This window comes from Lactuca saligna, chromosome 1 (assembly GCF_052625555.1).
Source record: "Lactuca saligna cultivar CGN05327 chromosome 1, ASM5262555v1, whole genome shotgun sequence".
Lineage (NCBI taxonomy): Eukaryota > Viridiplantae > Streptophyta > Magnoliopsida > Asterales > Asteraceae > Lactuca > Lactuca saligna.
In genome coordinates, this window is record NC_136417.1 from 1,734,948 (window position 1) to 1,879,126 (window position 144,179).

Here is a 144,179-nt window from a genome sequence, read left to right on the forward strand (position 1 = left end):
TCAGATCATAAGGCTATTTTCATGAACTAAATGATTGTTTTATAATATAAGCTGCAAATATGGCCATTTAATAAATAATATTATTAAAAAAATAAAGAAAAAAAAAAACTCATGTGAGTATTTAACAAAAAAAACACTATAGCCATATAATGTAAAGATAAAATGATCAAAAATTAAATGTAATGAACTACAAATGCAAAGAAAAACAACAAATGGAAGGGAGTAATCCAGGAACAAAATCTGATTGCATGTGATGCCAATGGGGTCAATATTCAAGTAATCGTTAGAAATTACAAAATACCAAAATACAAGATTTTATATATTTCAAGCTCCAAAAAGAACATACACCCAATGAATTACATCATGACTACTAAATAACTCAAAATCTCCCTCAACTCATGTCATCACACGCAACCAAAACGTTTTCCCCATTTGACTGTAGATCTTTGACTTGTTCATTCCCGACAAAAACACTTTCTCCATTTGCTTTCAACTCTTTGACTTGTTCATTCACAACCAAAACACTTTCACCATTCGAATCCAAATCTTTGACTTTGACCTCATTCTTACTACAAGGATCACCGTCCGTTTTCACCAACCCATCATCATCATCGCCACCTGGCGTTCTAGCTTTCTTCTTTCGTCGCTGCCTAACAAATTTACTTTTTTTCCTTTTTTTCATTTTCACTTTGCCCTCCGTCTCCACAACCACCTGCTCAGGTTCCTTTCGTTTAGTGGGGACCACCGTATATAATGTAGTATCCGTATCCGTATCCACCGGGTCGGATTGCCAATTGGATTCTGGCCCACTCATCTTTATAGCCAACAAAGCGATTTTTGCAGCTTTAAGTTCTGCTTCCTTTTTTGTCTTTGCTGCTGTACCAATGTATTTGATTCCACCTATGTCAACAGTGCAATAAAACGGGGATTCCCTCCCCTTTTTTTCATCTTTCGTGCATATGTATGATGGGATCGCATAGTTCATCTTTTGTGCATATTCTTGAAGTAGATTTTTGCATAACCCGGTTTCATGCTATTAAAAAAAAAGAGGAATTATATATCAATCAATTATGAGTTAGGAAAGTTTTAATAAAAAAAAAAGATTATAGTTACCACAGGATGAGACACGCTTTTATCTGTAGCACCAGATTTTGCGATTTCAATGAGAGCAACTTCAGCAGCAGATTGTTCAGCAGCTTTTCGGTTTAGAAATCCAGTCAAAGAATAATAACTTTCATCATTTAGGACAACAGATGACCTGAATAATGGCTGGTGTGAAGGGCCTTCTTTAATGGTATGATAAATAGGTGTGGTGAGTCCTGCTTTTTGAGCATACTCTTGCAACCGACTTTTGAATACATAGCAATTTGATACACCTGTAACAACTCCATTTTTACCACTCTTAACACTTGTATAATGCTATATGTTAATATCGATAGATAGACAGAGAAAAATAATAATGTTCATCAGAGCACTTGCTACAAGAAGGAAAAAAACAGGGTGGGTATTACAAATGAATGCACCAGCAAAGAAAAGGGTCAAAAAGTATCTACAACTGTTTGCCTATCACTCAATGCACAACCAACAAATGTATACACAATCACCAAGTTTACAAGAATCCACCTATTTTTTTCAATGACTTTTAGTTTGAATGATGTTGTTGCTTGTTAGTTGTTACTCTCTCGTGTCTCTTGGTTTCCTGACCATACATATCTCCCACTTTCCTCTTCTTTGCCTTTAATATATAATTATAATTAACCCTTCTTTCCAGTTTGTAGATTATTAGGTATGATTTAAGAAATCAATATTTACTCAACAAGATATCATTGTGAATGATAGGCTGTCATACAAAGGATATATGTAACAAAAGGTGCCAATCAGATGCCAAAGAATATTTTCAGTTGGTCCATTCAATATAAGCCACATAAAGGGGAATCTTTTGTTACCATGGAAGCACCAACTAGCTCCACTACCATGGGCATCCACAATGCAAGTTGTATAGGAGTTGAATAAGGTGGTGACTAGGATTGCATAGGTGTTTAATGGAATGTGGGTGATGACATGAAGAGGAGTTGCATGAGCATTCAAAAGTTCAATAGATATAATAAAGAGATGATTATGATTGAATAGGTGTTTAACGGGTTGTGGGAGGTAAAACTGTAAAAGTAAATTTGTATACGAATTTAATGGATGAAGTGGAAATCCATAGAATTCTAATAGAGTTCAATGGATTGTAGATGACAGGTCTCCACAGCTACTTAATACCCCAAGACCCCTAATATGTTCATGATACTCTATCTCTTACTGTTTTTCACAGATAATAAAAATTCAAAATACTTTGGAGCGACATCACTAACTTCATATTTAAGCTACAACATATTCAAAATAAAAAACTTAATGCTTCATGGACAAAATTTATACTCAAAGAGCATGAATAATAAATTGGTTCAGAAACCAATGCACCATAACAAGAATCAGTAAGGACCACAATGAAGAAATGAGTACTTACTCTGAAGTTGCTCGTCCATGTACCTGTTATTCCAATTGGAAAAAGAAAACAAAAAAATAGGATTTCAATCAGACATTCAGAAACTTGATACACAGCTGAAGTAAGAAACGGAAATTGACCAGAGATGGTTACAAATGAATCCAACGAAGGAATTAGAGCTTACTTCTTGAGATCTAGAGGTTTGACCTGATTTGTTCAGGCGAAACCCTAGGGAAACGGAGTCAGCGAACAAGCACAGAAAGATGATGACAGAGAGCGAGATTGATATGAAATTTGGGGAGGTTTATCGCGCGAATAAACCCTACCTATTAATGCACTGCACCAGTGCACAGGCTGATTTTTTTTCTTTTGCTTTTCGATATATCCGAATCCGAATATCCGACTTCTAATTTCGGGTACCTATTGAAATTTTGCCGGATAATATTTCCTTTTATAATGAACAATGTAATTAAATATTTGGCAAATTTCAACATTTTCTTTTTAAGATAAATTAAATACAATGTTTTAAAATTTGGTTTGAACCGAAATTAGGAACGTCGGTTTTATATCAATTTTTAGATTGGATCCAACCGGATGGCTTCTTCATAAACCTGGTTAAACAGTAGAAACTTTTTCGAACCGGTTTATTAGATTTGGATAGTTGGATTTCACTTTACTAGTTACAAAAAGACAAAATTGCAAGAATGGTCCCTGTGGTTAGGTGGAAATTGTCACTTTGGACCAAAAAGGTTTGGGTTAGCATTGATGGTCCATAGGTTTGCATTTTGTTGCCACTTTGGTCCAAAACCTTAACTGTCGTCACTTTTCCCCATTACCATCCATTTGACTTGTCAAATGGAGGGTATTTTCATCATTTCATTCCCTATTTTACTCTCTATATTTAATTAATAAATTCCTCTTCCTATAAGATCGATCGATGATACTGCTGTTCTCAAGCTTTAATCCCCTCGTTCTCGTCTTCTTCACAAGCCCTAACACATCACTATTCACAATTTCCCTATGAAGAAATTAACAATGGTGTTGTGTTTCTGTGGTAAAATGGCTATTGTTCGCACTTCGTGGACCGACAAAAACCCAGGTCGCCGTTTCTGGGGATGCCCGACTGAGGTAAGCAAATGGATTTTGTATTTGCATCATTGTTGTCGCATTACATGTTAAGAACATGTGTTGTCTTTTTTTTTAAGGGATCGAAGTGTCGCTTTATTGGGTGGTATGATGGTCTAATGTGTGAACGTTCAAAAGCCATCATACCTGGATTGCTGAGGACAATAAACAAAGTGAAGGCTCAGACCACAAGACTCAAAATTTACCTGTTATGTAGTTGGATTTTCTTTGTGTGTGTTCTATTTTACAAGTAGCTTGAGAATTTAATAGTTTGGGTATGTAGTTTTTTGTTGAAGATGTAAGCTGTGAGCAGTGTAATATTTTGGTAAGTTGTATGAAAGTAGTATTTTGTTCAAGATGTAAGCAATGTAATCCATGTAAGACATGTTTTGCAACAAAATATCAATGGAAATTATATTTGGTATCTATATGTTGACCATTCCATTTATGTATGCAATTAACAACTAATTTAAACATTGTAAAATATGCAATTAACAACAAATTAAACATACCATAAACCATAACATCCAATTGTATGATTTAAACATTGTAAAGTATGCAATTAACATCAAGTTAAACATATCATAAACCATACCATTAAATTTCTGATATGTTTTTCCCATAAATCAAAAGACATACAATTTTTAGTAACATACTATCAAGTACCAAAAAGAACATCAATGTATCTTCCACACCAAAAGACATCAAGTACATAACATACAATAAACATAAGCAGTTGACATGTAAAACCCAAAAGACATCAAACTAGCTTCAAACCCCTTAAATTTCCTACTTGGCCCTTGCAAGTTCTAGCATTGTGCCCTTTATTTTTACACTTGCTACAAGTCACACTAATAAACTTCCTTGTTAACTTCCCACTCCCACTTGCAGCATGAGTTTGACTCCCACTAGCACCATTACCATTCTTTCCCTTCTTCTGGATTCTCTCCCCTGCAGATTGCCTTCTCTTTTTCTTGGGTCTCCCAGGCTGATTATGGTGCAGAGGAGGGGTGATTTTAATTGGGCAATCACTTATAGGCCACATTGCTCTCCCTTTAATAGGCTCTACCTTATGAACATAAGCTGTTTTCCAAGTTTCTAGCCAATGCACCCTGCAGATTGCCTTCTCTTTTTCTTAGGTCTCCCAGGCTGATTATGGTGCAGAGGAGGGGTGATTTTAATTGGGCAATCACTTATAGGCCACATTGCTCTCCCTTTAATAGGCTCTACCTTATGAACATAAGCTGTTTTCCAAGTTTCTAGCCAATGCACCCTGTGAACATAAGTGTGTAACTCTCCAATCTTTTCACCATTATCTGCTTTATCATTTAGGACAGCTATGACATGTTTACAAGGGAGGCCAGTTAATTCCCACTTCCTGCAGCTGCATACCCTTTCTGCCATGTCAACAACTTGTTGATCCTGCCATGGCCCTTTCACTTGGTATTTGTCTGAACCATTCCACCTAGTTGTGTACTGAGATGCCAAATAGACCATTTTGTCCATAATCTTTGTTGCATAAGGAGTTAGAGGCCCTACACACTTATTTTGCACCTTGATGACATTACAGATTCTTTTCATCATGTATTCCCTGATGTACTCCAAGCAAGTTATTATTGGCTTATCCCTTCCTTCAACCAATTTGCTGTTGAAAACTTCACAAAGATTATTTAAAAGCATATCTGATATTGCTCTCCCTGAAATGTTGTCAAAAAAAAAAGTAAATAGTAAGTAAGACAGTGTACTAACAAAGTAATACACCTCAGGGGAAAATTTGGAAATTACCTGTGAAGTGGCTTCTTGCCCAGTGTTGTGGGGGGATCTGCTTCAACCAATTATATGCATCCTTGTCAAATAAGTCGAATTCATTAATTAAGTGGTTGAACTCTTGGATTGTTGTTGTTGTGGCACAATTCCACAAGTGTTCTTTGTGTTCATTGGATCTCCCTGTTCTCTTCATATTATCATGTGTATGCCTGAGACAATATCTGTGCTCAGCCCATGGAAACAACTGAGCAATGGCTGCCTGTAAACCCTATAAGGAAATAAAACATAGTTAGTATATTTCATGCAAATACAGTACATTTAAGATACTAATTACATACCTTTTGTCTATCACTTATGAGTGTGAAGTTTGAGTTTGCGTATAGGTCTAGGTCATCTCCTAAAATCTCAAGAAACCATTTCCAGCTTTGAGTATTCTCAGACTCAACAATGGCATAAGCTAGGGGGTATATTCCATTGTTTGAGTCTACCCTAACTGCAGTCAATATCTGTCCTGGGAAAGGGCCCTTCATAAATGCCCCATCAAAACCAAGAAAATCCCTCAGGCAAGCTCTAAAACCTTTCTTCATTCCACCCAGACACACATAAATTCTTTTAAATCTTCTTGAGGTGGCATTGGAGTTGGGTTCAGACTCAAATTCTAACTTCACAGTTGTATCTGGATTGGTAGACTGTAGCTCTAAGATATAATCTCTGAGAACCTCATATTGTTTTCTGTAATCCCCTTGCACTTATTTTTTTTGCATTAGATTTAGCCCTGAAAATCTGATGTATAGAGAAACCCACTTGATATTCCTTTTGCAGTTGCTCTTTTAAAGCTTCCACAGGGATTTTTGGGTTTAATTCAACCTGATCCATTATTTGCTTCCCAATGAACTTTGCAGTTGTAGATCTTACTTTTCTTGTATGCAAGCATCTGTGTTCGTGGTTATATGTTTTAATCATCCAACTACCATCTTTATTTGATCTAGAACCTTGTATCACCCAAGGACAAGGGGTAGGTTCACCAACATCACCCTCATTAAAGGCTACAGTCCCTTTGCATAAAGCTCTTAACCTTGTTTTGTCGTTTTTCTTGAAGAATATATTCCTGGTTTCCAATGCATGCAATTGTATTTTTTCCTTTAACTCCTTTTTACTTTTATATTTTTGTCCTATCCTAAAAGTAACTTTATGTATCTCCCCTTGAGAGCACCTTGTCTCCTTCCCTAATTCTTTTAATAAAACTCTCATTTTCCTTTCCATATCAGAACCCTCATCCATTGAATCCCATCGGTCATTATCAATTACATCCAAATCTTCAGGGTCTTTAGGGTCTTCATCACTATCATTATGCATGGGATTTGTTACTCTCTTTTCCATAAATTCAGCTTCCAGATCAACACTCATGTAAAAATCCTTCATATCTACCTCTACTTCAGAAATTATGTTATCCTCATCTACCCAAAAGTCACTATCATCACTATCCTCCTACCCATCACTTCTTTCATCACTATCATCCTCCAAATCACTTCTTTCACCATTATCCTCCTCCCCATCACTTCTTTCATCCTCAGCTACATTATGAGTAACGTCATCTTCAACTCCAGTGTCCATCTGATAACCCACATATCTACTTCATCTTCAACTCCAGCATCCATCTGATAACCCCCCATATCTACATCATCTTCAACTCTAGCATCCTTCTCATAATTCCTCATATCTACATTAACACTAACTTCATTAACTACCTCCTCCCCTTCATCCCCTTCCTTCTCTTCATTGAATCCATTATCAAATTCAGAATTGGATTCTAAAATCTGTTGGTACAATCCAAGATCAAATTCATTAGCTGCCTCATCAAAATCATTAGGTGCATGATCCTTATCCCCATCTACATTAGCTTCACTAACATCACCCATGGCTAATTTCTTATTGCATGATGAAAAAAAAAATTTCCTTGGTCCAACTCCTTTTCCTATTATACTTAGGGGATAATGAGAAAGCACCTTTATTATGTAAAACAGGGGATATTGACAAAGCACCTTCATTATGTAAAACAGGGGATAGTGATAAAGATTTGTCCTTGGTCCAACTCATTTTCCTATCACTAGCTTGGTTATCAGTTGTGGTGGTTTCATGTTCCTCAATTTCATCTAATTGCTTAATAGTGACCTTTTTAACAGGTTTAGGAGCCATAAAGTAAGTAAGCAATTTTGTAAAACTGTGTTCAGTGTACACCCTTATGACTTTATGCTCCTTCACATAGTGGGTAAGATTACGAACATCATCATCGTTTCCTAGGGCACGTAGTCCAAAATGCATGTCTCCTTTGGGCAACCGAAAATGATAATAGATAACTGGGGGAACTGAGTATCCTAACCCTTTCATGATGGCATCCATTTCATGAACGGAAAACTCTTCTATATCGACCATGTCAACATATGTCACAGTTCCATCAATGTAGTTCACATCTGGAAACTTTGTGAACTCTCCCCCATGATGTAGCTTGATGGTAAACAGAGTAGGGTATCCATCTTCAAAACAAGAACAAAAAAGAAGTTTCAGATGAGAGGATTTCACATAAAAAGGCAACTTAGTGAGAAAAATAAAAATTGCGTACCATAAACCACCCTTGCGTTGAATGCTTTCTCATACAACCTTACATTCCACATTGGAACTTGCATTAACTGATCAACTCACTTGATCGAAGCGCACAAGCTGGAAATGGGTTTAGGGTTCTTGATCCTGAGTTAATGAAAATCGAAGAGGAAACGACTATCTATGTAATTAAGACTATAAATGTGAGTATGATCGACGCTTTTATCCGTATGATGGTAACGGATGGATACGTAAAAGGAATTTATTAATTAAATATAGGGAGTAAAATAGGGAATGGAATGACGAAAATACCCTCCATTTGACAAGTCAAATGGATGGTAACGGGGAAAAGTGACGGCAGTTAAGGTTTTGGACCCAAGTGGCAACAAAATGCAAACCTATGGACCATCAATGCTAGCCCAAACCTTTTTGGCCCAAAGTGGCAATTTCCACCTAACCACAGGAACCATTCTTGCAATTTTGTCTTACAAAAACAACTCATTTCCAAAACAAATTAAACAACTCGATCTATTAGTTTAACCGAAATATACACAACTCGAAGGCCGGAACGCACCACTGCCAAATATAGGAAATTTTTTTCTTTTATATATGTATGTATGTAGAAAAATAGAAAATATATAAACTTATGAAATTCGGATTGAACGGTCACTTGACCGTTCAACTAAAAAACTAGTTTTTAAAACATTGATTAAATACATTTCATTCTTATAAATTGTATAGCCTTTTTCGGTGTTTCTATATACTTCAGAGAAGAAAAAAAAACTTTTTTAAATACATGTTTTTTTGTTAAATCCTATAAAAGAGTGTTTCTTTTTTTCAATTTTCTTATGAAAAATCCATATCATATCAAAACAAACCAACTTCTCAATCAATTATTTGTTGTTTCCTATAATTTATCTTAGTTTGTAGGGACCGGTGATATGCCTTGTGAGCCACTTTAGTTTTGTCATGGATTTTTCATATCAATGGAGTGGTGCCATCTGCCATGAGAGACATGCAAAAAATGAGAGCAAAGAAAAGAGAGAGAAAACAACAATGGAGTACTGAGGCTCGGTACCACAACCTCATGCCAAGAAAAAAGGGGTGATGTTTGCCATATAAGGCAAGCTCCACCTCAACCTTGGCAAGCTTCATATTACTCTTGTCAAGCTTCAGTCCCTTTATCCTTATTGGAAAACGAAAATTGTTAGATGCATTTTTATGCATCATTTTTTACATTTTAAACCCATTTTTTCACATTTCATGCATTATGTACGGGCATTTTGCATCTTATTGCATTTTTTATATTTTATGAGGTTGGTCTTGATTTCTTGGTGGATCTTTAAGTTGTGTTACAGGTTTAGAGCAGGTTGAGAGCTTAACAGAAGAGTGCGGAACAATCTTTGTAACACATGTTCCAAGTATTACTTGATTTATTTAATATTTAGGGTTTTGGGTGTGGACTCGATGAGTTGGGAGTCCAACTCATCGAGTAGAGGAATTATTTATGGACGCAAGATCAGGACCTACTCGATGAGTCGGAAGGCCCGCCTCGGCGAGTAGGAGTTGTAAAGAGAAAATCCTAATTTAAGGATTTGCACCCTATATAAGGATCTGCCCCTTGTGGACTCCCTTAGCACCTTACTACCCAAAGAAAATCTTTTTCGGCTATAAACTTCCTTGAGTGAGAGTAAGAGCTTGGTTGAGCAACTTTGGTGTGTTGGAGAAGGGATTTGGAAGAAGTAACAAGAAGGGAAGTAGTAGATCCGGCATCAACATTGCATTGGCCACCACTTTGAGGTAAAAAGTCGTTACCTTGAGCTGTAGATTTTTAGATCTCTTCTCCTTCAAGTATATGACCATTTTCGAGCAAAATGAAGTCCAAACTTAGATTTGAACCTATCATAAGGATATGATTCCAGATCTGGACCCCTTTAGGTCCCCAATGACATAATGTTGCTCGCTTTGTGTAGTCTAGCCACTTTCCATGTATAAAAACCTTGTTAAGAGCTTAGTTTTGAAGGTATAGCCTTAGGAGACCTTGCATGCACGTAAAGTTTGCAACTTTACGTGGTATCTGCAATAAGAGAGCTTGGATCTGGAGTTTGGGGCCTTAGATCCCACTGAAAAGGTCCGAACATGAGAGGACTGAAGGAACTTGTCGAGTTCCTTATCTGACTCGGCGAGTCGAGAAGGTTTTTCCCCATTTTCGGGATTCAAGGTGCTTTCGGTTGGGAACTGGGTTTTTGGGGATATGAGTTTTCGGCCTGAGTAGGGTTTTCGGTTGGATTATGAGATCAAAGACATTTAATGATAGGATAAATCAATCACATACGACCAGATACACCTTCTTTCTTCCTGAACTTATATTACTAAACTTTTATTCTTACCTGATGTATTTTAAATCTACTAAAAGTTCCAAAAAGATTCACAAGTCTCTCATTTATGTTGATGATATATGGCATCAGGAATAGAGAAGCCACTCATCACAAGAAGGATGATAAGCTTTACGGTAATTCCTACAGAAAAAAAAAACCCACCAACATTACATTAAACAAATCAATCCAATTAATTCAAACTCTATAATCCAAATGAATCATCAATTACCATACTCACCGTTAAATGAAATTCAGATCCTCCTGTCAAAAATGAAACTACAACATCATCTATAGCAAGCTCAAGTGGGGACTGAATCTCCTTTCAAATTGTAGAGAAGAGGGCGGAGATGGAGGAAGGATCATTGCAAATGTGTGCGAAGCATCGATTGCGGCGCCTGTGACGATGAGCGTTGGAGTGGTGGCGGGTTGGATCGTAAGTTAGGTTAGAGAGAGAGAGAGAGAGAGAGATATATATATGGATTCTGGTGGGTGTTTGTTGTCGGAAAATCGATATGATCGAAGAGAGACAGTGGAGATGGCGGTCAAATGTGACGATGGTGTGGGAGTAATGAGGATGAAATCAGTGCTGACAACTCTCCGATTAGGGTTTATAGGTATTGGATTGAGAGAAAATGTGATGTTCCAAAGAAATTTGGAGAAATGATATTATTGTTTAAATGAAACGTATACCTTGATTTTTTTAGTTTATTAGAAGGATTATTAAACAATATAAGCATTACAAGTGTTATGTGTAAACAATAAGCATAAAATGTTTGTGAATGGTGTATTATGTTTTGTACCTCTTAATATTCAAGAAATTTAGAATATGCTTTATATAATAGTAAAGACATATATATTCCAGAGTCGTGTAGCGTATTTCACTACATGACATGTCTATTTGAGGACTCTAAATGCCCACTCTATATCTTTTCTAGTAGATTCCTATATTTATGTGAACAACTTTGCCTTTTACCGAATATGCTTTCATAAAAGCAGAATAATCTGGGTATATCTCATTCCAGAGGTAGTAACCATATTTGTACAAATGTTCGTTCACCATAAACAACATATCATATACTTTGTCGGTTCAGATATCGTTGAAAATAAAGGATTGACTAAAAACATTACAGTCATTGTTAGACCCTGCAACTCCAAAGAACGAATGTCATATCCACAAATCCTGAGATGCAACAGCTTTTAGTATTATAGTCGTTTGACCTATATCACCTTGAGTAAGTTGACCGCGCCATGCAGTTGGACATATTTCCCATGCAACATGTATACAATCAAGGCTACCAATCATTCATGGAAATCCATGCATCTCTTCATGTGCCAAATATAATCTCTCAGTATCATGTGTTATGGTTTGTGCAAATATTCTTCGTGATAAACATCATGCAGACATGCGCAAAAAAAATGTACTCAATCACGGTCGTCTATGATATGTTCAAGTACTCGTCTGATGCATTATATTGTATCCTAAATATCTAAGCGTAGTCGAACATTTTTGTAAGCTAGTAAAGCCCATTCTACCTCTAGAATCGGGTTTTTGCTTAAAAAAATCACATGGCACCTCAAAAGCATTACTAATATGTAGAAGTAATGCCTTATTCAAATGGAAATGATGTTCGAATGCTACATCATTATAAAGACAGTTATTGGCAAAGTAATCGCATACCAATAATTCATGTGTGGCTTTGTGATCTCGATTGACAACCGCTCTTATATGTGAAACATCTTTACGTTCTTCATTGTCTATGTATTGTACAACATTGAAGAGTGTCGAGATAAATTCTCCATCGTCATCCGACTCAAATTTGTAAAAAACATCCACAAATATGATATTATTTTCAAGAGTATAAAGAGATGAACGGTTTGAAAATATGGGAAGATGTGTCTATACAGGTAAAGTTTATTTATTAAAAAAACACATATTGACCGTTGGAAACGGTCCAAGCATTTGATTGATCGTCCTCCCCACCACAACCGACGACAACAATGCCCAAGCGTGAACCGACGAGATAGTGTGTACGGTCGTGGTTCATGACCATGTAGACCACTGAGTCCTTTTGTGATGACCATACTGCTGGATGCTCTAGTAATGGTTATACATCAACGAAAAAATTCAAAAAAAAAAAATTAAAAGAAAAATGACAGATTCATAAAGCGAGTGATATGCACAAAACAATCCACTCCAGTGTAAAACAAAATCTTGTATGAATTTTCACTATCCACACATGGCGTGCGTGTGTGTGCAATGCTTCTAGTGTGTAGTCCGTGTTTAAAGAACATACATAAATCCAACAACTCTTTATTTCAGAAACTGATATTTGAATCTGAATATGGATAACAAGTTTTTGGTATAAAATAATATATTTTTAGTGAGTAAATCTAGACCAAAATTGTATTTGAAATGAAGCTCAAGATTTCCCTAATTAATCCAAACTTTTAATTAAGACTATAGTAATGGCGGGCAGGGGTTTGTGTTTGTATCTAAGTATGTATCTGTGTCTATGATGCTGATATCCCTGTAGCTTCTTCTGGTATGAGGAAGAGGAAAAACACGGGGAAAAATGTGCAAAAGACCTGAATAGCTATCCCGAGACTAAGGTTATCAAAAGAGCCTGAAGAGATGTTGAGAAAGGAAGCTAAACCCGCACCAAGAAAGGACCCGATTGTGGACCCCAGGTTGTTTATCGACATGAAGAGAGCAAATAAAGTCCCTTCTATTCCAGGCGGACACAGCTGTCCCGATAGGATCAAGAAAGGCATAAACCTGCAAACCACAAGCTAATCAGTCAATTATTAAAATGGGACTTTGAAAGTCAAACAAAAACATCATAATGTATACTTGAATTGATTGACTGCATCTGAGAGAGCAGATCCAAACACCACCAACATCTCATCTGAGACGCCCAACCAAACATTCCATCTACAAACCAACACTATATCTACAAGCGTCAGCAAAGACAGACCAACATGTGCAAACCTGCATTTAAAACACCAACCAGATCAAAACAGCAGTTCATGAGGGAGTGTGATTTTGCAAAAAGAAAAAGAAAAGGAAGCTTACATAAGAATCGTTCGCAGTTTCATCTTTTTTAGAAAACGATTGTAAATGAAAGTTCCAAGCATTAAGCCTATCCACCCAATAACACGTGTCGTCCCCAGAAACGATGCTTCCAAATTAAGGACTTCTGTTTGGTAGTAGAACATGATTGTTGACAGATTTGGGATCGTCACCTGTGCTAGGAAAAACCAAGCCATTGGTCTTGGTTCCCATGTTGTGTCGTGTTCGATCAGATCAGAATTCATCTCTAATTAAAAAAAGAGAAAAAAAAAAATCGGTATCCATTTTGTACCTCAAGATAATTGGCTGTCGAAAAGCTTTAAACAAAGTATAACCAGCCAACTTTAAGGATCGAAACCATTGTAATCCAAAAGATGGATCCTTTTCAAGTATCTGAGTGTTGCTTTTATTCATCTTTCTGTTGGAGCTCTTTTTTCTCCTTAAAGTGTTGGTTTTATTATGGATTTGATTTGTGGATTTATCTTCGTCTGAGACAGAGATGCTCCCATTAAGACCATTAGTTTTAGAGGTGGAATGTATTGGGACAGGAGTCTCCTTCACAAAAGCACATGAGAAAAGCTGTAGGGTTGGCAAAACAGCAAAAAGAAGAAAAATGGTTTCCATTTGGAAGTTGGTGAGTGCGTATCCTCCTAATAAACTCCCACAGATTCCCCCAACAGCCATTGCCATCCATGATACCGACTGCAGGTCCCCAGCAAATTTAGCCCTGAGAATCAAAAATATTTAAATATTTATTATAGGTCAAGTGTTTTTCAAAGGACTTGACAGGACATACTTTTCAAGTCTTGCAGCTTCAGCAATCATTGCATCAATGACGACATCTGCCATTGCAGAACCAAGATTTTGCAACAACAAGAAGATCATGAGTTGGTCTCTGGAATTCCTTATGCTTTCTTCAATGCCCACAATCACCCATGGAAACAGGGACAGAAGTGTTGCAATCACTAAATAAGGAATCCTCTTCCTTCCTTTGATTGGGATACAATCCGACACAATTCTGCATCCAAATATATATATATATATATATATATATATATATATCATCATCATCATCAGCATAATCATTTTCAAACCATCAACCAAATCTGTATCTACTAACAAATACCCACCCGTATATTGGTTTTATGCTCCATGGAAAAAACGCTATGGAAGTCACAAACTGAGAGGCCGAAGGCGTCAGTTTCAGTCTGTCCTTCAACTGATACGAAACCGCTGTCCATACAAATGATCTAAACCCCTAAACAAATTTAATTTCACAACAGCTTCATCAAATACTCACAACACACACATATACAACCAAATCCAAATTGATGTACATCTTCTACACAACAGCTCTAGATGTACATCTTCTACAACCACAACACCAGTCTAAACATAGATATCTAAAAACTCTACATACTACTTACTCATTCATATGAGGTTTTCTTCCAAAAAACGAGGAAACAGATGTACTTGTCTATGGTCATAAAGAACAACAGTTTTCAACTTCAGAGTTGTTATGAACAATAGTTACAGATGCACAACAAAGTTATCTACTAGTAGTACTTACTATATAATTCATGTTTTTATCATTTTCTTCCCGTGATTATATCTGTCCCGCTGAATAAGTGTCCATTTTATAATTTAGAAGGAACTGAAAGACAAACTCTTGGAAAACCATTACATTTAGTTAGATACAAACTAATAACTCTAGATATGATCTCTAAAAAGGAAGGTAGCTTAAGAGCATTATTGTTTTTCTTAATGACACAATTTAGGATAAAACATCTTAAACCAGAGTCTTTCTTTGGAATGCATTGACCTCATTTCTCTCAATCTAGACATACATATGCTCCTCTCATATAGTCAAATGTGAGTTCAAGAATTAAGCTTGTGAAATGATCCTATGAACGACTATCTCGTGATAAAAAATAATATGGCTAAAAGAAAGAGACTGTCTGGACCCAAATCAGTATCACTTATTTATCCAATATGATGATAATTGGCAAATTGATCATTTTAATCTAAAATCTTTTTACAAAATAATATGTTGTAATTTTCATGCACATTTCTACAAAGAAATGTGTGCATTTTTTATTGGATGGCCTACTAATTACATCTACTTCATTTGTGAACTGTGATCACTATTTATGGAGTTGCTTGCTTGACCATAGAAAGTCTATTGTTGACCAATTTATTTCTCAAATTTTTATTAAATCAAGTCAAGCATGAAAACTATCATAATTTAGTGTCTTATGTAGAGAGATAATTAATTATGGAAATACCAGTATATGAGTATACCATCATTTCCTAATATTATTAACTAAACTCTAATTGTAACTATGCATAGGGCCAAGGTCTAAATGTATCAGTTCATGTAACAGGTGAGTTTGGTAATTTGTGAATGAAAGATCAAGTGCTCAAATTATAAACAACCAAAACAGAGGAGCCATAGCACACCAGCGTCTGGCAAAGCTAAAGTTGAACACGAACAATTGCTTTCCAATTTTGTGGTTAATGTTTAACAATAGTATGAAAACATAAACTAAATAATTTTAGGCCCCAAATTCAATACTGTAAATTCCTACTTCGATTTTTTTGGCTCCGCAGTTGACAATAGTCAACCCATTTCAAAGCATATTACTATTAAATTCATATCGTTTCTGGAGAGAAATCTTCTATCCAGGAAAAAAGGATCAAGCACGGCCTTTGAGATCAAACAAAATCCCAAAGTTCGAGATTCTCCATTTAAACATCAAAATATACTAATGCTGATATGCATCAATATTATCAACCACTTTTGAATCTGAAACAATCAACCAAAATAGCTAATCGCATATCGTGATCTGAAAATTTCTATAAACCCTTATTCAGTCGTATACGTGATCATGATCAATCGCAATCAAAATTGAAAAAGAAATAGGGATGAGAGATCTTGGATCATGTGAAGGTATACCTGGGTGAAGTAAATCAAGCAGACAAGCCAAACAAAAGAAGCACCGAAAGCAATTCGCAGCTGTTTCAGCCAACCAATCATTTTTTTTTTCTATTTTTGCGGTTTCGAGATTCTAGGGTTTTGGAAAATCTCCAATTTCATGGGCGTCTTAGATTTTTAGAGAGAAAAAGAAGGAGAAGGAACGAAGAACGCGTTTCCTTGTCGCATTTCCCACCCAGTTTTCTTCAAACGGTTTTCTTACGTCCTTCCTTCATTTACTCCTATCACGTCACTCTACAGTTTTAATATAAAAATAAATAAATTTAATTACGTAAAATAATAATTTATCTTTCATTGATTTTGTTTAAGAGACTTTTGGGTATCCTATAAAAAAAACTAGCCAGAGTTAGAAATTGGTTGCTCCAGTAGCATTAACTTTTATTTGACAAAACTATAAATTTTTTAAATATATAAAATTTGCATAAAAGAAAAATCTATATAAAATCTCAAAGTTAGAATATGATTATATGCTGACAAAAATTATATCGTCTAAAGGCCATCTTTTGTCGTTGTGTTTGTGTAACCATCGATTTGCCCACATGCTCAAAATTGAAGCGCATCAAGATGAGTATCTATAGATTAGGTCTATATATTAGGTTTGAGATTCATGTATTACATGGGTTTAATTAAAAAAATATATATAAATTTAACAATTTGAAAAGTTTGAATTTATAAGAAAATTTTGAATTATTAAAATTAATGAAACTTTAATGTATTGATTACTTTACATATATATTACCTTACACATTAAATGTGGAATTTTAATTTAATAAAATGAAAAATACAATAAAATGATAAGTAGAAAATAGAAAATTTAAAAATTCTAGAAAATACCATGTATCCAAATGAATTAGAAGATGACATGTAGCAAAAAAACCTTCATTTATTATAGAAGATCAGTTGGATTATATTTGTTTCAGTTATGTAATATTTTTATTTGGTAAGACCTATTGGTATCAAAAAAAAATGAGCAAAATCCAAATATCCCTCCACCAAACTCAAACTCACAACCAAATACAACATCTCCTATCGGATTCGTGTGATACGAGAATTATATTAACCTATTAAAATCTCAAAATTCACCGCAAATATCATACCAAGAAACTTATTTCAATCTCACATCATTTCCGATTCAATTTCTTTCCTAACCATGCATTCAACAAAATATTTTTGGACAAAACTCAAATTTATAACAAAACATTTTTGGTACTTCATCTTCGATATCAAATGTTCAAACACAAACAACCATCCAACCACCAACCATACAAACATCGGTAGAATTCATTATCAAAACGCAAGCCAAAAGTACTAGGAAAGGGAAAGGAAAAGTAGGGATGATCAGTTTGTCCCAAATCTCGATCCCATACCGGTACCGTACCGGAACCGGTACTGAACCGTACCGAATTTAAAAATACGGGACGGTACTTGGTACTCTAAATACATGAAATTCAGGAATCGGTACTGCCGGTACCGATACTAATACCGAGTACCAGTATCATTCCCGGTACCGGTACCGATGATGTTAATTCGGTTCAGTACTCGGGATTCACTTTTGATCAAATTTGGTATTCGAGAAATCGGGAACGGGACGGGTCGGTACCGGTTCCGTCTCACGCTCATCCCTAAGGAAAAGTGAAAACGGTTACAACGAAAAATAAAGAAATTTCATAATGGTGGACGTCGTAGGAGGAGTACGTTTTAGCGGTAGCGTGGTTTAGGACATCAAAAAAGAAAACTCAAGGAATTGGTTTGAAGAGATGTGTTGTTTGGGAAGCAGCGCTCGTCAGATTTCACGCTAGCTTGAAGAAAAAAACAAAAAAACATACCGCAATATTGGTATGCTAAGTGGTAAATGGACTTAATTGAATAAGAGGTGCACCAAATTCAACGGAGTCTACAACAAGCTATATGTGAAAAAGGAGAGCGGTTGCAACGACTTAGATTTTTGTTTAAAATCGCAAAAGAGCAATATCGAGTCGAGATAGATCATATGTTTGAGTTTGAGAGACCATGAGAGATGCTGAAAAGAGATCCAAAATAGACTTAGACTTCAACATCAGCGTAGGTGCAATTTAAAAACTTCAACATGATAATATTTTGGTATTACAACATAAGATCATTTCCTACAACAATGTTATAACTTGGAGAATGATTGGCATGCGAATTGACAATTTTTTGGTGTACATACTCACGAGCCTAATATATGTAAAAAGTGTTACTAAAGTAATATATATTTATTTTTCTAGCCATATTAATCATATTATTTATTAATTGATTTTAGAACAAGCTAACAAACTAACTTCAAAATCAAGAACTATTATAACCCAATAGGTGTAAAGAGTGTTCTTTAGCATGCATAACCCATTTTGAGAACTATTTATTATTTGATTTTATTACAAACTAACAAACTAAATTCATTAAAAAGTTCCACCAAAAAGCTTTCATCTATAATATATTCTTAGGACATGTTTGACAAAAATAACCGGTAATTGAAAACTGTAATTTAAGACATGTAGTTGGAAACTGGAAATTATATCTTTTATGTGAACACTTACACACCACAATATTAAAAAAGGTAAACAAAACGAAAAGTTAATTATGATAAGTCAATTTTTCAAACTATTTATAATACCTTTTGTTAAGTCATTTTTTCAAACTATTTATAATAACTTTTGGAATATTTACTTTTTGTTTAAAATAAAAGATTTAAATTCATACTTCCAAAGGATTCTTTTTTTTTTTTTTTATAGTTAAAAACCTTCAAAAACTTAGGTGTGGAACATAACCTTAGTTAGGCAATGAAATAATCGTGTCGGATGAAATTTATGTGTTAGTTAGGCAATGAAGATTTGTGTCGGGAGAAGAATATCGTCTTAATTCTTAATTAGGCAAGAGATGATATCGTGGATGGAAACACATGCTTGATTGTAACATACATAAGACATTGTTTTTCCCTAAAGCTAAACAGGCCTGTAACACACATTTTCATTTTTCCGAAATTTGTTCAGCTAAATGTTCAAAGTTGTTTGAACTGTTCTCTTATTTAGTTGATTTTGAAAATTCTAAGTTATGAAAGTCGAAAAGCTTGACTTGTAACCCAATTGATGATATGGTGTTGCCACGTGTGTTTGACTAGTGACATGGAAGTTTACAAGGAGAAGACGATAAGATTTGAAGGCAATAATAAATAATAGTTTGAAGAAACAAAGGAATAAGGATTTTCAATTATAAGAGAAGAGTAAGAGCATGATTGATGAAGCAGCACAAATGAAATGAATTATATACAAGAGTTGTGTGTGTGATGAATCCTAAGAGTAGGGGGAGATTGACTGACTTGCGATACGATACGATACGATATGATAATATACTTACTTACTTACTTACACAGACCCAAACCCAACAAAGAAAGAAAGAAAGAAAGAAAGAAAGAAAGTTAGAGTCGCAATGAATCAGAAAAGCTTGGATATGACATTGCATGAAGTCCAGAATGCTGCGGAAGCTGCCCTTAGAATAGCCGGGTTCTGGTATATCCTGAGAAAACAAAAACAAAAATAAACATCATATCCAATTCCTGTTGACATGTACATTATAGTCAAAATATAAGAAAATTCAATATTTTAAAATAATAATAATACCCGATGGCTGTTGCGCCCCAAGATGCAACGTTGTAGATAACTTTGCTCCCATCCCACGCCTTTCTAAGCTTTCCCTTTTGTTTTTTCATGGAGAATGTCTTGCAAAGGGCTGCAACGAACCGACCAATAAATCTTTTACAACACATACATACATTTTCTTGGTAAAATCGTACGTATAAATAAATTATTATAATAATATTTATATAAAAAGATTGGATTTTTGAAACCTCTTGTAATATGCTAATCTAAACTCACCATCCTGGAGTTGTTTTGGACTCAAATCCTGTGTGAAAGTGAAACAAAAACAATTACCCACATTACATATAATAAGAAATCAAAAAAACAAAAAATTAACGACAACAAGTGTATTGTGTGTACCTTGGTCTCTTTAAGGGAAAGCAGATATGCAGCCATGAAGCACGCAATTCCATCCACGATATCATCTTGTCTCACTAACACATAATCTTCATCTGACGCCATATTTCCACCTTCCCATAGATCCTTTTCACTCACCACGTCCCATGAATTATTTTCTTCTAAATATGCCAATGTTTCACAAACAATTCTTAGTTAATCATTATATCCATAAACTGTTGTTTACCACTTTTACTTTTACTTTTACTTTTACTTAACATTCTCAAAAAGCAAAAATTAACTTCAAATATGCATTCTCTTATATTCTCATTATCAAAATCAAAATCTGAACACATACCTGCTAAACCCTGTGGAACAGACACCTGTGCGCTCTCTAGTTTTTGAAGAAAATCCGGGCATTCAACTCTCGACTTCAGTAGACTGCATAGCTACACACAAACAAATCTCACAATTATACTTTTACCCCCTACCAACTTTTCTAAAACTTCAATAAAACTTGGAAATTTATATTTATCTCAAAAGGCTCTACTCCAATCTGATTATTGTGACCCTATACAAATCACTCTAATCCAAACTGCCTAATCTCAACTGATTTGTGCGACTTCAGATCCAAACCTAATTATGAATATGATTTATAATCAGTTCAAATCCCAATTCTAAAACTCTTGTTTCATGCTCCCCAACACTTCCTTCATAGACTTTGCGCCAATTTGAGTTTACAATTTAACAGAATTGAAACAAGAAAAAGCAAAACCCTAACTTACCAAATCAGCCTCGCCGTCCTGCGATTGCGGATAAGATCCACGACAGCCGCTGCTCGTTCCGGCAGAATCACCATCATCAACAACTTCATCACCACTTTCGTCATCATCTTCAATACAACCAGTAGTGCTAAGCAATTCAAGAGCTCGTTGGCATTGATCAAGAACCGCCTCTAGGGTTTTTCTCTTCACACGAACCTGATCCCTTTCGGAATTTACCCTCTCAACACCACCGCCGACGATGATGGGTTTAACACCACCCGACACCTCAACGACCTCCATATATGAAACCCAGATCAATACATATGTAATTTATACATACACAACTAAAAAAAGTGAAACCTAAAAAGGATGTCTTGTTGTATAATTGATGGTGTTGGTGTTCGTATGATGGATAAAGATCGAAATTGAAGAGTACGTCGTCTGAGTTCCGTGCAAAGTTTGATAATTTGGGGATTTTTGGGGGATTGTGGTGGGGAAGGGGAGATGGTGCTGGCGTGAGCCGCCTACGTACCGTCTCCATTATTGATGGTATATAATTGGGTATAAGCAAGTACAAAGAAATCTTGGCCTTTTTTCCAAGAAAATAATAATATATTATTATTATTATTTATTAACATAACATAACGATACAGGTATTTAGGGATAATCACGTAATTAAATTCAAGCACGTTTTCCATAAATTTTACACATTTTAGAAGAATTTAGCAAAATTCACTAAATTGGAAGGGGTTACAATACAAAATATCATATTGTATTTATCGTACAATAATAGCCAACTACAAAAATACAATTTTCCAAAATTATTTTGAAATCTATATTTTGAAATTTTGAAAAATCTTATCTATATTTTGAAATTTTGGCTTACCAAAATACTTATAAAGTAATTGTGAAAAATAGTAAATTTTGTAAAACGGTGATTGTAAAATGAATGATTATTTATGATATTTCATATATATCCAAATATTTGAACTTAAACATTAAATAATCGAAAAACATCAGTTAAGCGAAAAAGAGTGATTTGACATTAAATAATAGAAAATCATTAGTTAAGCTTGATTATCTCTATTTATAATAAAATATTTCATATTCAAAACATTTAAATATGACGTGTGATTTGACAAAATTAATTGATTTTCAGATCATTTATGTAAAAAAAAAAAACTGAATATTATAAACAACTTACCATGAAAAGTTACAACTTGTTTTTACTTATTGATCTTCGATTGCAAAAGCTCTTGTAACTTTTTGTGATTTTCTATTTTGTTGAATTTTTATCATTATAAAGGATACACACAGTACATAGATATACTAATACAATTATAGGGAGAGAGAGGCCCAAGCCCATGTGGGTATTTATAGTCCAGTCCACTCTAATAAGGAAGGATCTAAAATCCGAAGGGGTAAATTCTATTGTCTGTTGCATGTGGTGGATTTGAAGTGTTTCTGCTCAATGATTACATACTATGCAGGGATATGAGATAATGGATTACCACATGCATGACTTTTTGGGTGTGAAACCTAATTGAATAACAACATCACGTATATATGTATCTCGCATGTGTGGTTTGGGTTAAATTCAAGTGATAGTATGGTCATATATGGTTAGAAGTTGAATTACTTTCATGTGTTTGATGATGTTTTAGACCTTAAATGGTGTATTAATAGTCTAATATAGCAGCAACAGCAACAACAACAACAACAACAACAAAAAAAAAAAAAAAAAAAAAAAAAAAAAAAAAAAAAAGATATGGGTGTCTTTGAGGTTATGCGAGGTGGGCGGCTGTATAGGGCCCACGCCGTGGAAGGGGCAAATTTAAATGTGATTTGTTTTAGTAGATTAGTAATTTAAGACCAAAAACAATATTGATTTAAATGTATCACCTCGCCCGAAGTTAATTCATCATTTAGTTCTCGCAAATCCAAGTCAGAAGTCGCCACGATGCTACTCATTCCCATGAACCCGCTAAGTCGTTCAGGGTGTTTGTGTTTAATTATTAATTAACTAATTGTTCTAAAATTAGTGCATCATTTGATTCGGAAATCAAAATTGTAAGTTTCCAAATTCAATAAGATCTTTCAGTTGTAGAATCGTTTTTGACCTTCAATTTCATATTATTGATTAATTTATTGTTTCAATTTTAGAAATCAAATTTGATTTTCTTAGAAATTCAATGCTCATCGGTTGTGTTTCAATTTCAGAACATATCAAGTTATGTTGTGGCTTGTGTTGTGGATTGTTTTAATTTCAAGTGATAGTTTCTCTTAACAAAATATTTGAACAATACAATATGTATTAAAAAAATTGTTTCGCTTCCGAACAATATTTAAGGAATTTGATGACAAAGATCTTATGTTGTATTGTATCCATCTTGAAGCCACACATAAGTATGGTGAACGATCATATATTAATGTCAATGAAATTTATCTAGAGTTAAATCTGATTAACGGGTTCTTACCGAGTGAAACTACTAACCCCCATATGTTTTAAAATATATGAAAAAAAAATTGTTTTCCTAATGCAGTTAATGCATATATTTATAGGTTAGAAATGATATCTATGAAGAACAATATATTTGAGAGTATGTATATGAAGAGTTAATGGATAACTTTGTTTCTAAGAATGTTATGAAAGTATCGTGATTCATATAACTATGTAAGATTAGATTCTATATTATGATGATTCATGTAACTATGTAAAACTGGATTCTATATCCTTTTTTTATTGTTTTTCTAATAATTATTGACTTATGGCAATATTAATAATATTGCTTATATATAAAAGTAAATTATGCTTAAGGACCTAATTTTATTTTTCGCACGGGACCTCAAAATCAGCAAGACGCCCCTAGTGAAGGAATAGTGTAGAAAGAGCTATCAAAAGGAATTCAACTTGTAAATTAATTTTCTAAATGAATGACACTTGATCAAGAAAATGCTTTGGCAACCATGTTTTGTATTGTGAAATGCATTACAAAGTGTTAATGACATAAAATGACATTGTAACACCATGTTCCGAATCGCTTCCTAATTCGGGATTGTGGCTTGAGAATAGATTATCATAAGGCTTGGGGTATTTAGAAGAGAGAGATCTAAATCCATTTAAGTATAGATAATGTAAATGAGGTAATTCGGGAGCTGGTTCGTGTCTTGAAGCCAAAGGGGTATATCGGAAAAGTGGCACTTTGAGCCCTTTATGGGTTTTGGGTTTTATTCGGAAGGTTGTACGGATTGGGTGTGTGGCTAGAAGCGTAGGGCTTCTCGCCAACTTTTCATGGATATAAGGTTCGTCGAAAACGGACCTCGAATGAGGGAGTTATGAAAGTTTGAAGGATTTGGCAGTTTTGGTCCCTGGATGGAAAAGCCTGCATTTTAGCACATGCATACAAGATAGAAACGTGTGAGTACGCCCAGCGTAGTGCTAGATAAATAGGACGCAAGATAAGAGACTTACGCCCAACGTACAAGGAGTACGCCCAACATATGTCCAAGATCTTCAAACCCTAATTTTTAGGGTTGGCTCACTATTCAAAGCACCTTAAGTCTAAAGGGGTGTGCCTCTCTTTCATACTCAGAGCCTTAAACTCTAACTTCGAGTGATAGCTTTGTTGGATTAGGTGTCGAAGCTCATAACTATTTTGGTAAGTACAGGACCCGATTATGAGCATGGTCCTTTTGGGTTGCCTTCACCATAGCAACTGATAGAATGAATTAAGGAGAAAAATGATTAAATATTATTTAGTAATATATTATAAGAATAATATATTAAAAGAGAAATCATCTTGTTTAATTAATATTGGTCAAAAAAGATTAACTAAACTTAAGGGACTGGAATTGCAATTATAAGATAATTGGTTTTAGGGTTGTAGATCCCTTAGGAATAAGGTGGACGAATTCAAGGTGGAAGCCCACTTAGAAATCGTCGAGGACTTGATTCTGGAAGGATCTAAAGGGATGCTTGGTGGCTAATCAAATCAATTAGGGTTTTGACTAAAACCCTAGCAGGTCACCTATAAAAGGAACCCTAAGGCTACCAAAATTCGGCCCTATGCTTTCCAAGAGTGCCTTGGACGAATTTTGTGCCTTAGCCTTTCTCTCCTAAGTCATCTTGTTGCTTGTGGTGTTAGTAACTCCATTAGAGGTGCAACACTTAGGGCATTAAGCTTTCAAAAGTTAAGGACTTTGTGGTTTGTGATTGTTATTGCTACATAACAAGTGAGGTAAGAACTAAACCCTAATCATGTGTGATTTTCGGATTTGATATGCTAGTTTTAGAGTTTATTGCTTTGGTATTCAATGTTGTATGTTCAAATTAGAAAACCTAGATCAAAAGAATTAGGGTTGCATGAACACCATAGGAATGATGTTATGCTCATAATCCATCAAGCTTCATCCAAGAGTGTTGTGAGCCTTGTGGCTACATTTTGGGTGGTTTTTGGGACTTCTTACTACATTTTCAGCTCAAAGAAGGTAAAAAGTTTTGAGCTTGATCACTAGAAGTTGTTGTCTATGAATATGTGGGTCTTTAGTCCCTTTTTAGCCTCATGAGCAAGATCTAGTGGGTAGATACCACTTCATAAGCCTTGAGTTGCTACTCTTAGCATTTCAAAGGTTATAAGTCCATAAAGTTGACATCTTTGAGGATAGAAACCATTCATGCATGTTCTAGATGGGTATTATGGGGTTAAGTCGGTCATTGAGTCCCTTTGAGCCATGCAAATGCATAAAGGTGCCAATTTTATTAATGTAGAGCTTCATTTGGTGGTTCTCTAAAGTTTAGATGCAAAGCTCTTAATTGATTAAGTCACAAAAGTAGTTTGGAAGTTATGCGAGTACGCCCCGCGTAAGTCGATGTACACCCCACATACAAATTCAACCATCCCGTAAATGATCAATGCGAGGCAAGGGTACACCATCGTACCAAATGGATATGCCCCGCGTATGCCTCTGTTTGGGATTTCAGACTTTGGGCTTCGGGTTTAGGACATCTATTTGGGCCTAGAATCTTGGACCCTAATGGACTATCTGGTTGGTTGTTGTGACAACCCGTAGTTTCCTTCTTGTAAAAGTCAACTTGGTCAACTAAATTAAAAAATATCAATCAAAGGTCAAACATATTTCCATTATTATATTAATATAGTTAGGGTAATGATTTTCTAGGTATAAAAACCTAGTATCATGAAGTGTTGTGTGTTTTGGAGGGAAAGCATTTCAGACCGCAAACCCTCGCAGTCGCAAACGAGCCTTCACGGCCTTGTATATCCCTCAGACCGCAAACCCTTTGCGGTCGTGAACCGAAGTCGTGAACCCTTCGGCTGTGATCTCTAACATATATATATATATATATATATATATATATATATATATATATATATATATATATATATATATATTAGTGTTGACTGATTTTTTCTCACTTCTTCACTTCTGACCGTGAACTCAAGACTTTTGCTCTCAAGATCTTCAACCGTGAACACCTTTTCTCTCTCAAATATCATCTTATTTATTTTGAATCTCCTTAGAACCAGCTTAGATCTTCAAGTGTTCTTTATCTCTTCAAGATCCTCTGGGCCGTGAACCCTTGAATCATCATCATTTGTCAAGAACATCAACTCGTGAACTCAAGAACCCCAAGTGTTCTTGGACCGTGAACACCCAGCTGGCCGTGAACCCCTTCCAGCCTCCTCTTTTCGACTCTAACACCCTTTTTTGTAAGTTAAGCTTTCAACTCAATCCATTTCCTTGCTATATTTATGATGATGATGATCACTAAGTGTGTGTGTGTGTGTCTATATATATATATATATATATATATATATATATATATATATATATATATATATATATATATATATATATATGTTCATGTTCATTTGAGACCATTCTAATTTTGTGAGACTGTGAGACCAAATCTAAAAATAATTTTAAAACGCAAAATAAATGGAAAAATCCAAAAATTCTTTTTTTTTTAATATTATTTTCGGAACTTGAATTAACTAAAAAAAATAAAATAAAATCCCGTTTTTTTTAAAATACGTGAAATATTCTAATAGAGTATTACACTGACATATTCTAAAAAATATTTTTAAAATGCAAAATAAATGGAAAAATCTAAAAATTATTTTTTTAAATATTTTTTTCGGAACTTGAATTAACTAAAAAAAATCACATTTTTTTTAAAATACGTGAAATATTCTAATAGAATATTACACTGTACAGATTCTAAAAAATAATTTTAAAATGCAAAATAAATGGAAAAATCTAAAAATTATTTTTTTAAATATTATTTTCGGAACTTGAAATAACTAAAAAATATAAAAAATCCTTTTTTTTTTAAAATACGTGAAATATTCTAATAGAATATTACACTGTACATATTCTAAAAAATAATTTTAAAATGCAAAATAAATGGAAAAATCCAAAAATTCTTTTTTTAAATATTATTTTCGAAACTTGAATTAACTAAAAAAAATAAAAAAAAATAAAAAAAAAATGCGTCTCACGGTCTCACAAAAGATAGGTGGTCTCAAATGAACATAACCTTATATATATATATATATATATATATATATATATATATATATATATATATATATATATATATATATATGTCTTAATATACTAAATAGGACTCGTTTGTGCTTCAGGACTTCACCCATGAAACTTAGCATCCTATATCAAACATTCAATCGAATCAATCACATAAGGTGAGTTCATACCCCTACAATTTACTCATTTAAATGCTTTTAAGGGGAGAATACAAGTAGAAAACTATGGAATTGTGCTATTTATTTACATGTGGAAACAAACAAACTAAAAAGAATTCTTATACTCAATTGTTGTTAAAACCATTTTAAAAACTCTTTTTAACTATTTTAGGTTTTTGTTTTTATCAAAATCATATTTGTGTACATATTTATGTATAAGTATGCCTCAACAGACTTAGGATTATTACTAAATACCGTAACTCATGTTCCTTGTTTGGTTGTGGGCTTAGGGTAGGATCACTAGTCCGACTGTCGGTTAAATCATAGTTATACTTCTTAAATATATGCCTGAATATTAAATTTTATTATTTTCAAGGAATATGCTTAACTCAGTTGTGCATATTAGACAAACTGAGTTTTTTCAGTAACAATTCAAACAAACATACTAGTAAACTATAATAGGTATAGTTTAGAGGATCACTACATACTATTACTATAACAGAGAAACAATATATGCATCAGTACATACAGACTATTACTATTCATTACAAAGCATGCTATTCATTTAGAAGAACAGGAACGAACCTACATACTATAACAGGAACAAGATAACTAAAATGTGAGCCACTACTTCATGACATAGCTATATACTTGCTATGTCACATTTTGTAATCAGAATCTCCTGGAGGGAGAGCATGAGTTTGTGTATAGATCTATACAGGATGGACAATCCTGCACCTTGCTGCTAGCTACAGTGAGACATACAGGTCTACGAGTGACAAATGTCATATGATTTTCGACGTCTGAAGAGCGTCGTGTAATATATACTAGTCTATCGAGCATGGTTACAACCAAATCACATTTAACCTTAATTAACCAATTGGTTTTCAAGGTAGTTAATGTATCAGTAATGTCTTTTATACAATTACTACTGTGGGTCTTCATTTTTCCATTACATTCATACGGCCGTGATATTCTAATATGTGAAATGCATACAATTTTCGAGTAAGTATAGTTTTACAAATATGGAAAACATACATTTATAATATTTCAAGTACAAACATACATTTTACTCTACTTTCAAAGAAAACAGATCATACTAACCGTTGGGTCTTGGTAGAAGACTATTTTTCATTTAAAGGCAGGAAATATAGGATTTTTTGGGAAAGATACAAACATTTTTACTCAACAAATACAAACATTTCATGAAACAATAGCAAACTTTCAAATACTAAAATACTTATGCACTCACCAACTTAAATGTTGATTCTCTCTTTCTGAATTGACTTGTATTCTCAGGAAACCAGTAGACAAGTGCACTAGTAGGTTTATGAGAAGACGGAGCATGTTCATATTCTTCTCTTATGTTGTTATACATTTTTGGTGTCATACTACTTTACAAAGAACACACATGTATTAACTATTCTATTAATGCAATGGATGTTGTTGCTTGTTTTACTATTTTGCATTGTCGTGATACTGTACATGGCGTCCTCCACCCCCGAATATTTCCGCCATCTCGGTTTGGGAGTGTGACAGTTGTGTTATGGGCTACTTGAAGGATTGGATCATATGATAAGGCCCAATAAGGGGTTTGGGCCCAATTTGGAAAATTAGGCCATTAATGGGCATGTAAGTACATGGATTTCGTTGGGCTAGCTATGGACATGTATAATGATTCAGAAAAAGTAAATAGGCTTTAGGAAAGGCCCGTGTAAGGGTTTGGGCCCTATTTGGAAAATTAGGCCATTAGTGGGCCTTTATGGATTTTGAAGTTTTGGACTTGATTGGTTTTGGACTTGGGCCTTAGTTAAGTATCTTGTGGGCCAGGGATAAAATGGTTATTTTACCCAAGTATGGATTATGGATCATGGTTTAGGACTCAATTGATAATTTGGTGATATTGTGATGTTGATAGCTTGAGGAGTTGCCAGGGCAGCAGTAAGGATTTATTGTTGTGGACTTCAGCAATACGATGTAAGTTACCTTCCAGTAGAAGTGGGTCGAAGGCACCAATATCAGCCCCCAGATATGTCTGACAGTATGTTATACTATATTATTATGTGGTAGTGGTAGAGGTGAACTAGTCCTCGTAGCTGGTTGAGATAAACCGGAGGGTAGGTCGGGCACCTAGATCGATCTACCTCCCACTGTTTCTGTGACGCCCGTAGATCAGGGCTGGTCAATTTAGAGACGATAGGCGTCAAAAATGAATTTTTTGATGAAATATTATTTAGAATGAATAATCTTAACTAAGTTGTAGTATATGTTACAAGGATTCCGTACATATAAAGAACGCCAAAATCCGAGTTATAACGAAGAAGTTATGACATGTCGAAGTTTTGCGACAGAACTGGCACGACACAGCGCGACGTAAAAAGTGAATTTACGTTAGAGCGATATTTAGCCTTATACATCTAAATGAAAGTCGTAGAATACGTTAAACTGTGAGCGCGCATAAAAAGAACGCCCAAATCTGACTTCGTATGAGAAAGTTATGATTTTTCAAATTTCGACTTAGGGATATGCAGCCCAGATACTCGATTTGAGACCGAGCGGTTTTTAGTCGAAACAATCTAAATGAGAATTGAAGATCTCATTAATTGTAGTAAAACGATAAAAAGATAGGTGAAAACGGACGTCGTATGAAGATGTTATGATTTTATAACGGAATTTTCCTGTCCCGGCCTACTAAAAATAAATAATAAAAATAAAATCAAAATTAGCCAACGGAGTCTAAACAAAAGTTGTAGAGCATAGTCTCACCTACGCGGAGATATAAAGAACTTCAAAAACGGAGTTCGTATGAGGAAGATATGAATTTTTGAAGTTTATTAAATATTTTCGATATTTAATTTAAATATAAATTTTCGATATTATCCAAGGGGGAGTCAGCGAGCTGATCCACATTACGCCCAGCGTAATGTGGGATTACACCCAGCGTAAATCGCAAATCCAAACCCTATAAAAGGGAGTTGAGTTCAGCCGATTCATTTTCTCATTGCTCTTCTTTCTCTCGTGTTTTTTGCATCGTTTTTCGTGCAAGAAATATCCCGAAGCCCCGGTATCATTCCCAAGCCCCGAAGCAAGTCCCGAGGCCCCGAAAATCTCGAGAAGTGCAATTCCCAAGCCAAAGCTCTATCCGCGAGAAGTCCAGTTTTTGTGAAGATCTTCCAGATCTACCGAAGAATATTACTTCTACAAGCCGTAGTGCTGTCCGATCATCTTCTGATCAAGTGAGTGTGTAGTTACTTTCTTCTAACGCATAATTATGAAGTATTTTATACAAAATACATGTTATGTGTATAATATAAAGTTTTTTATATGTGTGAGTGTATAGTCACTTTCATCTTACACATAGATAAGAAGTATTTGCTATGAAATACATGCTATGTGTTTATACATTGTTTGTTTACTTGAGATGGATGTTGAATGAATGTTTTATACGAGTTTTTAAATAAGTTGTATATGTAATTTATATCTACAAATATGTTGGGTAGAACATGGGTAGATAAAATAGTTGATGTGTGTTGAAAGAATGTGATAGGAGAAAGGTGAGGATATAAGGGTGATGATAATTAGGTGATGATAGATAGGTGATGAATTACGAGTCCAGGCGATGTTGTGGCTATGTATTCATGCGATGATAGTCTATCCCTTATTATGAATTACGAGTCCAGGCGATGTTGTGGCTGCGTATTCATGCGATGATAGTCTAACCCTTATTATGATTTACGAGTCCAGGCGATGTTGTGGCTGTGTAATCATGCGATGATACCCTAACCCTTATTAGACATATATTGAGGGTGTGATCCCCGAATTAGTATTGTCTATATGATACAGGCGATGATCCTTAGGAAAAGTTCTTAGGAAAAAACATATAAGGATATAAGATGTAAGGAGATGAGCGGTAAATATGATATAGGAGATGACCCTTAGGATAATATCTTTAGGGAAGATTAAAAGAAGATAATGGGGATGGGTATTTGGGTTGATTGTTTGATGATTGAATATTATAATTATATTATTGTGGGTTGAAAACCCTATATGCTCACCAGGCTCCCAAGCCTGACCCACTCAGTTTAATTGTATCACAACTATCGATACGAAGCTGCTTTGCACTGAGAGATTAAAGGAGATGTAAATCATTAGTGTAATTGAATGTAAGTTCTGTTTATGCTTATATGTCTGTATCGGAACATGACATCCCGAGGTTTTATTATTAAATGAAAATACATTCTCTTTGAGAAATGTTTTGATAAGTTATTATCATATCTTGTTTTGGGAACAAATTCCACAACCATTTTCTTTAAAAGATTACTCTAATTTTATAAAACAAAGCATAAACAAATCGGTCTTTTCTATCCGTGAAAATGGGGATGTCACAGTTTCCTTGGTTTATAAGTTCTCGCTCTCAGAAAACCCCTATCCTCGCAACGAAGACAACATTGTTACTCGGTGTATAGAAGAGATATCCAAAGGATTTCTGCGGGTAGCCGATGAAAATACATCGCTCACTCCGAGGTTCGACTTTGTCGTGAGTCTCTCGTCTTACAAAAGCCTCGCAACCCCAAACCTTAATATGTGCCAACGAGGGAGCTTTCCCTGTCCACATCTCGTGAGGTGTTTTGGTAACCTTCTTTGTTGGGACTAAGTTAAGGATATGGGCGGCAGTCTCTAAGGCATACCCCCAGAATGAGATAGGCAGTGAAGCACGACTCATCATGAAACGAACCCTGTCCAACAAGGTTCGATTACACCTCTCAGCCACACCATTCAACTGCGGTGTCCTAGGTGGCGTCAATTGCGAAACTGTTCTGCATTCCTTGAGATAGTCATGGAATTCAAGACTTACGTACTCTCCTCCTCGATCGGATCAAAGCATCTTGATTTCCTGCCCAATTGATTCTCCACTTCTTGTTTAAACTCTTTAAACTTTTCAATGGTTTCTGACTTGTGCTTGATTAAGTAAATATACCCATATCTACTATAATCATCGGTGAAAGTCACATAGAAGTGGTTTGCATCCCTTGTGGTGGATCTAAAGGGCCCACACACATCGGTATGTAAGAGATCCAATAAACCCTCACCCCTTTCACAAGTACCAGTGAAGGGTGACTTGGTCATCTTTCCAAGTAAACAAGACTCACACACATCATCATCCCTAAGGTCGAATGACTCCAACACTCCATCCTTTTGGAGTTGGGCTATGCGTTTCTTGTTGACATGTCCAAGACAACAATGCCACAAGCATGTTTTATCTAAACCATTGGAAGAATCCACACACAACACATCATTTCCTAAGTTATCAACAACCATAATAGTTTCATAAATTCCATTACAAGGCAATGCTTCAAAATATAAAACACCATTTAGTTAAGCATAAATTGAACCTTTATCATTATCAAACGAATATCTAAATCCTTGTCTAAACAAACCAGGAAATGAAGTGATGTTTCTTTCCATATCTAGCGAATAGCAACAATTATCTAAATCTAAACATAATCCATTACTAAGTGCTAAAGAATACACTCCAATCTTTGTGAAAGGCGACGATCTTCTATTTCCCATGACTAGATTTATTCTTCCACACTCCACATCTCTATTTCTTCTTATTCCCTACAAATCAGAACATGTGTGAAAACCACATCCTGTATCAAGAATCCAAGAAATAGTACGCGATCAATCATTAGATTTAATTGTGTAAATACCTGCGAAAGATGGCTTGATCTTCCCATCCTTGATGGCTTGCAGATATTCCAGTCAGCTTCTCTTCCAGTGTCCTATTTTGTGGCAGTGGTGACACTCTGCCTCCTTAGGGTTTGAGTTTGGCTTAGCGGTACCAACTTTGGTTCCACTAGTAGAGGAACCATCTTGGGGCTCTCCCTTGTGGTGGATCTTTGAAGGAGCCTTCCTCCTTTTGCCCTTCCCTTGCCTAATTGCCAAAACAGGAGCAACGGGTGGAGTGGGAGTTGGTGCAATAGATTTGTCCTTGAGGTTGCTCTCAGCAGTCCTTGGAGTTTGCTTAGGGTGACTTCTTCTTTGTTCATGTGGTAGGCCATCCTAAAATGGTTGTAGCACGAGGTCAAGGAGTGGAGAATGATGTCCATATCCAAGTCTTCCCCAAAGTTAACGTTTAACTTGCGAAGACGATCAACATACCTTTGCATCTTTTGCAAATGTGAGGTTAGGGATTCTCCACTTCCCATCTTAGCAGTGATCATGTTGGTGATGATCTTGTAGCGCTCTTGCCTTGCGCTTTGGTGGTACCTCTCCAGCAAATCTTGGTGCATTTCATAAGGATACATGTCCTCATAGGACTTTTGGAGTTCAAGATTCATAGTGGCCAGCATAATACAATGGACTTTCGTTGCATCACGCACATGGGTCTCAAAGACGGCCATTTCTTCGGGAGTAGCAATTTCCGGATTGATCTTTTCAAGCTTTTCGTCGAGGACATATTCTTTGTCCTCGTAGCGGGAAATCATGTGAATGTATCTTATCCATTCGTTGAAATTCGATCCGTCAAATGTCACCTTTTGACATAGGCTCATTAGCGAGAATGAACCAGCAGCAGCGTTGTTTGCGTTTACGTTAGACATCTGCAAATAGAAAGGAATAAAGTTTGATTAGAATTGAATCCCTAATTAAACACCCAAAATGAAAAATTAGGGCTAGGATCCAACAACATTATTTACACATTAGAAAAGGGATGTTGTAATCCAACATGCAAATAATTTGGAGGTAAGTGAATGACGATTAACTAATTCTTCACCATGAAAAACATAAAGGCTTAGGTTTTAAATGTATTGAGAATTCCTAGATTTTTAAGATTCATTGAACTTTTCAATGGCATGTTTATATCTCGATATGCCTCTCTCGTTTGTGACTGGGATGTCGAGGATCACAAAGCGGGTGTGAATAACCATACAAATATAAATGGTGCCCTCATTGTTACAATCACCTATTCGATGTGCCGGTTAACCACACACGCTCCATCGAACTATGACAAACAATGAGTCACCCTTTGCCACCTTTGATTAGAACCAATTAGTGTGTCGGTTAACCACACACGCTCCACTAACTTCTTAGCAAGGGTGCAAAGTGTAATTTCCATGGGATTGCATCAATTCACTTTTGCCTAAAGTAACTAGGATTGGGAATTTTTGTAAAAACGTTTAGTTACTTTATATAGTTTCATTATACTTATTAATGAAGAGAGGATTGCCCTATCCTACCCGTTCGGCTAACGACCCTCCACCAATCAAGGAAGCGGTGGGTAAGAGTGGATACTCATTAAACGGTCATTTTATAGGCCATAACCTTATACCCCCTTATAGGTCGGCTTCGTGAATGAGGCCTACTAACGGTAAGACTAGCATTTTAGTTATACATACATATATACATACATACATATATATATATATATATATATATATATATATTAATCTTGTAATAATATAATAGTATAGGGTGTATTTTAAACATTTTAAAATACTAGGGTTATATATATATATATATATATATATATATATATATATATATATATATATATATATATTAATCTTGTAATAATATAATAGTATAGGATGTATTTTTAAACATTTTAAAATACTAGGGTTTTAATTTCAATTTAAAATTTTCGAAATTTATTACCTTTAAGTTAAAATTTTAAATATTAAAACTCTTGATTTAACAATTATCTAAATTAAACAATTAATTTGAATTACTAGATCATAAAGGATTATTTTAAATTAAACAATTAATTTTATCCTAATCCCTTAAATCCCTCTAAATTTTGATAATATGGGATGGGATAATTAAAAATCTTTAATTACCATTTTTAACCATTAAAGGATAATTACAAGATATGGGATTATCCAAATCCCTAAATTTTAGGAACTTATCTTGGGGAGGAGGCATATCTCGAAAATTTAGGGTTTGCAAACCCTAGATCTCGAAATATTGGGCAACAAGGAAAGGGGTTTGAAAACCCTTCTCAAAATTTCGAACGCTAGGGTTCAAGAACCTTAAAATCGAAATCCTTGCCTCCTAGGGTTTATTGGCCATAAAGCCTAAAGTGTCAAATTTATACAACTGTATAATACTAATTGAAAACAATTCAACCAAAGGCTATGATACCACTGATGGGTTTTATACAATCAATCATATGTGTGCATGCAACCCTAGATTTGGATCTATGTTTCTCTATTAGATACACAACTTTATGTACACAAGAAGAACCCTAGCATGTACCTATGTATTTAGAAATTTATATGCTAGAAGGGATTATATACCTCTTGTTGTTATGTTGCAATAACAACACAAATCTTCAATCTCTTGTCTTGGAAAGGAAGTACCACAAGTGTAGTACCTCTAATGGCTCACAAACACCAAGAGCAAATGGAGAGGCAAGAGAGAGAGAGGGGGGGAGAGGCTAGAAATCGGCTCTAAGGCTTCTTAGAATCAAGTGGCCGATTTCCCTTAGCCAAGGGGTCTTTATATAGGGTAGAGATCAGGCTTTTAGTCATTATCCTTATTTAGTTGCTTGCCCACCAAGCAATCCATAAGATAAGTCTATATCCTTATCCTTGGACGAATTCTAGGGCTTATCCCCTTGAATCCGTCCACCTATCCCTTAGGGCATCCATTTCCCTAATTGCAACTATCATATAATTACAATTCAGCCCCTGTAGTTTAATTAATTACATTTGATCACAAAATTAATTTTTAATTAATTATTTACCAATATTAATTAAACAAATATGATTTCTCCTTTAATATATTATTCCTATAATATATTAATAAATCATAATAACCTCTTTCTCTATTATTTCTCTAATCAAGTTGCTTTGGTGAAGGCAACTCAAAAGAACCATGCACAACCGGGTCAAGTACTTACCAAATATGGTTACGGGCTTAGACACTAATCCAACAAAATGGTCATTTTACCCTATGAAGAGTTATTAGTTTTTGATTGAGTTTTATTAAGGAATTTATAGTCGGAGAGTCGTCGGAGCAGCATATAGGGATTTCCTCACTCAGGTTTTCAGCAGTCAGTCGTACGAGGTGAGTTTCCCTTCAATAGGAATGGGTGTAAGGCACCAAGGTCGACCCATAGTATGATATGTTAGTAGCCGAGTGTGGTCGGGGCCCATATCTCACATTTTAGTTTGATTATGGATATATGCTTGACTGATAGAACTAGTTATACATGTTGTCTATGTGATACTTGTATATTCTTTAGTAGCTGAGTGTTGGCGAGACACATATCTCATAACAGTTGAGTGGGCGGGGCCCATATCTCATAGTAGAAAAGTGTGGGTGGGGCCCGTATCTCGAAGTAACTGAGTGTGGGCAGGGCCCGTATCTCAAAATCAGCGAAGTGTGGGTGGGCCCGTATCTCCTAAGTAGCGGACTGTAGGCGGGGCCCGTATCTCCATGAGTGTGGGTGGGGCCCATATCACTTTAGTCGCATGTTATATGTGTATGGTATGTAGTAGTTTGGGGGAGCTCACTAGCTTCATGCTTACGGTTTTCAGTTTTGGTTTCAGGTACTTCCACTAGCAAAGGGAAAGGCTCGGGATGATCGCATGGCACACACCACAGTCTTCAGCCTGGGAGTTTTACTATGATATTTTAATATGAGATTTTGATATGTGACAGATATTATGACACCTTATGATACATGATTCACGATTTTATTTATGATTATGGATGATTTATGATTTAATAATAATTTGAAAACGAAAATTATGGTCCGTATTTTTGGGATGTTTCTGTAAGGCACCCAGATATGCCTGGCAGGATAGGTCGAGCACCTAGATATGCTTGACAAGGGTAGGTCGGGCGCCCCGGTATGCCTGACAAGGGTAGGTTGAGCACCCAGATATGCTCACCAGGGTAGGTCGGGCACCCAGATATGCATGGCAGTATTTTTTTTGTATGGTATGTGGTATGATTGGGGAACTCACTAAGCTTCGTGGTTACGGTATACAGTTTTGGTTTCAGGTACATCATTTTCAAAGAAAATGAGCAGGCACGATCGCAACGCATCACACTATGTTTTCCGCACATGAGATCTTTGGAATTATGCTATGATATTGTTTTATGATGACATGTTTTGATTATTGATATAATGATTTGACGTGGAATGATATTATAAACGTTTTTATACTATTGGTCTTTATAACAACTTATTTAAAAATGGAATTTTTTGTCATGAATTTTGGGATGTTACAGACATCCAATAATATATAATTTGTTCAATGTTCTTCAGGACATTTATTTTTTTCCAATGTAAATAAGTTTTTTGGGGTTTTAAATAAACAATTAAAATGCGTTTCAAATGGATAATTATGCCATATTGTATTTGATGTTCCAAAAAAAAGATGTCACAGTTGACATAATGTCAATATTATGCCACTTGAATAAATAAATTCTATCATATTCATATTGAATGCCACAATGAACAACACCTCAAATAGAATTTAATAATATTTATCCTTTTAAAATTTACTTCAATGGTGAAATAAGACCCTAAAAAACATCAGTGGTCTATTGAATACAATTAAAAGATCAGTGACAAAACTACATACTATTGGTAGTCATTTTATGAGATTAACTACATTACATATATATGAAGAACAATGAGAAACTATAGGGTTCTTTCCATCTATATACATATAAACTATATGCTTTAGGACATAGTTTTAAGTTGATGTCAATATCTATATATTGCTTAATCACTATAGACTATAGAGTAGTTCCATACTTAGCTAGCTTCTTTCTCTTTTTGTGGTGATTCTTGGACTTTACTATACTGTCTTTGCAATGAGTGACTCATACCTCTTAATAGTGAAGAAGGCCTATGCTTCTTTCTTAACTTAACCCCAAAAAGGAATGACCTGAAAGGTACCTTTGACTTAGAGTTTGACCCTTTTTTCTTACCAAGATCCGCATCCAACTTTATTAATGTCTCTTCGATTTCAATATGTATCATTTTGACCCTTTCGCATGCAGCTCGTAACTCATCCAGTACTTTATTATTCTCTTGCTTCATGTTAAGAAGTTCCCCTTGAAATTTTGCAGCTTGACAATCATTAAGTGGTCTAGCTTTCTTTTCAGATTTTGAATCGTCATTTGTCAAATTTGCTAATTCATTTTGAATTTCGCAAAGTGATATTAATCTATGTTGTAAATCGTCTTCTAAAATTTCACTTGATTCCAACCATAGAGTCACTTCTGCCAACATGTCTTGTAAATGTCGATATATTGGTCGAATATCCGAGGCAAAAGAGGACGAGTTTTGATGATAGTGACGTTTACTAATCGCATGCCCAAGCCCATATTCCTGTTTCTTTTCTTTCCCTTCTTTTGCATCTCTTGCTTCCTGTATTTCTTTTAGTAGGTCATTTGTTGTATCTTGAAACCTATTTATTTGGTGATATGTTGTACTAAATCTTAACCATAACTCTAAGCTCTCTTTTCTAAATTCATCGATTTCTCTACGTATCTCATCTTCTACTTCTCTAATTTCATTAGGGTCATCAACACCATCATTCAAATCTGGATCTTTCTTTACTTCAGTCTCTAGGTTTTCATCACCATTTGAGTCTTGATCACCTTCCTTTTTTTCATCAAATTCTTCTCTTTCATGTGCCCCTTCATCAGTGGAATCAATTTCCGTAGTTTCAACTTCTTTTATAACTGAATCTTGTGCTTTTGTTACTTCAAAGTCTATATTTTTATCTAAATTTGTTTCAAAAAGTTTTAATTTTTCATGTAACGACCGAATCTCGTTATCTTTCGAGTCATTTGAATTTTTCAACATCTTCATCTCGACAGCGGTTTTGAACAATCTTGCACGATTCTTTGTTTCGGTTTCAGTGAGCTTTTTTTTCAATTCCTTGTAGTTTCTCAATGTCGATTTGTATTCCTCAAGTAACATTTTCTCTCTTTCTTCTATTTCATATGAAAATTTACGCTTCAAATTCGATTGATCTTCTTTACCCATTTGATCACCATTAACATCAACAACAATATCATGTTCTTCATTGATCACCATTTTTGTCAATGATTGTTCTTGTTCTTGTTCTTGTCCTTGTCCTTGTTCTTGCTCTTGCTCTTTCTCTTTCTCTTGCTCTTGCTCAAGCTCTTTTCCTCTTTCCATTTCCATATCTTTTTTCTTTACAGAATCCTCTAACTCATGACTATCTTCATTAGGTTTCATTACAAAGCCCTCAAAGTCATCATTATCTTCATTAGGTTTCTTTTCTAAATCATTCTCTTCTTCTACTTCTGATATTTTATCATATTCTTTCTTCTCCTCATCGTCTGAAGGGTTTTCATCTGGTTCAGCGATTAAAAGCTCATTAGATGCATTATCAAGATTAACACTCGCATCATCGAACCTGGTTTCCAAATGCACATTTTGCCCTTTGACTTTCTGGTCAAGGCTCTGAATTCCTTCTAATTGTTCCTCAAGCCTTTTGATCTTCATCTTCATTTCATTTGAATCATCAACGAGGTTCTTGTTGTCATGTTCCAAACATTGAAGTTGTTCATGAAGATCATCGTTTTCGAATCTAAGCCTCATTACAAGTGCAGTCTGGGACGCCAAATCAATTTCTAATATGATGACCTTATCAACAAGTTTCTCAATCTTCTCAGCAACTTTAGAGATAGTAACAGGTTCGCTTTTTCCAAGAATATCTTCTTTGATCCTCAATTTTCTATCTTCAACCGTTTCAGTTTCTTTTTGGTCAAAATTACATTTGGGTTGACTTTCGATCAATCCTTCTTGACCATTTCCATCTCTATTCTCTACATTCTGTTGTTTCTCTTCGATTTTTGTTGTTTTGTCTTTAACTTGTTGGCTCGTTTGCTCCATGTTCTTAAAATCTGAATTACTGTTATTGCTCGACATCAGAGCCTCAAACTTCTTTCTAATGTCGCCAACCCTTTTGTGTTCAACCGTCGCCTCTTTTTCAACGCGGTTTTGTTTATGTTTCAAGTTGGCGAGTGTTTCTCCACACATTTTCAATGCCGAAGATGCCATCAAGGTTTGAGCATCGTTATCCTCGATCACAGTCCTGACCTCCAACTCATCCTGCAAATTGCTAATTTTAGCATGCATCTCAGTGATGTTGGTCTCGATTTCCCAAAACTTGGATATCGCATTTTCGTATGAACATTTTACAAATTCTTTTTCAGTCTGAAACCCTAAGATTTCCTTTTGAAGCTTATCGATCTCCTCAAGTGCCTCGTCTTTACTCAATCCGGAGCTTTTTACGGGAGCTTTTTCATCGACCCCGATTTTGATAAGTCCTTTTTTTGACATCATTTTTCTTGGCGCTTTCTTCTTCTTGAGCACTGCTTGAACTGCGTTTTCCATTTTTGGAAGATGGTTTAGTTTCGGTGCTTCTAGCATCGACGTTGGCAACGGCAATGGCGCACCTGTAGGGTGCTTTTCATGTTCCTCTACACTAAACGTGAAATCTTCATCGTCTTCTTCGTCAATTGACATTTGTACCCTTTCGGGGAAGATAACGGCGATGGTTCGATTCGCGCTTTGTAGATCTTTCGATAAATGATCGTATCTTTCTGCTAATGCTCGATATTCCCGAAAAGTATCTTCTACGAAGTTTACGATCTCGGGCCTTTTTTGATAGTATTGTTCAGCCCTAACCCTAAACGAGTCTCCATCTTCTGTGATGATTTTCATTATGTATTCTACCTTTTCCTCCATATCTGAAAGCCAACATGAGTAACACATTAACACGTTTCAAAACTCAAATAGACGCCATTGTTGAAGCTCTGAGAAATAATATTTTCTTTAAACTAACAAATTGTTAGAAATGGACACAAGTAATGTAATGCCAAAAGGAACACAACCCCAGAAACTAACTGAATTTTGTTTCTCTAAGTATGAGTTTTGATAAAGATATCAATACCTTGGAGATTCTGGTCCAGCCATTTTGATTGCTTGGTCCTGATGTGGCTAGCCCACCACCATGAATATGCATTTCTTGAAGCTCTTGTCAACATCCTCTTCTTCCTCTTTATTCTCCAACTAAGAATCCATATTGTCCACAAGAGTCTTTTTTTTGGTCGGGCCTCTGGCTACCATTTAGCCTAATGGTTCTTGTCATGTGATTCCTCATTGCTTGAGTTTATGAAACTTGCATTAGAAGGTTATAGGATTGATTGAAAAATGGATGATCATTTGGTCAAATTGTTGGTATTCAGCAAGTTTCTTGAAGGGTAAAATTAAGATTACATTTTTATGGGGTGGGGAAATTAGTGGTGAGATATTGAAGGGGGGTACTAAGTTTGGACCATTGAGGCGCATAAACATAGGAAACGATCACCTAATCTGCATATTAGCATTTTAACAAAAGAGGGTTAAGCATGTAAAGCTTATATTTCAAGCAGGGTTGGTGGTAATAGATTTTTTATTGGACAAAACCCTCATTTTTCTTTTTATGTTGAAAAAAACATTGGCATTTTGATTATTATTATTATTATTTTTTTTCCGTTTGTTTTGTTTAATAAAGATATTCCGTGAAGTATTATTTCGGGGATGTTGAATTCCTAAACTTATTTAGGTTAGGATGTTTGTGTGGTGTTAACTTTTTTATTGTGTGTGGTCCCAAAATGTACACATGAAGGAAGGAAGGAAGGAAGGAAGGAAGGAATATTTTGCAGAAATGAAGTTGGGGACCAAGCTACAACATACGAAAAACAAGCATACGTACATACCAAAACCAATTGCCAATTGGCATTTGGTGTGTTTGAGTTTGAGGTAGCCCCACCATCATTATATCAATCTGTCGCCACCTACGAATGAATCCCCTTTCACAACATTACAACCACCCTTCATTTTTGTCTTTTCCATATTACAGTGTAACGACTTTATCATCAAAAATTATGTTGATCAGTGTTTGTAAACAAAACATATGATATAATTATATTATAATAACAATATATTATGTACAAGAATTTTGCAATGCTGATAATACAATATCATTCAACAGTATACTGTGTACAAGAATCGTTTACATTAAATTAGTCCGTGAAATAACCATATTATTACATTGATTTTTAAAAATAATAATACAAAACAAAATTAGAATACGACAACTATTACTTATACATAAAGCATAGTATACAAAATGTTTCCTATATGGAAACAAGATCAAAGGACGCTTCTGCCAAATTTGTCACACATTTTGGACACATTTACAATATATTTATTAATTAAGTCTTCAAAATCTCAAATATCCCACCCTATTTATGTTTCCTTACAACTCAAATTCAATAATATTTATGACAAAATTATGAAAAATATTTTGAAGAGATACTTGTCTATTATATTTGCCATCAACTTGCTTAAGTATTCATCATCGCTTTTCTTTCTCCACCCCCATTTTCTTGTCACGAGAAAGCAAAAAACATAATGGTTTCGGTTCAAGGCCATGCATGACACCGGTGGTGATGATATGAAGATGAAGAACGTAAAGTTGAATAGTGGAATTAGTTCAAGTAGCTGCTGCTCAATTAGTAGTACTAGTACAGTTAGAGAAATGGTGAAACAAACAAAAGTAAAAGAGATTACTCGTGAGTTAGCATCCAAAAAGCATGCCCTGTCTGAGCGTAAACGTAGAAGACGAATCAATTGCCACTACGACTCTCTTAGACACTTCTTCCCTCGAATACTCAAAGTAAGTATCAAAACACAAACATACATACACTTCATTATAATTTTGGTGCTAAAAAGTTAAAAACCAACCGATGTAGTTATTTGTTCATTTGGGGTATTAACCTACAATCTTGCATACATGATAATAAATAGAATTAATCTCCTAAATTTTTAGCTAAAAAAGATTACATTACATACGTTGCACTTGCAGAGCGATAAAGCCTCGGTGCTAGCAGAGACTGTGCGTCATTTAAAAGAGCTGAAAAAAATGGTCGCCGACCTAGCTCCGTCAGATCATGACGGTGACAAGCAATCGTTTTTTATTCCCGGCGAGAACGACGAAATGAGCGTTGGTTACGTCGCCAGTGGCAACAAGACAGCCGTCCGAGCAATTGTCTGTTGCGAGGACCGACCGGGTCTGAATCAGGACTTGACAGAGGCGATTCATTCAGTCCGCGGGAAGGCAGTGAAGGCTGAGATGGCGACTATCGGTGGGCGAACTAAGGCGGAGGTGGTGGTGGAACTGCGGGAGGAGGACGACGTTGGGCTGTTAAGGAGAGCGTTAAAGGCTGTTGTGGAAAATCGGGTCTTGGGTCGAACCGGGTTAATCAGTCATGGATATACTGAACCGGGTTTCGGACGGAGGTATGTAGATGGTGAAAGGCCCATATGTGATCAAATTGAAAATAGGCTTGCTGATGGCCTAATTGTAAGAAGTTCAGAGCAAAATACAAGTAAAGAGTAAAGATTATAAAGATTATGTTTTTGTGGTACTAACCGAAATAAAGTTAGCTGACAACTAAAGATTTAGTTTGTGAATTGATAAGGTAGCTGACAAATATAAAATAATACTCCATAAAAATACGGATTAATAATTCAATACTATTAGATAAATACATAATATATTTTATTAACATAAAACTAAAAAGAAATTAGCATGATATTTTCTTTATATTATCTGGGATCATTTTATAACCTTTTTCTTGATTAATTCGTTCCAACAAAATGACTCTTGTTTAAATATAACTAATAAAAATATATTTAAAAAGAAAAAAAAATTACATAACCTCAGTGAAATGTTGGACTGAAAAATCTGTTAAAAAACTAACTTATAATTCTACTTTATTTTTGTCAAACATTACGACCTAAAAAAATTGTGTTTTAGAGATTTTGTTGAAAACTTGGCACTTTTGTATACTAGTTAAAAAGAGTAAATGGTGGATGGCACCTGTATTATAATTTAATAAGGGGGAAGGGGAAGAGAGGAGAGTGACTTAACTCCAAACTACTACCATTACCATTACCATTACCATTACCATTACCATACATACAGAGAGATACAGATAACAGATACACTTAATTCCCTCTCTACTCAAAAACCTCTTTTTTTTTAAAAAGGTTTTTTTAGTCCAACATTCCCCTGGTTGCCGATCTTCTAAAGGTTACACTTGCACTTGGTTTGGACCCTAATCTATCCAGGTTCAAGTTAGTTACCCTAACCCTACTACAACTATTACAGCTACAATCTAACTTTCTACATTCATCCTCATTTGTCCTTGAAGTGTACAAGTGAGAAAGCCTGGAGTACAACGGGGATGGAAAGGAAGACGTGGATGAGGTGTCGGAATCCGACGAGGTCACGTTCATGTTGGTGTTGGTGTTGGTGTTGGTGTTGATGTTGGTGCTGCTGTTGTTCCAGTAATCATGTTCCCAGTCACCCGGAATGTGATCACTGGAGTCCCTTTGGGTGCTGCTGTCTGTGCTGCAAGAACATGACTCCGAGAAGAACCCCGAGTTGTCACTGGAGGAGGAAGATTCCTCCTCCAGACTCCGCTGCCGGTGCCCAGGCTGAGAAGCTGGCTGGTAATTGCAAGCCTCCCAAGGTTCAGTGGAGTGAACGAATGTTTTCTGTTTCCGTGGATCTTGATGCTGGATTATTGAGCTGCGTATTGATCGTGGGGCCCGTGGGGAGCACCTAAAAAACAAAACAAAACAAAATTGCTTGACTAATAATAGTAACATAAAATAAAAAAGATAAAAATACCTTGCATAAAAGAGCATGTATGCGCCTTTTGTCAATACATGTTGAAGATCCACCTCGTTCACCTACATTGACATGATATATAACTCATATAAGAAATGAAAGCTGGTATTTTTTTTTTTTAAATAAAAAAAAATGGTGAATACACATACCATGGTGTCGTTAAATTTGAACCATCGGTTGTGATGATTCTTAACATAGCAAACATAATGACCAGAAAAGGCATCATTCATGGTATCCACATGAACCACCACCCCATAAAGCCTGTAAACTGGCGACTTATCACTTGTCCCACTAACATACGGAGCCATGTCTAAAATCTCTGGGAACTCAACCGATTTGTTCAGCTTCCCAAATTTACCACACTGTAAATCAATCAATGAATCAGATTCAGTGACATAACAAGACTTGCACACATATCTTTGTGGTAAAAATATACCTGAAATCTCTTCAATGCAATAGTAAGCACATTAGGAGCCTCCAACAACGTCAGTTTCTTTCTGGCTTTCTCATAGGATTTGCACCTTAAGAGCAAATTAATTAATACACCATATAACAGTGAAAAGGATGTAATCGAAAGAAGATAGGTGAACCAAAACCAACCTGCTGCATTTGTATTTGTTTTCACCATCCAGAATCTCACAACATGTAAATTTATCCAAAGCCTCTTCCAAAGTTCCTATATCGCCTTCTATTTCAACTGTCAGATCCATCATCCTTTCATGCATCTCCGATTTGCCTCCACACTTGATGCAAATGATCTATTATATATAACAATCCAAAACCAAAATAAATACAAAGAGTCTAGTCACTATTTAAATTTATATCTCAAAGTCAAAAATCACCTTAGACCGTAGATAACCCCCAAAGGTAAGCCCAATCAGACTTGTTTCTTCTTCCAAAGAGTTCAAGGCATTTGCTCCTGCAGCTTCCTTGATGCAAACTGCTTGCAAAGCATCGATAACATACCTGTAATTATAAATTCACTACTAGTTTAATCACACCACACAAACATAAATAAATAAATAGATCAATAAGTTGTTCTTGTTCCATATCAGATTGTAACAGTAAAAGTTGACCTTAGAAACTCATGTGCATCTTCTTCTTTCCCATGCCCAAGATTGCTTCCGATGTTTTCAATATGGGTAAGTATGCGAATGGGAGACAACGGAGAGTTCCCATCTTTTGCCTTCATAACAAGGCCTTCAACCTCACATGTGAAGCACCATCCTCTCTTATCACCTAACAAACACTTTTTTTTTTAATAATAGTTTACTCAGCTCAAAGAAACAACTTGTTAATGCATGATAACATACATGCTTTGGAATGAAGCCCTTCCAGAAAATAAGCAGTCAGAGGTGGAGTGTATATCAGGCACTGGAGCACCGCATTAGCATAACAGCTGCAAAACATGTGCGCCATGCCATCAATATAGAAACTATTTAATTAAATAAGAAAATAATTAGAAGCACATAACAGGCTAATGCCAAGCCCTACCTGTTTCCGCAATTTTTTAGGCCACAAGGCTGCAATTCAATCTTTTTTGAGGCGTACAGCTTGACAAACATTTCGTATGGGAAGAGACCCTGTATCAAAATTATACCAAAACTATCTCACCTTATAAATCTCATAGAGTGAAAATTAGAAGAAAAAAAAAAAACAAGAAAGAAAGGTTCCAAGTCAGACCTTGAAAGCGTATCTGTCACTTACTCCCTCTAATGACTTAGAGGGCTTGACCTGGTCAACAGCTTTTGATTTTGATGTCTTGGATCCACTTCTAATACGACAAGTTTCTGTGAGTTTGGGTGAAGAAACGGTGTCATCATCCACCTTCACAGGCTTTGTAGCATGAGATGGATGTCTACTACTGGTGTTGGGAGCTTTTGGTGATGAACTTATTTCCCTAGATTTGGATGTGTGGGAAATCCTACTCTTGTTACTGGAAATATCATATAAGCTATCATCTTTAAGCACTGAAGCACGATGAGAAGGAGAATTTTTAGACTCCCTGAACTTGGAAGTATCATCCTTTGACGAATCACTGCAATCATTGAACTTGTTATTTCCCAAACCATCTATTATGACTTTATCAGCAATACATCCATTCGCAATATTGCTATTCTGATTAGCAGTGTAACTGCCAGCTGAGGCAAAATCATCATGATCATTGATACTCGATTTCTTGTTATCAACAGTCGTATCCCAGAAACCAGAAGATGTTGTAGAAGGCTCAGAAAATGAAGACGCGTTGTTTGTCCAACAAGATGAACTTGACTGAGCATCTTCATCACTTGGATTGGATCTTTTAAGATTGTTCTTCCCTAAACCAGTAGACTTTCTGGCAGGGCTACCCAATGTCTGGTGCAATGATTTCACTAAGTTCTCAACAGTAATACCTGCAGAAATTTTAGTACTACCCTGCTGGTGAGCAAGGGATGATTCATCATCCTTGTTATCAGAATTTTCTGGGAATCTCCCAGTCACAGACGATGTAAAAGTTTGCTGAGCTTCAGTATCAAAAGTGTCACTTTGATCTTCATGATCCACTTGCCTATAAGAGCTGCCTCCCTCATCATTGATTGGACTCACAGCAACATAGGGACGGCACTCATGTTTGTGGCCTTGTCTCCAATGAATTATTTGACATTTCCCAGAGCTGAAATTGCCATGCATAACATGAGACTTCCATTCAAGGAAAAAAAAAAAAAAAAAAACATATTTGAAAGTAGGACTCTACTATTGTTCACATGTCCAATTTAGTTCATACATGAAATCTCCATCACACCCATATCTAAAATTTTGAAACACCACTAGAAACTATTCACTATATAACAATCTGCACATCTCAAGGTTTCTGGAAGCAGTTATAACTTATAACACACTGGTAGCAAATACAGATTCGATCTTCTAAATCATGTTCCTGTAATATTCTAGACCAAATCTTTCTCCTTATTTGATGTATCATGTAACCATAACTACTCTACATGCCAGTTTATTCTACAAGTTAACATAATGCTCATAATATGGCTGAATAAATGATATGTTGAATTGCCAAGTACTTTAGTGTCTGCTGGATGGGTAAGCTACTGATAAAACAACATACAAATCTAAGGGTTCTGCAGTGAATCACACCAAGTCTTGAGCAACACAAGGGTATTTATACAAGCGTACAACTCCACCTTTCCAAAGTGAAATAGTTATATAAAAAAATAAAAATGTCAAGACAGAAACATGAAGTTGCCGAAATCCAGGTTCAAAATATTCAATCTCAAAGGATAGAGTTGATAAAGATATTACAAGTCTATCATATGAAAGCATTTCAAAACAGGTCAACTTCATACTCATCACATCTTCACTTGATAATTGAGGAGGGGGGGATTATGATCTCAGATTATCATTTTGGAAATTTCCCACCATAAAGGCTAAATTGTTCCCTAAGATCCATCAAATACAATATGTATACATAGATTTACCATAAGTGTTGAGAAATACAAAAGTAAGCCTATGTCTCCCTGAAATCCGACAATCTAAACCCCTGTTACTAAATTATCCTACTCACAGCTCTCTTTAAACCAAAAAAAAAAAAAAAAAAAAAAAAAAAACATTATCTTGTATTCAATAGAAGAACTTTCAAATGAAACACCAGCAAAAATACTTAAAGCCTTGATAAGTAAGAATGTCTACCAAGAGCCAAATACATACTACAGACCCAACCTAAGTTTCAAAAATATTTTTTACGTCACTAAATTCTGCACAAATGTTTGCTATATTAGAAAATGTGACCTAATGTGAAGTCGGATGTGCCCACAAATTGTGCTAAAGATGCATGTTAAATTGCATATAAGTTATTATGTGTTACTAAAAACATCCATTTTATATGTCATATGTACTTCTCAATGACCAAACAATCTTTCATTCAAGGAATTGACTAGGAATTAAGAATGGGTATATGCATGAATTCCATCATAGGCTGGGCCATCAGAGCATAGCATCAATTAATTCTTAACATGACCGTTACTATCTAAATTAGAAAAGGGGGACGTTATTTGGTGACCTTGTTTAAAAGGTTATCACACCCCCATGCCCTTATCAGATGGACCATTTTCAGTTAAGTTTAAGCACCAACGTAGAAAGTAACCCTCCTTTTCTATTCAAAACAAAACTAACCACTTGTCCCCTCGTTTAAGCAAAGTGGAAAAGAAGAAAAAACGAGTGTTCTTTCCTAAGTCGTTGTCCATTAGAATTAAGCAAAGTGGAAAAGAAGAAAAAACCACTTGTGGTTGTGGTTGTGCCAGTGTTCTTTCCTATGTCTTTCTCCATTAGAATTAAGCACAATAACAGAACTGAAAGAAAAGGACGATTTATTTCATATTCAAGATCTTTGAATTAATTAAGCGTACCAGTAACGAACAGCTTTGCACTTGGCACAACGCGTGGTGGTGGGACAAAAGCAAACAGCACATTGGTATTGCGGTTTCAACGGAGAGCCCAATGGAATCGACACGTAAGTCGGAACCGAAGCGGGAGTCAAAACCGAAACCCTAGCCGAGGGCGTAGCGTTCGCAGTGTAATAGTACGATTCTCGGGCTTCAAACTCAGCCCTAGCTAACTCCTCTGAAGCCGATACCACAAGCCTCTTAATCTCCTCACTTCTCGCTACCGAATGCCGTAATTTTCGACGGATAATGAGCACGATCACTGGCACAACCACAACCACAACCAGGAACACCAGGGAGGGAAACCCTAGATCCCGTCTAACAAGCATCTATACAAAATGATGATGCATCCAGAAAAATAACAATAAAATCCTAATTCCACAACAATCATAGAGAGATTCCTCAATTACAAGACAACTTCTCAGACAGTAATTATCAAATGATGCCTTCAGAAAGATCGAAGTCACTACTTTTTCCACAAAATTGATGCTTACAATGACGATTTCGGTACATATAAGAAAATCTTGAGGCGTGATGAGTTTCCTAGTGAGTTCTTGGTGGAATCTGTAGAGATTTGCAGATCGAGATTTTAGGGCTTGAGAATATTAGTACGTTAAAATACGTAAGAAACGAATTTTTTTAGCATCGAGAGACGTGAATTATCAGCTCATCTTATATTCCCGACCCGAACTCGCTAGGGATCCGATATTCAAATGTAAAAGATATTCTCGGGTAATTTACTAATTTAGAGTAAGTTACAGTTTTGGTCCCTAGCTATACCACTTTTTGCTGATTTGGACCATGTTTTATTTCTTGCAAGTATGTCATTTTTGTTTTATTAAAATACCAAAATTTTAAGTCATTTTTGAGATATAAGGCCGGACGGTATCATAGCGGCGGGAAAGGGGTGAGGGAAGTTTCTCTCACTCTGGAACATCATCTCTTGGGTGAGGGAAGCAACCGGCGGGAAAGAGGTGGAGGGAGGGGGTGTCGCACTCTCTTTTTTCATACTATTGGACTTTTTTTTCTTTTTTCTTTTTATCTTTTTTAATATTTATAAAATTATATACCTATTAAAGAATATAAAAATATATATCAAAATTGTTTTAAATTTTGTATAGTATAATATACGTATGAAATATATTTTAAAAAAATAATAAAAATAGTGATGGGAGCTTCTCACACATTCCTTAGGTTTTAGGTGAGAGAAAGGATTGTGTGGCCCACAAAAAATGAAAGAAACATGTCTCTCATATCTTCCTGTCTAATCTGTATGCATCAAACTATTTCACTAAAGCATCTAAGTATAACTTTTTCTATTTTCGATGTTGATTATTTTAAACAATAAATATTAACGGTTTTCTTCGCGGAATATATATATATAGCAATCTTTTTGACATTTTATTTAGCTATTTTGATTATTATTTCTTCCTTCATAAAACGTTCTTCTTCCATTGGGTTACTTTTGTGTTCTTTTTAATATTTTGTGGTATTTTATAATTTTATAAACTTGTAATTTCTAAAGAACCATAGTCCTTGGAACTTGGTGATTATAATTAATACATCAGATTTACATATAAATATCCCTGATCCTAAAAAAAAAATTAATAAAAATAGAGAAAGACAATCATCCTTTTTTATATTCATTTTTTTCTTGTTTTCATTTATCATCATTTAAATTATGTTACCCTTTTCCTTGCAGGAGATTCAATTTCATCAACAATTGTAAGTGATATGCATTTCATTCTCGATATATGTTTTTTTGCATTAAAAATTCATGTTGTGTTGCTGATTGTGATATAAGGAATACAGGTTATTTATTTGTTTGAATGAGTGAAAGCTAATCTCAATCAAATGATATTGAGAACCATATGATGCCTAATCCCTTATTCAATACATCTGATTCGAAGAGCAATATGGTTGAGTCAAAAACAAACAACTTTGCAGCTACAACCAGCAAAAACAATAATGCTAATTTGAAACACAATAACTCTGTCATCACCGATAACAACATTGAAACAAATAACAACTCAGTTGTCAGTAGCAACAACATCGATGTGAATACCAACTCAGATTCAAAAACAAGCGTTGACGCTCTCGCTCAGGTTCGAGAGTTGCAGTTAACTTATTATTGTTATAATATTCTACATATTTACCTCAATCTGATTCTTCGAGTTGATCACTGAAGATACATGTATAAACATATATTCAGTTATCCAACCTCTATGTTGATATAAGTATGTAAAGGTCAATGTGAATATGTAATCGATGGTAACTTTTGTTGGATTCTCATGGGATTTCTTCATAAGTGAGTGTTATCATTTTGTTTTAGGGATATGGTGGTGGTGGTACATTATCTCCACATGAGGATGCACAAATGTCTGAGAGCAAACATTCTCTTAATGGAAACAAGGTTATCCTTTTTCTTTAACTAACTTTTTAATTGACTATTACTTTTGTCATTGTTTTTTAATTCATAATCTATATTGATCCTCTTGTCTATTCAACACCGACAATTCCCATTTGTAGAATATGTTATAAAGCTTTGTTTTCATATCAAGACTAACCAAAAAGCTACAAAGTTATGCTTAAATATCTTGAACATACTACAATTATGAGTATAGTGCATTAAATTATCTTTCCTTAAGCCATTTTATTGTAGAAATGGACACTTGAAACTAGCTTCTTCACATGGGCTATAATCTTTTTGGATTTTGTCTCAACAAATTGAATGATAGAATTAATCTCTCTCTCTCTCTCTCTCTCTCTCTATATATATATATATATATATATATATATATATAATGGGTTGGAACTTTCCACATTCTGTGTTGTTTTAATATATATATATATATATATATATATATATATATATATGATGGGTTGGGCTATAATCTTTTTGGATTTTGTCTCAACAAATTGAATGATGGAATTAATCTCTCTCTCTCTCTCTCTCTCTCTATATATATATATATATATATATATATATATATATATATATATATATGATGGGTTGGGACTTTCCACATTCTTTGTTGTTTTGATATATAAATATTAATTTGCAGGTATACAAAAGTGGTCCATTATTTTTGTCATCCAAAGGTATGTTATTTTCATAACCTCGTGATTACAAGTGTTCTCTTGTACAAATTTAAGTTAACAAAACGAACATATTTGATCATTGGATATGAATAGGCATGAAACTCGCTCTATAAATGTAGCAAACTTGATTGATTAAAATGAATTATATGAAGAAAAAACTTCTTATTTAATTTTATTTTGGTTGTTTAAATTCATTTTTACATTCTTATTGTTTATGGCTTCAATCATGTATTATGGCCAGTAACCAAAACTTAAATCACATATTTATGTCACCTTTTAATAAATTGTTCAATAACTTACATGTAATAATTTCCAACTAATACATTTGTTTTCTATCACCACTCGGTACGTATTGTTATAATCATGTATATATCTTATGTTTGGTTATTAACTAAGAATATGGTGTGTGTTTGTGTGTACGCGATCAACTTTTGTTATCCTATTTCCTTACTAAAACATTGAAGCAAAATATGCATAATTTACCATATAAGAAATCATAATAAAAGTAAAATTTTCTTTGAACACACTTATGTTGAATTGTAGATCATTTAGCATTTATAATACAACGTATGTATGATGCATTCATTAAAAGGAGAACCTTAGTACCGATCCCTAACACTATTATGACAAATTCATTTTTATTTGCCAATTGTTTTTTATTTTGATGGTACACCGTATTTTCTCTTAAATCCTTAAATTTCACTTGTTATGTAGGGATTGGATGGACCTCTTGGAAGAAAAGGTGGTTTGTTTTGACACAAACCTCGTTAGTTTTCTTTCGAAGTGATCCAGTAAGTTGCATATTTAAGTCTCTGGGGAGTTTTTTGTTTTATATTTCTCATATGTAAAGTATGTATTAAAATAATAATTTTAGTTTCCCTATGGACATTGTTTCACCTTGTGTATATTAAAGATCCATTAACAAATTTATTTTTTCATGTTCAGAATGTTGCATCTCAAAGAGGATATGAGGTTAATCTAACCCTTGGTGGCATAGACATCAACAGTTCGGGAAGGTAGCTTGTTTTCTTTAATTCCTTTAATATTTTACATTTTACATATTTGTACCTTGTTCTCGATTCTTTTTTACTTACTAAAAATCTTTCTTTGAATTTCAGTGTTGTTGTTAAAGTAGATAAGAAACTCTTGACGGTTTCATTCCCAGATGGTCGTGATGGGAGAGCTTTTACTCTTAAGGTGTTATTTCATAAACTTAGTTTAAATGTAACAGCAAATTGTATATTATACTTATGTTTTTGTGTTAACAATCTGCTCACTAGCATTGATATTGCATATCATCCTATTTTATAATATTAAGCTTATTATTAAAAAAAATCTTATGCTGTGTATTTAACATAAATTAAACACATTGCTTTTATACAATACTAATCAATATCCATGTTTTAATTATTTAATGATCCGAATAAAACTTTTTCTATTGTAGAGTATTTTCCATTTCACTTTGTTTTCCCTAAATGGGAATGTAATAACTTGAATTTGGAACTCAATTTTTTCAGACTGTTATGAAGCTCTATATGCCTACAACTTGCATGTTAAAGAGTTGCACGATAATGAAAAACACAATGTGTCACATTTTGTCATCGAACATGTACTAGTCTGATTATTTACAAGTATCAAGATATTTTCCCCTTAATGGGTAATGGTTGGTAGCTTGTTTCTAATTACAATCGTTAAGTGGATTTTTTTGTTGTAGGCTGAAACTGTAGATGATTTAAATGAATGGAAGGATGCATTGGAGGAGGCTTTGGCAAATGCACCAAGTGCTAGCCCAAAAGTGGGGCACAATGGAACATTGAAAAATGAGAACATTGATACTACCTACGGGTCTTCGGAACAATGTAAGAATAATATTTCGAGAAACAACTTATTCGAAATTTTCTATTGTAATTTTGGTAATCTTGTGATTAAAGATTCATATGGCAATATATAATCTATGTTGCTTTTTTGTTCTCTTACAATAGCAAACGACCAACCGCTAACAACATCATTGGTCCTTGGTCGTCCAATCTTACTTGCATTGGAAGATATAGATGGAACCCCATCTTTCTTGGAGAAAGCCCTTAGATATGTTGAAGATCATGGTAAGATGAAGCTTTCATTTAATATAGGACTCTTAACTTTATAGCAACACACTCTCCAAGATTAGCATGATCCATATTATTGTGGCTACATTTTTATTGAGTTGTTTGTCTTTGAATGTCTAAGGATTAAAAGTAGAAGGCATATTGAGGCAAGCTGCGGATGTAGAAGATGTAGAGCGTCGCATCCAAGAATACGAACATGGTGAGTATATAACTACAAATATATTAAATATATGACCTTTCTTTTCCATTGTGAAGCACCATTGTGGTTAGTGGTTTTTCTAGTTATAATTTAGGGAGTATGATATGTTTGAAAGAACCGCATATTGGAGAATGTTTGTGATTTCATATAGGGAAGGTGGAGTTTACTGCAGATGAGGATGCACATGTTATAGGTGATTGTATAAAGGTAAGTCATGCAAGTTATTTCTTGGCACGTTGCTAGACTATTCCATTTCCCTCATTGTACTTATGTTAAATTTTAATTGTAAACTCTTCATGCCTTTTTTGTTTCAGTATGTTCTTCGGGAGTTGCCATCATCCCCGGTTCCAGCATCCTGTTGTAATGCTTTGCTAGATGCGTATCGTAAGTTCATCGTGTTATTTTCTAATGTAACAATTTATAAACAATGTTGCTAATGGTTTTTTGGAGCTTGTAATGACAAATTATGGTTAGGGACCGATCGAGCCACGAGAGTTAATGCCATACGTACAACTATATGCGACACATTCCCCGAACCAAATCGACGTTTATTACAAAGGTATCAGATAAAACATTTTGTTTATGAATGGTGTATTAGTTTCCACCTTAATACATTTTGTATATCTCATGTTCATTGGTTTTTTATAGAATTCTAATAATGATGGAAACGGTCGCTGACAACAAGACAGTGAACAGAATGAGTGTTTCAGCAGTTGCAGCTTGCATGGCACCACTACTTCTTCGTCCCCTTTTGGCTGGTGAATGTAACCTTGATGGTCAATTTAGTATGGGTGGTGGTGATGGATCTGCTCAACTTCTTCAAGCAGCTGCAGCTGCTAACCATGCTCAAGCAATTATCATCACCCTTCTAGAAGAATACGATAACATATTTGGGGTAATTTCAACATATGTTCTTATTATTCCTATTGGTTTTACTTATTTGACACTCATATTTGTTAATACGTGTGTTCATAGGAAGGAGACATGTTAAGTGATCTATACTCTGATTCGGAAGAGCTTGGAAGTGAGAGTGAAGAGCTTAGTGAAGATGAAATCTATGAAGATGATGATGAAGATGATGGTGAATATTCGTCTGGGAGTTCTAATACAGATAAAGATTTTATACATGCATCAACATCGAGGCAGAGTGGTGATGATAGAGATAATCATCAAAGTCATAACAAGGTTGGATTCTTACACTTTTCATTTTGTTATTCAATGGTTATACAAGTTTTATGGTAGATTCATAAAATAAATTTAGAAAATGCAGGGACTTGGTCATGTTTCACGTTCCATCTCCCACAAAGTAACTAATGATCTTGATACCGAAAAAAAGCTAACATCAAGTATTGAACAGTCAACAACAAAATCAGTTGAACATTCTGAAAATGATAATGTGCATGCAAGTACAGATACAAATTCAAGTGATAATATTCATCGATCTTCAACCACTACAGATAGACCTCCAAACACGCAACGCATGACTTCTCGTCGAACAAGTGTACGTATCAGTATGTTATGTAGGTCACACATACACCCACACACATGTAAAATTTATATTTTAGTTACAATATGTGTTGCCTTTTTGGCTACTAATTATCGTTTGTTTAATTATAGGTAAATAAAAAGGCATCGAATGCCAATAAAGAGTAAGTGATTTATAAATTATAATCATATAAATTATTAAGATCTAACAATACTTCATGAATATTTCGTTTACTAGTGCTCAAGTTGAAAGGCTTGAGGTCACTAAAGGAGAACTTAAAGTAAAAGTTGAAGCAGAGGTAGTAACTTTGCATTTTTTACATTCTCGACATATTTTAACCATTTTCATAAAATATAATGGAATGCTAATTATGAAAAAATAATATGTAATTTCACAGGCAAAAGGAAACTCAGTTTTAAAAGAGGATTTGTTAAACAAAAAGAGAGCTTTTGAGGTGCATCGTCTGCAACTCGAGCAAGATGTATGTACAATATATTGATTGTACCTATGCATATACATATATATATATATATATATATATATATATATATATATATATATATATATAAGCTATAGGACCTATTTCTCTAATAAAATATTTCTTTGGCGCGTATTGGTATTTTAAATTACATGTGTACAGGTGGCAAGATTAGAAGAACAACTACGAAAGGAGCTAGAGTTGAGGAAAAAACTTGAGACTAGAATTAAGATATCTCAACAAGCCTTATTTTCACATGAAAAGGTTTTCTAATCTTATACTTTATTGTTTATGAGATTTGAATATTCATTAAATTATTACACACCAATTCAAATGATTTTTCCAGACAGAAAGTGATGTCACAAGCTTACATAAAAAAGTTAGCAATACCGAAGACCAGTACTCAAAACCAGAAAAACTGTAAGTTGTTTTGTTCCAACAATTCTCACTTTGTCAAGATTAATTTCTTATAACTATTTACTCTTTATATTCACTTGGTTTGATACAGACAAGACTCTCATGAAGCAACAACTACTTCTCATGAGAGTAAGGTAGCATATTGTTGTTTCTTGATGTGTGTGTATATATATATATATATATGTGTGTGTGTGTGTGTGTGTGTGTATGTATGTATATGTGTGTGTATATATATATATATATATATAGTTTTGTATTAATATTTTTTTATTATTCATGATGGCTTATTGGAATCATTAAATGTACATCAAAAATATTATATCGAATATCTTTTATTTTTAAAGAAATTCACACATCTTACATTGATATAAAACTTCATTAAGAATAGTTGATTACATTAAGCTTATTTGATCCCTAAAGATAAGTTTTTTTATTCTGATAGGATAACAAGCATCAATTTCAGTCTTATTCTGCAAAATTACCTCCACATAAGCAACTTGATCCAACAAACAGTTGCAAGGTACATACAAATTCCCTTTACAAGCATTTTATCTTACTTAATTTTCTTCTATAATACACTCACAATTCATATTTTTATGTTTGTTTGTAGCAACATACATACTTTAGCAAAGATAACAATGACAAACAACACTTCTACTCCTTTTCTTCAAGATTACCTCCTAGTCAACACTCTGATTCAACAAAAGAAATGAAAAAGTCTTCGACAACCAAACCTAAACGAATGAACTCAAAGAATGAGGTATGTATATTTGCATATTTTTCTTTCTCAATGATTTTCTATAGTCAGTGTTATAATACTATGGTCCTTGGTAGACTACTGGTACAAATTCAGCAATGTCAAAGATTACAAATGGTATTAATTTCTTGAAAGAAAGAAGCAACCAACTAGCAGATGAGTTGCAAATCATGAACAAAGATAAGAATAAAAGTCAATCTCAAAGGCACGCTCGAAAAGACTCACAAGATGATTTGGACATCCAATCATCTATGAGACACAAAGAAAGTCAATTGCAACACTTGGATTCACATATAGATGGAGAGATAAGAACAAATGATCAATCTACAAGTTTATCAATGGATAAACTACATGATGAGAGTTCCTAACAGGCCAACTTGAGATTATGTGTGGGACTGATCTTAATAACTATTTTTTGCATGTATGTTGTATGATTCAAAACAAAAAAGTATTTATTATACTTGATTTAAGTTGTATAATGTAATATGAAATAGTGTATATCAGTAACAAATTTATAAGCCTACGCTAATGATACTCTTAGATGTTTCCATTTTTACTTAGTCGGTTTAACAAGGACAAGACATAATTAAGGAAGCTATATATGTGTTTTTCCATTTGACTTAAATAAGAAATAATGAATTAACAAAGAAAGTCAACAAAAATGAGGTTTTCCATGTTAAATCCTAACTTTTTACAATAATATCTTCATTTATTTTTTACGTGGAATGTGTGTTCGTTGCATTTAAGATAATTTATCGTTATTTCATTAATTTTTTACTTTAATTTCCTAAAGTGCGTTGTTATTTTTTTTCACATAATTTAAAACATAATTTATCTGGACATTGGTTGATGTGGATGATAGGAAAAAAGAAACAGGTTGTAAGTTGTCTTCCTAAGGACTTGCAACTTGAAGATCTCAACATTGATAACAATTTTTTATTGTTTATTATCACTTGGTCATGGATTTGGTTGATCATAAGTGATAAATTTGTTCATTTCGCTAGAATTGTAACCCAAACCCTTTTTGCTCTATTAAAGTATTTTGCGATGAACGAACCACCCAATTAGTTAGACTATAAGTGTGGTGACCTCAAATAGATTATTTTGTGATTTGATAGCTAAGATATCATTTACTGACTAATCTTATGTGAATGTTGATAACATGTCACTTGTTTGGGAATCATTGCAACATCGTCTCTATGAAAGTGTGAACTGTCAACTATCATCGTATATTACATATAGTTAATATATAAATTCAAAACTGAGGGGAGTGGTGGCGTGGTATTGGCATTGTGGTCACGCATATGGCAAGGTGATGTAAGCAATAGTTTTATATATTAATTGTATGAATTTGACACTTTAGGGTTTATGTCCAATAAACCCTAGGAGGCATGATTTTCGAATTTAGGGTTCTTGAACTCTGAATTTCGAAATTTGATAAGGGTTTTTCAAACCCTTTCCTTTGCCCCAATATTTTGAATTCTAGGGTTTGCCAACCCTAGGATTTTCGAATTTTGGCCTCCTCCCCAAGATAAGTTCCTAAATTTTAGAGATTTGGGTAATGTCATATCTTGTAATTATCTTTTAATTGTTTAAATATGGTAATTAAAGATTTTGAATTATCCCATCCCATATTTTTGAATTTTAGGGGATTTGAGGGATTAGGTTAAATTAATTGTTTAATTTAAAAGATAATCCTTTAAATTTTGATAATTAAAATTAATTGTTTATTTTTAGGATAATTATTAAATCAAGAGTTTTAATATTTAAAATTTTAAAATTAAAAGTTTTAAATTTCCAAAATTTTAAATTGAAATTAAAACCCTAGTATTTTGAAATGTCTAAAATACACCCTATACTATTATAATATTACAAGATTAATTAATATATATATATATATATATATATATATATATATATATATATATATATATATATATATATATATAACTAAAAAATGTTAGTCTTACCGTTAGTAGGCCTCATTCACGAAGCCGATCTATAAGGGGGTATATGATTATGTCCTATAAATGGCCGTTTAATGGGTGTCCTCTCTCACCCATCGCTTCCTTGATTGGTGGATGGTCGTTAGTCGAACGGGTAGGATATGGCAAACCCTTCCTCATTAAAAGTATAATGAATTATAAAACTAACTAAATGTTTTTACAACAATTTCCAATCTTATTTACTTTAGGAAAAGTGAATTGGTGCAATTCCATGAAATTACACTTTGCACCATTGCTAAGACGTTAGTGGAGCGCGTATGGTTAACCGGCATTCTAATTGGACTCTAAGCATAGGTGGCAAAGGGTGACTCATTGTTTGTCATTGTTCGATGGAGCGTGTGTGGCTAACCGACACATCAAATAGGTGACTGTAACAATGAGGGCACCATGTAAATTTGCATGGTTATTCACACCCGTTTTGTGATACTCGGCATCCCAGTCACAAACTAGAGGGGCACATCGAGATTTAAACATGTCATTGAAAAGTTCAATGAATCTCAAAGGAATCTAGGAGTTTTCAATATATTTAAAACTTAATCTCTTTTTCGTTTTGGTGGAGAATTAGTGAATCATCATTCACTTACCTTCAAAATTATTTGCTTGTTAGATTACGGTATCCCTCTTCTAATTTGTAAATAATGTTGTTGGATCTTAGCCCTAGTTTTTTCATTTGGGTGTTTAATTGGGGATTCATTTCTAATCAAACTTTGTCATTTTCTATTTTAGATGTCAAACGTCAACAACAATGCTTCCGGCTCGAACTCCTCCGGCTCGTTCTCACTCATGAATTTGTGTGGGAGAGTGATCTTTGACGGGTCCAATTTCAATGATTGGATCCGCAACATCCGAATGGTTACTTGCTACGAGGACAAAGAGTATGTCCTTGATGAGAAGCTGAAGGAAATTAACCTCAACACTGCTACTGCTGAAGAAATCGTTGCCTTTGAGGCCCATGAACGTGATGCCACGAAAGTCCATTGCATCATGCTAGCGACCATGACTACAGAACTCCAAAATTCCTATGAGGACATGTACCCCTATGAAATGCATCAAGATTTGTTGGACCGGTACCACCAAAGTGCAAGACAAGAAAGGTATGAGATCATAACTTTGATGATCACTGCCAAAATGGGTAATGGAGAGTCCTTTACTGCTCATCTGCAAAAGATGCAGAGATATGTTGATCGCCTGCTGAAGTTAAATGTTAACTTTGATGAAGAGCTAGCAATTGACATCATCCTTCCATACTTGCCTCCCTGCTACAACCAGTTTCGCATAACCTACTACATGAATAAGGAAGAGGTCACCTTGAGCATGCTTCAAGTCTTTCTAAGGATTGCAGAGAGCAATCTCAAGGATAAGTCTGTTGCACTGACTCCCACTCATACTGTTGCGCCTGTCTTGGCAATAGGTCAATGGAAGGGCAAGAAAAGGAAGGCTCCCTCAAAGAGCCACCGCAAGGGAAAGTCCCAATATGGAACCTTTTCTAGTGGAACCAAAGCTAGTTTTGTTAAGCCCAATTCTAACCCTAAGGTGGCAGAGTGCCACCATTGCCACAAGATAGGGCATTGGAAGAGAAGCTGTCCAGAATACCAGCAAGCCATCAAGGAGGGGAAGATCAAGCCATCCTTCGCAAGTATTTACACAATTAAATCTAATAATTCATCGCATGTTATTTCTTGGGTTCTTGATACGTGATGTGGTTTTCACATATGTTCTGATTTGCAGGGACTAAGAACAAATAGGGATGTGGAGCAGGGAAGGATAAATCTAATTATGGGAAACAGAAGATCATCGTCTGTCATCAAGATTGGAGTTTATTCCTTAGTGCTTAGTAATGGATTATGTTTAGATTTAAACAATTGTTGCTATTCCCATATATGGCAAGAAACATCATTTCTTTTCATGGTTTATATAGAAAATATGTAACACCGTAAATTTCAAAACAAAATTTTCAAATTTTTATAAAACATAATTCATTTAATATTCAGAAAACAACCATATTTAATCATTCAATCCAAGTAATACAAAATCCCAAGATCTCAAAAACATAAATCCCATGCGTGTGTACTGATCAAGCCGGCGCCTTCTCGCGATCGTCACTAGTACCTGAAACAAATAACATCAAACACTGTAAGCACAAAGCTTAGTGTGTTCCCCAAATACCACATATAACACATATTAGCCACTCGAGGCTATAACTCTGTGGGTCCGTGCACCCAAACTCTGTGAACCCTCAGGTTCTAACTCTGTAAACATGCACAACATAAATCACATACAAATAATGCAGTACAACACATAACATACATAGCATACAAATACTCTATCACATAACTTTGGTTACCTACTCAAGGTAAGTATAGTGAGAAGACTCACCTCGCGTGTCTCGGTAATTCGTAAATCCTGAAATCACTAGTGCTCGATCTCCCGAGCTATAGTCCTCCTATAACACAATACATCTCTAATTAACACTTTCCCAACTAAGGTTGACTACCCCTTAACAAGTCAACATAGGTCAACGCTGGTCAATGGTCAACGGTTAACTTTGACCGGACTCGGCGAGTGCACTATAACGACTCGGCGAGTCTAAGCGCATACATTGATTTCCCTGGGATCCTCTCTTGACACGTCGAGTATTCTCCTAACTCGACGAGTTCCACCTAGCATGAGTTGTGGGGCCACCACGACTCAACTCGCCGAGTCTCAAGAACAACTCGGTGAGTCCAGCTTGATTCAGTCCACCTGTCAACCCACTCTGACTCTCCTTGACTCACTGAGTCAAACCATCAACTCGGTAAGACCACTCACTGTGTGGTCTGGGCAATATTCATGCTACTCGCCGAGCCCGTTCTTCGGACTCGGTGAGTCCATGCCATGCAATGACTCAAACTTGCTCATGAGGTCAGATCCGGTCCATTAACTCATAGATCCAATCCTTCTAAGCTTATTTAGCACGTAAAGTCACTATCTTGATGTACATACAACATCTATATGACCATATATGATGATTTTGTCCCAAATACTACAACTCAAGGCCATAATCTCCATTGCTCTTCATACAGCTTGATGAGTGAGGCTCGCTGGACCTCTATGGATCCAGATCCAAAGCCTCAACATTAGAAAGGAACTATTTGGCATCAAATCAACCCAATAAAGGCCATAAGAAACCCTAAATCCAATTATACTTCACAAAACAGAAGATGAGTCGAAATCATACCTCTAGTTCGATGACCTAAGCTTTAAATCCACAGTATGGCAGCCTCCTTTGCTTCCTCTTAGATAGAACCTCCTTCTTCTTTGCTAAATAACACACAAAGGTCAAGAAATGCTTCTTTTCTCTCTCAAAATGTTCAAGCACTATAGGGTTTCTCTCTATGAATTGGTGTGCACAAATGATGGCCATAAGGCCCTTTAAATAGGTCTCAAACCCGGGGAATTAGGGTTTCCTCACACAGCGTGGACTCGCTGAGTCCACTCTTGGACTTGCCGAGTCCGGACGCGAACCCGTCCCAAAACCACGATCCTACTCGGCGAGTTTGAGCTCCAACTCGCCGAATCCACTCACAATCTCCAAAAATAAACCAATTAATAAATACCTGGAAATTTCGGGCTGTTACAATTCTCCCCGACTAGAACTAGACTTCACCCTCGAAGTCTCACTCTGCAAATAACTCCGGATGCTGCTCTCGCATCTCACGCTCCGGTTCCCACGTCATCTCGGACCCCTTCCGATGTTGCCACTGAACCAAAACCAAAGGTACCTCCTTGTTCCTCAGAACTTTAATTTTCCTATCTTTGATGGCCACTGGTCTCTCAGCATAATTCAGGCTCGCATCCACCTGAATATCCTCCAATGGAACCACTGCCGACTCATCGACTATACACTTCCGCAATTGCGACACATGGAAAGTGTCGTGAATCTGCCCCAACTCTGTTGGCAAATCCAAACGATAGGCTACCCTGCCTACCCTCGCGACTACCCGAAATGGTCCGATATATCGGGGCCCCAACTTGCCCCTCTTCCTGAATCGGATCACTCCCTTCCAAGGAGAGACCTTCAGGAGCACAAAATCACCGACCTGGAACTCAAGATCGGACCGGCGTCTGTCCGCATAACTCTTCTGTCGACTCTGGGCAGTCAGTAACCTCTGTCTGACTTGCTGGATCTGCTCTGTCTTCTGAAGCACTATCTCAGTGTTGCCCATAACGCGCTGCCCAACTTCTCCCCAGCAAATGGGGGTCCGACACCTCCTCCCGTACAACAGCTCAAAGGGTGGCATACCGATGCTCGAATGATGGCTGTTGTTGTAAGAAAACTCGGCCAAAGGCAAATACGTATCCCAACTTCCCCCGAAATCCAATACACATGCTCGGAGCATGTCCTCGAGGGTCTGAATCGTCCGCTCACTCTGTCCGTCTGTCTGGGGTGATATGCGGTACTAAAATGCAGCCTAGTACCCAACTCCTCATGAAACTTCTTCCAGAATCTGGAAGTGAAACACACATCCCGGTCGGAGACAATCGAGATCGGCACCCCATGCTGAGATACCACTTCCCTCACATATATCTCTGCTAACTTTTCTACGGAGGAACTCTTACTGATGGCAAGGAAGTGAGCGCTCTTCGTCAACCTGTCCACAATCACCCAAATTGCATCTACTCCCCTAGCAGTCCTTGGCAATTTGGTGATGAAATCCATGGTGATCTGTTCCCACTTCCATTCGGGAACCTCCAATGGCTGCAACTTACCATGCAGTCTCTGATGTTCGGCCTTAACCTTACGACAGGTTAAGCACCTCTCAACGAACCACGCAACATCTCTCTTCATACAGGGCCACCAATACTCCCTCCTCAAATCCAAATACATCTTAGTGGCCCCAGTATGGATCGAGAATTTCGACCGATGAGCCTCTTCCATCAATATGGCACGCGTACCTCCCACGAACGGTACCCAAATACGCCCCTGAAAAGTCATAAGCCCCCGACCATTGGTAACGAACTCCGATACCAACCCAACAACTTGCTCTTTCTTCTAGTTTTCCGACCTCACTGCCTCAGCGTGTGCTCCTCGAATAGTGTCCAACACCGGAGTCATCACGGTCAATTGCAAACATACATCTCGCAATGGGGCGCTCTCCGCCCGACGACTCAGAGCATCGGCTACCACATTAGCCTTGCCCGGATGGTACAGAATCTCACAATCGTAATCCTTAACCACATCCAACCACCTCATCTGCCGCATATTTAGGTTGGGCTGATCCATCAAATACTTCAGACTCTAATGGTCCGTGTATATCGTACACCGAACCCCATACAAATAATGGCGGCAAATCTTGAGGGCGAACACCACTGCCCCCAACTCTGGGTCATGGGTGGGATACCTCGACTCATGAGGCTTCAACTGCCTTGATGCATACGCTATCACATGCCATCTCTGCATCAGCACCGCTCCCAACCCCAAAATCGATGCATCACAGTATACAACAAAGCCTCCATTCCCTCCGGGAGGGCTAACACCGGGGCCTCGCATAATCTTTGGCGAAGCGTCTCAAAGGAGGCCTGCTGCTCGGGGCCCCATGAAAAAGCAACACCCTTCCGGGTCAACCTAGTGAGTGGCACTGCGATCTTAGAGAAATGCCTGATAAATCTCCAATAATAACCGGCCAACCCTAGAAAACTCCTGATCTCGGAGGGTGACCTCGGCACCTCCCAACTCATCACTGCCTCCACTTTGGCAGGATCAACCAATATCCCATCCTGGTTAACAAGATGTCCTAGGAACTGGACCTCTCGCAACCAGAAATCACACTTGGAGAATTTGGCATAAAGCCTCTATGATCTCAGAACTCTGAGGATCTCCCTCAAATGCTCCTCATGTTGCTCCCTAGATCTTGAATATACCAAAATGTCATCAATAAATACGATCACCGACCGATCCAATATCGGCCTGCATACCCGGTTCACGAGATCCATGAACACTGTCGGAGCATTGGAGAGCCCGAAAGGCATCACCACAAACTCATAAATCCCATAACACATCCTAAACGTTGTCTTCTGGACGTCCTCATCTCGCACCCTCACCTGATGGTATCCAGACCTCAAATCGATCTTGGAGAACCAAGATGCTCCCTGCAATTGGTCGAACAAATCGTCGATCCTCGACAACGGGTAACGGTTCTTGACCGTCAACTTGTTCAACTCCCGGTAATCAATGCACATCCGGTGTGAACCATCCTTCTTCTTTACAAACAGAATAGGCACTCCCCACGGCGAGCTGCTCGGCCGAATAAACCCTTTCCCCAGCAGCTCCTGAAGCTGCAAGGATAACTCTTGCATCTCTGGAGGTGCAAGACGATAAGGTACCTTAGCGATAGGCGCGGCCCCCGGAACCAAATCGATACTGAACTCTACTTGCCTCTCGGGAGGCACACCTGGAAAATCCTCTGGAAAGACATTCGGGAACTCACGCACTATAGGAACCTCCTCCACCGACCTCGGCCTCCTGGAATCAACCCGCGTATCTGACACGTACGCCACAAAACCGTTACAGTCCTGCTGTAGACACTGCCTCACCCTAGCGTCCGAACAAAATGCTAATCCAGAACGGGTACCCTCACCGTACACTGTAAGAACTCCACCACTAGGGTCTCGTATGTTCACTAGCTGTCGCTCGCAGTCGATAACCGCACCGAACCTGCTCAACCAGTTCATATAACTACCGAGAGTGATATGTATATTAGTGATAGTACACTAATAAATTTGGACGAACCTAATAGCTATAAGGAAGCCATGGCAGGCCCGCAGTCCGCAAAATGGAAAAAGGCGATGGGCAGCGAGATTCAGTCTATGTACGATAACCAAGTTTGGATCTTGGTTGATCATGTACCAGGTCGTAAGATGGTCGGGTGCAAATGGATCTTCAAGAAGAAGAATGACATGGATGAGAATGTGCACACTTATAAGGCACGATTGGTTGCAAAGGGCTTTACTCAAACTCCCGGAGTTGACTACGATGAGACACTCTCACTAGTTGCGAAGATAAAGTCTATTAGAGTGATGTTGGCCATTGCTGCATTTCATGATTATGAAATATGGCAAATGGATGTCAAGACCGCTTTCCTTAATGGGAAGTTGGTTGAGGATGTTTACATGGCTCAGTCAGAGGGTTTTGTCAATGTGAAGCATCCTAATAGATTGTGTAAGCTTGAGAAGTCCATTTATGGACTTAAGCAAGTGTTTAACAGATGGAATCTTTGTTTCGACGAGAAAGTCAAAGAGTTTAGGTTTCTGCGAAGCGAAGAAGAATCATGTGTATATGTCAGAGCCAGTGGGAGTGTAGTGAGAAACGGGAGTAAAAGAATAATAGGGCTTAGTCAAAATACTTACTTAGACAAGGTACTAAAACATTTTAGTATGGAGAATTCCAAGAAATGGGAGTTACCAATCCAAATTAATGTCAAGTTGAGTAAGACTCAAAGTCCGAGTACCGAAGCCGAGATAGCAGAGATGGGCGGAGTACCTTACGCTTCCGCAGTTGGCTCGATCATGTATGCTATGACTTGTACTCGCCCTGATGTGGCCTTCGCTTTGAGCATGGTCAACAGATATCAAGGGAACCCTGGCAAAGCACACTGGACCGCAGTCAAGAACATTCTTAAGTACCTTCGGAGGACCAAGGAATGGTTTCTAGTCCTCGGTGGAAGTGATGACTTAAAGGTAAGAGGGTACAGTGATGCCAACTTTCAGAATGACAGGGACAACTACCGTTCACAGTTGGGCTGGGTCTTTACCCTTAATGCAGGAGCAGTGACTTGGAAAAGTTCCAAACAGGAAGCCGAATCTGATTAAACGTGCGAATTAGAGTACACTGCGGCGACCAAAGCATCAAAAGAGGCAATATGGTTGAAGAATTTCATTGGAGACCTTGGAGTTGTGCCAGCCATACAAGAGCCTATGAAAATTTTCTATGATAATGAAGGAGCGGTTGCGTTAACCAAGGAACCGAGGGATCACAGTAGATCTCGACATATCGACATAAAATATCACTTTATTTGACATGGTGTGGAAGAATGACTCCTTGTAGTGAAGAGGGTATCGTCGAAAGATAAACAAACAGATCCGCTTACTAAGGGACTGAGTAGGGTTAAGCACTTGCAGCACGCTAGGAACATTGGGCTGAATGACGATATTAGTTTAGATTAGATAGTTTGGAAACGTGTAATAGATAAATGTAATTGACATTCGATGATTAAATAAATGAGTATTATTTATTAGTAAAGTTACTATCTTATGTTAATTATTTACCTATTGTTTCATTTTGCATGTTTTGACTTCCTAAATAATAGATTATTCAAGCGATCCACAATCGTTCATATGTTGGAAGTAGGTAGGAACGAAGACTGTAATGAATTGGTGTGTAGATTGTCTAAAAGGTATTAGACATAGCAAAGGTTTGCTATAACATTCATGAGTGCTTATGAACAAGTTTTGAGCATTGGAATAAACCCACGCTTTCTGGAATCACTTCATGGAATTTATCTCGAGTGATCGGAAGACGATAATATCATATGGTCTTAAAACCTAGATATATGGTTTATTATTTGCTGATTGGTTGTGCATTGATAATGCGAAAACGTATTAATAAATTGATGTTATAAAACACATTATTGTGTATGATTTAATTAGTGAATATTAAATGCATATAAATCAAAGTTTATCTGCTCCTTTTATACTAAGAGGGTAAAAGCGATATCAGGGCCCCTCGATGAGTTGGTTTGACTTATGTGTCGGACCCGGTCATGACTGAATTGATGTGTTTAATTAAGTTCTATGTCAAACGAATCTGAGATCGAGAAACAAACTGATGGACAATAAGTATGACTATGTTCCATGTGATTGTCCACACGATATATAGAACAAAGGATCATACGTTCCCTAATCTAAAGGACAGGTTGCTGATAAGATCAAAGTTCGACAACGTCTTTGAGAACTACGATTGCTAATTGGATTGTGCTTGTATTTATGGTTACTATACTTATCCAAGTGGGAGACTGTAGGATTAGTGTCTAAGCTCGTAACCATATTTGATAAGTACTTGACCCGGTTGTGCATGGTCCTTTTGGGTTGCCTTCACAAAAGCAACTTGAATGGAGAATTGGTAGAGAAAGAGGTTATTATGGTTTATTAATATATTATAAGAATAATATATTAAAAGATAAATCATATTTATTTAGTTGACATTGGTCAAAAATTAATTAAGAATTAATTTTTTGATTAAAAGAAGTTAATTAAACTAGGGGCTGAATTGTAATTATGTGATAGTTACAAAGTAGGGCAATGGATGCCCTATGGGATAGGGTGGACGAATTCAAGGGGATAAGACCCTAGAATTCGTCCATGATAAGGTTTCTAGGGTTATCCTTTGGACTGCTTGGTGGGCAAGTAATCAAATAAGGATAAGTACTAAAACCCTAATCCCTACACATATATAAGGACCCCTTGGCTTAGGAAAATCGGCCACTTGATCATAGAAGTTCCTAGAACCGATTTTCTGCCTCTCCCCCCCCCCTCTCTCTTGCCTCTCCATTTGCTCTTGGTTTTTGTGAGCCATTAGAGGTACTACACTTGTGGTACTTGCTTTTAAAGACAAGAAGATTAAAGATTTAGGTTGTTATTACAACATAACAACAAGAGGTATGTAATCCCTTCTACTTCATGAATTTCGAAATACCTAGGAGCATGCTAGGGTTCTTCATGTGTTCATAGTGATATGTATATAATAGTGAAAATATAGATCCGTATTCAGGGTTACATGCACACATAAGATTGTTTGTTTAAAACCCATCACTAAGTCCATAAAGCTTCCAGCTTTAGCAAGTATGAACCTATCCTTAGGTCTAAAACTCCATTACAAGCTTGGTTTTGATTATAAGTCTTTAGATCCTTGCATGCACGTAAAGTTTGCAACTTTATGTGATAAACATGCCTTGGGAAGCTGGATATGCAATATGGAACCTTAAAATGGCTTAAAAAGCATCTGAATGGATAATGGACTGAAGGGACTCGGCGAGTTGCATGGCTAACTCGGCAAGTCTGATGAAGATTGTCGTGCAAGGACTTCTGCATGGACTCAGCAAGTGAGTGGGGTGATTCGACGAGTCAGCTAGGGTTTTCCCAACATTTGGACACGCATGAACTCAACGATCTGCAGGGAAACTTGACGAGTCAGTGGGGGGGATTTCACGAGTACTTGAGTTCTGGAAGGACTCGACGAGTCAGTGACTGCACTTCACGATTCGGGTCAGCATGGATTGTTGACCTTGACCGTTGACTTTGACTTTGACAAACGGTTGACTAATTGACTTTCTGGGGCATTTTGGGAAATTGGAAATTTATGAATATGGTTCTATGGTGAATATAGGTGGTGGAGTTTGTGGCGGTGATCCGAGAGTTTGAACTTATCTTTCGAGTCGACAGTTGCGAGGTGAGATTTCCTCACCATACTCAAGGGGCTAAGGCACCAAGGGCGGACCTTCTGGATTGTTATCTTGATATGTTATGCTAGTATGATCGGTATCCTGGTAGATAAAATGGTACATGTTATTATGATATGTTAGATCAATATCCTGGTAGATGGGATGTTATATGCTATTTTGATCCGTTAGATCAGTATCCTGGTAGATGGGATGTTATATGTTGTCATGTCCGTTAGATCAGTATTGTAACGACCCATTTTTCACGTTCAAAAATTTCGTTTTAAAACATTACTTTAGAAAACATTAATAAATAAAAACATTGTTTGATCACACCATAGAACAACGTAAACCATGTTTAAAAGCCAAACCATATAACCCATCAAAATAGCATAGTACAAATCCCAGTGAATCTCGTAAATGCGGAAACCAGAGTGTGTGCATGACGTGCCGCTACCGCGCCAACTCCTTCCCCTTCGGTGAAGAGGTACCTGAAAACAAAAGTGTAAAACGTAAGCACAAAGCTTAGTGAGTTCCCCCAACGTACCACATACCATACAAACACATAACATGCATACTGCCAGGCTATTCTGGGGTGCCTGACTACCCGGTACGGCCATTATGGGGTGTCGACCTACCCATACAGCCATTCTGGGGTGCCATCCTACCCGTGTCAAGCCATTATGGGGTGCTGACTACCCATGTCAAGCCATTCTGGGGTGCTGACTACCCATGTAGAGCCATTCTGGGGTGCTGACTACCCATCGGTCCTAACAACCGAACTCTACTTTTATCGCATATAACGTATCATGCTAGCATATAACATATCAGGTAATAGCAAACCCAGATGATATCACAAAGACAATCATCTATCATACATCTCCTACTGGTGGGCCGGCATTGTGGCCTTAGACCCACCACTACTGGAAGGTAACTCACCTCAAAGTAGCTGCTAAACTGATCGGGAACTAACTGACTGCTGCTGCTGCTTCGGAAATCCTCCGGCTGCAATTCCCACAACATACTCAATCAAACACTGCTAACTGTCCTTTGGGTAAAATGACCATTTTACCCCTGGTCTGGCCCTAAGTCAAAGTCAGAGTCAACTTTCAGTTGACCCGACTCGCCGAGTTGGATCTCCAACTCGCCGAGTCCCTATTCAGACGATTGTCCTGAGTCCCTGTTTCTACTCGTCGAGTTAGGCTATGACTCGACGAGTTCTTCTTCTAAACTAACATTCAAGCCCTTCATCCTACTCGCCGAGTTGTATGAACAACTCGTCGAGTTCATCTTCATCCGAAGAACACTTATGCTAAGACTCGCCGAGTTGTATGAACAACTCGCCGAGTCTGTTCTTGATCCATGAAGATTGCCTTGGACTCGCCGAATCAGGGCATTGACTCGCCGAGTCCTAACATGGGTGAGTTCAGCTTCCAACTCACCGAGTCACCCCCTGTGACTCACGGCTCAAACTCGATACATCATAAAGGGACCAATTCAGTGACTCGCGAGCAGACTCGCCGAGTCACATAAACGACTCGCCGAGTCGTCGCCATGCATCCATCAAATACACCGATTTGCTCGATTCCAGTCCATGCCATTCACAGATCTGGGCTTCTAGGACACGAATGACACGTAAAGTTTCCAACTTTACGTGTAGATATTCACCAATATGGATTTTAGGGCTCCAAGTGTACCAAAAGAGGTAGATCTAGGGCTTTCATGCAATATGACCCCATAAAGGCATTAGATCCAAGCTCCAGGGACTAAATCATGCCTAGATCTAAAGGCTAACAACTTATTACAACCCACAATGCACAAAAAATCTTGGGGAAAAGCTCAAGAAGGACTTCCATGGAGCTAAAAGAGACTACAAGCTTGAAAATAGAGGGGAAACGAGCTATACCTCAAGGAAAACGTTGAGATGACACAAAGATGCCTGGCCTCCTTCTCCTATTCTTGATCTACTCTTCTTTCTCCTCAAAATCTTCGAAAACACACCAAAACACTTCAATCTCTCAAGGAAATAAGGGTATAAACGATGTTGGGAGCTCTGAGGGTGAATGGGGGCGAGTTTGGGGCGGAAATGAGGGTTTAAATAGGGTGCAAACCCTTGAAATTTAGGGTTTCATCCAACAGTGGTGACTCGCCGAGTCTAGGGTATGGACTCGCCGAGTCGCCAACTTAAACGTGTCCTGAGTCTCGTCCCTACTCGGCGAGTCGGACCTATGACTCGCCGAGTCCAAGGCTAAAATGGGAAATACTCAAATAAGATTTACATACCGGGAACCAGGTGCTACAAGTATCCTGGTAGATAGGATGTTATATGTTGCTATGATCCGTTAGATCAGTATCCTGGTAGATAAGATGTTTCTATGATGTTATGATTTGTTAGATCGGTTTGTCTGCCTATAGACTGTTATATAATTATCTGTTATATGTGCACATGTTTATTTGGCGGTTAAGGCTTATCTGCTTTATACGAAAGCCAATAGACATGGGCATTTCAACCCGTTGGTTGTGGGTCGTGAGTATTCCATCCCGAGGATGACTGGACTCATAGTATATGGGAATTCCAACCTGTTGGTTGTGGGCCTGGGGTATTACATCCCTATGATGATTGGACCCGTAGTATATCAACATTCCAACCGGATGGTTGAGGGCCTGGGGTATTCCAACTCGATGGTTGACTGGACCCATAGTATGTTGTTTATGATTATATGTGTACTAGGCGAATATCCGTACCTTGCGTACAAAAACCTATATTGTTGAAATGTTTAAAAATATATATTTCTTAAATATAGCAATAACGTTGTTGTTAAATTTGATATAATAATTCGCATACTAAATTGATATAATATATTGATTATTTTGAATTATATGATAATATATAAATCTATTAAATATGTATAATCTCAATCATTTGAATGACTTCTACCCGTGAGTTACTTATGAATAAAATTAAATATAATATATGGCTTGATGTTATTTATAGTTTTTGTTATTATTAATTAATTTTAATTTTTTTTTCTTAAAGTTTTAGTTACTATCATTATAATTATTTAAAACATCATACATTGTTTTTTGATTTTAATGGTAACAATATAATCATTAATATAGAGTTATTTTTTAGTATTGTTATTGTAAGTTATTTTAAGCTACTTATTTGAAAACGTTTAATGAATATACAAATATCTTTAGGAAATATTTTTGTTACATTGATATTATAATTTAGTTTTTTATTTCGCACTACAATTTATCACTTTTAACTATCACAAAATATCCATTGGGTTTTTAAGTGGAACTGAAATTTATATTTAAGTTGATACTGTAATATTATATTTAAATTAACAGTTTAAGTATTTGTCAAACTGCTCCAAAGTTGTAACTTTAAATTGATAATGGTTTACATAAAACAACATATTAAATCTAATAAATTAAGTATAATATGTTAAAAGTTAAAGACATAACTTTATAATATGTACCGCTCCTCACTTTTTATGATTTTGTTTCTGGGAAACTCTGATATAAATTATTTTGAAAACAAATTTGTAATAACTGTTGGTTTTTAAATGTTTTAGAAAGTTTAAATTTGACATGATTTTTATGGGTGTTACAAATACAATATGAAAAAACCAATAATGCAGAGCCCGACAAGCTTGACCTTTAGTGGTGAAGTAACCATAATGTTTTGGGTTTCCAGTAGTGAAGAAGTACCATCGTCATCATCTCTGACCGTTTCTATCGCCATTGTGACTGCCAGTATATGCAACATTGCCACCAAATCGCAACCGGGCAATCCTTTAGCCTTTTTTGGGTCCCTCTACCCCTCTTTGGATCTTAATTTTTCCATCTTGCTGGTTCGATTTCTCAACACACACACATAAGGGAGAGACCCCATTGGTCTCCCCTTTCTTCTTAATGATTTTGATGGATACTCCATTGGAATCAATACCATTGGATTTGTTTCCCGTTTATATTATTTTTGCCGTTGATTGGTGCATACGAGTAAAAAAACACGAAATCAAGGTAAAAGAAGTACTATATCCAATGTACTATGTACAACCTAAAAAATATGAAATTTATGATTATTTTGTTTACTCTTAAAATGGTCGTGTTAGCTAGCACAACTTGAGTATGTTTTGTTGACCATTATGTCACATGGCGTGCCATGTCAGCGATTAACCGGTTGACTGCTTTCTTACCTTTCAAAATAATATAGTTGACGCTACGTAAAATAATATCTTAAAGATCTACTCCACAAAAAAATCTTTCAGTGATCCATTTGGAATAAAAACCCCAAATTTACTTGCGCTAAGGTCTAGATATCAATTAGTAGTGATTGAATTCGTTCCACATGAGAAACAAGTTTATAACAAAGAAAATAATGATCGATAAAAATTAATAAAAATATAATATTTCAAAAATAAAAAAATCTGTTAAGAGTGAAGATGCCCTTGATTTCGTTTAAAACAGCCAACAAATTCTTTATATAAAATAATATAAAAAGAAAAGCTATTTTAATTCAAATCTTTAGTGGGACCGTAGGATCAATGGCTGTGATTTTACCGAAACCAAATAATGCATACACTTTGAAACACCGAATACAGACTCCCTCCTATATAATATACCGAAAGAATAGGGTGTTGATTGCTAGGACACATTTCGCTGTTCGCGTCTCTTGTATTTCTTCCTCCTCTCTTCGAAAACCCTCCTCCGTCAATGGCGATCCCTGACAACTTAACGAGAGAACAGTATGTCTACATGGCAAAGCTGGCAGAGCAAGCCGAACGGTACGAAGAGATGGTGAAATTCATGGAAAAGCTCGTCATCGGACTAACGCCGGTGTCTGAGCTCACTGTCGAGGAGCGTAACCTACTCTCCGTGGCGTACAAGAACGTCATCGGCTCACTCCGGGCGGCTTGGCGCATCGTCTCATCGATCGAACAAAAAGAGGAGTCACGGAAGAATGATGATCATGTAGTGTTAGTGAAGGACTACCGATCTAAGGTCGAGGACGAACTTTCCGATGTTTGCTGGGGAATACTGAAAATTTTGGAGTCAAATCTGGTGCCGTCGGCTTCTTCAGCGGAATCGAAGGTGTTTTATCTGAAGATGAAGGGAGATTATCATAGGTACTTGGCTGAGTTTAAAATTGGAGATGAGCGAAAGGAAGCAGCAGAGCAGACTATGAACTCGTATAAATCTGCTCAGGTATACTCGAATTTTATGTTGAAACTGAAGAATTCTGAAATCTAGGTCAGAATACGAATAACTATGTTACTGTTCATATAAATTGATTTACATATCTGACCGCATATTTTAAATTTGAGATTGAATTTAGTTCAGTATAGGAGATCTAGGATAGTGGACTTATTGTTATTAGGTTCTGATTTCTAGGATGATAAGTAGCGCTTGTTTTGTATCACATTGTATGAATATTTTACAGAAACTGGCAATACGATGGTGACATTCATTGAAACAGTGGATCACGTCCTAACACTTTTGATTTAAGAGGTATAAACGTATGATCGTCTTGTTTTCTCCACACTGTGAGAAATCCTTACCCAGCTTCCATGTAAACAGCTTATATTAAAAGCCTCTTTCGTAAGATGTTTGTATTTCTTGATTTCTGAAATTAGGAAAGCTTGTTTTACCCCACTCGAATACCTTCCTACCTATAAAATTTCATAGAAGAACGCAGATATTGACATATTGTGTAGTACCTTTCATAAATAGATTGTGGACCTAAGCATGATGTTGCTTCCTAAAAAGTAATTTGCATAACTAGTCTCAAATTGATAGCATATTTGAGCTGATATAATTACCTATAACAATTGTTGATGGAATCGGGTATCTGATAATTGATAGTTAGGTGACACTTTGTTGCTGTTAGTAATTGTTTTTGATTATTTTCCATATAATCCTTTTTTGAAGGATATTGCCGAGGCAGATCTGGCTCCAACTCATCCAATAAGATTGGGTCTGGCATTGAATTTCTCTGTGTTCTATTACGAGATTCTCAATTCATCTGACAAGGCTTGCAGCATGGCGAAACAGGTTCAAATTCAATACCTGTTATTTTTACTTATTCCCCTTTGTATTAATTTATTTCTCTTAAATCAAAAAGATTTGTCATCACTCCAGTTCTGAATTCAGTATTTCTTGTTATTAAGTATGTTTAATTATTTGATAGGACTATCAAACTAGGTTTTTTGAATTGATTAATGAGGTAGTTAGACATTGACTTTGTAGGTGTCAAGTGGTATTAACACTTGATCTTTGAGGACACATAAAAGGCAACTTTATTTTATAATTGAAGAATGAGTCATTCAGAGGTTGACATATTGTCAACCTTGTTTTGAAGTTTTTTGGGGTCATCGTATATATAGATGTCACCATCATGTAAATGTTTATACATTTAATAATTAAAGGGCCTTTTCCAACTAATAAATAGGATTTCATATATCTTGCCTCAATAGTCAATCCTAGAGTTATAATTATTTTATTTTGTGCACATATATACATATCATCATATGTGTGTATAGGATAGGTTCAAATATAAATGACATCTATTGTGTGAATGTATAACTAACTCATTCTGGACCAATTGTTTCAAAAGAAATTAACTACATTTTAAGCAACTTAATCAAGATATGGGTTTTAAGGGATTTATTAACAAAATTAAATGATTTAATTAGTTAGTTTACCAATATACCCCTAAAATGATTGGTCCACAATGAGTTGTACATTCACAACACACTTAGCGACATACACTTGATCCTAACTCTGCATGTATATATCTATATGTCTGTGTCACTATATCTACACGTATTTGTATGTGGATATAAACTATGAATATAATTTAATATTTTGTTTTACTTTTACTGGTTTTGCTTTGTATATGTATATAGATAATATAAATGTGCCCTTCTTGTTTGTAGTGATATTTTGTGTCTTGTTATCCTTTCTCAAGTAATTTTCAAATAGTAAAACCAGTAAAAAAGGTGAAGACAAAGATTTTGCTAGTAAAAAAGGTCACCAAAATGTTATTCAGTTGTATATTTGGGTGGGTTATTAAGATGGATGATAATTATATAAACCGATGTACAATAATGATGAATTTATCTGTAATTTATGTAATCATTCTCACACAGATGTTAATGAACATATATTAATTTAGGTTGAGGATGGATCGGACTTGCATAAATAATAAATTACATATCCTGTTATGGCTTTATTAACATTATCTGATTGTATATATGTAGTAGTTTATATATATTTATTTTTTTGTGGGAGTGGGAATGCTAAGTATATATATATATATATATATATATATATATATATATATATATATATATATATATATATATATATTATTGTTATATTTTTTTTTTGTTATGAGTAGGCATTTGAGGATGCGATAGCTGAGCTGGACACTTTAGGTGAAGACTCGTACAAGGATAGCACTCTCATTATGCAACTACTGAGGGACAATCTCACTCTTTGGACCTCAGATGCACAGGTCAACCTCTCTCTCTCTCTCTCACACACACACACACACAAAGAGAGTTCGTATGTTGGTAGTTTAATTATATGAATTTGAGTATTAGACAATTAGTGATTATAATCCGAATTAATTAATATAGGTGGCTTTTGATTTTTGAAATTCTGCCAAAAAAAGGAAAATGGAATATTTTTTTAACAAACAGGATTTGGTGGTTTGCAGGATCAGCTGGATGAGCCATAGATTGTATAGAATGGCTAAGAAGAAGAAGGGTGAAAGAAGGTGGCGTGGAGGAGGTGGGCGTGGAATGTCATTTGTTTGGTGTGGAGTTGTGGACATATGATATCATGTGTTGTTTTCTTTCTTTTTCTATTTCTAAGTTCTAAACAGAACACAAATTTGGTTCTATAAATTTTTCTTTCCTTCCCTTTCCAAACTGCAATTTTTATGGTGCGGCTCTAGAACAATCCATTTCCAGGGTTTGCCATTTTCCCATATCATAACCGTCTCATGTTTACTCTTATATAACTGTTTTTTTTTTTTTTTTTTTTTTTTTTTTTTTTTTTTTTTAACTTATTTTTCATACATCTCCTTTGCAAAAGACTATTCTAAACAACTTTTTTTTAATTAATAATTAACATTAAAATTAAAGACTTCATATCAAAAACTCCATTGAATGTAATTTTTTATTGTAGATATGATCAAACTCTTAGGCTGAGTGAATGCTAATTGGAAACTTGGAATAAAAATGGTATGTTGAAAACGATCTAATATTATAATACAGATATATAATAAATTTTATTAAATAAAAACAAAACATGAAACTAATCTTTTGTTCTAATTGATGAAAAAACCACAACCAAATAAAAGCTTGTATCAATCTCCACCTAAAAGTTCTTAGTTATAATCGGCAAACAAAAAGTCCGATTAAAAACATAAAGTCAAAAACAGAGCATAGGAGAAAATAATAAATCCCAATAATTTAAGAATTAACTAAAAAAGTGTTATAAAGACTTCAAATGCTAGTTTTTGTGCGGCATGCACAAACCTTAGGCTTGAGAGACTGGGTGATAATTGTGTTGGGTTCTGATTGATAGATTAAATACATTAATCTGTACACAACTTATAATTATTCGTGTTACGGGTTGGAAGATTGGAAACATCAACCCGGATACGATTTGTCTGGGCTCACGGGTCGGATTTAGGTTCGTAGGTCAGACTCGGGTTAATGGGTTGACCCGTGTGTAATAGTGAGGACAAATTTGATTTATGACACACAACACACGTACGCTGTTAGACATAGTTGTACAACTTAAATCTAATATATTATACGATAAATCTTCCTAGAGGAAGATATTAGGTTCAAATATTTTCAAACTCGTTTTTGGATAGTCAAGAGGGGGTATGCAACAACGTTTGCAAATGCAAGAGACAAATTTGCAAGAATGGTTTGTGTGATATGTCAAAACTCGTATGTTTGGGCAAAAAATGTTTGGACTAGTACCAATGGTCCAAAAGTTGCATTTTCTTACGAGTTTGGTTCAATTTGGTTTGAATTTTTTTGTAAAGATGATTTTGCTCTTATTATCTTATTTTCCAATTTTGTTTTATTACCAGTAATTAAAAAATAATTAAAAATAAAACAAAAGCAAAATACTCTCTCTCTCTCTCTCTCTCTCTCTCTCTCTCTCTCTCTCTCGTTGGAGAAGGAAAACACCACAGATCTGCACAAACCCACATGTTAATGTCTTGTGACCTCCCAAAACCCTGAACCCCAAATTTAAGAACCCCAAGAAAAGTAGAAAAAGTCGATCGAAGTCTCACTCGTTGCAAAGAATCGAGTTCCCCTCATCTTCAAGCTCAAGTTTGGTACTGAAATGGAAGATTGTGGACTTGGTGGCGGTGGTGCTCTTTGTGCTTCTAACTCCGATTAAGGTTTCGTCGTCTCAACATCGACGAACAACAGGTCTTGGTGGAAGGTTGTCTCGGTGATGATGGTGTTTTCGGATCGAATAGGTGGTGATGCAAAGGATGGAACGGAGGATGGTGGTGTACGTAGGTGATGTAGCGGTGACGACACATAGATCGAAGCTAGGGTTGTTAGCGACAACTTCGTCAATCTCTTTTTCCGATGACGGCTTCGTTCTACAGTTAGTGTTTTCGTCTTCCAGATCTAATGATCATTAAAGGGTGACGGCGAGAAAACATATGTTTATCAAATTTCGTGTGTGTGTTCATCTAACTTTGTGTGTGTATATTTTATCTGATTTTATGTGTGTGTATGTTCATCGTGTAACGTCCCAAATTTCAAGTCCAAAAAATTTAGTTTTAATATAACGATTTGGAAAACATTTATCAAAAAACATCATCAAGTCATATCATTTGTAAACCATAATCTCGTGTTTGAAAATCATATCATAAAAGTAGTAACATTGTGAGAGTACAATCCCAAGAAAGCTCATAAGGCAGAAATCCAATGTGTGTGTATGATGTGCGGCTACTGTGTCGGCTCTTTCCACATCGTTGAAGAGGTACCTAAAACAAAACTGTAAACTATAAGCACAAAGCTTAGTGAGTTCCCCCATCGTACCACACACCATACAATCATATAGCATACATACTGCCACACAATTCTGGGGTGCCCGACCTACTTGGTACGACCATTCTGGGGTGCCGACCTACCCGGTGCGACCATTCTGGGGTGCCGACCTACCCGTGTCAATCCATTATGGGGTGCCAATCTACCCGTGTCAAGCCGTTCTGGGGTGCTGAATGTGACATCCCCAAAATCTCGGCCAGAAAAGACCATTTTCATTTATGCTTTTTAAAAATAATTTTCAGAGTAAGTCCTTTTAATTTTAAAAGAGATGCGGAATTTGTTCCCAAAAAACAAAACTTGATAAAATAGATATTTATCAAAACATTTCATAAAGAAATATGATTTCATTTCATAATCAAAAGTCGGGATGTCATGTTCCGATACAGATCATAAAGCATAAACGATAGCATTACAAGTCTTTCAACAAATATATATACATATACAGACTTGTAAACAAAACAACTTGATGTTCGCCCATCTTAAGCTCTTGCGCCACTTCCTGTAAAATAAATCAACCGAGTGGGTCAGGCTTGGGAGCCTGGTGAGCATATAGGGTTTTCAACCCACAATAAATAATTAAATTAATTATTATCAACCAACAATAACCCAGTTACCCATTCCCGTTATTCTCACTTTATGTCCCTAAATAACTAACACAAGGGACCTAGTCTAAGAATATTTCATCGGGGCGACTACACATGCTTCGGGGGTTCCTCAGCAATATAAGTCAAATAAGGCAACCATGGGGGGGATGGAATACAGCGAATGAACACCCAAGTTCATTAACACCTACAGGTTATGAGCCTGCTAGCGTTCCACTGGACTATCTAGAAAAGTCCGTGGTCGTCATCTAAATTCCGCTAGATGACTGGATCAAAACAACATCGAGGCCTCTCATCTGTTTATTACACACCAACTATCTACCCATATTCTACCCAACATATTAGTAGATAAAATATACATTTTTATACGTAGTTTCAAAACCTGTATAGCATGCTCAATCAAAACATTTTTCACATAACAGATGAGGCACACACACATAACATGTATTTCTTAGAGAAATAATCAGATCTATAATATAGAAGAGAGTGGGTATACATTCACATATATAACAACAAAATATATACACATAGCACGTATTTTATATAAAATACTTCATAATATTGTGTTGGAATGAAAGTAACTACACACTCACCTGATCAGAAGATGATCGGGCAGCACTACGGCTTGCAGAAGAGGTGTTTCTCCGTAGATCTGGAAGATCTTCACAAAACCGGGCTCCTCGCGGGCAGCGTTTCGACTCGGGAATAACGCTCTTCGGGATTCTCGGGGCTTCGGATCTTGCTTCGGGGCTCGAGAATATTACCGGGGCTTCGGGGTATAAACGGCACGCAAAACGAGGCAAAACTTAGAGAGAAAGAAGAGTTTGAACAAGAGAAAATGGCTGAATTCGAGTTCTATTTATAGGCTGCTGGGTCTGGGATTACGCGGGGCGTACTCAAATTACGCGGGGCGTACTTTGACGTCACTGCGTGCGTCGACTGGTGGCACTCGAGTATTGGTCAGACAAGTTGCATCCGACTGAGTACGCGGGGCGTACTCAAATTACGCGGGGCGTAATTTACTTGTCAAACTTCTAAATTGCATAACTTTCGCATACGAGCTCCGTTTTCGACGTTCTTTATATCCACGCGAAGGTCAGACCGTACTCTACAACTTTCATTTAGACTCCGTCGGCTAATTTTGACTTTTATTTTTATTATTTATTTTTAGAAGGCCGGGACAGAAAAACTTCGTTATAAATTCATAACTTCTTCGTCTGACGTCCGTTCTCGCCTAACTTTTCATCGTTTCGCTACTAACAACAAGATCTTCGATTCTCATTTAGATTGTTTCGGCTAAAAACCGCTCGATCTCAAATCGAGTATTCGGGCTGCATACTGCTAAGTCGAAACTTAGAAAAATCATAACTTCCTCATACGATGTCAGATTTGGGCGTTCCTTTTATGCACGCTCTCGGTTTAACGAAATCTACGACTTTCGTTTGGATCGCTAAGGCTAAATATCGCTCTATCTTAAATTCATATTTTACGTCACTCATCGTCATACCGGTTCTGTCTCGAAACTTCGACAGGTCATAACTTCTTCGTTATAACTCGGATTTTGGCATTCCTTATATCTCCGGAATCCTTGTTTCAACCACTACAACTTTATGCAAAGATATCGGGCGTATCTCACACTTTAATTTTGACGCTTATTTCATTCTTAATTCATTAAATTATAAAAATCAAGAAAATAAACACATAAATCACATAATTCACATAATTCACAAATAATACATTCTTATTATTTCAAGTTGAGTTACAAAGGTTAACCTAGACTATTACATTGCTAAAAATGGCAAGCCCAGAAACACGGGCGTTACAATTCTCTCCACCTTAGAATGATTCCGTCCCCGGAATCACACATCAACAAACAAATGCGGATAGCGACTCCTCATGTCACTCTCCGTCTCCCAGGTGAGATTTGGCCCATTCGTGTGTTTCCATCGGACAAGCACTAACTCCACCATCTTACGTCGCAATTTCTTAGTCTTTTGGTCAACAATTGCCTCTAGTTCTTCAATCAACCTTTTGTTCTCATCGATTCTCAACTCCGAAAGTGGAATCATGTCGGGAACTTCCCCCGTGAACTTTCGTAAATAACACACATGAAAAGTGTTATGAATTCCACTCAGTTCTTCTGGTAGTTCGAGCTTGTAAGCTTGGTTCCCAATCCTCTGAAGAACTTTAAACGGTCCAATAAACCTTGGACTCAACTTTCCCCTTTTACCAAATCTTATAAGTCCCTTCCACGGCGAGACTTTAAGCAAAACCGAATCCCCAACTTCAAAAGTCGTCGGTCTTCGCTTTTTGTCAGCATAACTCTTTTGACGATCTTGAGCTGCTAACATTCTTTCCCTAATTATTTTCAACTTTTCAGCAGTCTGATGAACCATCTCCGGTCCCATAAACTGCTTTTCCCCAGCCTCAAGCCAACAAGATGGCGTACGACACTTTTGTCCATACAAAGCTTGGTAAGGTGCCATCTTAATGCTCGAGTGAAAACTATTGTTATAGGAAAATTCTACCAACGGTAAATGTTCATCCCAATTACCTAGGAATTCCAAGGTACATGCTCTCAACATATCTTCAAGTGTTTGTATCGTTCGTTCGCTCTGACCATCGGTCTGCGGATGGTAAGCTGTACTTAAACACAACTTGGTACCCAATTCTTCTTGTAGACTTTTCCAAAATCGCGAGGTGAAACGACTATCACGATCCGACACAATTGTTAACGGAACACCGTGAAGCCTCACAATTTCCTTTACGTAAGAATTCGCAAGCTTTTCCATAGACCATTTCTCCTTGGCTGCTATGAAATGCGCACTCTTAGTGAATCGATCAATGACCACCCAAATCATGTCGTGACCATTCTTTGTTCTGGGCAGTTTAGTGACAAAATCCATGGCAATGTCTTCCCACTTACCCATAGGCACAGGTAAAGGTTCTAAACTCCCGTACGGTTTCTGATGTTGTGTCTTGACTCTCGCACAAGTCACACACTCGGCCACATACTTTGCAACATCAAGCTTCATCGTCAGCCACCAGTAGTAGGGTTTCAGGTCCCTATACATTTTAGTGCTACCGGGATGAATCGAATACATGGTCTTGTGAGCTTCTTCCATCAGAAGATCTCTAATTCCTCCTGACTTAGGTACCCAAATACGATCTTGGAATACCTTCAGTCCATGACCGTTTGTACCAAACACCAACGTTTTACCCAAACGTTCCTCCTTTCGGTCATTTTTCTCAGAAGCTTCCTCTTGAGCTTTCTTTATACTTTCCACAATGGTTGAGACAACTTCAATTCTCAACGCTCTTGGCCTTTTCCTTTCAAGATTGACTTTCCGACTGAGAGCATCAGCAACAACATTAGCCTTACCGGGGTGGTAAAGTATCTCGCAGTCGTAGTCCTTGAGTAATTCCAGCCAGCGTCGTTGCCTCATATTCAATTCCTTCTGATTAAAGAGATATTGGAGACTCTTATGATCAGTGAAAAGTTTGCACTTAGTGCCATAGAGGTAATGCCTCCATATCTTCAGAGCGAAAACTACTGCTGCCAACTCCAAATCATGAGTCGGGTAGTTCTTTTCATGCTCTTTCAGTTGTCGAGACGCATATGCTATCACCTTTTCTCTTTGGGTTAAAACACAACCCAATCCAACCCCAGACGCATCGCTATAAACAGCGAAGTCTTCAACTCCTTCGGGTAGAGAAAGTATCGGTGCCTCGCATAGTTTCTTCTTTAGCTTCTCGAATGCTTCTTTATGCTTCTCACTCCAAGCATAAGCAGCTCCTTTGTGGGTCAAAGCTGTCAATGGAGTAGCAATCGAAGAAAAGCCTTGGATAAACCTTCGGTAATATCCGGCTAATCCTAAAAAGCTTCGGATCTCCGTGGGACTTTTCGGTTGTTCCCACTTCATTACAGCTTCAATCTTTGCTGGATCAACCATTATCCCTTCCTGGTTGACCACGTGACCCAAGAATTGGACTTCACGAATCCAAAAATCACATTTGGAGAACTTAGCATACAGCTTCTCCTTCTTCAAAACTTCTAACACTTCTCGCAAGTGTCTGCCATGCTCCTCCTGGCTTTTTGAGTAAATCAGAATGTCGTCGATGAACACTATCACGGATTTATCAAGGAACGGATTACAAACCCTATTCATTAAATCCATGAATGCTGCCGGAGCATTGGTTAGTCCAAACGACATAACCAAGAACTCGTAGTGTCCATATCTAGTTCTGAACGCAGTCTTCTCTATATCCTGCTCTCTTACTTTCAGCTGATGATATCCTGACCTAAGATCGATCTTCGAGAAATAGCTCGAACCTTGCAATTGATCAAATAGGTCATCAATCCTTGGCAACGGATATCTATTCTTTATTGTTGCCTTGTTCAGCTCTCTGTAATCAATGCACATTCTCATACTTTCATCTTTCTTCTTCACGAATAACACCGGAGCTCCCCAGGGCGATGAACTAGGTCTAATGAAACCTTTGTCCAACAACTCTTGAAGTTGCATCATCAGCTCCTTCATCTCCGTTGGTGCTAATCGATAAGGTGCTTTTGCTATTGGCGTGGTTCCTGGTAGCAAGTCTATTCTGAACTCTACTTGTCTATCAGGTGGTAATCCAGGAAGATCTTCGGGAAATACTTCCGGATAATCACACACCACAGGAATACTCTGCATCACCTTCTTTTCCTTCTTAGCATCAATCACGAATGCTAAATATGATGTACATCCCTTGGTCAAACACTTTCTGGCTTTCATTAGGGAAATGATTCCAGAATTCACTCGGCGTTTGTCCCCATACACCATAAACGATTCCTTTCCAGGCGGGTTTACTTTAACTATCTTCTTTTTGCATAAAATTTCGGCATCATTGGCGCTGAGCCAATCCATTCCCAATACGATGTCGAAACCATTAAGTTCGATAGGCAATAATTCCTCGTGGAACTTATTCCCATTCAAGTCGATTAAGATGTTTTTCATACGATGGCTAACAGGTACAAACTTGCCACTAGCAACTTCGACTAATAAAGCATTATCTAGTCTATCAACAGGCAAAGCTAGTTTTCTACCAAATTCATGCGATATAAAGGAGTAGTTGGCTCCAGAATCAAATAAAATTTGGGCAGGCAAATTGTTAACGAGAAAGGTACCTGAAGCGACATCAGCTTCATCCTTAGCAGCTTCCAGTGTCATCTGGAATGCTCTCGCCTTCGGCTTTGGTGGAATGTTGGGCTTAGCTGCCTCCTTCTTCTTCGGACAGTCTTTCAAAATATGCCCCTCTTCATTACAACCAAAACACATCCTTTTGTTTTTCGGACATTCATTGGCAAAATGTCCAACCTTTCCACACTTGTAGCAAGTTACATCCTCGCTACATTTCCCAAAGTGCTTTTTCTTACACTTGTCACACCACTTCGCTTCTCCCCCTTTTCCCCCACCAAACCTTTTCGAATCAGATTTCGAATATTTACTTTTCTTACTGGAACCAGATGTTCCCTCAAACTTCCTCTTCTCACCAACCTCAACCTTGTTGGTGGTTCTCCCCTTGATCATGTTCTCAACAGACTTGGCAGCCCAGATAGCTGCCTCTAGAGTATGCGCCTGATGTACTGGCACCTCATACTCCCATAGGAGTCCCTTCGCATACCGGTCCACCTTCGTCAGCTCGTCTGGAACGATACGCAAGGCAAACTCCATCTTATCGGTGAAGTTATTGGTGTATTCATCAACTGACATACTGCCCTTAGTCAATGTGAGGAACTTGTTCTCCAACTCCAACGGATTTTGAGCCGAGCAGAACTTGCGCTTAAACTGCACCAAGAACTCTGCCCATGACAATTGCAGTGGCTCATTAGGGCTCAAAGTCTTCCCTAGAGTGTTCCACCAACGAACGGCTCCACCTCGGAATTGACGCACGGCATAGATGGTTTGCAACTTACCTCTGCAACCACACGTCATGAAGGCTAGCTCCATTTCGGAGATCCAATCCATAACCCCAATCGGATCCTCCATTCCATTGAAGGTCGATGGTTTGCAAGTCAAAAAGTCCTTGTACTTGCATCCCATTCCATCATTCCTTCCATCGCGGTTATCTTGCCTAACTATCGGTGGGTTGGCTTGACCCACTGATCCACTGAAGTTTCCACCTTCCGAGTGCCCTTCATTTAATTCAGGCTCTTCCACACGAATCGACAGTTCTTCACGATTTTGTTGAAGCAACCGTCTAGTTTCCTCCATCTGACGATCCAACATCGTCTGAATCATCAATTGCACACCAGCCATGGTTATTGGCTCAGGTGCTGCTGCTACAACAGGTCTTTGTTCAATCACTGGTGGTTGATTCCTATTTTCATCAACATTTCCAACTCCACTTCTTGTTCTCACCATTTTTGATCTACACACCGAATAAGGTGAAATTAGATCCTTATTCACGATAGATATTCAAATCATCCTTATCACTCCGAAACGTTTACATGCTAGTTCTAATATCGTAGACCTACGCTTAGAATCCTACACACATAAGGTTTCTAGATCCGGTCGGCAACAGACCATAGATCCGAACAAATAATATCATATATGGCAACATATAACATTTAGCACATAAAGCATTTTAGGAAACTTTCCTAAAATAAACTAGTGCTTGTGTCTTAAAACATAACAGACACATCTCAAAATTCCACTTAGCATTCTAAGTTTAAGTCTAGAAATCCTACAAATTCCTAGTTCGCTTAAACTAATGCTCTGATACCAACTGTGACATCCCCAAAATCTCGGCCAGAAAAGACCATTTTCATTTATGCTTTTTAAAAATAATTTTCAGAGTAAGTCCTTTTAATTTTAAAAGAGATGCGGAATTTGTTCCCAAAAAACAAAACTTGATAAAATAGATATTTATCAAAACATTTCATAAAGAAATATGATTTCATTTCATAATCAAAAGTCGGGATGTCATGTTCCGATACAGATCATAAAGCATAAACGATAGCATTACAAGTCTTTCAACAAATATATATACATATACAGACTTGTAAACAAAACAACTTGATGTTCGCCCATCTTAAGCTCTTGCGCCACTTCCTGTAAAATAAATCAACCGAGTGGGTCAGGCTTGGGAGCCTGGTGAGCATATAGGGTTTTCAACCCACAATAAATAATTAAATTAATTATTATCAACCAACAATAACCCAGTTACCCATTCCCGTTATTCTCACTTTATGTCCCTAAATAACTAACACAAGGGACCTAGTCTAAGAATATTTCATCGGGGCGACTACACATGCTTCGGGGGTTCCTCAGCAATATAAGTCAAATAAGGCAACCATGGGGGGGATGGAATACAGCGAATGAACACCCAAGTTCATTAACACCTACAGGTTATGAGCCTACTAGCGTTCCACTGGACTATCTAGAAAAGTCCGTGGTCGTCATCTAAATTCCGCTAGATGACTGGATCAAAACAACATCGAGGCCTCTCATCTGTTTATTACACACCAACTATCTACCCATATTCTACCCAACATATTAGTAGATAAAATATACATTTTTATACGTAGTTTCAAAACCTGTATAGCATGCTCAATCAAAACATTTTTCACATAACAGATGAGGCACACACACATAACACGTATTTCTTAGAGAAATAATCAGATCTATAATATAGAAGAGAGTGGGTATACATTCATATATATAACAACAAAATATATACACATAGCACGTATTTTATATAAAATACTTCATAATATTGTGTTGGAATGAAAGTAACTACACACTCACCTGATCAGAAGATGATCGGGCAGCACTACGGCTTGCAGAAGAGGTGTTTCTCCGTAGATCTGGAAGATCTTCACAAAACCGGGCTCCTCGCGGGCAGCGTTTCGACTCGGGAATAACGCTCTTCGGGATTCTCGGGGCTTCGGATCTTGCTTCGGGGCTCGAGAATATTACCGGGGCTTCGGGGTATAAACGGCACGCAAAACGAGGCAAAACTTAGAGAGAAAGAAGAGTTTGAACAAGAGAAAATGGCTGAATTCGAGTTCTATTTATAGGCTGCTGGGTCTGGGATTACGCGGGGCGTACTCAAATTACGCGGGGCGTACTTTGACGTCACTGCGTGCGTCGACTGGTGGCACTCGAGTATTGGTCAGACAAGTTGCATCCGACTGAGTACGCGGGGCGTACTCAAATTACGCGGGGCGTAATTTACTTGTCAAACTTCTAAATTACATAACTTTCGCATACGAGCTCCGTTTTCGACGTTCTTTATATCCACGCGAAGGTCAGACCGTACTCTACAACTTTCATTTAGACTCCGTCGGCTAATTTTGACTTTTATTTTTATTATTTATTTTTAGAAGGACGGGACAGAAAAACTTCGTTATAAATTCATAACTTCTTCGTCTGACGTCCGTTCTCGCCTAACTTTTCATCGTTTCGCTACTAACAACAAGATATTCGATTCTCATTTAGATTGTTTCGGCTAAAAACCGCTCGATCTCAAATCGAGTATTCGGGCTGCATACTGCTAAGTCGAAACTTAGAAAAATCATAACTTCCTCATACGATGTCAGATTTGGGCGTTCCTTTTATGCACGCTCTCGGTTTAACGAAATCTACGACTTTCGTTTGGATCGCTAAGGCTAAATATCGCTCTATCTTAAATTCATATTTTACGTCACTCATCGTCATACCGGTTCTGTCTCGAAACTTCGACAGGTCATAACTTTTTCGTTATAACTCGGATTTTGGCATTCCTTATATCTCCGGAATCCTTGTTTCAACCACTACAACTTTATGCAAAGATATCGGGCATATCTCACACTTTAATTTTGACGCTTATTTCATTCTTAATTCATTAAATTATAAAAATCAAGAAAATAAACACATAAATCACATAATTCACATAATTCACAAATAATACATTCTTATTATTTCAAGTTGAGTTACAAAGGTTAACCTAGACTATTACATTGCTAAAAATGGCAAGCCCAGAAACACGGGCGTTACACTGAACTACCCTTCGGTTCTAACAACCGAACCTCGGGGACTATTCCACCCCCTTACTGCTACTAGCACATATATCATAACATAAACATAATGTCAGACATATCTGGGGTGTCCGACCTACCCTTCGGTCCTACCAACCGAACTTGGGGACATATAACATATCATGCCAGCATATAAACATATCATAACATACTGTCAGACATATCTGGGGTGCTCGACCTACCATTCGGTCTTAACAACCGAACTTGGGGACTATTCCCCTCCTACTACCACTATCACATATAACATATCTTGCCAGCATATAACATACCGGGTAGTATCAAACCTAGATGAATATCACAAAGACAATCATCTAACATACAACTCCTACTGGTGGGCCGACATTGTGGCTGTAGACCCACCGCTACTGGAACGTAACTCACCTCGTATGAATGAATGCTATCAATCCGAGTGAGAAGTCTCTGTCTGTTGCTCCGGCGATTCTTCGGCTATAATTCCCATAAAGACACTTAGTCAAAAGCTGATAACTACTCTTATGTGAAAACCGTCAATTTCTGGTCAAGTCAAAGTCAACTAAAGTCAACAGGTCAAACCGATCGACTCAATTAACCTTCGTGTACTAGGGTTTATGTTGTGTTATTTCCGTACAACTCGTTATACTAATGAGAAATCATCAGTCGAAAAGTCCGTTCATCTAGATTTCATTAACCTAAAACAGTGGTAAATATCGAACCTAACCAATAAAACAATATTGCATACTCATTGGGAGTGTGTAAGATCCTTAAACACGGCTTAGTGGGGCTTACGGACCTTGCGTTGCGAAGCCGGACACTCACCAAAGTCACACACGAAACCTCTCTCAATCGTTTTTGCTTTATCTCTTTCTATTTAGAATCTCTCCCAAATCTCTCTAAGAATGTGAAATCTCTCCCATATCTCTCTTTGTATGAGAAATCTCTCCATAAATGTCAAATCTCTCCTAAATCTCTCTTTGTATGAGAAATCTCTCCAAGTATGGGAAATCTCTCTCAAAAGTTCCTTAAACTTTTTATAGTCTTTCGGACCATCCCGACCCTTAACCGGGTCAAAAACGGCATGAAACGAAGTAAAAACGAGTAAAACAGCTTTATTGAGCTGAAACCCTTTTAGGAACCAAAACCCTCTCAAGAACCGAAACCTCAGCAGCCGAGACCAAGACCTTGGAACCGAGAGACAACCGAGAACCGAGACCTCCCGCGAGCAAAAACCACCTGAACCAAGCCTCTCCTTCGGCTCCCTTTCTCGCCTGCGAAAACCTTCAGTCGAACCCGCCAAGAACCGAGACCGAGCCTCGGTCTTCCTTCCGCCTTCACGCTCTCGGTTCCCCCCCTTCCGACCGAGCCTCGCATCTTCTTTTCTTTTCCCCACTTTCGGTTCTTTTCTCCTTTCCCTCCTCTCGGTCCTTCTCTTCTACTCTCGGCCCTCACTCCACTTTCGTTTCTAAGCTCCTAAGGAGCCGAACCTTCGCATTTCCGGCCAAAATTTAGGATTTTTGCAATTTTCACCCGTTTTCAATATTTTTAACATTTTAAGCCCATTTTTTGTGATTTTAACGCGGGATTTTCACTCAAACTCGTATTTTAACATAATAAACCCTAAATATTCATAATTTAATTATATTTTCATGAAAATCTTTATTTAAATAATAAAATCTAGTGGGTAAAGTACAAAGAGGTGGAGTGTTGACTTTGCTTTACCTTATGACACAAGCAACCACCCCCACACCCACTCTATGATCAGCCATACCTCCCCACCTTACCTAAGTCACTTCAATGTCCTTTCCACTCATTTACCAGCCATGCCCATGTTTTAAGAGATGGAACATCCATCCTCTCTCCTCACATTTTCTTTCATTTCCTCTCATTCTTCCATCAAGAACAAACTTCATTTTATCTCTCTAAAATTCGAGATTCAAGGCTATACTCCAAGCTTTTCTTATACTTTTGGTAAGTATTAACATCCTCCATATGATTATTTCACTTCCTTCTACTCAAATCATAGATATCTTACACAAACTCCATCCTATTGGTGTTAGATCTTCGAATCTTTAAGCAATCTCTCAAGTGTTCTTGAGTTGAACAGTTCTTTTATCCATCATCCATCTACTGAAATCACTCAAGGTGAGTTCATACCCCTGTATTTTCATGTTTTCTTAAGTTTTAAGAGGGGGGGGGGGGGGTGAATACAAGTTAAAACACCAAGAACATAACTAAACTTTGCTAACAGCTTTCATTAGAAAATTTGGACTCCATTCACGGACTGTTTTGGACAACTTAGACATTTTAGTTTTCAAAACTGTATTAGGTGTAAATAGTTCAAGTTCTTAGCTTTAAAATGACTACTTTCACATCTCCATACGATTTGTCTACAATTTATGGTGATTTTTACAAAACTGCCTATCATTTCAAACATCAATCCGGACCAGTCTGTGATTATGGATTTTTTCACACAAGATGGAGGTCATTAAAATTCATAATAAAAATTAGAAACAACCTAGACTCATTTCCCAAACTCTCAGAATTTATTGATTCTGATTTGGACCTCTGATGATTTTTGTATAAATTTTCTAAGAACAGTAAATGATAATATTAACAACAGAAAAATGCTATCAATTTCAATTCACCTTGTAACATGTTGAGCAAGGTGTATATCTTTATGTGAAAATATGTTCTTACAAATAGATGACATTTTGATTTAGTATATAGTCATACATTAGAAAACAAATGGATTTTTACCTACAAAAGTGTGGTAATTAATTTATTTACTATAATGAATGTTGCTTCACTTTAGTAAAAAGTACATATACATATTGGTAAACAAAAGGGTTTTTACCTTCACAAATACGGTAGTTAACCATAATAAACAAAGTTATAACAATTACATTTAAACGTTTTGATAAACTATAATAGGTATGGTTTATGTTTCCATTAACACATCAAACACATTTCGGAAGGTTTTATTCCGACAGAAAATGGTTTTACACTCATGCACACCACATGTAAACTTGTTACTTAAATTGTGAGACATTCTCTTTCCGTACGTCCGAGTGCGGGATCCAAATTCCTGGTAGTTATAACCAGAGTCTCTTGTAGGGAGAACGTGATAGTTGTGTATAGATCTATATTGGGTTTGACACCCCACACCTTACTGCTAGCTACAGTAGGACCTGCAGGTCTACGGGTGACAAATGTTATTTCAGTTTCACGACGCCTGAGAAACGTCGTGGCAGGTTCATTCAGTCATAGTATGGTTATAGCGGCTCACATAGGGAGTTAACAACACATAAAGTTTACGGGGATTTTCATAAATCAAAAAGGGGTTTTATATCGATTTAAAATCACTTTTTATATCAATAATTACAGATATTATTGTATACTTTCAATCTTGGTACTTAAGACTACACACCATTCATTACGGGATTTTTCTCAAATCAGAAAGGGTTTTACGCCAATTTAAAACCACTTTTATATCTTTAAGTATGACAAATACTTGTTCATTTTCGGCCCCGACATTTCAGACCACATAACTTTATAAGGAAAATATTGGATTTTTCTTGGTAACACACCACACATTACAAAGAACGGTTTCCAAACTCTTTATCTAAAAAGCTTATGAACTTACCAACCTTTGTGTTGATACTTTTTCAAACAACTTGTATTCTCAGGAATTCAGTGAAACAGTAAATCAATAGCGTTTTGAGGATGAGACGATAAATCGTCAAACAATTCATTTTGTCATCATAATGTAATTGATTTGAATCATGTAAACATATACTTTGGTGTAACCTTTTCAATTATATTTATGATGGTTGTATTTACTTTGAGAACTATTATACTCGTTGTTGTGATACTATACATGAAGTCCTCCGCTCCCGGACGTTTCCGCCATCCTTGGTTTGGGGGTGTGACAGATTGGTATCAGAGCATTGTTTATAGTGAACTAAGTATATCGAACCACGTAAGATATACAAACTATAAATGCATTGGGACTAAGGTCTCTGATTTAAAGTTTTCAAAACAACTATACTTTTAGAAATAAACAGATTCTTGTTAAAAGTATACATGCATGCGTACATACTAAGGTCAACATCATTCTAGAACAGAACAAAAGTAATGATTGTCGAATATCACAGGTAAGCTCGGGGATGTATGGTCAGTCTTGGGAGTGGCATAGCCTGATCAACTATGCTGGTCCTAGGAGTGATTAGCACATGCCCAAGAATGGTTGTGATATGGCGACAAATCTAAAAACTTACCAACACTACCGCAATGAGAACATTAGAACAGAACATGAGTTTAAAATACTATGGGAGTATTTCGTGTTACTATAAGTGCTTACATGAGAACTAAACAAGTCTCTATCAAGTAGGTCAATAGTTGTTAAGTGGATACGCAAAGGTTATATGAAATTTAGGCGTTATAGACTCAGAATCTGTGACCGTTGCTTTACTTCCTGTTCTCGTTGGATTGTGGATTTGGAGTTAAAGTCACCTATTCGAAGAACTATCCTACCTTGATTTCATATAACTGGTATACACTACACAAGTATTGACATAACTGATACATATCATCTAATAATTATCTAGATAGTTCATCCAATAATTATCTTCTTACTCCTATTCTCGCACGTATGACATAGCAAGGTCCTACTTACCAGACGACCCTTACTTTCCCAACCCGAACCCGAGAAATGGTGGATGGTTATGAGGAGAATCAGAAGCGGAACTAGAGGTAATCAATTCTCCATGCATAGCCAGGGTTCCCGCGAACCGTTTTGACTACACCGAACCCGTGCCCTGTTGGGCAAACGTGATGGAGGGTTGAAGTCGACGGCAATGACAGCAACCACCATGTGGAGACCAACGAGGGTGCTATGACCTCAACCACGGGGGACCGACTGACAGAGCCCTCCAGGCGAAGACCCGACAGATCGCGAGCATTGGGGATTAAAACAGGAAGACTACCACCCGAGTTCAGAAACTGCACGCTACTATAGACCTTACCATCTCACGTACCAGAGACTTGGAAAAAGACTACTATTTCCAAGACCAACTCTCTTTTTAGGACCTTATCACCGCTCGTAAATAGGAAAGAGAGTAACAGGGTAAACACACGGCATTCAAAGAGAGGATGATTGCAGCCAATTGGCAAAGCTGCAAGATGCAAGATGCATCGACTTTGCCTCAGGCATCACAAGGGATGGATTGTCGCGAGTAGAGTTCATACCGCTCACAAGACTTTGTAAATTAAGTTCTTTAGTATGCGTTGGTGCTACTCTATTCTAGGTGTAAGCACGTCACTGCGATTTAAGCGGTCATACTAATAGAGAGATCTAGTTTCTATCAAAACTTTTCCCTTGCATGGATGTGAGACATACCTACATCGAGGTAATTTTTTTTTGCTGAAACCATAATTACTAGAATCATATTAACAAGATGAGCTTAGGACATACCTAAGAGACTCGAAGGTCTATTTAGTCTTAGTTATATAACTAAGCATCATCAATTGGTCATAATAGGGACCTAGCTTGGGTTAAATTACAAGATTTCACTTGGATACATAACTACTAAAATACATGAGTTTACCATACAAAGACACTCGTTATGCACTGTTTTCAGAACACCCTTAACAACTGAAATACGTTACACATTGAACTAAGATCGATAAACTTAGTTAGAAAACTTGCGACGTATATCCATTCTAAAGACTCATTTTCGTATTACCTTTAAACATTTTGGTTGAGTGGTTCCTTCTTCGTAGATCTATGGGGTGCGATCATATAGGCACTAATACACCGGCTCCCATCAAAACTCCTCAGCTAAGTGTGTTTGGACAAACATGATTCTAAGATGAGTAAAGCTTAACACCCGTATGAAACCTACTCCTACCTACTGCCATAACTCCATCTCAGGAACGTTAGCAAAAACACTGGGAATAGTACAGTAATGTGCAAAAATTTATATGCGTGAATATAAATCGTAGGATGCACTTGAGATAATTATTTCCACTAACGAAGTCGTTTTTCATCATGAAACAGAACTATGTCTTCACCAAGAGGCAGCCAACCAACTAGCAAGACGTCAACCCTGCAGATAGACTCTGCTACTTTTCAGGCTGCAGTCACGGCAACCGTGACAGCCGTCATGGCGCAATTAAATGATAACAACGCTAGCAGAGATGGAAGCGGTACTAACAATGCAGATTATTGTAACAATCAGGAACACCAACGGGTATCGGCCAACGAAAATGCCTCAGACCGCAAACTTACGAACAAGAAGCGGTAGTTTTGGAACAAAAAGGAGCGCAACCAATCTCAGAAATCCGCTAAAAGACAACAACCCGTAGCCAACCCTACAATTACAACAGCAGTCACGACACATGCCTCGACACTAGCCATGGGGTCTGCCACCCAAACGCTGGCTAGACCATATAAGGGATCACTCCCAAAGTGTAACCAATGTGGCTTCCATCACAATGGAGCTTGTCGGATTTTACACTGTAACAACTACAACAGGAAATGGCATATCGTCCGTTTCTGTAGGACCCCGACTCAACATAGCGCTTCAACCCCCAATACCATTGTAAGTCCAGTGTATTGCCTATGTGGCGAAACAGGGCACTTCAAAAGAGATTGTCCAACTGAGAGGAATGACGGAGGAGCAGGAGGAGTGTGATGAGCACACCAGCAGGAGCAGCAAGGGAACCATATTAGGACTTTTGTAATGTTTCCAACAACAAAAGCGTTTAAGTACCACATGTTTGTAATGAATTTGGTATACTTGCTAAAATCACCCGTCTTTCTAGAAATAGTTAAAATACTCTCTCGTTCAAATCAAACCAAAGACACTCATATATGACCTTAGGATCATTACCTGTAAACTGTGATGAGTTTGTACATACATCGGGATTAATTATAATCAAAATACTAAAGTCTTGAAACAAATAATTCCATCCTGACTCCTATTCCAAGTATAGTGGTGGTATTTGGATAGAACCATTCACTCGACGATTTCACCAACATCAAATTACATACGACGTTCATATACCGCTCGATCATAGGGAGACATGTCAGGGATCATGATATCAAGTATCATTACTAGCTATCGAAACACACCCACTACCAATGCTAGACACTGTGGTACAAATCATATACAGTAATAATGACATCGAAAAAAACGGAACACACTGAAAAGAAACACAAGATACTCTAGCACTCTAATGAGCACTTCTTACGAATACAACTTACCACATGTTTTACCTAAATAGATACTGTAGTCACACATACAACAGACAAGGTTCAGGCACAGAAGCTTGGGGCGGATACGGTTAGTCTACCACTACTACGTGTATACGCGATGATAATGTATAATTAAGATTCTACGGACATTGGATGCGTGCTTTCGCCCTATTTCCTGTTCCATGTCTGGTTGTGGAATTGGCGTAGAGTCACCCATCTAACTGTCTTGCCAACCTTAAGCACATACGACCTATATGCGCAAGTTAATGATAGATGGACCAGGTACGAGTCTTGCCATGAACTTCGGGCCAAGGTTTCCCAAAAGGACGAGTGAACTTCTTACCATCCGAATAAGTCTAGTCGTGTAAACCAAACCCACATACTTCCTATGGAGCTAAGCAATCGAGGAACACTACAGTAGGCCCTATGCAGCGCTCTGAGGGGAAGTTATTACTTATAACTTAAGATAGCAAAATACGTACGAGGTAGGCTAGATAACGCATGACCTCGAACTAGGAGCAGTAGAGTTTGCCCTAGAGGTCGAGAGGCACTATCTCCATGAAACGAAGCATGCAATCTTCATCGATCATAAGAACCTAGAAGGAACGGACGGCAGGGCATGTTATCCCATGAACCGGATCTGGACACCGAGGTTGATGAATTCAGAAATAATGTCACGAACGAAGCACACGAAAACTCGCTACTTCCCTTCATCCAAGCTCGGATAAGATGTGTCCGAACCTCAAAAAGTGCCATCAATGGACGAATAGGATGCTGACATCGTTACACATGTGCGCAAGTATCGGACTTGTGCCAATGACAAGAGAGAATAAAGGAAGTCTTCGCATCTCCTACAACAACCAGTGATACCTGAAAGGAAGTGGGAGCGGCTAACCATGGGTTTCATAACCAAGCCACCCATGGCAATGGATGGACTCGATACCATTTGGGTAACCGTCGATAGATTAACCGAAACCGCACACTCCCTGCTAATCAAAGAAACCGACAGGATGGAGGAATCGACTAGAACGTACAACAAAGAGATTATGTGACCACAGGGTCTATTAATATCTACTATCTCTAACAGAGATAGTAGATTCGTTTCATCACCCTCGCAACCCTTACACGGAACTAGGTTGGACTTGAGTATGGCCTACCAGCAGCAAACCAACGGGCAGAACAAAAGGGGTTGTTTAAACCTTAGGCGACATGTAAATAGCTTGGGTGATTAACTTCGGTAAAGTGTGGGAACGCCCACTTACCACTTGGCGAAATCGAAATGAACGAGAGTCTCCACCTTGTAGCGGAGAGCCTAAAGGCACACATTGAATACACTATCATTTCAACACCATAACTCCTTTAAATTGACTTAGCTCAAGTTACAATAAGAAATTCCAAGGCGTCATTTAATATCAGGCGGATTGGTCCCCGCCATATCAAATTCTTGTACTACGAAAAGTTTCCCCCATCTTTTCTCCAAATTCATGAAGTCCGGGTCAAAGTGCTAATTTCGGGACGAAATTCCCTCTAACGGGGGGATGATGTGACAACCGTCAATTTCCGGTCAAGTCAAAGTCAACTAAAGTCAACAGGTCAAACCGATCGACTCAATTAACCTTTATGTACTAGGGTTTACGCTGTGTTATTTGCGTACAACTCGTTATACTAATGAGAAATCATCAGTCGAAAAGTCCATACATCTAGATTTCATTAACCTAAAACAGTGGTAAATATCGAACCAAACCGATAAAACAATATTGCATACTCATCGGGAGTGTGTAAGATCCTTAAACACGACTTAGTGGGGCTTACGGACCTTGCGTTGCGAAGCCGGACACTCACCAAAGTCATACACGAAACCTCTCTCAATTGTTTTTACTCTATCTCTTTCTATTTAGAATCTCTCCCAAATCTCTCCAAGAATGTGAAATCTCTCCCAAATCTCTCTTTGTATGAGAAATCTCTCCATAAATGTCAAATCTCTCCCAAATCTCTCTTTGTATGAGAAATCTCTCCAAGTATGGGAAATCTCTCCCAAATCTCTCTCAAAAGTTCCTTAAAATTTTTATAGTCTTTCGGACCATTCCGACCCTTAACCGGGTCAAAAACGGCTTGAAACGGAGTAAAACCGAGTAAAACAGCTTTATTGAGCCGAAACCCTCTTAGGAACCGAAACCCTCTCAAGAACCGAAACCTCAGCAGCCGAGACCGAGACCTTGGAACCGAGAGACAACCGAGAACCGAGACCCTGAGAACCGAGACCTCCCGCAAGCCGAAACCACCTGAACCGAGCCTCGCCTTCGGCTCCCTTTCCCGCCTGCGAAAGCCTTCAGCCGAACCCACCAAGAACCGAGACCGAGCCTCGGTCTTCCTTCCACCTTCACGCTCTCAGTTCCCCCCTTCCGACCGAGCCTCGCATCTTCTTTTCTTTTCCCCACTTTCGGTTCTTTTCTCCTTTCCCTCCTCTCGGTCCTTCTCTTCTACTCTCGGCCCTCTCTCCACTTTCGGTTCTAAGCTCCTAAGGAGCCGAACCTTCGCATTTCCGGCCAAAATTTTGGATTTTTGCAAATTTCACCCGATTTTCAATATTTTTAACATTTAAGCCCGTTTTTCGTGATTTAAACGCGGGATTTTCACTCAAACTCGTATTTTAACATAATAAACCCTAAATATTCATAATTTAATCATATTTTCATGAAAATCTTTATTTAAATAATAAAATCTGGTGGGTAAAGTACAAAGAGGTGGGGTGTTGACTTTGCTTTACCTTATGACACAAGCAACTACCCCCACACCCACTTTATGACCAACCATACCTCCCCACCTTATCTAAGTCACTTCAATGTCCTTTCCACTCATTTACCAGCCATTCCCACGTTCTAAGAGATGGAACATCCGTCCTCTCTCCTCACATTTTCTTTCATTTCCTCTCATTCTTCCATCAAGAACAAACTTCATTTTCTCTCATTTTCTCTCTCTAAAGTTCTAGATTCAAGGCTACACTCCAAGCTTTTCTTCTACTTTTGGTAAGTATTAACATCCTCCATATGATTATTTCACTTCCTTCTACTCAAATCATAGATTTCTTACACAAACTCCATCCTATTGGTGTTAGATCTTCGAATCTTCAAGCAATCTCTCAAGTGTTCTTGAGTTGAACAGTTCTTTTCTCCATCATCCATCTACTGAAATCACTCAAGGTGAGTTCATACCTCTGTATTTTCATGTTTTCTTAAGTTTTAAGAGGGGGGGGGGGGGGAATACAAGTTAAAACACCAAGAACATAACTAAACTTTGCTAACAGCTTTCATCAGAAAAGTTGGACTCCATTCACGGACTGTTTTGGACAACTTAAACATTTTAGTTTTCAAAACTGTATTAGGTGCAAATAGTTCAAGTTCTTAGCTCGGGAAAGCTTGAGGCTTGAAATTGCCGCCAAGTCACGCCTTACGTTATTTAGAACCTTGATATATATATATATATATATATATATATATATATATATATATATATATATATATATATATATATATATATATATTGTGACAACCTGAAATGTATCACGTCACTATAACCCCTTTTCCGTTAATAAAACTCGTTCTTATGAAATTTTCCGTTAACATTTTTATTAGGTTAATTAAATTGGGACTTTTATTATGACTTCATAAGTGTCAGAACGAATTAGAAGCACGTGAAACACCCTTGATATCCCTTTGAAAAGATTTCAAGTTTACGACCAAGTCGGGTTACGAGCATTTAATCGGGTACGACCATAAACTCCGTTTAACGTCGGGATCAGGTAGATTCCCACCGGGCCGCAAACTCAACCCCTATATAAGGGATTGAGTGGTCACAATTGAAGATTTTCCCACTCATAAAACTCTCTCTACAAGTCGATTTTCATCCAAAACGCCCCCTTTCAAGCTCCAAAATCATAAGTGATCCTTCCTAGATTGTTGTTTAGCTTGTTATGCATGCAAATTCGTGTTTAAATCATTCAAAAGCCTCAAAATCATGTATTTACGGCCAAGGAACAACTCCAAAACCGTAAACACCCATAAGTGGGTTTTTGAAGCCCAAAACCCATCCAAAACCTTTCTAGTGCTTAGCTATGACTTAGGGACTTGCTTGTATGAGCTTAGAACACCAAAAACATGTCATAAGGGGAGTAAACAACTAAACATGATTTTACGGCCCATGAACATTCATGGACCGTAAACACCTCTTCATATATATATATATATATATATATATATATATATATATATATATATATATATATATATATATATATATATATGCACACTTTTTTGAAAATGTATATTTACACAAAAAAATATGAATATGCATTAAGATGCATTTTTTAGAAAATTTCTTTTTCTAAATCTTAATTTCGAAATGTAAGGTATATTTTCACTTATTCAAAAAATTTATTTATTATTACTTTTTATTTTTGGTTTTTTTTTAATTTTTTTTATACCGGTGAAAATATTTCTTACATTTCAAAATTAATATTAAAAAAAAAGTTTTTCAAAAAAAAAATGCCTTTTAATGCATATTCATATATTTTTTTTGTGTATATGCATATTTTAAAAAAAGATGTACATATGAACAAGCATATTTAAAAAAAAAAAAAAAACCCTTTTAATCTCTCTCTCTCTCTCTCTATATATATATATATATATATATATATATATATATATATATATATAAATATATGACATATGCATAAGAATAAACACATACATATGCATATGCATAATCATATTATACATATGCATATACTTATTCTTATGCATATGCATATACATATGCATATGTATATGACATATGCATATGCATAAGTACATGCATATGCGTATTCATAAGTACATGCATACGTATATGAATAAGTATATACATATGTATATGCATAATATAACATATGCATAAGAATAAGTATATGCATATTCAAGAAAAATATGCATATGTATATACTTATGAAGTAGATGTTTGCTCTTTGGAGGATTGAAGTATAGTTTTATTTGTCAATGAAAGAAAAAGTTAAGAAACACTTTCTTGGAAGGAAAAAAAAAACTAAATTTGAAGATTATATGTAATGATATTAATAGGAGTTAAAATTGTCCTTAAGTTGACTAAATTCCCTAAATGAATCATACAAGTATTAAAGTATAGGTTTTTTTTATATATGCATATTTATAAATAAATAAATAAATAAAGAAAACGAGTTCATATGCACATGGTTTTAATAAAGAAATACTTTTAATGCCTCTAATAAGAGTATGCATGTAGATTTTATATAACCAACAAGGAATATAATAGTAAATATGTCACCATGGTAGGAGTTATATGAGTTTTATATGTTTATGGTGTAATGGATTAAGTTAAAGGACAAAAGTGGAAAAAAAAATGAAATTTGTAATTCCAGTGATAAAATGCCAACTTCGAGACCATAAAAGTCAACCGTAAAGGAAAGGAAAGGAAAAATGGTACAAATGTAACTTATAGTGGACTAGAATATGAAGCAATAGCAAAAAGAATTAGCTTTGAAGGTGTTCATATGAAAAATCTACTTGGTTGCAAAGTTGGACAAGAATTAATGAAAAACTGATTGAAGAATTTGACTATTGCAACGTATCAAATTTGGAGATTAATAAGTCGATACTCATAGCTAAATATAATGAACGTTATAAAGTAAAGTTATAGTCTATAAAACGAAGAGTACAGTGGAAAACAAATAAGACAAAATGGATATTTAATGAATGAGATATGGTCGTTTGAAGTTGGTCGTTCATTCCTATAAATGGAGCTCGCTATTGATTTCTCTCTATCTCTCTTTCTCTCTGTCTGTCTGTCTGTCTGTCTGTCTGTCTCTCTCTCTCTCTCTCTCTCTCTCTCTATATATATATATATATATATATATATATATATATATATATATATATATATATATATATATATATATATATATATATATAGAGAGAGAGAGAGAGAGAGAGAGAGGAGAGTTCAATTGAGAAAAAAAAGGTTGAGAATGGAGGAATCATTCTCAGCCACTCATTTATTTTTACCGCAAAAGTCTCCGTCGTACCAGCAAAAATGGGAAAGGAATAGACATGTGTTTTCCAACAAAACATGTTTCCTTAAACTATGCTAATCATTACCTTAATATATACAAAAACATAGTTTTTTCGTTTTTTTAATTTTTTTTTTAATTTTTAAGAAGTTATTTTTATCGAAAAATGATTTTAAATATACCAAAATTCATGATTTTTTATTATCTACAAATAGACATCCATATTGATATAATTTTAAGATAAAATAAAAATTTTATTTTTTTTATATTTTCAGCTATCGTTATTCATAAGTGAATAAAAATGAATCAGGTTTTTACTACAGTACATTCGTTATTCAGTTATGAATAAAAACTATGATTTATTTATTTATTTATTTTTATTTATTTATTTATTTATTTTTATAATTGAAGTATCATTCATTAGTATTAGACGATGCATTCACTTATGAATATTATATAGTATATTCACTTGTGAATATTAGATGATATATTCACTTATGAATATTAGATAATATTTTCATATCTAAATATTACATAGTATTATATGCTATATCACATGTGAATATTACATAGTATATTCATTTGTGATTATTAGATGATATATTCACTTATGAATATTACACAGTATATTCACATATGAATATTATAATGTATTTTCACAAATATATATAATTTTTATATGTTATTCACATATGAATAACATACAGACTTGCATATTTGTTTTTTTGTTTTAATAATCATATACTGAGAAAGCATATTCATATATGAATATAACGTGGTAATTTAGTTCATGCATTTCATCAAACAGTTGGAATTTAACTTTTTTTAAAAATGTTAAAAACATGATATTTTGACTATTTAAATCTTACAAAAGAGTAGATTGATAGAGAATTATATGAAATTTTTCAAAAAAAAAAAAACGATTTGATATTTTTTAAACCTTAATTTTCAAGTTTTATTTGATAATCGATGTTGAATGAATGATATGAAGTGGATTTTTGTTGATTATCGATGTTGTTGATCTAATAACGCTGGGAGTATAGTTAATCATAGATGTTGAAGATCTGATCGTATTCAAGCACAATTGAAGGTTGAATTAAAAGAACCAAAAATGAATTTTTGTTGTTAACTGTTGAATCGTGTTGATTATTGACGAAGATCGATGATTGATTAGCACTGGATGATGTTGATGATGGTTTAATTGAAGAAATCTGGATGATTGTTGAAAGTTGGAGAAGAAATTTGGATGATGAACGATAAATGGGTTTGAACTACAGATACGTATTTGAGATTGAAGGTTGTTCTCATATTTACAAGTTTGCTACCGTGTCTTTTTTATGCTTGAATAAAATGAGTGGCTGAGAATGATTCCCCCATTCTCAACCTTTTTTATTTTCTCAATTGAACCCACCTATATATATATATATATATATATATATATATATATATATATATATATATATACACTAGGTTAAAACCCATGTGATACATGGATATTGACAAATTAAAACAGCAAAACCAATACATAATAAGTGGTTTGCAATAAAAAAAAGCAACAATATTCAAATCTATTTGGATGACATCCTATAATTTGGTAATTTTTCAAAATACAATGTTACAATAGGAAGAAATAAAAGTGTGATGCTATAATAAATAAATCAACAAAAATACATTGCCATTTCTTGTCAATTATATAATGTCTTAATGAGGAAAATAATAATAAGAATTTTTTTGATTCAATTTGAGTTTTAAGGAAGCCATGACTGAATAACTTGAGAACCTAAAAAGATGCAACAAACTTTAGCAACCAACTCTTAAATACATAGCACCAACCAACACTTTAACAATGAAACTGATTGGGAATTAGGAAGTAATCACCATAACAACCCCAATGACATCAAGCATCAGAAGACATTTGTAGAGACACAAATACGATGTACATAAAAAATTTGATGGGTATGCAACCTCTAATGATATGAAGTTTTATATTTTTAAACATGTAACTTTAAGGAGTTATATATAAACATGATAAAATAATTTTAGAAACATGGTTATATATAAACTATCATATTTCAATCTAAATTAGCAAGGTTTACCCCTTAATGATCATGCAATATGATTCGTTTGTTTTGAAAAAAACATACCATAATGCAAGGCTACAATGTGCAAGTTCTAAAAAACAAATTGAAATATTATAATTAATTGCTTAGTTAAAAGAAAAAAAATCAAAAACTTATAATAAAAGTAAGTAAAGAACACACCAAACAAAAGTAAATTAAAAACCTTATTTAATGCATGCATGTCTAATTATTTGTAGCTTCCTTAAATGTTTGTGTGTGGTGCATCATATGAAGAAACTAATGTTAATCATACGATCTAAATCAAAATCCTATATAGTTGAAAACGGTTGTTACCTCAATTAGTAATGTCAAACTCCAATGTGAAACCGAAATTAGTACCAAAATACTAAAAATGATCTTCTCTCCTAGTTGATGTTGTGTTTCCCTCTAACACAATCTTACAATCCTTTTTTTTAATGTCAAATTATAGAAAATTGAATAGCACCAATGTCTTGCTTTTATTCACCGTCATACTGATCTACCCTAGTTTTGAGGTTTTACAATTTGTATCTATACATAGTAAAAAGCCCCAAGATTATAGTACTAACGGTTATTGTTGGAGTTCAAGCAATTAACATTATAGCTAATAAATTATGTTCTTTCTTTTGCTACTGAAACCGCATGATATATGTTCATTTTGTATTGATATTAGTTGATATGCATATTAATTAATAATATAATCATAATGAAATATATGAATTCCAAAACATAAAAATTTCCCATATCAATCACTTTTTTGCAAAATGCATTAATTCTACATATTTATGTATTAATATACTACAGGAGGTTAAACTATACCTTTTATATATGCATTTCCAGTCTTCTTTGAACTCCAATGACTTCATACAGATAGATAAATGATCCAAGATTTGTAGATCTATAAACAATATTGATTCAATGAAACAAAGATTAGAATCAAATGTCCATGTTTTTTTCTTTAATGTAAAAAAAGAGCAACCCAAATATGCTAAAATTCATATACATGAGGTAATACAACACAAATCAACATATATCAATTCCAATGTAATCGTAAAATTTAAAAAAAAAATAGAATGATATATGTATTCATTAAATATTGTTTGTACCTTATTGAACCTCTTCTCCTGCAGCAGGTTCCCCCTCCATCTCCATCAACCTAAAAGAAGAAAACCAAAGACCCTAAGTTATGCTCATATAAATAATATTTATATTGAAACCATATGAAATCAAACAATGGAATGAGTGAAGACATAATTCAGATTTACAACTTCGCATTTATCAAAAATAGTCTTTGGTGTTCAGATCTTTTGATTAAGGGCACCGAAGAGAAGTTACTATAGGATCCTTCCCTTCTCAGCCACGAAAGACTACTATCATCTGCTCTCTCACATTTATCTCTTCGATCAGGAAAAAAAAAAAAGATAATATGGACATTACATCGAGCACCTGGTGTGCACAAGCAATATTATCATTATGGATTCATGTATGAGTTGTCCTTTGTTAACACAAGGAAAACAGAAAAACAAGAAAATATAATAAATTTACCTATAGTGGTTTCATGTTTGATATCTTCTGGCACAAAGATTTGTTTAATTAGTTTTGGTTGTGGGAAAAAGATTGAAACCCTCTCCATGTAAATCCTGAAAAATATCAAGGAACCTATCCAAAAGCAAAGCATCATACTCACAAGATTTCTAGATGGTGTCTACTTCCATCACATCTGTAGCACACACACATAAACAAGAACACAAGGTCGATGTTTTACTTATTTCTTTTCAGCATTGAAGAGTCAAATTAAAGCTACAACATAGGAAATCGGAAGAAGAAAAGGAAATGAAATTCGGGATTTGGTTCCTCGTATCAACGTCAGTTACACATAATCCCTGATTTTTGTGGGATAGATTGACAATTTCATTTGATTGAAACCAATTTAAAAGGATAGGATACGGATGCAAAGAATTTAAAATAAGAGAAGGGTAAAGTCGGAAATACACTTTGGTATTTTGAGCGGGAAAATTCAATGGGGAGGTGCTTAGAGAATGCCACGTGGCAAAAATCTACTTATTTATTAGATTAGGGGATATATATATATATATATATATATATATATATATATATATATATATATATATATATATATATATATATATATATATATATATATATATATATCGACTCTTTACGTATATACGAGACCCTACAATAGAACTGAATGAAACATTAATTTATGTGTCGCTCTAATTTGTTACCAAAGTGAACCTCAGCTTAATATCCATCACATTAATGAAAGCAAAGCATAACTCTAGTTGAAAGCCGGCTAATAAATATCGGGCACAATCCACCAATATAATCTAACACTTCCAACAAAAAGAGTCCCTCATGTAGTATTTCCATTTCTTCCATAAAATACGTACTCTCATATTTTCCAAACACTAACTTCGCTGGAGAAACAACAAATTAAGGACTCAAAACCCTGCTTTTCATTTTCTTGTCTTGTCCTTCAACTTATCTGACATATATATAGATAGTTAGTAAGTGTCCGATCTCAAACGAAACTATTTGGACAATATTAATAAATTAATATTAAATTAATCAGATTGGTTTTCTTTACTATATTGAGCATCTTGATGGTGAAAGTGGACATTTGACCACATTTCTTTTAACGCTTAGAGCATCTATGTGTACCAAAAGGAACAAAAAGCCCTAAAAAAAGAAGCCTTTCGGGTATTCTTCACTCACCAAACCCTCTATTGTGGTCCCATATACCTTTCATGACTCCCAAAGTACATCCAAATACAACACCACTTGTATATTCATAACCAAGATTACGACATAACTTAAAGAAAAGACACTATATATATAAAGGGACTGCATTAGTGCATAGGATTCTGTATCCAATGTGGCATAAGGTTTCGATTGGATTTTCGTTTGGCGTTTATAGTTATTTTAGAGGGATTTTTTTATTTATAAAGATTGTGCTCTAATGTGGCTGAAAGTGTCACATATTTTGGTTAAGAAAAACGTATGTTAAGACACAAGAGAGTGAACAACTTTAATGAGTAAATTACACGAATGGTCCCTAAGGTTTGGGGTAATTTGCACGTGTTTGGTCCTTACTGTTTGTTTTTGTTATGCGTTTGGTCCCTGTCTTACCTAAGAATACTATTATTTAAATAAGAAAAAATGGTGGGGTAGGTAAGGTAAGGTGAGGTGGTGGGGTTGGGGGTGTGTTTATCTACATAAATTAAAAAATCAAGGGCAAAATAGACTTTTTAGCTAAGACAGGGACCAAACGCGTAACAAAAACAAACAGTAGGGACCTTCTGAGTTAAAAAAATAAGTTAGGGATCAAACGCGCAAATTATCCTAAACCATAGGGACCATTCGTGTAATTTACTCAACTTTAATTAATTATAAGACTACCCTGGTTAAACAATGCAGTAGAGAGATTTTTTAGGATCGAATATGTGTGTTGTAAGGGCTTAGTTGAATCAAACTGGGGGAGAACCGTTCAGGTATTTAAGTATTCAGGAATAGAAGTAGGCGTGGAACTAGGATGAGTTCCGCATCCCCGTTAGGGAGAAAGACGGGCCAAGTGGCCGTCTGGATTAAGGATTGTGTGAGTTGGGAGTTAGAGGAAACTTCCCAACATTTGGTTCGCGCCCTCTTGGTGTCAGATAGCAGGCTTTGGTGGACCCAGGTTGGGATTCCAGTCATAACTCAAGTTTCAGCTTGGGTGTTTGTCCGAGTGCATGCTCGACTATGAATGTGTTCGAATTGATAGATTAGCACTAAGACCAAGGGCAACGGCTGTGGCAAAGTGGAAGTGTTGTAAGACAGAGAGGTGGCCAGTAGCATTCATTAGTTGGCAGATAGTATAGAAGTGTTGTAAGACTGTGGGGTGGCCCATAGCATTCACTAGTAGACAGTTAGTGTGGGAGTGTTGTAATACTGCGGGGTGGCCCGTAGCATTCACCGGTCCCTATGCAGCGGTGAGAGTGTGGCAAATCTGTGATTTGCTCATGGAGTTTTTTAGATGGTTTAGGTCAAGGTGGGTCAGTTCGCAAGGCTGTGGGAGGGCCATAACATGATTGGAATCAGGAATTGGTAGGTCGTGGGAGACTAGGTATGATGTAAGACTACAGTTGGTCTTGTAGCGTTCAGTTTAGCATCGAATTTGGTAACGAGATGGTTCGGGTAATTATTGTCAGTCGAGGTTTTCTTTCGGAAGTCGCCTAGGGCGCCTGTGCAAGTGTCTTTTGGCTCAGCAACCGTACATGAATTTTGTATCTCAGTTAGTTGGCAGACAAGTTTGGACCAGGGAGGTCTCGGCTGCTTTTGGAAAGCAGCGTGATGTTTCGGGCAATATTAATGATTTGGGATTCGTGTATGGGGGTAGCTTATTGTTCGGGAAATGCTAAGTCACTTGTAGTTGGATTAAATAATCTCATAATAATTAATTTGACCCAGTTGCGCAACTCTCATTTGAGTCTAACCGTTACAGGGATTAATCATTCACTCGAAAGATTATATAAGCCTTCTGTTAAGTATAAGTGTTCTACAACTGTTTATGGCCAGTGACCTTGTTTCCTTTGTTAGCATCAAGATAATTAGGGTTGGATGTGTTTTGTTTAGTCTGTTATGCGATGAGGAATTGGCATGGTAATGTTTAAGCGTGGGCGGTGTCGGGGAGTCAGACCAATGCAGATTTCAGGTTTCGGAAGGGTAGAAGTGGTTTTATGTAGGGGCTAAGGATTTGTTCTTCTTTGGGTGGAAAGTTTTCGTGTCGGGAGCCCAAAGCGGACAATATTGTGAGACATGCCGAAGGGGATGTTAGTCAAGGAATTGTGTGGTTGATAAGTTTTAGTGGACCCTTAGAGGATATAGATGTAGTAAGTTGCAGGTGTTTCACGAGAGACCGGTAGCGATTTGTCTTCAAGAAACAAGGCCTTGAGGAACAAGGTAGTGGGACTAAAGGGAAATTGTGCGTCAGCGTCGAAAGGCTTCGAAGGGAGTGTAGGATCCTGCAAAGGAAATGTGGGAGTTTTGCTTGGAGTTAGTTATGGTTGCGGACTTCGAGGATGAAGTATGATTCAAGTGGGGGAGATTTGTAACATTATGGAATTTCTAAGTGTTGATTTAAGACCCCTGAAGTTATAAAGTATTGTAATTACGCCTTGAAGATGTAATTATTGCAAGTTAGTCCTTGGAGTGCTTGAAAGTGTCGGTTTTCAATTACTCCCAACGTAATTTGGACGTACGCCCCGCATAATTAGGAAAAGTGGACGTGGGTGTTGGGGCCTGTATGCCCAGCGTAATGAGCTGGATCCTAAAACCCTAAAATTTAGGGTTGGATCACTATATAAACACCTTAAGTCCCAGGTTTTAGCCTCTTTTGTCCTAAAACCCTAATCTTGAACCCTAGCCTCATCCAACAGTGCTCTGCGCTCTTTGTATTCATCTTTGGTGGGTTTTAGTGAATATTCAAGGGTGAAAGCTTTATGCAAGGTGGTGGATCAAGGGAGGGCTTGTGGATCTTGACTCTTTGCTCCATTTCCAGCTCATTAAATGTAAAAAGTTCTAACCATGCTTAGTAGAAGTTGAGATCTAAGATTATGTGAGTTTTGGTCCCATATTAATCTCATGGATGAGATCTAGTGGTTGGACACCACTCCATGATCTTTAAGTTGCTACTCTTAGCATTTATGAGGTTATAAGTTTATAAAGTTGCCACCTTTAGGGTTGAGAATCATCCATGCATGAGTTGTTGTACATCTAGTGAAAGTAAAGTGTTGTTTCTTGAGGTTGGGTCCTTTTAGGGCATGTAAAGTGCCAAAGTTTGTGACTTTATGGTTCCATATGTTGATTAGGAGTTGGATCTGAGATTTTGATTTCTGGTCCTAAGAAATAAGGTCTTAATGGAATTTTAGCTTAATGGTGTCATACACGGGGTGTACATTGTGGTACGCTGAGCGTACGCACGAGCCAATCCGTTTCCCAGCCAGTCAGCTCGGTACGCGGAGCGTACCTAGGTTACGCCAAGCGTAAAGCGATTAGTGCGATTTTGGGCTTCTTTCCGCTTTTAGGCTTAAGGGTTTTGTGCATGGGTTGGGCTTATATATTTCTGGGCGTGTTTATGTCTAAGGATTTTATTGAGATTTTGTCTTGTTTTTGGGCTTACCTTGTTGGACCTAGGTTTTTGTATTGGTCCTTTGTGGGCCCAATGGTTTTCGGCCTTAGTGGGACCAATGGGCTTGGGCTATTAGTTGGTCTGGTTTGCTGGACCGTTTATGGGATTAGTGTTTGGGGTTTTTGCCATGGTTAATTATTTAAGAATGGTTTGGTTGTTAGGGTCAGTCCATGGAAGCCGGTACTCAACAGCTGCAACAATTGTGGGATTTATTTGACGTTTGAGGCGAGTCTCCTCACTGTTCTATGGGTCAAAGACACTAATTTCGGCCCATTTGGTTTATGTATTGTAGGAAGACTCGAGGATAACCCTTGGCATTTTGTGTAAAAGACTAGTAGGCGACATCTAGCAAACTATATGCAAGGCCAGAGTCTGAACTCTAGCAGTTGATTAGTTAAGTAGTGTAAAGTGTATGCTAGTTATCTTTGTGATGATTGCATGGAAGACTAGGAGGTGGCTCCTGGAACTTGTCTGTAAGACCTAAGGTTCTGGCCCCTGGCCTGGGAAGGAAGACCATGATACGGCTCGTGGCATAATGGCAAGACTATGGTTGACACATAACATTTTTATTGATTACTGGATATGTATGATATGTATGGCTCTTTTGATATGTATGGTATGTCGTATTTGGGGAACTCACTAAGATTTGTGCTTACATTTTGTGGTTTATGGTTTCAGGTCTTCCGGTTCAAAAGGGAACGACCCGACTTGATCACAACGCATACACCCGTGTTTTCCGTAGTACGTGATTTTGGGAATGAACTCTGATAATTGTTTTATTTTGAAATGCTATTAAATGTTTAAATAAAAGTTACATGAGTGTTTTGATTATATTAAAAATGAAATTTTTACCATATGGTTTTCGGGATGTTACATTGTCCGTAGTAAATCTTTTGTCGAGTTGCGATGCCCTTCTCCACTAACATCCTACTTTGTCCACTGCACCGTAGCACCCATATACTATGCCGCAGGGAAAAGTACATTGCCCTCTGCTTACGGACAGTTAAGGGGACATACACACCATTCCACCCATTTATACATATATTTGATTCTCTTATATTTAACCCACGTGTATACTAGCGTTTTAACAATGTTAACCATTTTTGTCGGGGAGCTGCGAGTCTTCTAGAAGAGTTAAGTCACATCTAACTTTCCAAATTAGCCATATAGTGCCATAACAGATGCTAATTAGGGTGTTTCGTCTTTTTTACACATTTAGCCAACCCACCAACATACGATATCAAGTCTCCAATGTTTCAAAATTGTGGGGTCAGGATGTCACACCACTTACAAACCATTCCCAAATTGCTTTCACAAATGAACAACATGTGAAAATGTGATCAGTTTCTTCTGATGGTTTTTACACAAAAGAATATCCTATGTGTTCATGCAAACCCTAAAGTTTGGATCTAGGTTTCTCTATTGTACATGCAATTCATCCAAGAATTATGAACCCTACATCTAGCATACATATTTTGAAATTATCATATAAGATTAGATCTTGATGATTACCTCTTCAAGAATGGCTTGAATCTTATTCTCTTGGAGCTTAGAGTCACAAATGTCACTCCTCTAATGGCTTATAAACACCACAAGCAAGATGATGATATTGGAGTGAGGGGGAGGAGGCACAATTTCAGTTATAAACTCTTCTAGGGTTTCCAGTGGCCGAAAACTAATGCCTTATGGGTCTATTTATACTTGTGCTGCTAGGGTTTCAGTCAAAACCCTAATGGACAGCTTAGGCCTTAAGCAGTCCAAGGAACCTTCTGGAATAAGGCCTCCTTGGACGAATTCAAGATGGGCTTCATCTTAATTTCGTCCATGCCTTAGTCCATAAGGAATCTCAGCCCAAAACTCAATTATCTTATAATTGCAGTCCAGTCCCCTATACTCAATTAATATCTTTTAGCCACCAAATTAATTCTTAATTAATTCAGGACTAATATTAAGTAAATAATATGATTTATATTTTAATATATTATTCTCATAATATATTAATAAACCATAATATCCTCTCTCTCCATAAATCACCCTGTCAAGCTACTTTGGTGAAGGCAACCCAAAAGGACCATGCTCAACCGGGTCAAGTACTTAACAAATATAGTTACGGGCTTAGACACTAATCCAACAGTCTCCCACGTGGATAAGTCTAGTAAATATAAACTCAAGCACAATCCGATTAGCAACCGTAGCTCTCAAAGACGTTGTCGAACTCTGATCTTATCAGTAACTTGTCCTTTAAATAAGGGATCGTACAATCCTCTGTTCTAGATATCGTGCGGACAATCACATGGAACTAAGTCATACTTATTGTCCAGCAATTTTTTTCTCGATCTCTGATTCGTCTGACATAGAACTTAATTGAACACATCAATTGAGTACTGACCGGGTCCGACACATAAGTCAAACCAAATCATCGATGGGCCCAGATACCGCTTTTACCTTCTTAGGATAAAAGGAACAGATAAACTTCTACTTGTATGCATTTACCATTCACTCATTGAATCATACACAACAATGCGTTTTATAACATCAAGTTATTAATGCGTTTACACATTATCAATGCACAACTAATTCACAAACAATAAATCATATATCTAGGTTTTAAGACTATAGGATATTATTGTCTTACGATCACTCGAGATAAATTCCATGAAGTGATACTAGTAAGCGCAGGTTTATTCCAATGCTCAAATCATAATTGATAAGCACTCATGAACATTGCATCAAACCCTTGCTATGTCTAATACACTTTAGACAATCTACACACCAATTCATGACAATCTTCTTTCATATCTACTTCCAACATATGAACGAGTGTGGACTGTTCGAATAATCTTATTATTCAGGAAGTCAAAACATGCAAAATGAAACAATAGGTAAATAATTAACATAAGACAGTAACTTTACTCATAAATGGCACTCTTTTATTTAATCATCAAATGTTAATTACAGTTTATCTATTACACGTTTCTAAACTATCTAATCAAAACTAATATCTTCCTTCAGCCTAATGCTCCTAGCGTGTTGCAAGTGCTTCACCCTACTCAGTCCCTTTGTAAGGGGATCTGTTGGGTTTTCCTCTGACGATACCCTCTTTACTACGAGGAGTCCTTCTTCAACCCGATGTCTAATGAAATGGTATTTCCTATCGATATGACTCGATTTACCATGATCCCTCAGTTCCTTAGTCAAGGCAACCACACCTTCGTTATCACAGAAAATTTCTATAGGCTCCTGTATGGCTGGCACAACTCCAAGGTCTCCAATGAGGTTCTTTAACCATATTTAAGGGTGAAAACGAGCCAAGCTACTCGGGATCGGCTCGTTAAAAGCTCTACTCGGAACCGATTTTAAACGAGCCCGAACCGAGCTCGAGCTTAATATTAAGCTCATTTATTAAACGAGCTCGAGCTCGAGCCTATGTAACTAAGCTCGATTAGGCTAGCGAGCCTAAACGAGCCTTTATAAAATATAATTTATTATTATAATTTCATATATTAAAATAAAAACATATTTGGGAAATTGTGGATTTCGAGTATTAGTAAACGAGCTTCTTAATGAGCTTGAGCCGAGCATAAGCTTATTTAGGCACATCAAACGAAAAACGAGCCAAGCCCGAGCCCGAGCCGAGCTAGTATAACTCTTTACGAGCTCGAGCCGAGCTCAGTAAAGAAAGCTCGAATCGAGCCGAGCTCGAGCTCGAGTCTCGTATAACTTAAACAAGCCCGAGCCGAGCCTGACCAGGCTCGGGTTCGGCTTGACTCGTTTGCACCCCTAACCATATTGCATCCTTTGACACTTCGCTCGCTGCAATGTACTCTGATTCGCACGTTGAATCATCTACAGTCTCCTGCTTGGAACTTACCAAGTCACTGCTTCTCCGTTTTGAGTAAAGACCCATCCCGATTGCGATGGTAGTTATCCCAATCAATCTTAAAACTAGCATCACTATACTCTCGTACCCTTAAGTCATCACTCCTACTGAGCACTAGAAACCATTCCTTGGTCCTCCGAAGGTACTTAAGAATATTGGTTACTGCGGTCTAATGGGCTTTACCGGGGTTCCTTTGATATCTGCTGACCATGCTCAAAGCGAAGGCCACATCAGGGTGAGTACAAGTCATAGCATACATGATCAAGCCAACTGTGGAAGCTTAAGGTACTCGACTCATTTCTGCTATCTCATCCTCTGTACTCGAGCACTGATTCTTACTCAGATTGGTATTGCTTTGGATTGTTAACTCCCATTTCTTGGAATTCTCCATACTAAAACACTTTAGTAAATTATCCAAGTAAGTATGATAACTAAGTCCTATTAGTCTTTTACTTCTGTTTCTCACTATCCTTTTACTTCGGTACTCGGACTTTGAGTCCTACTCAATTTGACATTACTTTGGATTGGTAACTCCCCTTTCTTGGAATTCTCCATACTAAAACGCTTTAGTACCTTGTCCAAGTAAGTATCCTGACTAAGTCTTATTAGTCTTTTACTTATGTTTCTCACTATCCTTATACTCAAAATATAGGCAGCCTCTCCGAGATCCTTCATAGTGAAACACTTCCCAAGCCAGGACTTGACTTCCTGCAGGGTTGGGATGTCATTTCCTATGAGTAGTATGTCATCGACATACAATACGAGGAAGCTCACTATACTCCCATTGGATTTGACATATACACATGATTCATCCTCGCTTCACAGAAAACCAAACTCTTTGACCTTTTCGTCGAAACAAAGATTCCATCTGTGAGATGCATGCTTCAATTCATAAATGGATTTTTCAAGCTTGCACACTCTATTGGGGTGCTTCGCATCGACAAAACCCTCTGGCTGATTCATGTAAACATCCTCAACCAACTCTCCGTTAAGGAAAGAGGTTTTGAGATCCATCTGCCATATCTCATAGTCATGAAATGCAACAATGGCCAACATCACCCTAATAGACTTTATCTTTGCAACCCGTGAGAAGTCTCATCATAGTCAACTCCAGGAGTATGAGTAAAGCCCTTTGCAACCAATCGCGCCTTATAAGTGTGCACATTCCAATCCATGTTGGTCTTCTTCTTGAAGATCCACTTGCACCCGACCGTCTTACGACCTGGCACATTATCAACCAAGCTCCAAACTTGGTTATCGTACATGGACTGAATCTCACTGACCATCGTCTCATTACACTTTGCAGACTCCGGGCCTGCCATGGCTTCCTTGTCGTTGTTAGGTCCGTCCAAATTCACTAGTGTACTATCACTAATGAACGTATCCCCTTCTATAGTAATATGAAAACCATAAAACTGAGGTTGAACCCTAACTATTTCGGAACGTCTAAGAGGTCAAGACTCGTCGATCGGTTCAACCGGATTTTCCTCCACAGGTTGAGCGCCAGTGTTAGAGGTTCCTTCATCGATCGACTCTTGAATCTCTTCAAGATCGATTTGCCTCCCACTTTCCCGTTGACTTATGATTTCTCGCTCTTGGAAAACCCCTCTCCTTGCAACGAAGACAACATTTTCACTCGGTCTATAGAAGAGATATCCAAAGGACTTATGGGGGTAGCCGATGAAAATACATCACTCACTACGACGCTCGAGCTTGTTGTGAGTATCTCGTCTTATGAAAGCCTCGGAACCTCAAACCTTGATATGTGCCAATGAGGGAGCTTTCCATGTCCACATCTCATGAGGTGTTTTGGCAACCTTCTTGGTAGGGACTAAGTGAAGGATATGGGCGACAGTCTCTAAGGCATACCCCCATAATGAGATAGGTAGCGAAACACGAATCATCAAGGAACGAACCATGTCTATCAAGGTTCAATTACGCCTCTCAGCCACACCATTCAACTGTGGTGTTCTAGGCGGCATCAATTGCGAAACGATTCCGCATTCCTTGAGGTAGTCATGGAATTCAAGACTTAGGTACTCTCCACCTCGATCAGATCGAAGCATCTTGATTTTCTTGCCCAACTGATTCTACACTTCTTATTTAAACTCTTTGAACTTTTCAAATGTTTTTGACTTGTGCTTGATTAAGCAGATATACCCATATTTGCTATAATCATCAATGAAAGTCACATAGAAGCGGTTCGAATCCCTTGTGGTGGATCTAAAGGGCCCACACACATCGGTGTGTATGAGATCCAATAAACCCTCACCCCTTTCACAAGTACCAATGAAGGGTGTCTTGGTCATCTTTCCAAGCAAACAAGACTCGCACACGTCATCCTCCCTAAGGTCCAATGACTCCAACACTCCATCCTTTTGGAGTTGGGCTACGCATTTCTTGTTGACATGTCCAAGAAGACAATGCCACAAGCATGCTTTATCCAAACTATTGGAAGAATCGATACACAACACATCATTTCCTAAATTATCTACAATCACCACAGATTCATATATTCTATTACAAGACAATGCTTCAAAATAGAAAACACCATTAAGATAAGCATTAATAGAAGCCTTTTCATTATCAAATGAATATCTAAATCGTTGTCTATACAAACCATGAAAGGAAGTGATGTTTCTTGCCACATCTGGCGAATAACAACAATTATTTAAATCTAGTCATAATCCATTACTAAGCACTAAAGAATAAACTCCAATCTTGGTGACAGGCGACGATCTTTTGTTCCCTATGATAAAGTTTATCTTCCCATGATCCACATCCCTATTTCTTCTTAGGCCCTGCAAATCAGAACAAATGTGAAAACCACATCCTATATCAAGAACCCAAGAAATAGCATGCAATGAATCATTAGATTTAATAGTGTAAATACCTGCGAAGGACGATTTGATCTTTCCATCCTAGATATCTTGCATATACTTCGGGCAATGTCATTTCCAATGCCCTATTTCATGGCAGTAATGACACTCTGCCTCCTTGGGGTTGGAGCTGGGTTTAGCAGAACCAGCCTTGGTTCCACTAGAAAAGGTTCCATCATGGGACTTTCCCTTACGGTTGCTCTTTGAGGGAGTCTTCCTCTTCTTACCCTTTCCTTGCCCAATTGCTAAGATTGGGGCAACAACAGGAGTCAGAGTTGATGCAACATATTTTCTTTTGAGGTTGCTCTCAGCAGTCCTCACCAAGCCTTGAAGCTTGCTCAAAGTGACGTCCTCCTTGTTCATGTGGTAGGTCATGCGAAACTGGTTGTAGCAGGGAGGCAAGGAGTGAAGCATGATGTCAATTTCCAGCTATTCATCAAAGTTAACATTTAACTTTAGCACACAATCAACATATCTCTGCATCTTTTGCAGATGAGCAGTAAGGGACTGTCCATTACCCATTTTTGCAGTGATCATCGAAGTGATGATCTCGTACCTCTCTTTCCTAGTGCTTTGGTGGTACCGGTCCAACAGATCTTGATGCATCTCATAGGGATACATGTCCTCATAGGACTTCTGGAGTTCTGCGATCATAGTTGACAACATGATGCAATGGACTTTCGTAGCATCACACACATGGGCCTCAAAGGTAGCGATCTCTTCAACAGAGGCAATGTTGATGTTGATTTCCTTTAGCTTTTCATTGAGGACATACTCCTTGTCCTCGTAACGAGTGACCATTCGAATGTTATGGATCCAATCATTGAAATTCGACCCGTAAAAGATCACTCTCCCACACAAGTTCATGAGTGAGAACGAGCCAGAGGAACCAGAAGCATTGTTGTTCGCGTTAGACATCTGAAATAGAAAATAGACAAGTTTGATTAGAAATGAATCCCTAATTAACTACCCAAATGAGAAATTAGGGCTAGGATCCAACAACATTATTTACAAACTACAAGATGGATGTCGTAATCTAACATGCAAATAATTTGAAGGTAAGTGAATTGCGATTCACTAATTTTCCACCATGAAAAACGAAAAAGAGATTAAGTTTTAAATGTATTGAAAACTCCTAGATCTTTTGAGATTCATTGAACTTTTCAATGGCATGTTTAAATCTCGATATGCCACTAATTTGTGACTGGGATGCCGATGTTCACAAAACAGGGTGTGAACAACCATGCAAATATACATGGTGCCCCCAATATTAAAGTCACCCAATCGACGTGCCGGTTAGCCACACACGCTCCATCGATCTATGACAAACATCGAGTCACCCTTTGCCACCTTTGCTTAGAGCCCAATTAGTGTGTCGGTTAACCACACACGCTCAACTAACGTCTTAGCAAGGGTACAAAGTGTAATTTCATGGAATTGCATCAAATTCACTTTAGCCTAAAGTAACTAAGATTGGAAATTATGTAAAAACATTTAGTTACTTTATAATTCATTATACTTTTAATGAGGAAAGGGTTTTCCCTATCCTACCCGTTCGGCCAACGACCCTCCACCAATCAAGGAAGTGGTGGGTGAGAGTAGATACCCATTAAACGACCATTTTATAGGCCATAACCTTATACCGCCCTTATAAATCGGCTTCGTGAATGAGGCCTACTAACGGTAAGACTAGCATTTAACTTATACATATATAATAATTATTCTTATAATATTATAATAGTATAGGGTGAATTATAAATTTGTAAAATTTTAGGGTTTGGAATTTAATAATTTCAAATTAAAATTTTAATTAAAAACTTAAATTCTAATACTAGAGGGCAAGTTTTGAACTTTTCAAAACACAAAGGATCAAATAGAAAATAATTTCAATTAAAAATTTAATATAATGATTATCTAAATTTGACCTCTTCCATTTGGTTCACAAGAAAATTCATCAAATAATTCAAATAATCAAATTTTATCATATAAGGAATTTATTATTCAATTAATTGACAATTATCTTTTGTTTTTGTTGGGCTTAGAAGATTGCGTCTTTTGGGCTCGTTTGTTAATGATTCTTTGTATTACGGTTTGGGCCTGTCCAACCGTATGTCATTTATGCTTTGTATATAAGCTTATGCTTGCATGAATATTAGGTTAAGGTTTTAGAGATCTGAGTATACAATATTTTCAGACGACTAAAGGTTTCTTAGATCATACTTGTAACCTTCCAATCCTCTACAGTTGATGTTCTTAATCGAGCTCTTCTGAGGATTTTGTTTTAATCATTCAACCCGTTTGATTCATCCTTGTTCTATTATTTTACTGTGTTTAAATCATCATTGTTTATTTACTTGTTCAAGATCTTTTCGATCTTTATAGATTAAAAAGAAACATTAATCTCAACAATTGGTATCAGAGCAGGAGGCTGTGTAATTGATACACATCTTTTCTGTGAAAAAGATTATCATTAGGGTTTTTCCGCAATCATCAATATTTATTGAGCCGTCATCGCTTTATTGACGTATCTTGATATTTATTATTTTGCCCTAATCCGCTTTATTACAAGTCTGATCTTTGAACAGGTTTTTACGATCATAATGGACGCGACACAATCAAACGTTATCAATATTTCAAACAGCATTGGTTCGACGACAAGGATTCCGATCTTATACACCAACGACTATGAAGTATGGGCACATCATTTCGAAGACTACGTCATTGGGTCGGAGGAAAATGGGTATTTGATTTGGGAAGCCATCACCAACGGACCGTTTTCTCATTCTGCAACGTCCAGAGTCATTAAAACTCAAAAAGAATACAATGATCTGCTTAAGGACGTGAAAGACATTGCACAAGATGAAAAAGACAAGTTCCAATGCAATATCAAAGCACTAAGATTGATCCGATTCGCCCTTCAGTCTGATACATTCAGATTGGTTAGCTCATGCACGACAGCGAAGGATGTTTGGGACAGACTTCGTGAACTGTACTCTACAGACGAAGATCTCGAACATTCTATTCAAACTCTGCTTCTATCTGAGTTTGGTGAATTTAGACAAGGGGCTGAAGAATCTGTAACCCAGACATTCGATCGCTTCAATCATCTTCTCAGCAAGATGATCAAACATGATATTGAAAGGAAGCTCATCGAACAGAAAGTTACATTTCTGAATGGTCTAAGGTCTGAGTGGAGAGCAGTAGTTTCCACAGTTAAAGCCCATGAGCAATTTAAATCATACTCTTTGGCGAAACTGGTGGGAATTCTCAAGTCTCAAGAGAAAAATGTGGTGCAAGAAAAGAATGTCGTTTCCGGTCTCGGTTCGTTGGCTCTCTTGTCAAAAAGTAAAGCCGTTATGGAGGATGAAGACCTCAGCCTGGAAGAATATGATCTCACATCAGAAGATTATGCCTTGATAGTATCCAATCCCAAAAGGTTCATAAAGAAGAAATTTCCCAGCAACAAAAACCGAAACTGGCAGGGAAGTTACAGCTTTGAAAAGGTGATTAATGAACCGAAAGTTGAGGAGCACAAGAAGGAATCGAAAGTTGACGGCGACTCTGGAGTGAGCTGTTTCTACTGTGGTGGGAAAAACCATTATGCTAAGGACTGTGTCCTCAAGAAAATGGCTGAGAAAGATGATGGAAGCAATGAGGAAGCTGTGTTACAGAAAAGGCTAGATGAGTTGAGAAAGAAGAAGTCTGATGCTAACCCGCCTTGTAATGCCCTTATTGTGCAGGGTTCTGTTCCAGATGGTGAGTTCGGTAGCACGGAAGTTTGGTCTACTGACTCAGAAGACGAGGAAGTGAGGCTGCCTACTCATGGAAAGGTGTTCGTGTCTAAGGAAGAAGGCAGTGGTGGTAAATGCCTTATGGTTTCTGACGTATCTCAATTGAGGGGATACAACACCGATGGAGGTCATGATGGACAGAATGCAAAGGAGGACATGTGCTTCACAGCCAAACCACTCAGCCAGCAGTTCAATGAGCTGGATGAACTGATAAAGAAGGTACAATCTGTTTTTATTTCATGCAAAGTACCATCATCCTCTTATGAGAAAGAACTAAAAAGTGTCAATTCAAGAGTATCTCATCTAGATAGTAGCTTAACTCAAACTCGGGTCACAAATTCTAACCTAACTGATCAATTGAGCAGGGCTGCGTCGAAGAGTGAGGAGCGGAGAATGTGGATAGAGTTAAAGGAATCAGAATTAGTCAGAGTTAAAGATGAAAACATTTATTTGCAAAGAGACAATTTGAAATTGTTAAAACAACGAAATGTTTTTTGTTTAATTGCTAAACGTCTGTATTCTAATATTACTCAGCTCCACTTAGATTGTGAAATAGGCCAAAGAATTCACCGCATGATTTTACCCTTCCTGGAATTTAAGGAAGATGAAATCGATGCCGAAGCTTATAACTGTGAAAGTGTGATATCGTCTGATGACATAAATCCCACCTACATGTATGGACTGGACAAAATTGAGTCCTTCATTAAATCTAAAGACCACAAGCTCATGCTTAAAAATCTTTTGGATGAAAATGACAGACTTAAACTGAGGACCGAAACCATGCAAAAATTTGACTCTTTAAACACCAAAGTAAGCTCAGAAAACAAAATTGATATTGAAAATGCATCTGAGCTTGATGAGGATGGCAATATGAGTGAAATTTCTGTAGAGGACACTGTTGATTGCTCAGAATTTATTAAAACCGAGCCAGAAAATCACAAGAATCTTATTTCTGAAAATTCGGTAGAGTTCGCTCGGTTGTCCCATCAAAAGTCCCCAAAATTAGTTGAGAAAGTTGTTGTGTATCAAAAGGTCAGGACTACTCCAAATCAAGTATACAAGGTAACAGGAGTAACTGAACATCAAACAGCCGAACTTGCAGCCATTGTAGACAAAGACAATGCTGATGGCTGTGATGAATACTTCTGGGAAGCTCCTATTGATAATGCAGACGAAACCATTGGTTTATCCGAACGAACTTCATGGAAGAGCAAAGGAAGATATATACCCGAACCTTTGAATAAGCCAAACAACTTCAGTGAGCCGAGCACTAGTGGTACAAAAGATACTCCTCAGAAGGATGTTCACTCTCCAACAGAAACCATTCCTTCGGCTTCTTCAGCACAAAGTAATTCCACCGCAGTTCAAATGGAACCGATCAAAGGGTCAGCAAAAACAAAAGCAAATGTTCATCATCAACCATCTCAGATATGGAACAGGAAGATAGAAAGGAACAATAGATACCGGAAGAACCTTTCTGAAAGGAAACAATTCTGGCGTTCCCAGAATGCATACTTCAGTCATCAAGACAAGAATCTAAAGTATGAAAACAATCCTGCGGAAAAGCTTGAAAGTCCCAAAAACCGAAAGCCAAGGTTCGGTTCACAAAAGGATAACAACCGAAAGCAGAAGTTCGGTTCTGAAAAGGATATCAACCAGAACCAAAGGTTCGGTTCCAAAGGTGGCTCCAACCGAACACAGAGGTTCGGTTCTGAAGACAAAAGAGTACAAAACTCTAAGGTCGGTTCCTCCAATGATCAAAAACAAAAGGGTCATCTAGAGTCTCCTTCTAAGTCTAATTCTTCTCATTCTTCTAATTCTTCTTCACCCTCAGTTTCATATCAATCTCGTTCTAAATCTCACTCATCAACTGAGCAAAAGTGGAAGCAGAAAGTCGATAAATCCACTCCAAAGACCGAATCTAACACTACTAATCTTAACAAAATAAAAGTATACACCATTAAAAGGAAAGATAAAACAACTCTCGTAAAAAGAACTTTTCTTGTTGATATCTCTCTCATTTCTCCTGTTTCCATGCAAAGCTCACGTGGACCCAAGAAACTTTGGGTTCCTAAATCTCTCTAAATTTTGCAGGTTATAAGTGACGAGCAGTTTGATGAAGAATGGTACATTGATAGTGGCTGCTCACGTCACATGACAGGGAGGAAAGAAGAGCTTAGGGAGTACAGATCGCTTGCAAATGGTGGCAACGTCAAGTTCGGAAACAATTCTTTCGGCACCATAAAGGGATACGGAATGATAACCAATGGGGATTTCTCAATAAGGAAGGTGGCATATGTGGAAGGACTCCAGCACAACCTCATTAGTGTATCTCAACTGGTTGGAGGTACAGGTCTCAAAGTCTCATTCGATGATGAAGGTTCAGAAATAATAGAGAAAAAGTCAAATAAAATAATTCTCAAATCAGAGCGAAAGGGTGAAATGTTTCCCTTAAACATGAAACCCATCAAAGGAAACCCAGCTGTATGCTTATTGTCAAAAGCGCAATCCGATGAAAGCTGGTTGTGGCACCGAAGATTATCTCATCTTAACTTCAAAGATATCAATCGTCTTGTTACAGGGGGTCATGTAAGGGGACTTCCATTACTCAAGTTCGACAGGGATCATCTATGTGCTGCATGCGAAATGGGAAAGCAGAGTCGTCAAAGTCATCCATCTATTATCAATACAAAAGTTGTTGAACCACTCGAATTAATTCATATTGATTTATGTGGTCCTTCATCTATCGAAAGCATCGGTGGTAGCAAGTATATTCTTGTTATCGTTGATGACTTTTCTCGATTTACATGGGTGTTCTTTCTAAAGCTCAAATCTGAAGCGACTCAAAAGCTGAAAACGTTTATTACGCAAATTGAAGTACAGCTCAAAAAGGTTGTCCGCAACATCCGAAGCGACAATGGTCTCGAATTCAAGAACAGGGAGTTTGAAGAGTTTCTTGCAGAGAAGGGAATTAGTCATAATTTCTCAGCTCCCTACACACCACAACAGAACGGAATAGTCGAAAGATGAAACCGATCCTTGTGTGAAGCTGCCCGAACTATGCTAAGTTTTGCTTCTTTACCTCTTTATTTTTGGGCTGATGCTATTTGTGCTGCTTGTTTTACACAGAACAGGTCATATCTCAACAAAAGGTTCGCACTCACCCCATATGAGATATTGAACAACAGGAAGCCAAATGTGAAATTTTTCCATGTGTTCGGCTCAAGGTGTTTCATCTTCAACTCCAAAGAACACCGCAACAAGTTTGATGTCAAAGCCGACGAAGGAATTTTCCTGGGTTACTCTCTCACATCCAAGGCATACAGGGTCCTAAACAAGCGTTCAAGAAAAATTGAAGAGACGTATTATGTGACCTTTGACGACAACTATGTCAAGAAGCTGCAGGCTAAAGAAAATATCACTGGGGATATCTTTCCTCCAAATGGCATGGTTACAGTCTCGGTTGCTAATCTATTCGAGACATTTCTGGAGCTCTTTGACGAATCAGAGAATGCTTCACTTTCTGAAGCTGGTGCAGCAGATAACAAAGTTGATCACATGGAGCAGATTGTTGAAGATGCTGCAAGGAGAATGTATGAAGAAGAATCAATCTGTATCGACTCTCCTTCCAACGAAGCTCAAGTCGAGGGGGAGCCATGCACACAAGTCGAAGGGGAGCCATGCACACAAGTCGAGGGGGAGCCAAACGCTCAAGTCCAGGGGGAGCCAAATTCCACAACTTCAACCGAAGAGGTCTCAACACCAGCAAGCTCAGGTCCACTAGAATCACACGAACCTCATTTCTTCCAAAGTACACCAACTGAGGTACAACATGACGATGTGACACTCGGTTATGATAGCCAATCTGAACTAGAAGAAATAATCAATGCCGACTTAGACCCAACCGTTGATCCAAATTACCCTCCTCTTATCAAATGGACCAGAGATCATCCTGTCTCTCAGGTAGTTGGGAATGTATCTGAAAAGGTTCTGACCCGATCACAACTGAAGGCAAAACAGACTTCCTTATTTTCAAAGGTAGAGTTTTGCATGTTTAATTCATTCGTATCAAAAGTTGAACCAAAGACAGTTAACACTGCTCTCGACTACTCTGATTGGGTTCAAGCAATGCAAGACGAGTTGAACGAATTTGAAAGAAACAAAGTCTGGCGCCTAATTCCAACTCCTCCAGATGCTTCGGTTGTTGGTCTCAAATGGGTCTTTAGGAACAAAATGGACAAGGAAGGTAATGTTATACGGAACAAGGCTCGTCTGGTGGTCAAGGGATATTGTCAAGAGGAAGGGATAGACTACGAAGAGACTTTCGCTCCAGTAGCTCGGCTAGAATCTGTCAGAATATTCCTAGCTTATGCTGCTCACAGGAACTTTGAAGTTTTCCAAATGGACGTCAAGTGTGCATTTCTCAATGGAGAACTTGAAGAGACGGTGTACGTAGAGCAACCTCCTGGATTTGTGAACGAAAAGCATCCAAATCATTGCTATATTCTGGATAAAGCTGTGTACGGCCTTAAACAAGCTCCGAGAGCCTGGTATGAAACGCTTACAAAATTTTTAAAGATGTCTAAATTCAAACAAGGTTCGGTTGACCCAACCTTCTTTCGCAAAAAGGAAGGTAACCACCTTATGATAGTTCAAATCTATGTCGATGATATCATCTTTGGCTCCACGAATTCAAGCTTAACGGCTGAATTCAGAAAGCTGATGGAGACTAAATTTGAAATGAGCTCAATGGGTCCTATTAACTTTTTCCTTGGTTTAAACATAAGACAGGGACCCGAAGGCATCTTTATTAATCAGGAAGCTTACACAAAGACTCTCCTAGCAAAGTTCGGTATGATGGGAGACTCAAAAGTCAAAGTCCCAATGGCATTCGGCACTAAGCTTACCCCATCTCTAGACAAACCAGCTGTCGATATCACTCTCTATCGTCAAATGATTGGATCATTAATGTATCTTACTGCTAGCAGACCTGATATCATGTTTTCTGTGTGTTATTGTGCTCGATTTCAGGCAAACCCCCGTGAACCTCACATGCTTGCTGTAAAGAACATCCTCCGATATCTCAAGCGAACCACCTCCTTAGGTCTCTGGTATCCATCCAACTCAGGCTTCTTCGTTCAAGCCTATTCTGATGCTGACCTTGGAGGATGTGGACTCGACCGAAAAAGCACGACCGGTGGATGTCAATTTCTTGACGGGAAGTTAGTTAGCTGGCAATCCAAGAAACAGACATGCGTGTCGCTATCTACAGCCGAAGCAGAATACATTGCAGCCGCATCATGCACATCACAAGTGATTTGGATCCAAAGTCAACTTCGAGACTATGGACTCAATATGAAGAAGATCCCACTATATTGTGACTCCGAAAGTGCAATTAGGATTTGTCATAACCCAGTGCAACACTCCAAAACCAAACACATAGCACTAAGGTATCACTTCATCAAAGATCATGTGGAAGATGGAAATGTCGAAGTTCACTTCGTAAGAACCACTGATCAGCTGGCTGACATCTTTACAAAAGCTCTTCCTGAAGCATCATTCAATCAGATATTGCAAGGCTTAGGCATGATGGTTGCAGAATCGGTCCCAGATCCTCATGTTTATATATATATATAAAAAAAAAAAAAAAAAAGGGAGAACCGAACCTAACAGACCGCTCGGTTGCTCTCTGTTCTGGTCAAATTCAAGAACCGAACCTAACAGACCGCTCGGTTGATCTCTGTTCTGGTCAAATTCAAGAACCGAACCTAACAGACCGCTCGGTTGCTCTCTGTTCTGGTCAAATTCAAGAACCGATCCTAACAGACCACTCGGTTGCTCTCTGCTCTGGCAAAATCAAAGAACCGAACCTAGCAGAACGCTCTGTTGCTCTCTGCTCTGGTAACATAACGGAACCAAATCAACCAGAGCGCTCGGTCTTTCTCTGTCTCTACAAGATAGGCGCTCATTCAATCAAACCGCTCGGTTCTTCCTAATCTCTACTACTTTTCCTTGCTTAAATTTTGTCTTTCTGTTTTTTTTTGTTGTTTCTTTTTCAGAAACTTCATATTTAACAAAAATATTTTATCTTTCTGTTTTTATTTTTTTTCGAAAATTAAAAATAAACAAAAATATTTTGTCTTTCAGTATTTATTTATCTCTAAGTAAATTTCAAAATTTCAAAAATATTTCATATTTCTAGTATATGTTCTTCTTGCTCAAGTGAATACAAGTATCTCCTTATGACTCGTTCATCCAGGTATGTCTTTCTCTTATAAGACTAGTTAGACGTCCCTAGAAGCATGCTGCTGTATGTTGTCTCAAGCCTCTATGACCTTGAGCATGCCTTAATGATTCGATCAATACCTATCGTTTCTTCCCAATCAGGCTATTCTCTCATATTCGGTCTAGAGCTACCTTCTTTTACTCATCTGAAACATGAGTTGCTCTGCTTTGTCCCTTTTATGTAGCAGAAGGTACGTTCGGTCTCTTAACCAACTCTTCAACTTCTTCACTTACATTCGCTCCCCAAAGTAACCCTTGATGCTCTCGGTCTTTACCACTGAGGCTTATGGTTGCACAACATCTGAGTTCATGATCTTAGATTCGATTACCACGTTCTGAGTGAAACCCAAAATCCAACACCTAAATAGAATTGTCGGTGAGTTATTAACTCAAGCTTTTACTTGGAAATCTTCTTTATGAGTGATCTTTTATGAAACTGTCTCGTCCTAAGACATTTCTTCCCAAAGAGATCCAGTTTAATTTATTTTGAGATTTCTGTCTATATCATTCCCATCACAGAATACTTCCCACCTACCTGTTCAACAGATCTCATCGGTCTCACAGGTAACTCTACCAACACTTAGTTTTATGTCAAGATTTAATGTTTGGTTTGAGTTCAGCCACCTCTTAGCCATCAACAGAAGACGCCTTTCATTGTTTCTCTAAAGACAACTGATCGTATTTCTTGGGAAACCACACAAACACTTCAGGTCTCTCTTGACTCTGAAGGAAGCGATTCTTGCCCGGAATCTTCTGCCTTCTGTCTTTTATTTAGACAACACGCACTACCAAACACATTAGATTTATTTCCTTGTCTTTCACACTCTTATGCACGGAACTATTTTCCCACATTCTAATTACTGTTTGGCACATGGTACTAAGTCTCAACTGTAACCAAACAAGAGCACAAGGGATTTCAAACGGTACGAAAAAGATTTGGGCGCGTGCAAAGGATTCGTCTCAGCCCCACGTATGCTGACGTCTTCATTGAATACACCATAACTTCTAATCGCGCTTTTTCAGGCGACGTTTTGGGTTCCTAATCATCACGATTTTCTCTCTCCTGAGAATGGTATAAATAAGACGTGATCGTGTTCTTTGGCAGTTACCTCTCAAAGCATTATCTCTCTGATAAAGTTGCACTGTTCATCTTCTTCCAAAAACTCAACAATGGCGACTTCTTCTTCTGCTCACGATCAATCGGCTTCTTCATCCTTTCTTACAATCAAACCAAATCAGAACATGATCATAGAGTTGTCTCCATTCGTCTATGATTCATATATGCTCTACGTGGTGGAATGCCTCAAATATTCCCCATTGGTATTGGCATTAACGCAGGTGGAGGCAGTTCCTATGTCCCTGCTATCTCAAGTCTACTCCACAGCAAGCTATGACAAACACAAAGACCGTATCTACTTCTCTATTCACGACAAGAAGACTTCCGTTTCCAAAACACGGTTTTGCTCTCTTCTAGGGCTTGCCGTGGATGCTTCTGTCATCTCTCCAGACTTCATCTCAACCGCCCAAATCTTTAAGATGATGTACGAGATGGGGTATACAGATGTTCTAACATCTGTTGGCAAAGTCAAGAAATCATGTCTTCCATCTCAGTGGAATGGATTGCTTACCCTTTTAATTAAGGGTTTAGCGGAGCGATGTGGTGGTTCCGACACCACTAGCAAAGGATTTCTCACAATGCTGTATGGGCTTTACAACGGGATCAATCTGGACTATGGGTCGATTCTCTGGTCTCAAGTGGTTCAGAGTCTCAACTCTACCGCAAGGCACTCAGAAATTTCATGCGCCAGGTTTTGGACCCTCATCACCAGGAGAGCCATCGATTCTCTTGACATCCCTGTCATGAAGGATGTTCTTATGGCTTCAATTGCCACATACCACACCAAGAAAATCATTCTCTCAGATCCAAGTAAGTTCCTCCACTATGGACTAATCCCTGAGTCCATGTACAGATGTGTCACGCCCCACAGCAAGATTATGGCGGACTACAGCTCCAGAACCCCCTGCCTCCTAGGGTTCTTTCTGAGGAACAACGTGCAGCTCTTGAGGCTCTGGATCGTCCTGCTAACCGGGGCAAAAGAGCGAGCAAAAAGAAGAAGGCTGAGATGAAGGAACCCTCACCCCCAACGGAGAAAAAGAGAAGGTCCTCCAAACGCAAATCCGAGGCAGAGGAACCCTCTCAGCCCAGAACGAAAAAGGTTAAGAAGATGGCTAAAAGAGCCAAAGGATCTCCTTCTGAATCAAAACAGAATGCACCATCCGAAACAGAAGATGTTGATCCTCAACCCGAAACTGCACCCGTTTCGTCTCCACAAAACTCTCCTACCCCACCAGACGTTAATCCTCTAACCGAAACTACACCCGTTTCGTCTCCACAAAACTCGCCTACCCCACCTAAATCTCCCCCAATTACCAAATCTCCTTCTCCTCCTACTTCCCCAAAATTTCCAACTCCAACCCAATCACCCAAACAGAACATCTCAAGTTCTGTTCCAACATCACTTCCCCAAACCTCAACCGAAACCACTATTCCCTTCACCATTTCTCAACCTTCATCTTCTATCTCCCAACCTATTATCACAGAATCTATCACCATCACCACAACCCAACCACCAGTAACGGTCAACGTATCTGATACGGGGGCTGCTTCTGTGGTTGAAACCCCGGTTATCAACCCTCCATCCTCCCCTTCTCCATCTTCCAACTCCGGTGCTACCCTAGGGGGTGATGATGATGAATTTGATTCCATCTATTACAGCCCTTACCGGATCCCTACCGACACCGATACAGACACCCCTGTGTCAAGTCAGCAACTTCAAGAGATTCACGCAAAACTCGACAGTCTGCTGGCTGACAGTAAAGCCTATGGGGGTGCTGTGCTGAAGGCTTTCATCGAGTCAGCAATCCAGACTTACACCGAAGCCTTGGATCGCTCTACTGACGCTGTAGACAATTCAGCAGCCTCATGCTCCAAAGCCACTAAGGAAGTTTCTGAGGTTGTTCATACAACTCAGATCTTTCTTGATTCTCTCAAGGCTCATGCTGATTCAAATGCTTCCAAATTTCAAGCGTCAGTAGACTCGTTCGCAGCCACCCTTCAGGGAGAAACCAAGAAATTTGAGGCTCTGCGTGCTGACCTCAAAACTGAATCCACTTCAATTCTCAAATCTTTGGATTCACGTTTTGCCTCTTTAGCAGCCGAGAGCACCCTGAAGGAAGAAGTTATCAAGCACCAGGCAACTATTGACTTACAGAAAGTTCAACTGGCCCAGGCACAACAAGAAATCACTTTACTTCAAACTCAAAGGGCAGTTCTTCAGAGTTGCGCTGGTGACGTTAAAAATATGTTAACCGGTGTTCTTGACTCCCATGATCCCTTCCTAACCCTCACTGTTCGTCAGCATCTCCAGGCGAAACTCCTTCCGGCGATCACTATCCTAAGTGAAATGAAGGGTGTCTCGGAGAAGCATGTTCTTCCGAGACAAGGGGGAGAGGAAGGTATGTCCAAACAAGAACCGAAGGGTAATGTAGCTTCGGGTTCTGGTAAACATGTCCTAGTTGAGAGCGAATCAGAATCAGATGAAACCATTACTGAAGCTCTTCAACGCAAGAAACGGGACAGAGAGCTTGATGAAACATTGAAGATAGCTCGTGAGGCAGAAGCCAGAGAAAGGAAAATCCGGGAGGATGAGGAGGCAATTCAAGCTAAAAAGACTCTGTTCCCAGATTGGGACAGAGACACACTCATCACTCAAGCAATTGAGTTTCTTTCTATTTATTGGTTGGAACCGATTGCATCTTTTGAGTGTGAAAACTCCAAAGACTCGCAGTTCGACATGCCCATTACGCGTAAAGCCTTCACTTTTCATTGCTTTGATGTCACTGCAAACGTCCCTCATCCGAACCCGAAGGTTGACAGGGAGCTTATCGATTTCTATCTGAAATTCGGTCAACCTCAGTACTTGACTTGGAGCGCCCAGAAAATTATAAGAGTCAAGGTACTGAAACCAACCCAGGCTGGGAAATTTGTAAACGTCAATTTCAAAATCAACAGAGGAACTGCCAACTCCGAACATCTTATTTCTCTGGCAGATCTTCCCAGTCTGAACCCCCACGATTGGATCTTGCTATACAACATTCTTCTCTCCAACCAGAGAGAATATGAACCAATTATTTCTCATCTTAAAAGAATGTTGGCTTCCTATGTCCATGAGCTGGCCACTATGGATCAGGAAATAGCAAAGGTGATGAATAAGAAACCGACTGTCAAGCCCACTTCCAAAACCGGAGATGTCCATAAAATGAAGTTGGGGCAGATTGATTCTTCCAATCTGACAGTTATGTTCACGAGGGGGGATAAGCACAAGTTTCTGTTTGCATTGGTAGACAAGCATCTGTTCTCTACAGAGTGTCTGGAGCACATCATCAATATCATTCACCGATGCAAACAGAATACAACAGCAGATAAGAAGAACTTTACAGATATGCTTCGTTGGTATATTACCTTCAGGCATCATATTCTAGCTTTGATACCGAAAATTTTTCAAACGGTAAAGAAGCCATCTGCTTTGAAGACAGAGTGAAGATCTCGCCCCAAATTGACGCAAAGGGGGAGATTGTTGGGCTTAGAAGATTGCGTCTTTTGGGCTCGTTTGTTAATGATTCTTTGTATTACGGTTTGGGCCTGTCCAACCGTATGTCATTTATGCTTTGTATATAAGCTTATGCTTGCATGAATATTAGGTTAAGGTTTTAGAGATCTGAGTATACAATATTTTCAGACGACTAAAGGTTTCTTAGATCATACTTGTAACCTTCCAATCCTCTACAGTTGATGTTCTTAATCGAGCTCTTCTGAGGATTTTGTTTTAATCATTCAACCCGTTTGATTCATCCTTGTTCTATTATTTTACTGTGTTTAAATCATCATTGTTTATTTACTTGTTCAAGATGTTTTCGATCTTTATAGATTAAAAAGAAACATTAATCTCAACAGTTTTGGTAAGGATAATCACATAATAATAATAAAATCTAGATTTTATTAGTCAAAAACAGTTTTGGTAATTATCCTTCAGCAAAACAACAAGAAATCCCGAGTTTCCCTCTGTCCGACTCCCCGACTCGCCGAGTCACTCACTGGATTCGCCGAGTTGGGCCGACTCGGCGAGTTCAGCAAGTGGCTCGCTGATTCAGGTTGGGCAGAGGGCAGAAAAACGATTTTCAACAAGATGAACATACAAGGCATCAATACAATAGAAACCAATCAAGGCTCTGATACCACTGATGGTTTTTACACAAAAGAACATGCTATGTGCTCCTGCAAACCCTAAAGCTTAGATCTAGGTTTCTCTATTGTACATGTAATTCATCCAAGACTTATGAACCCTAGATCTAGCATACATATTTCAAAATTATCATGTAAGATTAGATCTAAATGATTACCTCTTCAAGAATGGCTTGAATCTTCTTCTCTTGGAGCTTAGAGTCACAAATGTCACTCCTCTAATGGCTTACAAACACCACAAGCAAGAGGATGATATTAGAGAGAGGGGAAGAGGCATAATTTCACTTATGAACTCTTCAAGGGTTTCTAGTGGCCAAAAACTGATGCGCTAGGGGTCTATTTATACTTGTGCTGCTAGGGTTTCAGTCAAAACCCTAATGAACAACTTAGGCCTTAAGCAGACCAAGGAACCTTCTGGAATAAGGCCTCCTTGGACGAATTCAATATGGGCTTCATCTTAATTTCATCCATGCCCTAGTCCATAAGGATTCTAAACCCAAAACTCAATTATCTTATAATTGCAGTCTAGTCCCCTATATTTAATTAATCTCTTTTAGCCACCAAATTAATTTTTAATCAATTCATGACTAATATTAAGTAAATAGTATGATTTTTATTTTAATATATTATTCTCATAATATATTAATAAACCATAATATCCTATCTCTCCATAAATCACCCTGTCAAGCTGCTTTGATGAAGACAACCTAAAATGACCATGCTCAATTGGGTCAAGTACTTACCAAGTATAGTTACGAGCTTAGACACTAATCCAACATCTTCCTCCTCCACTGAACAGTAGCCATAAGTCACAAAATCGATAGGTACACCTCGTCTCCTAAGTACATAGGTAATGGAAATTCTGTCTACGTTCATTCTACATATGGAACATAGGATCTTAATCGGTACGCTGTGCAACCAATCTATACGTACTCCATTTGCAACTGTCTTACTCACATCTATTTTTTGTCTTAGGACATCCACATGGTACATTCCATCTCTAGAGATATCACATTTCCACAGATCTCCACCTACCAAATAGTTGAAACACCATAACTCTTGAAGAGAGTGTGTTAATTTCTCTCACATAGTCACTGGAGGATGGAATCGAAACCCAATCCCATGTTGCCCCACCAATTTGTATCCCATCATTTACTTTGCAATGTTTTTTATTCTTCGGTTTGTACAAATTAGGGAACATATCTTTGAAGTTATGTTTTCACATAACTTCTTCTATGTTTACCCCATATTTTATTAGATCATCTTTTGCTCCTGCTATAGTCTTCCAGACAACCTGTAATTAATGCTTTGTGTATGTTATGGGATAGTTTCGTGTGTAAATTATGAATGTCCTTGATCACTCTAGCCCACAATGTAATTTTTTCTATGTGTAGGCGCCACCACCACTTGATAATTAGGGATAAGTTAAATATCCGGAGTGATCCTAAGCCCAATCCTCTAGCCTCCTTTGGCGAGATAATTTTTCCCCATGAAACCCAACAAATCTTCTTTTTGTTTTTAGAACTGTCCCAAAGAAATTATTGTTTTATTTTTTTTAGTAACTCGATAACCCCCATTGGTGCTAGAAATATGGAGAAAAAGTAGGAAGGGAGATTGCTAAGTGTAACATCTGGAATCTAGAAGGGAAGTTATGGAAATAAATTCCCTTTTTAGGGGCCAACTCGTTCAGTTTATGGCATAAACTCGACATGTTGGAAGCTTTTGGGGTGCATGTTTTTAAGGACCAACTCGTCAAGTTGGTGAAGGGAACTCGACGAGTTGGACGCTGTTTAAGAAACCCTAATTTTTTTGTTTTGCATCCTATTTAAACACCTTAAGCTCCAGGTGGTGGCCTCATTCCCAGCCTCCATAGCCCCTAACCCTAATCTCGAAACCCTAGAGCCTCCTTGAGTGTTGTGAGTTCACTATAGGTGTGTTTTGGTGTGTTGGAAGCTCATTGAAGGGAATAAAAGCTTGGTGCAAGTTGGTGGTTTAAGTAGGAGCTTTCAGATCTTGATTCTCTGTTTCATTTCCAACACATCTTGGGTATAAAGTTCTAACCTTGCTTAATATTTGCTTAGATCTCTTATTTGGTTAAATTGCATGCTTTTAGCCATGTATGGGTGATTGTTGGGGAAGTAGAAGTCCCAAGTGTTTATTCTTTCAGATCTATGATCTTCATGAGTTCTTTTGGCATAAAGGTGCCAACTTTATGGTCTTAAGGGCTTCATGCATCTATTAAGCTCTTCTTTTAGTCTCTTATGAGCTTTTGAGCCTCTCGTAACCATGCATGAGTGTAAAGTTGGAAGCTTTATGTGACCATGCAGCCTTAAAGGACCAGATCTGTATTTTGGGGCTTTATCTTTGTGGTTAAGTGATTATTGATTAAGCCCTTAACCTTTTAAGCCTAGGATTTGGGTTTTGATCCTACTTGATTGGTCCCTAGGGGTAAAGTAAAGTTGTAAACTTTACCCTTCTAGATGTTATTTCAGTTGATCTGAGTGGGGAAGCTGTTAGTTTTGATTATGCCGGCTTAATGGATTAAGATGTTTGGTTCCTGATGAACTCGGTGAATTTTTGGGTTAACTCGGCGAGTTGGATCGGTTCTTCTCGATTTTTGCATTCTGATGAAGGAAACTCGAGGAGTTGAAGGGAAACTCGGTGAGTTGGGCCATCTTGGGCTGTTGACTTTGACTTTTCACTTATGTCTTTGACCTAGTTTGTCCCAAGGGGTGTTTGTGGTAATCTGAATTGTGTTTAAGAAAAATATGGGTTTAGGATGAAGCCCATATGAGATTGGCCCAAATTTAGAAAATTGGGCTATTAGTGGGCCTTTGTGGATCTTTTGGTGTTGAGCCTTTTGGTTATTGGAATTGGGCCTCAGGTTTGGTTAATTTTAGGGTCAGGTGTAAAATGGTCAATTTTACCCCAAGTATGAATGGTGGGCCTTGGAATGGAACTCACCTGCTAATTGCGTGTTATTTTGATCTGTTAGATCGGAGGAGTCGTCGAGGCGACAGCTAGGGATTTCTTTCAGTAAGCTTCAGCATTCAAGGCGAGTCTCCTCACTGTTTGTATGGGTCAAAGGCACCAATGCCGACCCGTTTGGTTTATGTATTGTAGGAAGACCGGGGGTTAGCCCTTGGTATTATGTATGAAAGACCAGGAGGCGGCTCCTGACACATTGTATGTAAGACCAGGGTATGAGCTTGGCAGTTACTTAGTTTAGTAGTGTAGATTGCATGTTAGTTGTCTTTGTGATGCTTTATGGAAGACCTGGAGGTGGCTCCTGGCACTTGTCTGTAAGACCCAGGGTTGTGTCCCCCGGCCTGACAAGGAACACCACGAGGCGGCTTGTGGCAAAATGACAAGACTATGTACGACACATAACACCTTTATTGATTATGATATACAAATCATATGTATGGCTTGCGATTTTGTACGACATGTGTGGATCATTTGTTATGTATGGTGTGTGGTATTTGGGGAACTCACTAAGCTTTGTGCTTAGGGTTTCAGTTTTTGTTTCAGGTACTCCAATTTTCAAATGAAAGAGCTCGGGACGATCGCAACACATACACCCGTGTTTTTCGCAATATGTGATCTTTGGGATTGGACTATGATAATTGTATTATTTGAAATGTTTTTCAATGTTTTGAACAAAGTTACAACAGTGTTTTGATTATAATAAAAATGAAATTTTTACCTTAGATTTTTGGGCTGTTTCACTAAGTACCACTTGAACCAACGTAAATTGACCTCCAAAGGATAGTGTTTTCGACTTCCAGGTCAATAGTTTTGAGTGAAATTGATCTATTATAGGCTTCCACTGCTTTTTTAAGTTCATGTTTGCACCTACTAGGACTCCAAGGTAGGTGAAGGGTGTGTAGTGAGTTCGCAACCAAGTAGGGCTGCCTATCTACTAACCTCTTGTATGTCTGCTCCGATTCCAAATACCTTCGATTTGGTGAAATTTACTTTGAGTCCTAAAGTAATATGGAAGCATCTAAGCATGTATGCAAGGTTTTTTTATGTTCTCTTTGCTCAATTTACCTAAGAATAATGCATTGTATCCATAAAATAGGTGAGAGATGGCCATCTTCTCACGTGGTAGCGTCATTCCTTGGAATATCCCTTTCTCGCATATCATTCTCATAGCGATATTCAATCCCTCTATTGCCATTATAAAGAGAAACGGGGATAGGGGGTCGCATTATCTCACCCCTTTACCAATCTTGAACTCGTCCGTCGGTGTGCTGTTAATGAGGATAAATAGTTTGGTTGACTTGAGACAACCCTTTATCCACATTCGTCATCTATCACGTAACCCATCTATAGTAATAAGGAGTCTAAGTAGTTCCAATTCACCGAGTTGAATGCTTTCTTAAAGTCTGCTTTGAAAAGCAAGACTGTCTTTTTCACCTTTTTAGCACAGGAACATAATTCATTGATAATCAAGGGTCCATCGAGAATGTTTCTACCTTCTACATATGTCGTTTGGACCTCGTCGATGTTTATACCAATGCTACTTTTAATTCTATGGGCTAATGTTTTGGAGATGCTTTTGTACAAGCAACCATTGAGACATATTGGTTGATAGTCTAGAAGTTTGAGAGGGTCTTTTATCTTAGGTACGAATGTTATAAAGGAGGAGTTGCATCCTTTATCTGGTTTCACATGCTTTTCAAAATGTTGAACAAAACGTAGGATGTCACCATGTAGTTGATCCCAATAGCTTTTGATGAATTTAAATAGGAATCCATCCAACCGTGGTTGCATCGTATTTTGACCGCGAATGACAGAAAAACTAAAAATATGCTGTTATAAAATTTAAAAAACTGAAAGTTCATTGTTATAAATTCAAAAAAGTTAAAAAGAAAATACACATAATATTTTGACACCACCACTAACGAAATTTATAGTTTTGACATTGCTATCCTCGAAGAGTGGGAGCTATGAACTTATTTTTCCTTTTTCATGACATAAAGAAATAATTGTAAATAAATTTTAATTATAATTAATGGCCGAGATTATAATTTTTTGGATTTTAATGCATTAGTTATAAATGCTCCCATAGCCATAGCAATAAAATATTTTACTTTATGCATTTGTTCGTATTTATTCAATGTTACAAAATTTTAATCTTACGGTAATTTCACGAAAAATACGCAATGATTGCTTTTATAAATAAATAGGATTGATATTTTGCACATAATGGATACTAATTTCAATCTTATTATTTAAAATGATATATTTTGAAAAGTTATAACATATTGTTAATAATTTATTTTTAATATCAATATTAAATGTATAATTAAAACAAATTTAATTGCCATTTTTTTACGATTAACGGTGGAGCTCATTGAGTTTATTATTCTTCAAAGATTAAAAAAGAAGAAGCAATCAGTGCCAGGTCATGGGTTGTTGAAAAAAGGGTCCACGTGTCAGCACCCTATATAAAAAAAGACAAAAAGTGTCCGTCTGATTGGTTGCTTTTCACCCTATTAAATTGTCATATCTACCAATTAACCCCTTACCTTTCTTTTATTGTCATTTTGTGATTACTCAATTACTTTTCCTTCATTCTATCCATCCACAAACTTCCCACCCCATATAACAATATAGCACCGATATGATATCATCGATGTATTTTACAAAGGAAATACATTTAATGAGTGAAATATTAATGTATAAAATACAAATTACTATAGTTGAGGTACTTGGTTCAAACTTGGATATCAAGCTCCTTGTCCACTACCATTTAACCATCTCATGCTCTCATCTTGACAATAAAATTAGTTAGTCGGACCATTTCAAGGTGGTATTACATGGTTTCACTATTAAAAAAAAAATTGTGTATATCTTTTTATATAAAAAGTATAAACTAATATCATAGAAGATAAATCATTATTCAATGAATCTATTATGGTGTTTATGTATCTTGGAAACCGACAACACAAATACTTTTAATGATTTTTTTAATAGAAAGAGAGTTCTGTTATGAATTCAACATTCGTTATCTTATCTGGTTACTTATTTTGCAATAATGGTAACATTCCAGAATTAAATAGAAAGCATTTAAAATCCAAGGAATGTGGAAACAATTTAAAATTTGAAAACGATGTAGGAACAAAGTTGTATGATTCAATGTACTGTTTGTTTAATAGATCGTTATAATTTTGAAATGACATACACATATCGACCATTTTATACTGTATCCTTCACGATTTCATTAAGCTCAACAAACACCCTTAAAACAGTTTCCTATATAATTCAAGACCGTTATATAGCATCATATGATTCTCAATGTAAATTTTGAGAAACGAGTTTTGCAATTTAGTTTTAATAGAAATTTGAATTGAATTTCGAATATATTAGCTTAAAATAATTCAATACTTTTCTAGATTATTTCAGTTTCACGGTAGGAAATATATTTACTCAATAATATATATAACCAAAAAGTCCTCAAAATAACTAATTAACTAATAATAATAACGAAGTAAAGATATTTAGTAAATATGGATCCTCCATCTCTATGCCCTAAAACCAAATCTCCTCTCCCCTCTACATAAGCCGCACTCTTTGCTATTCATTTCTTTCATACTCTCTGGTAAGAGAGAGAAACACAAAGCAAAGAGTGTGTGTATTATCTATCTATTTCTTCCGTCTGAATCTTCAACCAAGATGAACCTTTTTAACAAAATCAAGAAATTCCAGCTTTGATTTGCATACATTCTTTGAGTTTTTCGCAAAATCTCAGTTAATTTTCTTTTGGTTTTAGAGTTTGTTTTCCTAGGGTTTGTGGAAATGACACCCAGTCTTGATTTTGCTGTATCAAGTTTACTGTGTGCAGAAGACAATGATAGCATTTGTTATGACGATGATAATGGTGATGTGGAGGATTTGATGGGTTTTGGTCGGAACATTTATCCAAATGAAGAACAGTATCAAAGTTTGATTAGGAATCACGAAATAGACTACTCTGTTCTTGATTTGCCTTTGCAAAATGATGAGTGTTTGGCTTTGTTGATTGTGAAAGAATCTGAACAATGTGTGGGTGTTATGGATTATCTGAATAAATTGAAGAATCAAAACCTGTATTTGGTTGCAAGACAAGAGGCTGTTGATTGGATTTCAAAGGTTTGTTTGGCCTTTTTTTCAAGATTTTTTTGGTTAGTTTCGGTTTGATTTGTTCTTGTTCAGATTTATATTTTCCGGAAAAGAAATACCATTTTTTCTGACTTAAACTTTTTGGAATCCTTGAATCCTGATTTATTTTGACTCTTCTTGACTCAGGTTCATGCCCAATTCAACTTTGGACCATTATGTGCATATCTTTCTGTAAACTACTTGGACAGATTTCTTGCTGTCTATGAATTACCCGTAAGTTGTTGTTATTAATCATATGCTTACACTTACCCAGTTACGCTTATGATAAACATAAATGTTTAATATATATCCCCGTTTAATTTTTATCTAAAACAGAAGCACAATCCTTGGATGATGCAATTGCTAGCTGTTACATGTTTATCACTTGCAGCAAAAATAGATGAGACCGAAACACCCCCGATTGTGGATTTTCAGGTCCGTTTTCTTGTTTCTGATGAATTAATTGAGTTTTGTTTTCCTCTCACTAAATGTGGCATTGAATTTACAATATGCTGAGAAATCAAGATCTATAATTCATGAATATTACGACTTTTTTTGAACATAGGTCGAACCAAAACTAAAACAATTTACTGAAACTCTGCAGGCTGGTGAATCAAGATTTGTTTTTGAACCAAAGACAATCCAAAGAATGGAATTGGTTGTGTTGAGCACATTGAAATGGAGGATGCAATCAGTAACTCCATTTTCTTTCATTGATTCATTCATCGGGAAGCTTGATGGTGTTCAAAGTCAGATCGATCCAAGATTTCTGATCTTGAAGTCCACCCAACTGATATTAAGTTTGATCAAAGGTAAAACATCATATTTTATTGCGTAAAGCAATTAATTGGGCTCCAAAGGTTAAATCGGTAATTTCACAATGTAGGGATTGATTTCTTGGAATTTCAACCATCTGAGATAGCAGCAGCAGTGGCGATTTCTGTAGTTGGAATTGGATTTGAAAAGACAAACGTTTCTGCAATCTTTGAGCATGCAAAGAAGGTAGTAAGCACATTGTTCATATTTAGTTTGGAGCAAAAAAAATAAAAAATAAAAAATAATAATAATAATAATGAAATTTAATGATTTATGATCATGGGTTTTTGCAGGAAAGGGTTCTTAAATGTATGGAGGTTGTGAGCAGGGGTTGTACCATGAGCTTTGGGAGTGGTACAATGACATCATTGCCTGAAAGCCCAATAGGTGTGCTTGAGGCTGCAATTTTGAGTTATAAGAATGATGATTCACCTACTTGTTCTAAAAGGAGAAGGCTCAGCAACATTAGCCCTTGAAAAAAAAAATCTTGGAATTATTTTTTAATTGTTGGTAGTATGATTGTGAAATGTCAAAACTACCCGTCAAAAACTACAAAAAAAATATATATACAAGAATAAATTATGAGGGGTAGTAGGATGGTAGAAAAAGAGTTATGAGCTCTTTATTTATGAGAACTCTTTTAAGGCAAGGAGAAGAGATGAGGAAAAATATAAAAATGGAAATATATACATTAAATTTTGTTTTTTTTTAAAACATATTATGTTAGTATTTCTTTTTCCTTATTTTGGCATGGGGGTTGGAGTTCAAAGAATTTCAAAGAAACATTCAATCATCTTAACAAAACAAATAATTAATCAGATACTCAGTATATAATATTAAAAAACTGCAAAATGGCCCATTGTTTGTAGTTTTTTTTTTTTTTTTTGACTAAGGTATAAAAGTTTTCATAACTTGTAAAAATGCTCCTTATTTGGGCCTTTGTAGTTCTTAATGAAAATTGTATTTTTTTCTACACCAAAAGTACATCGTTAATCGTTTTGTTGTTTCCTTCTAATTTTTTTGATTGTTGTTCTTTAACATGGGATAGGATAACTATGTGTCTACTTTCAATCGTCAATTTGTCATAATGCTTCTAACAATCTAATTTCATTGTTCCATTATTAAATGAAGATGTCAAGAACAATAAATAATTAATGCTCTTTGTCTTGCTCTTCCAAAAGAAAACATACTTTGTTTGATGAAAGGGAAGTGATTTGTAGATATTAGTTTTTTATCATACATAACAATTTATGCATTATAAGGTTGTAAAGTACAATATTAAGTATCAATTGTTTTGTATGGAGAAAAATTGTTGTGTACATGGTTTATAATTACTAAAAAGTTGTAATCCATGGTTCCAAAGAATATTTAGCGTTTATGGAAATTAAATTGAATATTATACTTTATAAACAGTTTTTAAATTTTCATAAACATATACTATAAAATACATTTTTGATATTCTGGTCGTAACTATTTTATTTTAATGATTTGATGGTTTTAAATTTTAATTATTCTCTTGATGATATATCTTACATCTACAACATATGTATGCTATGTATATTCATGAAATAGATTTTTAAAAAAGTTTTGTTATTAATATGAACTCCT

The 144,179-nt window shown here is 36.9% G+C and overlaps 10 protein-coding genes across 12 annotated transcripts; 4 read left to right on the forward strand and 6 right to left on the reverse strand.

Annotated features, from left to right (window-relative positions):
* Positions 1-298: 298 nt before the first annotated feature.
* Positions 299-2,865, reverse strand: HYL1 (dsRNA-binding domain-like superfamily protein). Of its 2 annotated transcripts, none has more exons than XM_078966078.1 (4): positions 2,673-2,865; positions 2,510-2,532; positions 1,114-1,385; positions 299-1,033 (listed from the first exon to the last, which is right to left on the reverse strand). In XM_078966078.1, the coding sequence occupies exons 2-4, from the start codon at positions 2,526-2,528 to the stop codon at positions 392-394; spliced, it is 933 nt and encodes a 310-aa protein (XP_078822204.1). In that variant the 5' UTR covers positions 2,529-2,532; positions 2,673-2,865; the 3' UTR covers positions 299-391. The 2 variants fall into 2 exon arrangements, with proteins under 2 accessions (XP_078822204.1, XP_078822555.1); XM_078966429.1 differs by having other exon boundaries at positions 1,114-1,376; positions 2,673-2,862.
* Positions 2,866-4,711: 1,846 nt separating this feature from the next.
* On the reverse strand, positions 4,712-5,967 carry LOC145047446 (protein FAR1-RELATED SEQUENCE 12-like). The gene is made up of 3 exons (XM_078995720.1): positions 5,719-5,967; positions 5,399-5,648; positions 4,712-5,310 (listed from the first exon to the last, which is right to left on the reverse strand). The coding sequence occupies exons 1-3, from the start codon at positions 5,965-5,967 to the stop codon at positions 4,712-4,714; spliced, it is 1,098 nt and encodes a 365-aa protein (XP_078851846.1).
* A 6,680-nt stretch (positions 5,968-12,647) lies between these two features.
* Positions 12,648-16,645, reverse strand: LOC145008231 (putative folate-biopterin transporter 4). Its single transcript, XM_078967109.1, has 7 exons — positions 16,383-16,645; positions 14,557-14,684; positions 14,223-14,444; positions 13,719-14,153; positions 13,430-13,627; positions 13,208-13,345; positions 12,648-13,132 (listed from the first exon to the last, which is right to left on the reverse strand). The coding sequence occupies exons 1-7, from the start codon at positions 16,461-16,463 to the stop codon at positions 12,868-12,870; spliced, it is 1,467 nt and encodes a 488-aa protein (XP_078823235.1). The 5' UTR covers positions 16,464-16,645; the 3' UTR covers positions 12,648-12,867.
* A 3,026-nt stretch (positions 16,646-19,671) lies between these two features.
* LOC145009073 (RING finger protein) lies at positions 19,672-21,691 on the reverse strand. 2 transcript variants are annotated; one of them, XM_078968064.1, is made up of 6 exons: positions 21,196-21,691; positions 20,769-20,859; positions 20,435-20,592; positions 20,312-20,339; positions 20,057-20,165; positions 19,672-19,952 (listed from the first exon to the last, which is right to left on the reverse strand). In XM_078968064.1, exons 1-6 carry the CDS (start codon positions 21,472-21,474, stop codon positions 19,871-19,873), a joined length of 747 nt encoding a protein of 248 aa, XP_078824190.1. In that variant the 5' UTR covers positions 21,475-21,691; the 3' UTR covers positions 19,672-19,870. The 2 variants fall into 2 exon arrangements, with proteins under 2 accessions (XP_078824190.1, XP_078824534.1); XM_078968408.1 differs by having other exon boundaries at positions 20,435-20,589; positions 21,196-21,616.
* Positions 21,692-38,449: 16,758 nt separating this feature from the next.
* Positions 38,450-42,318, reverse strand: LOC145010196 (protein NETWORKED 2A-like). Its single transcript, XM_078968968.1, has 2 exons — positions 41,855-42,318; positions 38,450-41,651 (listed from the first exon to the last, which is right to left on the reverse strand). Exons 1-2 carry the CDS (start codon positions 41,946-41,948, stop codon positions 38,674-38,676), a joined length of 3,072 nt encoding a protein of 1,023 aa, XP_078825094.1. The 5' UTR covers positions 41,949-42,318; the 3' UTR covers positions 38,450-38,673.
* Positions 42,319-43,378: 1,060 nt separating this feature from the next.
* LOC145047456 (transcription factor bHLH131-like) lies at positions 43,379-44,347 on the forward strand. Its single transcript, XM_078995730.1, has 2 exons — positions 43,379-43,624; positions 43,814-44,347. The coding sequence occupies exons 1-2, from the start codon at positions 43,379-43,381 to the stop codon at positions 44,345-44,347; spliced, it is 780 nt and encodes a 259-aa protein (XP_078851856.1).
* A 529-nt stretch (positions 44,348-44,876) lies between these two features.
* On the reverse strand, positions 44,877-50,692 carry UBP16 (ubiquitin-specific protease 16). Its single transcript, XM_078969756.1, has 11 exons — positions 50,044-50,692; positions 47,330-48,299; positions 47,141-47,229; positions 46,960-47,045; positions 46,723-46,885; positions 46,489-46,612; positions 46,247-46,404; positions 46,083-46,167; positions 45,796-46,008; positions 45,647-45,708; positions 44,877-45,577 (listed from the first exon to the last, which is right to left on the reverse strand). Exons 1-11 carry the CDS (start codon positions 50,406-50,408, stop codon positions 45,007-45,009), a joined length of 2,886 nt encoding a protein of 961 aa, XP_078825882.1. The 5' UTR covers positions 50,409-50,692; the 3' UTR covers positions 44,877-45,006.
* Positions 50,693-50,699: 7 nt separating this feature from the next.
* On the forward strand, positions 50,700-59,141 carry LOC145011657 (rho GTPase-activating protein REN1-like). The gene is made up of 26 exons (XM_078970680.1): positions 50,700-50,811; positions 51,782-51,804; positions 51,892-52,184; positions 52,412-52,492; positions 53,145-53,181; positions 53,896-53,972; positions 54,127-54,197; positions 54,300-54,378; positions 54,896-55,040; positions 55,164-55,283; positions 55,408-55,485; positions 55,637-55,692; positions 55,800-55,869; positions 55,960-56,044; positions 56,134-56,380; positions 56,461-56,670; positions 56,756-56,986; positions 57,103-57,134; positions 57,209-57,269; positions 57,369-57,452; positions 57,612-57,713; positions 57,796-57,869; positions 57,958-58,000; positions 58,309-58,386; positions 58,477-58,626; positions 58,701-59,141. Exons 3-26 carry the CDS (start codon positions 51,951-51,953, stop codon positions 58,989-58,991), a joined length of 2,736 nt encoding a protein of 911 aa, XP_078826806.1. The 5' UTR covers positions 50,700-50,811; positions 51,782-51,804; positions 51,892-51,950; the 3' UTR covers positions 58,992-59,141.
* Positions 59,142-75,731: 16,590 nt separating this feature from the next.
* Positions 75,732-79,044, forward strand: LOC145012497 (14-3-3 protein 1). Its single transcript, XM_078971595.1, has 4 exons — positions 75,732-76,315; positions 77,039-77,161; positions 78,510-78,626; positions 78,831-79,044. Exons 1-4 carry the CDS (start codon positions 75,824-75,826, stop codon positions 78,849-78,851), a joined length of 753 nt encoding a protein of 250 aa, XP_078827721.1. The 5' UTR covers positions 75,732-75,823; the 3' UTR covers positions 78,852-79,044.
* A 62,110-nt stretch (positions 79,045-141,154) lies between these two features.
* LOC145013388 (cyclin-D4-2-like) lies at positions 141,155-143,314 on the forward strand. The gene is made up of 6 exons (XM_078972227.1): positions 141,155-141,746; positions 141,903-141,989; positions 142,092-142,190; positions 142,360-142,567; positions 142,642-142,757; positions 142,865-143,314. Exons 1-6 carry the CDS (start codon positions 141,414-141,416, stop codon positions 143,045-143,047), a joined length of 1,026 nt encoding a protein of 341 aa, XP_078828353.1. The 5' UTR covers positions 141,155-141,413; the 3' UTR covers positions 143,048-143,314.
* Positions 143,315-144,179: the final 865 nt, after the last annotated feature.

What these genes read in the sequence shown, in the direction of transcription:
- LOC145013388 (XM_078972227.1), top strand. Translation starts at nt 141,414, where the DNA reads ATGACACCCAGTCTTGATTTTGCTGTATCAAGTTTACTGTGTGCAGAA. An exon ending in CCCCGATTGTGGATTTTCAG is followed by an intron (nt 142,191 to 142,359) that starts GTCCGTTTTCTT and finishes GAAACTCTGCAG; the next exon opens with GCTGGTGAATCAAGATTTGT. An exon ending in GATATTAAGTTTGATCAAAG is followed by an intron (nt 142,568 to 142,641) that starts GTAAAACATCAT and finishes TTCACAATGTAG; the next exon opens with GGATTGATTTCTTGGAATTT.
- LOC145008231 (XM_078967109.1), bottom strand. Translation starts at nt 16,463, where the DNA reads ATGATTGGTTGGCTGAAACAGCTGCGAATTGCTTTCGGTGCTTCTTTT. An exon ending in AAACTGCGAACGATTCTTAT is followed by an intron (nt 13,346 to 13,429) that starts GTAAGCTTCCTT and finishes TTTTAAATGCAG; the next exon opens with GTTTGCACATGTTGGTCTGT. An exon ending in GATGCAGTCAATCAATTCAA is followed by an intron (nt 13,133 to 13,207) that starts GTATACATTATG and finishes TGTGGTTTGCAG; the next exon opens with GTTTATGCCTTTCTTGATCC.
- LOC145010196 (XM_078968968.1), bottom strand. Translation starts at nt 41,948, where the DNA reads ATGTTGACAAGAGCTTCAAGAAATGCATATTCATGGTGGTGGGCTAGC. An exon ending in GCTGGACCAGAATCTCCAAG is followed by an intron (nt 41,652 to 41,854) that starts GTATTGATATCT and finishes GTTGGCTTTCAG; the next exon opens with ATATGGAGGAAAAGGTAGAA.
- LOC145047456 (XM_078995730.1), top strand. Translation starts at nt 43,379, where the DNA reads ATGCATGACACCGGTGGTGATGATATGAAGATGAAGAACGTAAAGTTG. An exon ending in TCTTCCCTCGAATACTCAAA is followed by an intron (nt 43,625 to 43,813) that starts GTAAGTATCAAA and finishes TTGCACTTGCAG; the next exon opens with AGCGATAAAGCCTCGGTGCT.
- UBP16 (XM_078969756.1), bottom strand. Translation starts at nt 50,408, where the DNA reads ATGCTTGTTAGACGGGATCTAGGGTTTCCCTCCCTGGTGTTCCTGGTT. An exon ending in TTGCATTGAAGAGATTTCAG is followed by an intron (nt 46,009 to 46,082) that starts GTATATTTTTAC and finishes ATTGATTTACAG; the next exon opens with TGTGGTAAATTTGGGAAGCT. An exon ending in TCAAATTTAACGACACCATG is followed by an intron (nt 45,709 to 45,795) that starts GTATGTGTATTC and finishes ATGTCAATGTAG; the next exon opens with GTGAACGAGGTGGATCTTCA.
- HYL1 (XM_078966078.1), bottom strand. An exon ending in AAAGCGTGTCTCATCCTGTG is followed by an intron (nt 1,034 to 1,113) that starts GTAACTATAATC and finishes TTTTTTTAATAG; the next exon opens with CATGAAACCGGGTTATGCAA.
- LOC145009073 (XM_078968064.1), bottom strand. Translation starts at nt 21,474, where the DNA reads ATGGAGGTCGTTGAGGTGTCGGGTGGTGTTAAACCCATCATCGTCGGC. An exon ending in TGTTCCACAGGGTTTAGCAG is followed by an intron (nt 20,593 to 20,768) that starts GTATGTGTTCAG and finishes TGGCATATTTAG; the next exon opens with AAGAAAATAATTCATGGGAC. An exon ending in TGGGGCGCAACAGCCATCGG is followed by an intron (nt 19,953 to 20,056) that starts GTATTATTATTA and finishes TTGTTTTCTCAG; the next exon opens with GATATACCAGAACCCGGCTA.
- LOC145011657 (XM_078970680.1), top strand. Translation starts at nt 51,951, where the DNA reads ATGATGCCTAATCCCTTATTCAATACATCTGATTCGAAGAGCAATATG. An exon ending in ATTATTTTTGTCATCCAAAG is followed by an intron (nt 53,182 to 53,895) that starts GTATGTTATTTT and finishes CTTGTTATGTAG; the next exon opens with GGATTGGATGGACCTCTTGG. An exon ending in AATACGATAACATATTTGGG is followed by an intron (nt 56,381 to 56,460) that starts GTAATTTCAACA and finishes GTGTGTTCATAG; the next exon opens with GAAGGAGACATGTTAAGTGA.
- LOC145012497 (XM_078971595.1), top strand. Translation starts at nt 75,824, where the DNA reads ATGGCGATCCCTGACAACTTAACGAGAGAACAGTATGTCTACATGGCA. An exon ending in ACTCGTATAAATCTGCTCAG is followed by an intron (nt 76,316 to 77,038) that starts GTATACTCGAAT and finishes CCTTTTTTGAAG; the next exon opens with GATATTGCCGAGGCAGATCT. An exon ending in TTTGGACCTCAGATGCACAG is followed by an intron (nt 78,627 to 78,830) that starts GTCAACCTCTCT and finishes GGTGGTTTGCAG; the next exon opens with GATCAGCTGGATGAGCCATA.
- LOC145047446 (XM_078995720.1), bottom strand. Translation starts at nt 5,967, where the DNA reads ATGAAGAAAGGTTTTAGAGCTTGCCTGAGGGATTTTCTTGGTTTTGAT. An exon ending in TCATAAGTGATAGACAAAAG is followed by an intron (nt 5,649 to 5,718) that starts GTATGTAATTAG and finishes ATTTCCTTATAG; the next exon opens with GGTTTACAGGCAGCCATTGC. An exon ending in GGCAAGAAGCCACTTCACAG is followed by an intron (nt 5,311 to 5,398) that starts GTAATTTCCAAA and finishes ACAACATTTCAG; the next exon opens with GGAGAGCAATATCAGATATG.